Source organism: Acartia tonsa, chromosome 3 (assembly GCF_053477335.1).
Source record: "Acartia tonsa isolate MP-2025a chromosome 3, ASM5347733v1, whole genome shotgun sequence".
Classification (NCBI taxonomy): domain Eukaryota; kingdom Metazoa; phylum Arthropoda; class Copepoda; order Calanoida; family Acartiidae; genus Acartia; species Acartia tonsa.
The window spans coordinates 25,004,038-25,148,216 of NC_137262.1; the positions used below are offsets into that span (position 1 = coordinate 25,004,038).

The 144,179-nt window shown below is 31.0% G+C and overlaps 1 protein-coding gene across 1 annotated transcript; it reads right to left on the reverse strand.

Moving 5' to 3' along the window:
• Positions 1-4,183: 4,183 nt before the first annotated feature.
• On the reverse strand, positions 4,184-109,559 carry LOC145313727 (uncharacterized). The gene is made up of 8 exons (XM_080153279.1): positions 109,166-109,559; positions 54,513-54,819; positions 50,288-50,358; positions 44,569-44,646; positions 28,887-28,999; positions 23,925-24,005; positions 18,983-19,038; positions 4,184-8,320 (listed from the first exon to the last, which is right to left on the reverse strand). Exons 2-8 carry the CDS (start codon positions 54,682-54,684, stop codon positions 7,182-7,184), a joined length of 1,710 nt encoding a protein of 569 aa, XP_080009405.1. The 5' UTR covers positions 54,685-54,819; positions 109,166-109,559; the 3' UTR covers positions 4,184-7,181.
• Positions 109,560-144,179: the final 34,620 nt, after the last annotated feature.

The following is a 144,179-nucleotide window of genomic DNA, read 5'->3' on the forward strand; positions in this document are numbered from 1 at the left end:
ATTTACATATAGATCAGTCAGATATTAATGTTACATAATACTTATAGTAAGTGTAAGTAGTGTAGGATGAGATGTGCCTAAGTCCAAGTCATGATTGTGCATATAGTTAGGCCTCTAACATAAGTCATATGCACAATACATGCCAAGTACAAAGGAACCTAAATTTAAACTAAACAATGCATGCTAAATAAACTAAGCCAGGAGAGAAGAGGGAGAACCAGTTGGTTTGCAAATTAAATGATAACTGAGTTTTAAAGTGTTTGCAAGCTAAAAAGAAAACTAAATACTTGGATTTAGAGTGTTGTCTGTCTCTAGACTGTGTTTGTAAGTTAGCATGAGCGTAAAATTGTTCATGATACTTTGGATAAGAAAGTTATCTGAGAAAAAGGCTTAAGTATGGCTTATATACAGAAATAGTTAAATAGATAATTAACAATAGGTATATGGTTGGATATAAACATATAACATTGATAAATTACAATAGGTGTGCCTACATGGTCCATATATATGTGTATATTGATAAGAAACAGGCCAAATAGTACATAAAGGTTGCCTAATTTTGAGCTGTGATAGCTATGACTTTCGCCTTGAAAGTCAGAGGGCAAGCTCTGCTCCAATTAAAGGAAGTGTGTCTGTCCAGGTCAGCGTGTGTATCAAATTATTCTTATACATAATTATGACTTACTTAATTTAATTGGGAGGGAAGCTTTTCTTTAAAAGTAGCGTTCACATGTTCAATTTATTTGAAACTTAGATGCGGCATCTACAATTTACCATGAATTAAACCAAGTTGCTACTTTTCCAAATTTTTGTTCAAATTAGGGAAAATAGACCAACCAAGGATTACTCATGCAAAATGTCAAATCAAAATTCGAATTCTAAGTGCAATTTACTCATTGATTACGAAGTTGTTGCATTAACCCCCTCCCCTTCATGGAACCTAGTAATAGTGTCTAACTTTTTATCTTTGTGACGTAACAAAAATCCATCTCTTTTTTAGGGGTTTCCTTTCCCACCTTCCCTTTCATCCTTCCCCTCACCCCCTCCTCCCCCTTAAATTTCCTTAAAATTACAATAAGATGTTAAAGGCTGATATATTATCGACATGCATTTTTCCATGATATTAGAGAATTCCTTCAAATACTTTGATTCAAGAATCACAAGGGATAAGACAATGAACGATAAAAGATATAAATATTAAAATAATAAACAAACAAAGAATAAGCTACCTCCATCCCAGCATTCTCAAATTGAATCAAAATATTGGGGTATGGTAGGGTTTCAGTACTCAACAAGGTAATATGAGTGAAAGTACCAATATTTTTTTTCTTGGCATTGCTTTCTTGGATTCTATGATTCTGTTTTTACTTTAATTTAGTATTTTAAATTTTTAGCAGTAATAAGACAAAATAAGAAATAAATCAAAATTATTGATCAATTGGACTTTGATAACGAGAGAGGGGACATTGGGTTGTCTATTACACTAATACCCAAAGTTTGATAACGTTATCTTATTTGTTAGCAGAACAACTTTAGACTTTGAGAAATTTAATTAAATTTTGAAAGGATAGTTCATTAAGTAATACCTAGTGTCCATCAACCACTAACTGTAATCTACAAACGGGTAATTTTGTGTAGAATCCAATGGATGAACATAAATTTATCGGCTATTGTCTTACCTATCCCTTTAGATCCCTGTTAGTTAGTAACTTCAATAAAGAAATGAAATTTATATTGTAACAAATAAAAATGGAACTTTTTATATAATTCAGGGATAAGATAATGAACGTTTACATCCACAATGATGATAATTAAAATTACCCCTGATGTGGATCAATATTATTGGTTGAATTTGAACCAATCAAAATTCAATAACCCAAAGTTTTCAAGATTACCAATTGTGATATACAACTGTAAAGACTAATAATGTCTCCTCACTCCCTGGGTATAATTGTAATTTACAGTTCAATGTTATCTCCTCCCTGGGTATAGAAGAGTTGTCTACAGAGATAGCACAATTGACAAAAAATGTTAACATGGAATAGATAAGAAATGCAGAGAGAGATGGGACAATGGGCTGTTTATTACACTATCCCCAGCAATGTTTTCTTATTCGTTGGATTAATTACTTTTGGGACTTCAATGAATTTTGATTGAGTGTTTGATAATTTCAACCACTATTTTTGATCTACAGAAATGGTAATTTTGATTTTCCACTTTTTTGCAACAATTTTTATGTTATATAATCATCCTATTTATCTGTTTTTTTAACATCATCTAAAATTTCTATAATATTTTCATGGAGGGAGGAGACATTGGACTGTAAATTATACTGGTACCTTCCCTAAGTTGTACTAAACTATTTCAGCCCCTTGCCGCTCTCGCCTTAACCTCAACTAACTCCTATGCCAGCCAGGCAGCCACAGCTACAAATACCTGGTGCCCCCCTCCCCTTCCCTCCCACCTATCACATTCCTGCCTTCCCTGTCCGATGTCAACCTGTATCTTTACTCCAAAAAAACTACACACACACAACGAGAATTTGTTGGTGTGCGCCATGGACCGCTAAAAAACAAAACCGCGTTTCCGCGGACACCGCAGATATATTAACCACGTCATATACAGACCATACACAATCTAAGGTTTATAAATTTTGCCTCCACTCTACTCATGCTTCCTAACTGCTGGACAATATTGCCGCCACTTTTTTGTGTTCGCCTCCGCCCAATAAAATCGCAGTTGCCGCATTCATCGCCCTTCTCCGCCACTACTCCGCTATACAATGCTATACACCGCTTACATCGCTATACCCAAAATCCCCCAGCCTCCACTCAATTTCTGAATAAGGGAGAGGGGAGCATGTATTGAACCGCGACATACAGCAATGAATAGCGGAGTAGCGGCGGAGAAGGGCGATGAATGCGGCAACATAGAAGCTAAAAATCACTAAAGCAGCACAAATTGAATGGCGGGAGGATTCACTTAAGGGCGGTCAAAATTTTCAAAGGGCTTCGATCGCGATGCCACAAAAACAAAAAATGTCTAAAATTGAACAGAGAATAATAATTTCAGGTTAGATTTTCAAAAATCCAAAGTTTATTTTTCTGTGGAGAGTCCTTTTAAAAAGGACATTTGGTCAGGGTTTAGCTGATGTGCAGTAATTTTTAAAATCTAAATTTGGCATCTGTATTGTGGTTTATAGGGGCTTATGCCAAATTTAGCAGTTTTAAATTATAAGAGACTGCCGAGCCTTGTGAAAGTAAAATTTTAAATGAAATCAAAAGAGATGATTTTATGTACAATAAAAACAAATTTTCTCCATATAAAAGTTCATGGAAAAAGAAAGGACTTAAAGTAAATGCTCATTTGTTAATCTCTATATATCTAATAGCAGTCTCAACAAGATCAAGTTTCTCTTCTAATTGATACGTAAAGGGAGACATAGTTATAGAGCTATTTTGCTACAAAAAAGTAAAATCTGCATACCAGGTTTAAACATTTGGTTTACCAGAAGCGGCGCATAAAAGTAAAATTTTTAATTGAAATTATTAAACGTGTTGGTCAAATAAAATTAATTTTCCTTATGCCGAAAATTTGTTGTTCTCAAAACCTCTAAATGAAGTTGTGTTCGTTTTATTAGAGGCCACAATAACATAGGTGCTGCCAATTGATGTATAATACATGGATTTTGAGAGAGAATGTCACATACCCTGATAAAATGATTCTCCCAGATAGCTAATATGACGATATCCACCCTTATGACTTTACACCTTCCCTCCTTTGACCATTGGAACGTATTGCTCAATATCTGAGGACTATGTTAGCAACCAAAATTGACGCCAAAATTCCCATGACACAATATCCATTTATTATACATCCATTGTGTGGCCATTCTAGAATATGAACAAAACAACTTCATCAACTTTTATTTTGCATGGTGATGTTGTTATTAGATTTCTTTAAGGCGTAAAATATTCAAAATGTCAATAGCATAATTTGCAATAATTTTTTAGACCTTACAACTCTTTAACGTAGCTTTAAGGTCGTAGATAGTCTTTTAAAGTTTAACAAATTGTAGATGTATTTAAAAACTTGCCACCGTTGGAGTATGATTTAATAACAAATTGAGCCGTCTATTTTCCTTTAAATAAGAGTTATCATGTCATAATAAAACAAAATAAAATAATCTAACAGAAATTTATTAAAATGATTAAAAGTTTACAATTTTATAATTAACACTTTTCTCTAATATAATCAAGCATTAATTGTCAAATAAATATACATTCTCTTATTTTATACAAACATGACTTTGATTTAGAAGGACGATAATGTTTCTGGTAGAGAATCTAGGGGTCAAGTAAAGAAGACGAAGATTTTCCACAAAAATGCCGACATTACCTTCTTAAGATTCGGCCTCAGGTGGGAGAGGAATGAGCAAAAATGTTAAGGTGTCTATAGAAGCACCATGGCATGCTTTACAAATTACTTGACACAACCTAAATTCTATTTATGATATTGTAAGTACTTAGTACGAGTAAGACATCTACAAATTTAGCCCATCTGAGGTCAAATCATAGAAGGTAATTTCTGAACTTTTTAGGAAAAACTATGTCTTCTTTACATGATCCGAATCTAATTTACAATTAAGTAGTAATAACTGATGGTCTTTAAGAATTTAATAACAACTCAAATAGTTTTCGACTTGATGTATATATTATCATTTTTTTGTAGAAAATATATGTAAAGTAAATAATAATTGATGAAAATGAAAAATTTTGCATTATGGGGAAAAACAATTACATGCATAATAGGAAAAACTGTTTTAAAAATGAGAATTCTCATATATTCACTACATAACAGTTTAAGGATGAATTCAAAAATTTTGTTAGTACAGAATAACAGTAGATTTTTATACGATGTTAGCCTGTTAATTTGCTGTGATTTGAAAGATTTAAATTGACTTTAGATACAGCTGTTACTGTAAAACTATGCACTCAACCGCAATTTACAATTCACCTACATAGCTACGTTTATATGGATAAACAAGGAATATAAAATCCAGAGAAATGTTTAAAAATTATTTTTTGGTTTAGAAAATAATCAATTACTTGTCAAGTAAATCGCTAACGAACTAGCCCCTTTATTCATGTTTTGAAAGTTATTTTAGGTTAGGTCGTGTTAAGGAAAAACCCAAAACCAGCTCAGATTGCAAGAGTATTACTGGGATGTTTTTGAAATAAGAGAAAAGAAGGGGGTGTTAAAGGTACACTTCTTGCAAGGGTATAAACCAAGGGTTTTCATCACTAATATTTTTTAGGGAAACAAAATATTTTGTAGAGTTGCAACACATCTGAAAAAATATTATTAGGTAATTCATGAAACAAAACATATGCTATAGATTTGAAAAAAAATCTTTGGTATTTGCAATTAACTAATGAAATAACAAAAATGTCTTTAGTTAAAATAAAATTTAAAAGCAATGAGTATTCTATATTATACAAATTTAACAAAATATATGAAGAAAAAATATTTAACTAAGGGGGTAGGGGGCATTTCGAACCATCTGGGACAAAATTACTCATGTAATCAAATAGAATGGTTAATTATTGCATTGTATTATTGACAGTTTTCCGCAGATATTGAAATGAAAAATTTAAGATCAAAACAAGTTGTATTAGCCTAAAGATTTATACTTTATTTCCGTGAAAAATTGTCTGTAATACGATGCTGTTCAAGATTTTCAGTATGGCCGAAAACCGGTTCTAATCCAGCGGATATTAATCGGTTTCGAAGCAATACTGAAAAAACTTTCTGATAATATATATGAGTGAAATGGTGAAAAATACCCCCTCAATGAAAAAAATATATATAAAACTATCTGTGGGTAAAATTGCACACATTATGACTATGCCTCGGAATTATACTGGAATCTTAAAAGCTTTAAATCAAGATTTTTAATAATTTTCTATGTTCTTTTTTGTTTTATCTTTAAAATCTTGATTTAAAGTCCTAAACTCCTATATGTTTAGTGTTTACGTACAGGTAACATTACAGAAAGTGTTGAATAAACATTTTTTAACGAAAACAAGAAAGAGGGCAAAGGGGTTATCTGTTGCAAAATTAACAAAACTTTGTAAAATCTGTATAAGAATAACGTTTTTGGTTTAACATTTAGGTTTATATAATAAGTTTAATTAAAACCAGCAAAGAAGTCGTATTCTTCCAAAAACGGCGGTGTTTTGTTGTATTCAGCTGAGCTGGATCTTTAAATCATTTTAGTGGTGAGCCAGATCGGGGTAAGCCGAATTTCAGCCAATCACAGCGCGGCATTTCATAAAATGCTGTTCTCTCATTGGTGGAAAGTTGGCTCACCCCGATCTGGCTCACCACTAAAATAATTTAAAGATCCAGCTCTGTTTGTAGATGGAAAATTAAAAAAAAAGAATCATTTTTATTGAATTTTATTAAAAGAAGCAAAAAATGGCATAATTTTGCAATAGATAACACCTTTCCCTTGTGAATCATCACTTAATGTCTTTTTTATTACATATGGTTATATGGTTATTGTTCTAAAATGTTAAGGTTGTTGCATAATTAATTTTTAGGATCAAGTCGGCAATACGAAAGAAGGTCTCTTTTTTGGCAACTGTATGGGCTGATAACAGCCAAACAACACAAGAAACACATCCAAAACCATGTAATGCACAAGGAGAACACGGCTAATTTTTGCGCATTTACGTGAGCTGCGAGCATCCTATGCATTTTTGAGTTTTTTTATATATTATTTACAAGACTTTTTAGGCAGATTAAAATACATGTGAACTTAGGTTGTACAACTTCCAGTCGTTTGTAAGCTATCAGCCTATGAAGCCGTCTAAAAAATACCTTTCTTTGTACTTTTGACATGATCCAACTTTGATATTAGTTATAATCACCGTGAAATGACTAGTTCTATAACTGAAGTAGAATGGATTTAAAGTCACTATTTTATATCATATCATATCATCATAAAAAATAAATTAATAAAACTATATTACATAAAATGTCACACCTGTTAAATTTGTAATTTGTCTTCTGTATTATTCACTTTTTTTAACAGGGTATATATTGATGTTTGTAAAAAAAATCACTGATATCACCACATGAGCATTATAAAAAATATGTGCTTTAGAAAAAAATGTTTAAGCATCAGTACAATTATTTTGTAAATTGTCTAATTCTTCTTGTAGGCTATCTGGCGGGGGACAGGAAGGTAGGGACGGAGGGTTTGAGGGCAGGGGCGGTGGGCATGTTGGCGGAAGCGGCGGGGGAATTGATGCAGTTGTCTCAATTGACGAATCTGGAATGTCTGACATGGCAAAAACTGGGCGGGCGGCGCATATTACGCCAGAGCTTGTTGGCCGCGGCCCAGCAGCGGCTGTCATTGACATGGGAGACAGTTTTCGCAGCGACACGCCGTTTATGGAGACATCGGTGGGAGAGCTGATTTCAAATGGTTTTTGGGGCGGTGCGGGAGGGCGTGGATGGGCACGCGGCTGAATGGTTGCCAACCTTGGCTGCGGAGTTGATGCAGATGACGCTTCGCTGACAGAGCCGCCAGAATGCGGGCTGCCAGGACGCGACTTGTGCAGCCGCTTTGTCCGCGGCGGCGGATTTGGACCTTGTGGAATAATAGGCACTGGCGCAGAAATTGTGATGTTATGGCGCGAAGCGCCACTAAAATTTGACGGCGGCTTGTCTAGCACTGATTTTGATTTGAAGGTAGGAAGCTTATCGCCAATATTTATATTGCTCAACGGCCAGCTTATATTAGATATCTTGTCAAATTTACACAATCCAGAAACCTTGGGACGGAACCCGGACAATCTTGGCATGGAGGGCTTTCCAAATTTCCAGCTTGGCATTGATGGCATGTTTGGCATACCTGGCAGGGATGGCATTGAAGGCATGTCTATATCATGTTCATCCATAAATTTAGACAGTGCGCCCCTTGCCTTGTAGTAATACAAGAAAATACATCCAAATACAATGCCAACTGTTAGCAATGTTGATAGGACAATGATAGCAACATTATAGCTGGCAACAATCTTCTCAACAGATTCTTCATCCATATGATGTTTATCCTTCTCATTAGCAGTGGCGCTGCTATCATCCCAATCAGCCTCCTCAATAGCGTTATCATCAATAAACTCAATATCAGCTCCGTCATAAGGACTAGAGTCAGCACTCCCGTCTTCTTCTGTTATTTGTATGTCTGAGCAAGCACGGAATTGTTCCTGAGGGCCGCAGCCGATGGCTTCAGTGCGATTCTCACAGGTACCTGAAATAAGATAACATATTTATATAAAAATCAAATATTTATGACAAAAATGTTTAACTTATTCGAAACTGATTTATATCCATTGGATTAGAACCGGTTCTCAAATATACTGAAAAATTATGCATAGCATCGTATTACACACAATTTTTCACGAGTATTAAAATAAACATCATTAAATTAAATCTTATTATTTTTAATTTTATTATCCGCGGAAAGCTGTTTATAATACGATGTTATCAATAACTCTTTTGGATAAATAATTATTAAATGGCAATTCTAAATAAAAATATCCTATCTAATTCAATATAGATTTAATAAATTATTCTTTCAAATTTTGTTTGAAACCATTCGATTATTAATATTTCATTTTAGTAAGATTAATCATTCTTTATTTTAAATCATTAATTAAAACAATCAACTTTATTTTTAAAAAGCAGGCTAAATTAATTATACAATCATTTAGAGTAGTAAGTTTTGTTCGTCCGTAAAGATCTTGTTAATTACTGAGCCGATTGAGTTCTCATCATAAAGGAATCTTCTTAAGGGTCATGATTTTGATGGATGGTTTTAAGTGATCTTATTTTAAATCTAAATCTTTTGATTGTCACAGGCTATTTTTCTACCACATCATTTCACCTTTGAAAACCTAAATACTAGGGGCGCAGATTTGTTTGGAATTAAAATGTCAATGATATGTCAGCCATGATTACTTTTCTTCATATGAATCCATTTCTGTGGGTTAAAATATAGTAAAAATCTTTCGTTTGCTGTAAGAATTTAAATTCGAAAATAGGGGGGAAGTACTTCTTAATAAAACCTTGATTGTCCAGAATGAAATAAAACCTTACTTCTTAATTAGATCATTAATTTAATCCAGCATTTAATTATATACGGCAATTTAAAAACCATTTTAAAGGTGTAATTATCATTACAACTATTATTAGTAATTATATAAAAAAAGTTGAAAAATTAAACCCTAAATGAATTCGAAATCGTTTAAGATGCATTTATAGTAAACTAAAACAATCCATGATTGTGTTTTAGAGTAGATACACCATTAAATACGTTCACTTCCCCAATTCAATTATAACCATTTAATTATAATACATTGTGTTTTTTTATGAGAACTTTTTTGAAAGCAATTTTACCCCACTTATAGTTATCAGAATTTAATGATTATTGGCTTATTTTCTTCGTTTTTCAATGCAATTAATAGAACACCAAAAAAATATTTCAGTTTTTATTTAAAAATTACAGTAAAATCTAAAATTCAAAACTTAGGTGTCAACATCTAAAAATGGTTTTAACGCATTTTTCTTATGCTCAAATATTCAACACTTCAAAGTTGAGATATAGAGCTAAAAATGTATGCAGATACTATTAGGGGCATGGACTGGAACATATTAAAGTTTGAAGGTCATATCTCAACCAGGGAGGGAAAACTGGCCCCCCAAAGTCGACTACAGAAAATCCAATTTTTTTTCTAGCAAAGGGTAGAAGATTTTGGCATAAGAAAAATGCGCTAAAACCAATTTTAGATGTTGACACCTTAGTTTTGTATTTTAGATTTTACTGTACTTTTTAAATAAAAACTGAAATATTTTTTTGGTGTTCTATAAATTGCATTAAAAAACGAAGAAAATAAGCCATTAATCATTAAATTCTGATAACTATAAGTGGGGTAAAATTGCTTTCAAAAAAGTTCTCATAAAAAAACCACACTGTATTAATGGTAATTTTAGACTATTAGGTGGCTAGTAATAAAATAATTTAAGTTGCACTTATACCTAATTGACTAAACAGGGAATAAAGTACACGAAGAAAAATCTTTCATAAAACAGAATTTTTCTTATTAATGAACGATTGATAAAAATAATAATATCTTAAATTCAGGGACGTCCAAGATAATTATTGAAATAAGGAGTTTAAAAGGTTTGACGGGGTTCCCAGTGTATTTTTTTTTAAATTGGAGGAGGGGGGGGGGGTAACACCATTTTACCCCCACCCATGGACGTCTAAATTGCCAGATAACTTTGACCTCACCCATCTTAATTCACAGAGTTTAGAATGGTTTTCTAGAAACTCTTTTTAAGCCTATCTACTATCCTATCTCTAGTTGCAATGGACAATATTGGGGTATAGTCCTTTTCACGACATCCCTCCATAAGGAGCGATTCTTCGTATTTTTCACAGTAGCTTTTCTCCTATTTCTAGCCCCTGCGGGGGGCTCTAACCCTGCGGGGCCAATTACCTAACCTAACACAATATAACCTAACCTAACCTAAAATAACCTATAAAAAGCCATTTTAAAAATACGAAGAATCGCTCCTTATGGAGGGATGTCCTGGAAAGGACTATACCCAAATATTGTTTTTGTTCTCTAGAAATCATCTGTAAGAGTATCTTCTATCATATCTCTACAGATGCAATAAGTAGTAATGGAGTTAAAGGTATGGTAAATTATAATTATATTGACATATATATGTTTATTTAATGTTACAACTTACAAATTGTTTCTTAAAGTGGCGAAGCTACTTCTTAGCTAAGGTCAAATACACCATAATGCTGAATTTTGATATAAATTAAAATCTTTTACTTTGCAAATGATTTTAGCATTCTATGCAACTTGATTTTAAATCTATTCTAAATGAACTGAGTAATATTGTTGGAACACCAAATATATGATTGTTGATCAAATGCGCTCTCGGGTATATGATTAGTTTTGCACGCACATTTAACAAGCATACATACCAAACAGATAATTACATAAATTTCAAATTAGAATATCCTTATAGATAGAAAGAATTTATTTGTTTTAACCTTAAAATCTCGCTAACTACTTAACAGATCGAGTTCTCCATAGGTTTAAGGATTATTTTAGGTTACGTATATATATGCCTGGGATGGTTTGAGGCTATTTTTCTGCCACCTACCTCCCCTTCAATCGAATACAGAGCATAACAGGAGCCCAACTCTAATTTCTTAGAAAGATCAACAAAAATATGTTTAAACTAAGATGAAAAATGCATAACTGCAAAGCTAAGCAAATCAGGCACTTCAAATCTTCAGATGTGGGAACAAAACCTCGAGTCGTAATTGCGAACAAGATATACCTAATTTCCAAAGGATTCGCCATAAATTTGTTAAATGAAACAATTTATTAAAATGGAGATCCTATTATATAAAACTTCTGATTATAATGGAAGTAATGACACACTAATAAATTAAGAAATGCTATGCTTTGTTTTCGATATCTAATTTACAAAGAAGATCTTCTTTGCTAATTTATAAATAAATTTTTTTTTTACCTTTTGTAGGAAGGTTTAAACACCCAATTTGTATCGAAGCTGATTAGAAAATAAGGAAGTAAATTGAAAATTGGTAGTATGTCAAATTTCAATATAATAATGGACCACACAAAGATAACTCTGCATTGGTTAGAAAGGTCTAGAAAAGTCGATTATATGATAGTTAATGGTTATGGCTGATATGTTGTCAACACAATTCATACTACTGACTTAATGACTACATGATTATGTTGATATAATTAATATACGAAATTTTAACAGGGCTAAAAGGGATGTACATTTCACAAATTTTTTTATCCTATCTTAAGAGAGTGTATACAGCGACTTCACATTCTCCCGCACGGCCTTCCTCTCTTAATTTATTATTGGTATTACCTATTTCTAATATCTTTCAATTTGTATTCATTATTCAGCTAAACTTTGTATGTGTTTTATATGTTTATCGAATAAGTATAAACTTTACAGGAATCATACCAAAGACAAGTATAATTATGTCCAAATGTAGCGTAGAAATGATTCAATTTCATTCAAAGGAACACTTTTAAAAATCCGTTAAATCTTATAGTAGGTTTCGTTAAACATACGGATACCTAGTACAGATGTATATTCCTTAATTATAAAGTAGATTCGCTACTAATGACAAAGAAAAACTATTGTAAAAGGGGAAAAAATATTAAGTGGACATTTTCCCCCACTTTTCGTTAAAACTTTTAATTATTTTGTGTTTGTGTCTTTGTTTTTAACCTACTTCTTTTAATAAAAGACAATGAAAAAAGGGTGAATTTTATTATTTTTAATTATAAAACTTCATCCATTTCTGATATAAGAAAAGTAAATCATATATTAGACGTACTAATAGCGAAGGTTAGCTCCAAAAAATGAGAAAAAAATTGAAAAAAATTGTATTATTATTTGATATCTTGATCTAATTAAAAGGATATTGATAAAAACAGGTGTATATTCACTTCAGCATATAATCATACTAATATTAAGTTTCATATTCGCAGGAAGCCATGAGAGCAATAGATTTTGTTTCTTTAGATATACAATCAGAAACAATAATCCGTCCAACTTAAAAGGAATTTCTAGCAGAAGACAAGACATTTGTTTATATTTACTATTTAGTCATTTAGCTTAAATAAAACTGTTAACTAAAAATTTAACTGATTTATAGCTATCTTATTCTATGGGTGAGATAAATAAAAAATGCACCTTCGTATCAAAATTAGTAAACGTTATAACCAATAATGTGGTTGGATTGTTCCTTCATTGTGTTACTATTGGTCTAATGAAGAAATTGTTCATCTAGACTTTTTATGTCTATTACTATTTAAAGATGATTTTTAATAATGAGATTGAAGTTTATGCTGATTTAATATAATGCGTTTTTGATGATCGATAATTTGGGGAAGTATATTCACACCATGAAAGATTGTAAAAATAGAAAAGAAAATTATACAACTTATTTCGCAGTTTCTTAGTTAACTTCATATTTGCAATAATGTTTGCAAAACAAGGAAGATTAAATCCAATAATAATCCAACTGTTTAGAAATAGTTGTAATGGAATTATTCTACTACGAGATCCATAGTCCTTAGCCTATACAAGGGTCTTTTAGGAGTCTCACAAAAGCAAAGGGAATAAGTGAAACTTAACATAAAGCATATAAACCTAACCTTACCTTTAAGTTGCATATACAAAAGTAAAATTTAAAAAAAATTTTAACTAAAAAAGGCAAAAATAAAAGTCTCTGAGAACAACTAAATAAATAAATTAAATATAAAGGGAGATCTTATGTTTCATCAGACAAGTTTTTTTTAAAGATTTATTTAGATGTACTTATTTAAAATTCAAGAGGAAAAAACAATGTTATATTCTCCCCTTCATATTTAAACCCAAATACAAACAAGGAACCCTTATTTATGCAATTTCAAATATATCTTCTCTCTCCAGGGAGGGAGAGGACATTAGCAGAAAAATTGTCGATATGCAATTTTGATGGTTTATGCCGACTAAATGTATTTATTTAAAAGTGGTCAAAGCTAACTCATTATTGAAGAGCCGTTGTTCTAATAAATTGTTTATCTACACAACATACATTTATTTAATTTTGTCTTTAGCTACCCAAGGCATAATTCTATTTATAAAGATCCAGGGCCCCAAGTTACTAACAATATTTTATCAGCAGTTTTCCAATCCCTTTACACCTGACCCTATCCCCCCTCCCCTAGAATTTTATTCTTTCATTTCTACTTAACCAATATCTAAGGTCTACCCTTCTAAAATTTTAAACATTTATGTAATCCACATACATACTTTTAGAAGAGGCAAAGCTTCTTTAAAAAGGACTTCTGTCTGTCTGTCTGTATGTAAATGAAGAATTCTTATCTAGTTAAATATAAATTAAAAGTTCTAAAGGACCAGGAAATTAGCGGATTATGCTGTTTAAAATAATTTTTTATCAAGCAATACTGACGCCTTTTCAAACCATTCTCAAGTATCCCCATTTAAAACTATAGATTAGTTGAGAAGCTGCGATTTTAAAAAAGAAGTAAAAAAAGAGAAAATCTTCCTGTTTTTAAAGTCTGCTTTATTATTTTCTGTTTGTTTAAAGGGTCAAAATTAAATTAACTCAACACAGACATAAAAAAAACAAAATTTAAAACAAGGAAAAATCCAGTATTTTCTTTTTACGAGATCTGTTCTTCTGTCTGCCTGCGAGTAGGCTTTACATCTTAGAGAATTCGTACTGGTCCTCTGATGGTTTTGAGCTATTTCTTTAAAAACCCTCCCTTGATAATAAATGTGGGAGGGACCTAATTACCCATTTTAGGCAAAGCCACTTAGGGATCTAAAGGGATAAGACAATGGCCGATAAATTAAAATGCATCCCCAATGATGATATACAAAATTAACCCTTCTGTAGATTAAAATTAGTGGTTGAAACTTTTGAATACTCAATTTAATAAAACACTCAATAACAATAACGAATAAGAAAACATTATTATAAAACTTTTGGGACTCTTGAAATAAACAGCCACTTGTCCCCCCCCTCTCCCTCTCTCTAAAAGCAACTAGTGTGCAATAAAATGCTTTGGATATACATTTCATAGTTCCAATTTTGATATTAATCCTGAAAGATAAATTTCACATAGGTTCTTATAACAATTAGAACTGACATATGATCAAATAATTACTAACCATGAAATAATAATTGCTTCATTCACAATATCATGTTATTAGTATGGAGACTAAAATTGACTGGATTGTCTGTTTAGTGCTGTTATTATACCTACAGGTAATAAGTCAGCCATGACCACTTTCATTAATGGCAAGTCGACAAAACAAATAATATTGATGTCAACACACGGCCTCTAGTAATAATTAATGCATAAAGCTTTTGATATGTAAATTTAATGCCAGCCATCATCACTTGTTTAATAAGTCGACATAAACTATTCAAATATAACATCGTCAATGGAGATATTGTCAAAAAGTACTTTAAAACTAGCATCTCGATATTAGGTCACCCACGACCATTTTTATTGTTGACATAAGTATTTAAAGAGCATGCAAACCATAATACATTATATTATTCAATCCTATGATATCGACATTAAGCAATAAAATCACAAGCATAAATAACTTATCTTTTGTTTCTTAAACTAGCGTATTGTTTAATCGCCATACTATTAGTATTGTTTGTTAAATATTTCAATAAATCATTTGATACTTGTAAGTTATACAAGGTCAATTAATAAGAGTCTTTGCAATACTTCAAATAAAGGACGACAATGTCCATTAGTAGCAAACTATTTTGTTAAGATCAATCCAATAACTAATCCGGTTGAGTTCTTCATTTTAGGTTCAAGACTATTTATTTACTTTTATGACTCTAGGGATGGTTTTAGTCCATTTTCTTCCCTTCCTCTCAATAAAAAGTCTATATATGTTACAAGCTCAATGCCTAGTCTTTTTTTAAAACTACAAATAATCTCTTTAAACGAGAAAGCCCAATCTGTCCCGATTTTGTATCACTTTTAAAAGTGCGATTCCAGTTACGTCATATACGTTTCGGGAAAGAAAAAGGGAAGAGGGGAAGAAAATCTCTTCAAAAGAGATGGGAGTAAAGGGAAGAGATTTTCTTCCCCCCTTTCCTTTTTATATGACGTCACAGGAATCGCACTTTTCAAAAGTGATACAAAATCGGGACAGATTGGTCTTTCTCTCTTTAAACTACAAATAATCTCTTTAAACCTCAACTCAGGGGCGTCCAAGCTTTTTATTTTGGGGGGGGTAAAATTTTTTTAAGGGGGGGGTAATTCGTTTTTTTGGGGGGGGGGGGGGGGTAAAATGGCAAATTTTTTTTACCCCCCCCAATTTTACCCCCGGGGTAAAATTTTTTGGGGGAGTAATTTAAATTTTATCAAAAATTTAGCATTAAAAATGCGCGCGAAGCGCGCAAAAATCTTTTTTGTTAGAGATTTTCTATTTTTGGGGGGGCTATTTACCCCCCCCAAATTGTTTGGGGGGGGGGGGTAAATACCCCCTCCTAAATGGTTGGGGGTGCCTACGGCACCCCCAGGGTAGGGGTAAATTTTAAATGGGGGGGGGGGGTAAAAAAAAAAAAATCGTTTGGGGGGGGGGGGGGTAATCGCCCCATTACCCCCCCCCTTGGACGCCTATGCCTCAACTTTCACTTTTTGTGAACATATCAAATTGCCAAATTAATATTTATTTTGCTAAATCTAAATTATTAATGGAAAGTTGATAACTTCCTATTTCAATTTAACTGTAGATATGTATAGACATATGACCAGGTGGCTTATTATGCCAGTTGGAAACTTAAACCTAAGCGAAAATTATTTTATCATACCCTAAAATTTAAAAGTTTACTACTAGAAACAAAAACCTTTTTTTATATTTTTAATTAGTTGAAATCTATTTGGCTGCCTTAAAAACAAGTTAATTATAACTTTTAGAGATCCAATTTTCAGTTAAAGGGGAAGTACAGACTTAATTACAGACTAGAATAGCTTCGCTGAAACAAATAAGTGTTGAATATGTGTGGGTGTAATTGCTAAAATATCCTAAAACCAGGCATTAAGGGATAGGACAATGAACGATTATCTTATATGTAATATTACAAGCATTTTGTTGATATACATTTGTAGTAAATATAATCCTAATATAATAGTAACAGGTTATTTATGTGTGTATTTGTGTATGTATCTTTATATCTCGCCAGCTGCTGGGCAGATAAGGTTCTTCTTTGCGGAGAGGCTTTTTATATGTCCAGGTTATAAGGATTATAACTATTTTGGGGGAGGGTACTGAGACAAATCACCCCTGGAAAAAAACTCACCCTACCAGAAAAAAAAGTATTTTTACATTTCCTTAAAAACTAAAATGGTAAGTGAAGGGTCGACTTTCGCCACCCCTTAACCTAAGTACACCCAGAGGCCTCTATAAGGGCGCATTAGAAGCTAGTATCAAATAATTTTTTTTACTGTGGACTATATGGCATTAGCTAAAAGTGGTCATGACCGACATATTATCAATATAACATAACGAGATTCTAGTGATATTTTTACTGTATACAACATACGTACGTAAAAAAAAATACATGTAGGTTTATAAACACCTCCCTTAGCCCCTGGCCAAACCTAATAAGGCCTAATGTTGTTTAGTATGTTTTACACAACTTAAAACAGAACTATATTGCCAAATATAGATTTATTTACATAATTCAAGTTGCGCCCATAAAAAATAACTTTTTTTTTTAGGCAAATAAAAATTCGTCTAATATTTAATCGACTTTTAAACCATGGATATTGTATGTCGAACTAATTTTTCCAAATTCTTGAATAGGTTGGAATCTTACATACACTATTTTTAATTATCAAAATTCGCCTATAAATCAAGGAACTATTCAATTTGAGTTGAAGTTTTAGGAGATAAAAAGAAAATTTCTTTTTATATTTAAATATAATTTATCCTTATTTGTTTATAAAATCAATAAGCATGAATAAAGATGATTAATGTAAAAATTTATAAAGCAATAAGGACGTTTTTATCATACAATAGTAGCGAACCTTTTTAAAATGGTAAGCTTATCATTCGGAAGGAGAAAGATCGAGAGAAAGAAAAAAAAGTATGTATTGTTGAAAAAGAGAGAGAATAATAAATAGGAAAGCAAAGTGACAAAATAGCAAGAGAAAATTTGGGTTACAGAAGAACAAGTTGTCTCTAATAGAGAAGCTTTGCTCCAAATAAAAAATAAATTGCAATAAAAAATATGATTTTACTGTCCGCAAGTTAATGATATGTTGTGACCTTTGGCAACCAAACGTAGGCACACAAATCAACAAATTAGTGTTAATACATTATGGCAAATATTGTTTTCATGGGTGTTTGGAATTCGATTCCTACAGTACAAATAAGAGTTAATAATTTTACTCTGTTCGGGGGTAAGCGGGCATTCTAGTTGCACCAAAGAAATATTGCATCCTTTATACAATATTAAAGTAAAAGAATAGGGGGCTACATGAGCTATTTGTAACTCTACCCACAGAGTGGGGACCCTGTCCAAATTTGTGTATTGTGCTTTCGAAATCAGCCAATAGCGTCTGAAATATATAAACACAGCCAAGTCCCGACAAAAGAAAACTAAGAAACAACTTTCGCTTAATTGTAAATAAATACATATATATCAAAATAACTAAAAAATCTGGACTCCTGGAGTGTAATATTCTGTTGACGGTGTGAGGGACGTTTAACTTTGATCTAGAACATGTTTTGCAAGTCAAAAATAATCTAAAAACCTATTTTGTTTTAGTTTATATTAACATTTTACCAATCTACATGCTGATAACAATTTATCCTTGACTAATAATTTATAATTATCTGTATTTCATGTTTCAATCATTAAAAAGGAATTGGCCACACAATTTTTTAGATTATTGGAAAATTAAAAAGTAGCAAAGGAAATGCGAATAAAATACAGATCGTTTTTTATTAATTGGGGAAAGAATAATTTCCTAATCTGTTATTAACCTATTCCAGAATCTATGAATAACTAATAACAGATTTGAAAGGAAAAAATGTAATGCCCCAAAGATGAGTCCTTTTTAGATTTTTTTTGTGAATAAGGATGCTACTTTAAAATAAGTGGACACAAACAATAGCCTAAAACCTCCATGGCATATAATGAAGCTTTCCTAAAATGAGGAACTAAATCAGTTCAATGGTTAGCAAGATTGCAACGAACAAACAAAAGACCTAAATAAATTTTTATATTTTTTCCACTGCTATTTTGTTCTAGTTTTCAAACTGGTATATAAATAAAACTTACCCCAACTGTTGGCAGCAAAATATTTCCACTGAAGAACACACTGGCTACATGTCAAATCCTGCATTAATTTTACATTTTTAACTTTTTTGTCCCAATTCCACTCATAAAATTAGGCATATGGGTAAGAATAATAATTCGTATATCCCTAATCCTTATATAACTAAGAATAAGTAATTTTAAAAGATAAAAATTAAATAAATATGCTTTAGTACTGTTGCTTGGCTCATCTAAAGTACACACGACACACATATTTTTAGATTAAGAGTGCTATTTAAAAGAAAATATTAAAAAAAAGAATATAAAAATAAAGCATTCACAAAAACAAAAAGAAGCAGCTTATAGAGCCTAAAAAAATGATATCTTACAATATAAATGACCAATAACAGGTAAGTATATATTGCCAAGTATACGGCCAGTCCAAGTTATTGTTTATTGGCCTATCATTGGTCATTTGTATGGTATGAAGTCATTTTTTATAGGCACTATAAGCAAAGAAAAATGCAAAAAACAAACACTAACAGCATACGATGTACGAAAATAAGTATTCATTTTTTAAATTATGTGTTACTAATCAGGAAGTAATCATCCTTGTTTTACATATGATAAATTAAATAAATTTAAGGATTTTAGAGAAAGACAAAAATGTTAAAAGCAATAATTTTCTCCAATAACTTATTAAAAATCTATAATCTATAAAAGAAAGTTCTAAAGATAAAAATAATTAATATAGAGAAAGTGAAATTTGTAGAAAGAATTACACATAGAACAGTTAGGGAGTTGAATCCATTCTTATAGAAGCAGAAATATAATCTATGATTACGATTTTGACCCTCTAAAAAACGTAATCTATCATTCCAATTTCCCCTTTCTTGGTGATGATATCATCAACGCCGATACGATTTTTATATGTACCATTCCACTTTCAATGGAGGCAAAACTGGAATGGTACATTTATGTTTACATATCAGCGTATTCATAAACATTGATTTCATTATTTAAATCGACATAATAGAAATGGTATATTCTAGTTATTATTTTTATTTTACATAAATTTTTTAAAAATCATAAACAGTTTTTCATACACTCCTACGATTAACATAATTTAAAATAGTATGTATGATTTCAATTATGTTGATGTTTCGCCTATCTTGAAAGTGGAATGGTACATTTTAAAAATCGTATCTGCATTGATGATATTATCACCAAGAGAGGCAAAATTGGAATGGTAGATTACAAAAATCATATCAGCGTTGATGATATCATCACCAAAAGAGGCAAAATTGGAATGGTAGATTACAAAAATCATATCGGCGTTGATGATATCATCACCAAAAGAGTGGAAAGTGGAATTTTAGATTACGTTTTTTTAGAGGGCCAAGACCGTAATCATAAATTATATTTCTGCTTCTACAAAAATGGATTCAACTCTCTAAATGTAGAAGTAGATTTTTAGGAAAGAGTTAAAATAAATTGTTAATGATAGATAGTTAGTTAGAAAATAGATAAGAGAGAGAGAGAGAGAGAGAGAGAGAGAGAGAGAGAGAGAGAGGAGAGAGAAAGAGAGAGAAAGAGAGAGAGAGAGAGAAAGTGAGAGAGAGAGAGAGAAGGAGGGAAGGGTAAATGAGAAAAGGTAAAGATTATAGAAAATTTTATAGAATCAATTAAAACCAAGACGAAACAAATGATAGAAAGATAAATAGATAGAGTGTGTTTATTATATAAAATTAGATAGACAGAGAGAAAGAGTGTTTCACTAGATGGACAGTTTATCAAAATAATTTTGTGTGTAATCAATTTTCTTTTTGCCAAATCCATCCATTTATCAATCCTTCTACATTTCTATCAGAGGGGAAAGGATACATATTCAAAAAAACAAAACAAATCATAAAATTAACAAAAACACTTCAAATGTAGGAAATGTCTTATATATAAATAAATCACATTATCAAATCAAAATAATCGCACAAACTGCCCTTCATGCATTGATCACCCCCTCTGATTTAAAAGTTAGTGTGTCTTTCCACCATGGGTCGGCAGCCACGGCCACCCTCAGCCACATTCACCGGCCTAATTTTGACAACCGTCAGTCCAGCAGCTTATTCAGCAACTCAATAAGCCTAACTGATAGCTGCTTGGCTATCTAAGCCACTCAAATAGCCCAATTCAGACGCAACTATCATTATTTAGAAATATCCTCCCTTTCTCATTACATAATATCTCACACTTATTTGAAAAGAAGGTGTATCAACTTTTTTTTTATAGCTAGCCGGTTCTTTTAGTAAGTAGTAGATGTAAAATTTTTCATAGAATTCAGATATGCAATCGGTTTTTTTGTAGACCTCTTATTTTTTAAGTAATTTAAGTTTTTTAAAAAAATAATTAAGTTGGTTTTAAGGTACTAAAACGCAACAAAATAAAAGAAGAAAATGGCCAGTAAGAACAAAAATACTAAGATCTTTAATTTGACACCTTACTTTTAAAATTCTGTTGAGTAATTATTGAAAAAATCTATTTTTTTAACCTCGGTTTAATAAAAACTTTAGACCTAAATATTTTCTCAAACAGACATAAAAAACTTGGGTTCATATATACCTTTAGAATCAGAAAAATATTACGAATCCATTGTAAGCAAAATTGAAAAAAAGTAAAAAAATTAAAAAATTAAAAAATGGCCAATTGTATTTTTTGTTCTGGCAACACTATCGTCTTCCCTTTTTTACCCCCTCTTTACCCCCTTTATACCCCCTTCCCATTTTTATACTCAATTCAAAAGTTAAGACGTTGCCTGTACAATATAATATGATATTTTCATATAATTCCTTTTATTGTAGTTTATATACTATATTGTAAACTTTTTTTTTCAATTTTGCTTACAATGGATTCGTAATATTTTTCTGATTCCAAAGGTATATATGAACCCATATTTTTTTACTTGTGAAATGATAAAATTGAGTACAAAGTTTTTATTCTCGTGGGTTTAAAAAAATCGATTTTTTCAATAATTACCTGACAGAATTGAAAAAGTAAGGTGTCAAATTAAAGATCTTACTGTTTTTGTTCATAATGGCCATTTTCTTTCTTTTTTAGTAGCGAAGCTACTCTATAATTCACTATGTCCGTCCGTCCGTCCGTCCGTCAGTCAGTCCGTCAGTCAGTCCGTCCGTAACGCTATGGGGGAAATGGGATTTACTCAGCTCCTATAAAAGATAGAATGCTGAAATTTTTTGACAACATTCCCATTATTAAGGAGCACAATTGACTATAAAACATCATTTGAGGTCGGACCGATTTTTAGCAGGTTTTAGGCTATTTTTATATTTTTCACATTTTTCTCCATATCTTCAGTGTTTATGGTCCGATTTTCAAAATTTTTTCAGTTACAGATATCAAAATTAAATTTCCTGTCGTTTAAAGAAACAATCATGAAGGCCAGACTGCCTTTTTAGCAGGTTTTAGGCTATTTTTATATTTTTCACATTTTTCTCCATATCTTCAGTGTATGGTCCGATTTTCAAAATTTTTTCAATTATAGATATCAAAATTAAATTTCCCGTCTTTTAAAGAAGACAACCATGACGGCCAGATTGCCTTTTCAGCAGGTTTTAGGCTGTTTTTTTTTATATTTTTAACATTTTTCTCCATATCTTCAGTGTTTATAGTCCGATTTTCAAAATTTTTTCAGTTGTAGATATCAAAATTAAACTTCCCATCTTTAAAGGAAATAACCATGACGGCCAGACTGCCTTTTTGGCAGGTTTTAGGCTATTTATAAATATATTTAACACTTTTTTCCATATCTTCAGTGTATATGGTCCGATTTTCCAAATTTTTAAAGTTTTTAAGGATTTAAAAATTAAATTTTTTGTCGTTTTAAGAAAACAACCATGGCGGCCAGACTGCCTTTTATCAGGTTTTTGGCTATTTTTATATGTTTTACATATTTCCCAATAGCTTTGTTTATTTTGATCCAATTTTCAAACTTTTATGGGATATCAGTATCAAAATAATTTCTCCCATTGTTATGAGCATCTTTAATATAATTTACTTTGACCATCGTCATCATACAAAATAAAACAAGGTTTCATATTTATTTTATCCAATAAATCTATTCTTGATTTTAGTAAAAACCTTTTAAATCTACCTGTACGTATTCCCATCTACGATTTTTTGTGCTTCGCTACTTATGGATGTTGTCATCCTTGTTTTGTTGCATTTTAGTACCTTAAAATCGACTTAATTTTTTTTTAAAAACTTAAATTACTTAAAAAATAAGAGGTCTACAAAAAACCGATTGCATATCTGAATTCTATGAAAAATTTTACATCTACTACTTACTAAAAGGACCGGCTAGCTATAAAAAAAAAAGTTGATACAACTTCTTTCAACTTAATAAATCCAAACAAAATATAATCAAATCTAAATGAAAAATTATTTTTCTCCCAGGAAAATGGATACAGATCACATTCAGCCATTGAATTTTAATATTCTAATTTAAAATTTCAATAAACATAAAAGAGAATATATTATTATATATGTATAATTACATTTAAATTAATTTTCCCTTACTGAAAAAAATAGCCTTTTGAAATTAAAATGTTCTCTGGCGAAAAGTAATGCATTAAAATAAGTTATTTATCGCTTAGTATTATAAACATCTTTCAGATGACATAAAAATGTACAATTATAAGATTAAAAACAGTTTTTTAGTTTTTTAGAAATGTAGAAGGCTCAGGCTAAAAAACGGTTTGAATCTTATGATTGTACATTTTTATATTCGTAGAAAAATGGATTTAATACGATGCTATACATTATTTTGCAGTATGGCTGAGAATCGGTTCTAATCCACCGAATATTAATCAGTTTCGAAGCGAAATTTTTTTCACAAGATTTTCTACGTAATGTTCTTTTTTTCCGATAAAGATTAATTAATAATATGTAAAATTCCTTTGGAAGTCTGTATAACATTTCAAAAACTTTAGTTCCAGGTCCTGGGTAATAGTCACCTCCACGTCCTGTTGCCAGCCTGAAATTAGATATCTAATTATCTATCTTTCTGTATGTCTTTCTATCTATCTATTACTTCCAAAGTCGATTTCTCTATCATTTTATATAAAAATCTGTACATGTATCTATATTTTCATCTATCCAACTATCAATTTATTATTCTATTCATTTATCCATTTTATATCAATCTCACCATCTATACATATGTATGCATAAACAACTAACCCTTTATCCATCTAACCATCTGCATGTAACTAATCATCTATCAATTTATCCATCTATCCATCTATACATTTATCCATCTATTCATTTATCCATTAATTCATCTATTCATCTATATATCTATTCTTCTATCCATAATATTCCAACTATCTATCTTTTTTTTCAATGTATTTAAAAACTCTTTAATGTGACTGCCTTTTCTATATCCATCCAAGAACTATTTATAAAACTTTTTGATGTAACTATCTAACACTTTTTTTTGTTGCATTTTCAAAATTGTGTACATACAATTTTGATAATAACCTAATTTTCAACATTTGATGTTATGTTTTAATTATAATTTTGTTGAACTAGATTTAATCTCAACAAACATTGAACTGACCTTATTAATTTTGCAGATATAATTAACATGTATACAAAAAATAAAAATAAAAACAATTATTAATTGAATTTAACAAAGCATCTTAAGTTTTATGAATAATATTTTGGACAGTGGCGTGGAAAGTGATTTACCAGAGAGGGTAGGGGGTTAATTTTAAGGGGGTTGCTAACATCCTTCTTCACCCCCGGCCACTGATTTAGATATAATTAAATTATTTCATCAGGATACAGTAAAAAAAACTATATTAACCAACATAAAGCTTGCCTAAGAGCAAAACAAAGTTTGTTTAGTTCAGTTGTTATTAAATTATAACAGTCAGACAAACATTTTATATTTTTTTATATAAATCTTTGTCTCTCTACCTGCAAATGAACGTAAATTCCATGAATAAAATTAAATTTCAATGCAAAATATGAAAAATAAAATATGAAATCTAATACTTTTCATTTCATTATTCATTTATCAGTTAAACAAAAAATTAATTCAGTCATACTTTATTATAACTAGTGTCTTTTCCCCAATCTAGAGGCCCTGAATTCAAAGAGAGATTAGAAAAAAGAAAATAGCATAAAACCATTCTTATACTTGAATTCTTTAAAAAAATTGCTTTTGAGGTGATGAAGGTATCCTCACTTCAAACAGATAAAAACCTATCCGGGACCTAAAAGAATCTTCATTGTAAATAAAAGCCATATCGGTCCAGCAGAAATCTTTAAGCACAGGCACATAAACAAGGAAAACAATTCAATCAGTTGAAAAAAGTTCACGCAATTTTTATTTTATTAGAAAATATTTTATTTAACGCACCGTTCTCATATTTGTTAGTGTATCCGCACCAAGCCATGTGACCTAATGATTATATGCTGTGTCTACTTTAAATGTTGTTTTGTTAATGATTGTTAACAAGGTTAACATAATTAATTTTTGTAGATTTGTTTATTAAACAATAGAATATTTACTTTAAAAGGGTAGATGTGTGTAAATTTTACAAATGACTTAATTTTTTTGTCTTCATTAAATTCTGTTGCATTTTAATTGCTTCGCTACTTAAGGATATAATACCAAAAGGAAAGTTCTTGAATTAAATATATGTCCATTCTTTATACTTTGTTAATAGTAGTAATCGCTCTAATTTACCCTGTCTACCATTAATTTGTATAAGACAGTAATACAATGAGGCTGATTATCTTTTTAAACATCTTAATTTCCTCTTGTCAACATCAAGAATGACAACATACAAAAGTGGCACACCAATGATTGATTAATCTTTGAAATGACTACTTAGAAACATGACTTTTTTTTGTAAAAACAAAATCCAGAAATCATATGTAAATGGACGATAAATCTCTTTGTTTACTTCCAATTATAATAAACAAATTTATCCCGTCTGTAGCAATGTAATGCCTTTCAATATTTGGTATATAAGTATAGACATTGCTATGCTTCAAAATTATTCCTAATCGTCATAAGATTGATAATTTCAAATCAAGAATAAGGCACAAACAGGTAAAATATCAACATGTTTATAATAGAAGTAAGGTAAAGTCTTTCTGGTAATAGTTATACCGTATTGTTCCAGGTATCTTCGACATTTAATGTATAAAAGCTTCACTCTTGTAATAATGATGTTAAGGAAAATGGAATGAAGGTTATTAATAATGCAACTACTGAAATTTAAAGCATGGACAATGATAAACATAAGAAAAAGTATTAGGACGTTTGTCTGCGTCCGTCAGTCCCCTAGCATCCTAAGATCTATGGCTGGTAAAAGCTAAAATACGTTCAATTCATTGAAAAACCTAACTTCCCCTCTGACCAAATGTTATGCTATTATTAATGAATATAAGACTTCCGCAGATAATGTTTAATGAGAGGCTCAATGTAAACGTTAACACCAGTCAATTTTTTATATTTTCCTAACCGCCATTTCTATTATCATATTCTTAAGTATGTAAAAAATGCAAATTCTCTAATATGTTTAAAATTCTGTATCTTTTTCCCTAGCAATGACTGATAAAAAATCTCGCGAAATTCTTAATAGAAAGTACGTATAAAGTATGTTGAGCTTATTTCAGGAAGGGAGGGGACAATACTTGTAAATTTTCACCACTCTTACACACACACACATACACTTACAGAGGTAGAATTTAGCCAAACAAATTTTGAGTCAAAAATAATTTATCCACTAAATTCCTGAGAATAATTAGATTCTTTACAACAGTAAAAAATGTTTTATTCATGAAAAAGATAGCATAGTTAGAATTTATTAAAGATACTTCATAGATCATTTTATCTCTCTGAAAAGCCTAGGAACAAGGAAAGTAGTTGTGAGATTTTTTTTAAAGAGAAGGGTTAATCTTTCTTTTTTTATATTCTTTTTCTTTTCTGACAATTTATATAACTATAAATCTATCAGATAATTTTATAAATCTATCCATGTACGTATTTTTTAAATTACTGACCAAATTAATATCTAGATTCAGCCTACATATCTTCTACAATATTAAATATACCTCATCAAATTTTTAACTATTCAGTATTCATCTATAAATCTATCTTTAGAGTTTAGCCCATTTTCTAGATCTATCCATCTAATAACAGTTTATCTATCAATCCTTCTATTGCACGTGACATCTATCCATCCATCTTTCCAACAATTACTTTTTCCATCTAACTCGATAAGTGCTTGTTCTAACTATATTAACAAATTAACTTTATCTATATATTATATCACTCATCGTATTCTAGTAACTATCTCCTAACTATCTACCTATATCATACCTGAGCGGATACTGATTCAGACATGCCTGTGAGGCAACCTTCCTTGGATTATCATTATCCATCTATCTATCTCCTAACTATCTACCTATATGATACCTGAGTGGATACTGATCCAGACATGCCTGTGAGGCAACCTTCCTAGGATTATTATTATCTATCTTTCTATCTCCTAACTATCTACCTATATGATACCTGAGTAGGTATTCATCCACATGCCTGTGAGGCAACCTTCCTTGGATTATCATTATCCATCTATCTATCACCTTTCTATCTACCTATATGATACCTGAGTGGATACTGATCCAGACATGCCTGTGAGGCAACCTTCCTTGGATTATCATTATCCATCTATCTATCACCTTTCTATCTACCTATATGATACCTGAGTGGATACTGATCCAGACATGCCTGTGAGGTAACCTTCCTTGGATTATTATTATCCATCTATCTATCTCCTAACTATCTACCTATATCATACCTGAGTGGATACTGATCCAGACATGCCTGTGAGGCAACCTTCCGAGGATTATTATCCATCTATCTATCTCCTAACTATCTACCTATATGATACCTGAGCGGATACTGATCCAGACATGCCTGTGAGGCAACCTTCCTTGGATTATTATCCATCTATCTATCTCCTAACTATCTACCTATATGATACCTGAGTGGATACTGATCCAGACATGCCTGTGAGGCAACCTTCCTAGGATTATTATTATCTATCTATCTCCTAATTATCTACCTATATGATACCTGAGTGGATACTGATCCAGACATGCCTGTGAGGCAACCTTCCTTGGATTATTATCCATCTATCTATCTCCTAACTATCTACCTATATGATACCTGAGTGGATACTGATCCAGACATGCCTGTGAGGCAACCTTCCTTGGATTATTATTATCCATCTATCTATCTCCTAACTATCTACCTATATGATACCTGAGCGGATACTGATCCAGACATGCCTGTGAGGCAACCTTCCTAGGATTATTATTATCTATCTATCTCCTAACTATCTACCTATATGATACCTGAGTGGATACTGATCCAGACATGCCTGTGAGGCAACCTTCCTAGGATTATTATTATCTATCTTTCTATCTCCTAACTATCTACCTATATGATACCTGAGTAGGTATTCATCCACATGCCTGTGAGGCAACCTTCCTTGGATTATCATTATCCATCTATCTATCACCTTTCTATCTACCTATATGATACCTGAGTGGATACTGATCCAGACATGCCTGTGAGGTAACCTTCCTTGGATTATTATTATCCATCTATCTATCTCCTAACTATCTACCTATATGATACCTGAGTGGATACTGATCCAGACATGCCTGTGAGGCAACCTTCCTTGGATTATTATTATCCATCTATCTATCTCCTAACTATCTACCTATATGATACCTGAGTGGATACTGATCTAGACATGCCTGTGAGGCAACCTTCCTTGGATTATTATTATCCATCTATCTATCTCCTAACTATCTACCTATATCATACCTGAGTGGATACTGATCCAGACATGCCTGTGAGGCAACCTTCTGAGGATTATTATTTGGACACACACGGAACTCGAAATGGCCCATATGGTTCGCAGTCAGGTCTATCTGAATCTAAACAAAAATATTTAAGATTAATAATTTGAAGATAAAATTAATTTGAATATTCATAGCAATGGTAATGTGCGTTTCTGGCTGGCTACACTCAATAAATTTTCTAAATAATTCTTTAGGTGGGTTTATTCTAATATACTAATTGATTAAAAATTGTATTAATTTGTATTTGATAAGTAAAGGAAATATAATCAGATTAATTTTATATATTACCAATGAAATAAATAAATGTAGCTAAAATATTTTAAAGCAAGTTGCCAAAAAAATGCACTCCGATAGTAAGATACAATAAATTGAAGAGATAGACAGATTTAATTAAGGACGATTAAGTCCAATACTAGCGAGGCTAGTTGTAGTTTTAAGCCTAAAAAGACGTCTCTCTTTCATTACCTAATAAGAAAATAGTAAAGCGGCTATAAAGAATTATGACCGCCAATGGTTTTAACTTTTTCTACTATTTCGGACGAAAATATGTATTTGAAATAAAAGAAATGGTACTGAAAAGTGGTAGGGGATATAGAATAGATATGAAGATAATAAGATTTGATATAAATAGATAGGTAGATAGCACCAGTATTAAAGATTGTAAATGGGTTGCACAAAAATTGATTTAGTTTTTCTGTATAGGCCAAACTCTCAGCCTTGAACCCAATCTAACAATATAAGGATATCTGTGTATGTTTATGTACTATATTATCTCTGAACAAGGATCACAATATTCATAAAAGAAAAACCAATAAATATAAGTTTAGGAAATGATCTTTTATGGTGAGGAGTAACCAGTGAGGGAGGGGACATTGGGCTGTTTATTATCCTAGTCCAAGGCTTTATAATAACGTTATCTTATTCGTTGGCTTAACAACTTTGGGGACTCTTATTGAATTTTGATTGTTTGCTTTATTAAGTTGAGTGTTCAAACGTTTCAGCCATTAATTATTTTCTATAGAAGGTGTAAATTGGTGTCCCATTATTGGGAATGTACATCAATTTATCGGCCATGCATTGAGATACCTGGAAGTAACTTAAATTTTTAATGCAAGTTGTCATTTTCTCTATTTAATAAGATTTTTGAAATATTTTTTTTAAGATGGAAGGATGTTCAAGGAAAAACCTTGTTTTTTAAAAGGACGTACAGTTGGAAGAACAAATATTATTGTAGTGTAGCTTCGCTACAGGCAACACATTACACATGCAGCATGTTCTACTCTTACATGCACATAAACATTGATGCAAAGATACATACACAACATAATATACAGTATGCTCAAATAAAAGTCAAGTGTTTTTATCCCTTTTTTATTTTTAAAAAACGAACTTCCTTGTTTTCCTCGTTTGTTGACGATTAGGGACAATCAAATATAGAGATTTTATTATATAGTTAGGTTTAGGTTTAGTTTAAATGCTATAAAATTAGTAAAATAAAATACAAAGTCGTTTTTTGTATAGTTAGTATTATACATCAATGTTTACTTTAAACACCAGAAAATGTAAAAAAAAACAAGGATGACAACATCCATAAAAGCGAAGCACTGAAACGGTAGGACAAACGGACATTAACACTTATATAGTGTCAGAACTAAATAATCAGAATATAAATATATAAGAGTCGAAGCAAAATACTAAGTAAATTTGTTGAAAAACTGCTTTATACAGTATAATGTTTATGGACATACATACATTTTTAGGACTTGATTATAGAGTTGCTTCGCTTATAACATTATACTTTGTTCTCCCAGGAATCAATATACCAAAAATCAGATCAATCGGATGATTTGATCACATAAAATTTTTTTGTTAAAATAGTAAAAAAATCAACATGTTTAAAACGGACGTACGGACATTTTGGTAATGATTATAGAGTTGCTACGCTTTCTAAATCGTACCTAACTATTAAAGGAATCACCATGCAAAATTTGAAATCGATAGGATAATTATAACATGCCTAAATTAACGAAAAAAGCTATCCGTTACGGACGGACGGACCGACCCTAATTATAGAAAAGCTTCGCTTTTTAAAACCAGAAAAAAGAGTATATTATGTCCATAATTAACGTAGTTAAACTAATAAAGATCATATGCATTAAGAAAAATCTTAAAATTTAATTTTGAGAACTTTTGTTAGGACCATACTGTATTCACTTGAAATATATGATATGACACTCTGCATTAACTAGCTCACCAGTAAGGATCTTAGTCGAGACACAACAACTCTTGTTGTGATCATAATTTATTGTTGCTCGTCATTCTATCTGTCTATCAGTATCCATCTGTCTGTCAATCTATCTATCCATCTACCATAAAGCCTATCCATCTGGAACTCCATTTTTAAATCTATCTGTCCGATCTGTACACCTATTTCAATATCAACAAACTTTATAGATATGATGTTAATCAATAAACAACACCAATTGTTATAATCATAATTTATTTTTGTTCGTCAATCTATCTGTCTATCAATCTATCATAAAGCCTATTTATCTATCTATATATCTATCTAATATGTACATCTATTTCAATATTAACAAACTTTATAGATAAGATGTAGGTCATTATTTATTGTTGTTTGTCAATTTATCTGTCTATCCTTTATCTATTACTAGCGGCTGCGCCCTTAGCATCTAGGGGGTCTATATTCGAAGGGCAGAAAAATAGCCTAAAACCATACCCAGACTTATTTTTTAAAAATTAAATAGCCTAAACCATCTCAGAGCCTATGAAAGGGTTCTCTGTAAAGAAGAACCATGTCGGTTCAGCGGTTAGCCAGATACTTCGCTACAGACAAAAAAGCTTATTACTTTATATTATAGGACTAGAGTTGGCTCAATATAACTATATCGCTATTGGCTAGTTTTCTATAAGTACATATCTATTTATCTATTTCTCAATAAATCAATTTTCCTCCCCCGCCATTACTATCTAAAAGAAAGAAGTAAATATTTATTAATTTGAATGTTTTTAAAAATATTTTTTAATTATATTTTTTCACATCACCATCACCAAAGGGTTAATATGATTAAAATTTTAGTTTTAATATTTTGACACAAAGGAAGTGTCGCCACAATCGAATTCTTTTAAAATACAGTTTTCTTAGATTTACTCTATTATGAACGTATATTTTTTATTTATGAAAAAAGGATTAAATACTTCAATGTAATTCAAATATCTACATGAAGTGAAAAACTTAATTCATTCCATAAACAAATAGAATAAAGGTCTTATCGCTTTGGTCAATGAGAGTTTAATGAGGCTTATTGGAGCACTATGAGTTTTAAACACTTAACCATTGGAAGACTCGAGCTCATTTATAGACGTTTATTTCCTATATAGATCTGTCATGGATCTTGATGCAATAAAGCAGGCTGTTTTGTAAATGTTAAAAATTGGAAGATTTCATTAAATAAAAGTAATCGCAAATATACTTAGTAAATAATGCTTATCCATCTATCCAATATGTAGATGTACAACTACTTCAGTACTAGTAAACTTATAAATGTCAGTCGAGACATAACAAATCTCATTCTACTCATTATTGATTGCTATTTGTCAATCTATCAATCTATCAAGCAGCCTATCTATCTATTTATTCTACTAGCAAGGTGAATCAGAGTTGGAATGCCAGGACTAGACGACAAACGAACTGTAATGAATAAAATATTGAATGAGTGTCGCATGAACTGTCTATCAGCAGGGATCAAATGGGATATGACAATGGCCGATAAATTGATGCTACCCCCAATGATGTTACACAAAATTACTCCTTCTCTAGATTACAATTAGAGGTTGAAACGTTTGGACACTCACTCAATCAAAATTTAATAAAATTCCCTAAGGTTGTTAAGCCAACGAATAAGAAAACGTTATTATAAGACTTTGGGGATTAGTGTAATAAATAGCACAATACTCCCTTCCTCCCTGATCTATCAGTATCATACAATCTCAAATATTACTGTAACTCATTATTTGCTTATTTTTGTTGGTTTGTGACAAAAGGTACTTTATAATTTGCTGCGTCTTTGTGTCTTTCTGCAATTATTTTCACTCTAGTATATAGTGCCTAAGGACGAAGACCAAACTGTATAACTTTTGCACCACTTTTGACGTCATATTCTCCATATTTTTTAAAGAGTTTTCTTTCCTACTTCTCCTCTCATCTTCCTCATTATATGACGTCACAGGAATAAAAAGTGACACAAAAGTTATGCAGTTTGGTCTTCGTCGTGCCTAAGCACAAACCCTAAAAGGGATTCTAAATGACAGCACTAATTCAAGAATTATACTTTTTGCCTATGTTTGGTTTTAAGATATTGAGTAGAAATTAATTATCGTACATTTCTATGTAGTTTAATCAGATTAAAGGGAGGGGGCGAAAGTGACACTTTTTGAAACCAAAACTAAAAGTTAAAGGAACTCAACTAAGAAAAGAGTTACAGGTCTGACATTTTGCATGGCAGTTGCTTTTTAGGGGTACAATATGGAACTGTAAAGAAACGGCGTCGCAACCGCCGAAAACCGCCGAGAAAAGGCAAAAAAAAATTCGGCGGGAAACGGCGGTTTTTGGCGGTTGCGCCGCCGTTTCTTCGCAGTTCCATATTTTACCCCTATAAAGCAACTGCCATGCAAAATCTCAGACCTGTAACTCTTTTTTTAGTTGAGTTCCTTTGTTTACTTTTAGTTTTGGTTTCAAAAAGTGTCACTTTCGCCTCCCCCCTTTTATTCGACAGAGATAGTATAGCATATTAATTAAGCTAGGATACTTTGGTCTTAGAATAAATAAGCATACTTAAGGTAAATATACAGATTTTTTAACAATTCTACCACCAAATATATCCACGCTTATCTATCCATTTTACATCATATTAAATACAATCCCCAAAAACGTAGGGCCATTTAAAATATTTTAATACAACAATTATGGTTTAGGCTTCCGTTTAGAATTAGCGAGATTTTCCTTAAACTGAAAGTGGATCAACCAAAAAGTTTATTGTAGCGGGACAAAAATTCTTAAAAATCAGCCATGTGACGTCATAAAAATGAGGGAGATGAGAGAAATGGGAAAGAAAACCCATAAAAAAGAGTTGGATAATAACTCATTTTTATGACGTCACATGGTTGATTTTTAAGACACTTTGTCCCGCTACAATTTATTTTAGAAAGTTGCATAAAAATTCTTTTAAAAAGGTGCATTAATAGGTTAGGTAAAGATTATAACTATCACGGTTAGGCCTAAACTCTAAAAATATGAAAATAAAGGGGGGGGGGGGGTTGTGGTCAACTAGTAGGTTATAGGGATCATAATAATCCTGCAATTTAGTGCAAATATATTAACCTTTACCATAAACAAGGACGATTAGGTCCAATAGGAGAGTAATCATTTTAGTTTTATAACAACAGGAACAATTTCCTCCAATAGTAGCGCTTAATATCATATCTATAATAAACAAGGATAATTATTCTGAAAGCAGGGAAATATATAAACATTTAATACATCTATTAGTAGTAAAGTTTTGCAATGCATTCCCCATATGAATATTTATTTATCGCATCGTATTACAAGACAGCTTTCCGCAAATAATAAAATGAAAAAATATCAGATAATTCAAGTTTTGTTGGCCCCGAGGGGCAGGAAGCCCAGACCAACCAAACTGGTATTATTCTCATGATTTTAATTTTGTTATTCGTAGAAGTTTGTCTGTAAAACGATAAAAGATGTTATTTTCGTATGGCTAGAAGAACCAGTTCTAGTCTATCGGTTTCAGTTTCAAAGCCATACTGGAAAATATTTTCTTTTGGTTCCAGATCAGCGTTGATTTTTTCCACTAATGTGTCCCTATTTTAAAAAATATGTTTTGTAGAGTACCTCCGCTTCTAAAAATTGTTATGGGCCCAAACATAAAATTTAATTTTTGCACATAAGGATAATATTATGATACATTGCATTGCAACAGTGTGCATACAATTTCACGGATTTTTTAATTCTTACAACAAAACATACTATACTTATAAATACTACTGTTATTTTATATTTATACTAGCGGCTTCGCCCCTGGATAAACGCAGATTTTCAATAACTATAATTGAAACAGCGTATAGTGTCCATTAAAAAGAAGACACCATACACTACAAATGACCAATGATAGGCCAGTATACAATTTACCATTGGTCAATTACAATGTATACTGGCCTATCATCCCATCACAAGTGTTTCAGTTCATTTCCAAAAAGTGTGTAAAGTGTTATGATAGGTCTAGAAAAAAATTTGTTTTATTTCCTAATATGTGCTAACAAAGTTATGTTTTTGTGTCATATTACTTGGACACCTGTAGATTGGATTGAAAGAAGTGGCAACGGTATATAGCTATTCTTACTCGCAGTAGGGTTCGTGATCAGCAAGGGGTATACCCAACAAGGACGCATGTTTTCAAAGCATAAACATATATAAAGTCGGTCCTTTGTCTAAATTAATCTTAATTTAAAAATCTTAAAATTAGAAAATTAAATGTCACTGCATCTATGTCCGATCATATCAAGTAGTATTTTAAAGCCTGCATATAAAAACTAAACATAAGCAAGTAGGGGAATATAGGATGCTTATATTACAATTTGCAGGTTTGTATTAAGTATGATCTGTTATAGATACATACAGCAAAAGGAGTAACGGTTTTAGTATTTTAAAGCCTTGAAATAAAAGCCAAACATCAGCAAACTTGGGGAATCTAAGATGCTTAGATTATGATTTGTGTGGTAAAAATAGATTTGAATAGGTGATGTATTAAAATATGATCTGTTATAGATACATGTAACAAAAGGGATAACGGCATGGATATTTTGAAAGCCAACATATGGATATAATATTTAAAGCCCACCCAGTGTTGCTTTCATTTTTCATTTTTCATTGGTAGTAGGTTATGTCAACTATGGCAATCGATATATTATTACTTGGATGTTGCACAAGATTTTCAAGTTCTCTGATAAAGTGATGCTCGCAGCTAAATAAATAAACAATAACCCTCATCCATCCACCCAAGTTAGCCCATCCCCTCCCCGCCTACTGGATAACAAAGTAACTAATAAATGAAGTCCATAATAGCAAGCTAAGTTGTCGACAAGTATTCCCCTGTCAATATATCCTAAATCCATTGCTATGAAACTGATGATCTACATAATTTGTGAAACAAAATTAGAAATACATAATTAATTTTTTGTTCTTTTGTTCATCAAAAACTCAGGACTCCAAATAAAAATAAAAATTCAAAATAGATAATTTTAAAATCAATATAAAATAAAAAGTATTTTGTAGGATTTTAAAAGACTTACTACACTAATTCAAAATGTTAAAATATATCAACTTACTATTACATTATTATTTTGTGTAGTTTTAAGCATTTCTATTTTAGATTTTCATAAATAAATCCTTATTAGCATAACTAAATGAAGGAAAAACTCCAGAGAAGCCATACATAAGTATACTAACAAGAATAAAAAATCCAAAGATAAAAAGTAAACATAATGAGACCAAAAACCTTTCATGTCCCCCCCCCCTATTTACCAGTTAATATCTTTCTATCTATTTATTTAATTCCTACCTTATTGATCTATATTCTATATTATATACTTCTATGGCATATTATAGAGTGGCTATGCTTACAAAAAGACACATATTCTATGAATATATAAAAAAAACAATAATAAAAAATAAGGAAGAGGAAGAAAAAATAAAATAATTCAAAATAAAACTCAGCCAAGCTGAAAGTAAATTCTCAAGATGGTCAAGCAAAAAAGGAAAGAGACTTGGATTATTAATGTTTTTTATATTACTTAATGTTTTATTCAGTCACTTTTAAATATATGAATTATGTAGGTTTTATACCATGGGAAGATTTGATAAAGCAATACAATTGGAATAGTTACTTAACTCAATCATAGACAACTTTTCGCGGATAATAAAATGAAAAAATGATTCAAAATCAGTTTTGTTAGCCAGTGATTCGGCTTCTCATGATTATTCGAGGAAATTTAATGAGATGTTTTTTTTTCAGTATGGCTGAGAACCGGTTTTAATCCGGCGGATATTAGTCGGTTTCGAAGCCAATCTGGAAATTGTGTTACTAGATATTTGTTAGGCTTCTACTGTCATTATTTTTATGAATTATTTCCTATGTTCCTAAAAGGGTTTTCTTATTTGCTTTGATTATGCATGAACAACAGATTAACCTTATTTTAATCTGCGCAGCTACTCTATAGCTAATCTATATATAAGGTAAACTTTAAAGAAGTTGAAGTTCTAAAGGTTCCAAAAGATAAGCAAAATAAGAAATCTATTTTTTAAAATTTTCCAAAATTTACTTGAGCTTTGGATTTGAAAATAAGAAGATAAGAATTAAATTGTGTAATAAAATATGATGTTTAGCAGCCGTTTTCAAGCCGCTAAACTTTTGCCATTGGCCTGAAAGTAAAGTTTTTTACTTGTCTTATACAATAGATGTCTTGCTTTTTTAATACTAATGTGCTAATGTAGGCAACCGAGTCCCTTCAAAATATCTTTTAGCTACTAAACTGTATTAAACCAGCGGTTCATCGACGGCTAGTTAGAGGCTGCCATGTCGTGCTTATATATAATGTCTGATCTTGATACCTAAGGCAACTCCTATGTTATTCATATGTTTGCCAATTAATAATTGGAATAGTCCCTATACCTAAGAAGTGGACTAGAGAACTCCACCCCCCATTTAATTTTTTTTTGGAAAATATATTCTTCCCAGCCTACTGTTGAACTATCCCGACTCTAAACTTGCTTAATCTAACATAAAACAGACCATTTAAAATAGAATAGTATAATAAAGGTTGTTTATAGTCCACTTTCAAAAAGGGGAAGTTGCCTTTTTATTTGCAAACTAACTTTGTATGTATTTGCAAGGTTGTGGGAAATATTAAATGTTTTTATGTTGATGGATTTTGACAGGGAATAATGTTTTTATGTTGATAAATTTTGACAGGGAATGTATTAAATTTGATGTTCCCATACTTCATGAACTTGATAATTTTGTATACCAACAAGGATGATAGATAACATTAATAAAAGCAATGCTTAATTAGTAAGACAAACAAAGCTAAATTTATTGTAACAACATTTTTAACATTTTATTTTTTTTTTACAAAAATAAGGCCAATCTGTTTCAAAATTGCCAAAAATCAAAATAGTCTAATGTGGTCGAATTAACATTTTAATACGTTATTATAGAGTAGCATCCTTCCTAAGAATTAACATAGAAAACTAAATGGCAAGGAGTAAAACCAAGACCGTTATTTCCAATAACAATTGCTTATTTAGCACTACTGTACGAGCTTTCTATACCTTAACTTAACCTACCCTGACATAAAGAATGGACCTTAAACATTAAACCTAAAATACTAAAAAATTTTTTTTTATTCTAAAACGTAGAAATATTTTGGCTTAATTTGGAAAAAATATTTAATCTGACAAGATATGAAGAAATATATTTAGTTCCATGTCTTAATCGAGGAAAGATAAAACGATGCTAAAAACATTTCTAGGAAGATTTTATGTTTTCTTTTTTGAGTTATTTGTTGGCGCCTCCGCTCGTTGTCAAGAAGATGTTTGACTACCAGCCAAAGGTCGTTAAATCAAAAAGTTGGTTGTCTGAAAACGTATAATCATAAATTTGATTTTAATATTTATTTCGGAGATGCACCAAATATAACAATGTTGGGGAATAGTCCCTTGTCTTTGATGGCTTTGATAGGTTATTTTAGGTTAGGTTAGGTTATATTTGGTTATATTGATTGCCCCACAGGGTTAAAGCCCCCCCCCCTCCAGGGACTAGAAACAAGAGAAAAGCTACTGTGAAAAAAACGAGGAAACGCCCCTTAAGGAGCGTTGCCACGAAAGGTACTATAACCCAATGTTGTAACTAATAATGTACAACTTGAATTTTTTTTATAATAATTATCCTGCGTCTATTCTATATTTATATTCATGAAGAGTGAATCTAAATACTGTAACCCTAAGACCTGTGGGTCAAGAGAGCATGACAGATAGGGTTTGCATGAAACAATAAATTTTTTTTTTGAAAAAAGGCAATCATATATTATTGTATGTTAAGCATTATTAAACTGAGACGAAATAGATTTTTAAAAGTTTATTGAAAGAATTTTTTTTATTCCATATTGTATTTTAATTTCTTACAGATATGCAGAATAAGCATCTTTTTTTATATTAAACTTAAGCTTTTTTCAGCCATAAAAATTATCAGTGTTCTTAATTAGGCAATCGGTGTTCTATAATATTTATAATCCTTCCCTCTCTTAGTAGTGTAAACCTCACTAAAGCTTAAAACCCTTTCAACTAAAATCATTGAGTTTAAATTTTTGATAGGTACACTTCACGCATTCTCCTACAAATCTTAATAATATGAAAGCTCTAACTGATTCTGATAAGTTTTTGCTTCATTGTAGAATGTACCAAAGCTGTTTAGCTTGTATTTAAGAAGAATACGGAAATAAACTTTTTTTAAAGTATGAATGGTTAAGCATTACTTAGGCTTGTCCCTTTACTCACAACATACTATAGTCAAAACAATAAGTAGCGAAACTACATTGATTGTTTTTTTAGCGATAAGTATGTCCAGTAATATAAATTGTTTACTTTTAAAGACTTTTTCTAAAACAAACCTAGGGAAGGATAATAAAATTTCTACAACCTATAAGGCAGAATTGGCAACAAGAAAAGTTGAGCAAAGATTAATTTAAAGACCATTGTCATTTCCATGTATACAATGATTTTTTCCATATATTTCTTTTGAACTCTTGGTCCAAATTTAGGGTTATTAAGTGATAACATTACAAGCAAAATTTAAAGTATATCCACATGATGATTATAAATTTTGGTGGAAAAATTTGGACACTAAAGGTTTGAAGAGCCATATCAAGATTAAACAAAAAATTCTTAAGCCTACAAATGAGATATCGTGATTATACAACTTTTTAGACCAGTATAATTTACAGCCCAAAGAATATTATCTATTTGCAACCTGTAATCACAGAATACATCACAATTATTGAAATTGGTCGTCCTTGTTTTATTTAAATATTTGAAATGTGACTTGAATATAAAATATTGCAATAAAAGCACATTTTTTGCATTTTGCCATAAATAAAGGGACATGTAACTCAATGGTTCTTCAATTAATTAACATATTTTAAACTAAATATAAATATTAAATTTAAGCAATATCATTGTAAAAATGAATTCCTAAAATGTTCATGTGAGATTCGAAGCATCTCTATACTCAAATCTAAAAAAGTTTATAATGTCGACATCAAAATAATATCCTCGATTTCACGAAATATTTACATAAAATTTTCGAAACAGTATTCTGTCACTTAAATAATATTATTTGTCAATGTTTGTTTGTTCGTCAGTTCTGTTGAGCCTCCTCCTTATGGATGATGATATCCTTAATTCTTATTTTATTAAAAATGTCGAAATTTGCGAATCCCCTGGTCTATCTTAAGACTGCCTTTAAAACTTTTTCCTGACATCCCTGAAGCCTTTTTTATGTATATAAAATCTCTGGAGATATTTTGCACAGATTGGTTCACTATTTATCTATTTTACCAGGGATAGAGGGATGGGACAATAGTGATGAAATTATCTTCCCCCATATTTTCAGTTGGACTATTTACAAGTTAATAGGTATAATATATAGTTATTTAGCGCATCTTATCAAATAGCTTTTCGCGGATAAAAAATATACAGTTATAAGATTAAAACAAGTTTTTTAGCACCGAGATACCGAAGGCATGGGCAAAAAAACTATCCTTAATTGTTAAGTTTGTACATTTTTATATTCGTAGAAAACTGGATATAAAAAGATACTATACATAATTCTTATAGTATGACTAAGAACCGGATCTAATACACAGAATATTAATAGGTTTCGAAGCGATACTGGAATAATTATTTCCAAATACTTTAAAGCTACAGGCAGTGTTTTATTGGCGTTACTCCATCCCTGATACCATGTAATTCTTTGTATTTATCACATTCTAATACGGATTTACACGTTACAAATTTCTTTCAATATTTACTTTAACTCTTAAAAATCTAATAATATAAGATAAATTGAGAATTTCATTGTTTTTATAAAAACAAGGATGACAACATCCATAAAAGCGAAGCTCTGAAATGGAAGGACAAACGGACATTAAGACTTGTATAATGTCAGAACTGAATAATCAGAATGCGAATGTATAAGAGTCAAAGCAAAATTGTAAGTAAATTTGTTGAAAAACTGCTTGATACAGGATAATGATTATGGACATACTTACATTTTTAGGACTTGATTATAGAGTTGCTTCGCTTTTAATATTGTACTTTGTTGTCCTAGGAATCAGTATACCAAAAATCAGACCAATCAGATAATTAGGTCACATACAAATTTGTTGTTAAAAATGTAAAAAAATCAACATGTTTAAAATGGACGTACGGACATTCTGGTAATGATTATAGAGTTGCTACGCTTTCTAACTCGTACCTAACTATTACAGGAATCACCATGCAAAATTTGAAATCGATAGGACAATTATAACATGCCTAAATTAACGAAAAAAGCTATTTAAAAAAGTAAAAAAATCAACATGTTTAAAATGGACGTACGGACATTTTGGTATTGATTATAGAGTTGCTACGCTTTCTAAATCGTACCTAACTATTACAGGAATCACCATGCAAAATTTGAAATCGATAGGACAATTATAACATGCCTAAATTAACGAAAAAAGCTATTTAAAAAAGTAAAAAAATCAACATGTTTAAAATGGACGTACGGACATTTTGGTAATGATTATAGAGTTGCTACGCTTTCTAAATCGTACCTAACTACTAAAGGAATCACCATGCAAAATTTGAAATCGATAGGACAATTCTAACATGTCTAAATTAACGAAAAAAGCTATCCGTTACGTACGTACGGACGTACGGACGTACGGACGGACGGACCGACCCTAATTATAGAAAAGCTTCGCTTTTAAAAACACGTAAAATATTATTGAATTAATACCTTAATTTATTTATTAAGCTTATATAATCTTCTTTATCTACCAAAAAACTAGAATAAAATAGCATGAATTTTTGTGAATTTTTCTTACAGTGTGAGTGCAGAAAATTAGATTTAAGAATCCTTTGAAAAGTTTTCATGAATTTTAAAAGACACATTACAGTCACGTGGATTCATTACAAATAATCACATGTACATCTGTAGTTGCGAAGCTACTCCCAACTATATTTTAGTATTCAAGTTTGTCTGTATTAATTAACTTCTCTTATTTAGTGGAAATGATGAACCATTGAAAACGAATGTCAACTAATTGTCAGTTGTCTTTGCATGAACAGTTACGATTCAAACTTACATATTAGTTCTTGTTTGGTATAGATGATACCAAATCATATTTTCTCTAGATTGCACATTTTTACTATAAGAGAAATCTTGGAACCTAGTAAAAGTGTCGGACTGATTATGACGTAAACAAATAATTAGTCAATGAGAGGCCACTATAGATTTTACCATTGGTCAATAATGGCCTCATATTGGCTTTTTTTTACGTCATAATCAGTCCGACACTATTACTAGGTTCAAATTTTTTTTGAATCCGGCAATAACTGATGGCTCCGATAGGAAATTTAACTAGTTGATTTCAAATGTTGTTGGGAGATTCTTTTGACAATCAAGAAAAGCAACTCTATAGATATTTAAAAAAGGCTAATACATTCGTTTAATTCTGCTTTAAATAGATCGATTTCTGACATGATAGAATCCTATTATCTTGAGTTTGTAATGACGATTTCTAGGGCATTTAGGTAACTATGTCCATAAAAGCCCCTGCGACATTAATATATATAAATGTTTTTTAGTCCTTTTTCCGAATTCTGGAGCATCATTTTTATGGAAGTTGTTACTCCTGTTCTATTTGCTCCCCCCGGTGTTTAATTGAATTTATTTGTGTAGAATTGAATGATAGCTCTTTGTCATTTAGAACAAACAATAGTTTTGACCTTCAGTTTCATTTGTTGTTCACAACCAAACCATGGATGCAGGAATGAGTAAAATATTAGCACGTGCACAATATTTTATTTGCAATAAGCGCACTTAAATTTTTAACCTTTAAAATAATTTAATAATAGGGTTAAACGATGATTAGAAAATTTTAATTAAGAAACTTACATCTAAAACAATCTTCGATTTTTAAATTTTTAAAATGTGTTATGCAAAGCAAAATAAATTATATTTCAAAAAAGTGTCACTTTGGTAGATTGGCAAGGCCTTTCGTTATTACTCACCATGAAGACTAATAAAATAGCATGTCCAAAATAAAAGCAATTAGAAAATAGAAGTTCCAAGTTCAACTAGCTATTCCCTTTTCTATGGTTGCAACAGAAAGAGAGAAATCTGTTTTATCTATTAAGCTTTGGAATTATTTGGGAAAAATCTCACAATTATTTTTGGTCGGCCTTTTGAATAAATAATTACATTAATATCCTTGTCCTTTTTTTTAGAAATAGTGAAGATACTTTATATGTCTTTTTAACTGTCGGGTGGCTACAATTGTAGTTTAAAAGCATAAACCAGGACAATGATTTAGGTAAGTAGCGCAACAAATAGCCAATGTGTAGACATACTGCCAGCCAGTGTGGTTTTAAGCTTAAATAGACTTTATATTAGAGGATTCTACAGAAAAAGGAGACTCTTAAATAAAAAATAAGCAGTCCATAAAATCTTCAAATTGAGAGGTAAAAGGCCTGAAAATAAGACGTATAAGATTGAAATATGCTTCGATTTTTGTACTTAAATGAAATAGTTAAAAAAATATTTACTCATTTAAAAAAAAATTGAGTGCACCTTATGTTTGAAATCAATTTGAAAAGCTTTCAAAATAGCGATTGGCAAAGATATTGAAATGGGTTTTCTGGGGTGCAATTACATCCGCATATAATAATAACCGGATCGGTTTACATATTCGGGAAAATTCAAATGAATAGGACAGCATGCTTTGTGATAAGAGTGAAACCAAGGGAAACGTGGTGCTGATAATTTGATATTAATATGAAACATGTGTGGAAGTGAATTAAAGTCGATTTTTCTTTTAATATAGTTGCAAGATGTATTTTAAGATTTCTATTGCACTGTACTGTAATGTTTCAATTTCTATTAAGTAGCGAAGCTACTCTATGATTAAGCTTGTCTGTCCGTCTTTCTTTCCTTATGGGGTAAATGTGATTTTCTGCATATTGATAGACACGTGAACATTCCCCTGACCCAGGTGCACCTACGCTACAACTCGATTTGCCTGTCTGTCCATCCATTTTGCAGTAATGGGATTAAGATTTCCCTTTCTTGTACTTATTATATCATTAATACCATGCCATCATAAGTTTACCTATAACCAATTTTATAAAATATCCTATATTCAACATAAATCATTATTTTTTAATCTAAACTTTATCAGAAAGCCAGCTAGAAACAATTACCTTTTAAATTAAAACATTTACTAACCTTAATGACTTGATTCTTTCTGTATCTCCTGGTAATAATTCCACGACCATATTTACCCCCAGCCTCATTCTCTCGCGGCTGAAACAAAACAATTCATTTTTCTGCTATCACTGTATCAACAAAATATCATTTATATAAAAAGTAGCATCACATAAGAATATATTACAAATATATACGCTAACAGGTAAGCTAAAACTCCTGATTTTCTAGCAGTAGGTACATTTTTTTTTACATCTTTGGTATGACTCCCTCCACGCCAAACCTCTGACTTTAAAGTTCAAGATTATTGTTATGATCCATTTTTTTACAATAAGGAAAGTAAATATAAGAGTAGGTACGCTTCTTAAACAACAATGATTAGCCTGGGGTGGGTGGTAAAGTTAAGGGCTACAATTTTTCAATTGATATCCATGAATTCCAAATTGTTAAATTACAAGTGTTAAAACAAAGATGTAAGGAAATATTTTTTGCTAGGTGCAAATCAGAGTGAATATTATTTGGTGTTTTAGTTTATCCAAGATTCATATAATATACAGGTAAATGTGCGGTTTCCCCCAAAGTGTATTGTCGAGCAAAAAGTCAAACCAATCTCCAATTTTAATGTTATTTTTTAACTTAGGTGAGGTTAGGTTATATTGAGTACGGAGAAGCCCCGCAGGGTTATTAGTCGACAGGTATGAGGTCCTTAAGGATAAGACAAAGAAAAAAATAATCCTTCTTTTTATGTGAGGTTATATGCAATTGCCTAAACTAAAACTATGGAATCAAAATTAGGTTTGGAAACCAGGGATAGAACAATAAATAATAAAATAGTCATTAGTGTGAAAATCTGTTATTGGTTGCTATTAATGTATTATAAAGGTGAGTATTTCAGACAACAAAAACAGCATGTAAGCAGTGGTGTGCATAGCGATTCACTAAGGGGTTGTAAAACTATTTGGGGGTGACAAAATGGGCAGGCGGGACTTAAAAATGTCAATTCTAAGAAGGGTGTTGATTGACACCACTCTACATCCCTTTGCCGTAAGCAATGTAAGCAAATTTTGCTAAAATAACATTTGTGATTTTTTGTTGATACCTTCTGAATTTGCAAATAGAAACATTTGAAGGGATAAATTTAATTGTAGAACAAAGGAATCATAATACAACAGGGTTTCATGGATAGGACAATGCAAGTTTAATTAATCTACAACCCTTCTTCATCCCTCAAATTTATCGGCTTTACAAGCAAAATTGTACATATGTTTCTTTGGGTATAACTTGGAAGATTATTTAATGTCAATTGTCCCTACACCCTGAATCTTAATAACAGACATGAATAATTTAAAACTATAGAAATATTCTATGGAGAAAGTGTTATTTTAGATAGTAATACACAGGGATATATAGGGATTTGACAATAGAAGATAATTTCATATACATCCCAATTGATGATAAACTTTCTGTGGATAAAATGAGTTGAACCAACTAATTATAATTCACTACAAGTACCAAAGGGTTTTAAGCCAATGAATAAGATATCCTAGTTATAAAAGTTTGGGTACATATCTTAACAAATAGGAGTACCTACCCTTTAAATACCATGCCTAATCCCACCTTTAGCAAGGAGGAAGGGGACCTTTTACTGTAAATTGTACTAGTTTACAAGCTTTAATTAAATGACTTGAAACTTTGTGTACTTTTTAAAATTCTTGATTCAAACATGTCCTAACTTTTAATTCAATAATTTCAATCCACAAAAGGGGTAATAAACATCAAATTATTAATTTAAGAGCTCTATTATTATTATTATTCAAGCTAGTATTATTATTAGTTATCAGTAAAAAAATCCTATAAATACCCTAATTGTAAATTTCGTTCTCAAGCGTTTGTTAGAGCTATTGCATTATAAAAACTATTTAAACTAAGAGGTTGACCATATGCTAGTAGGACAATAACATTATAATTGAGTTAATGATCCAGTTACAAACTAATTAGATGTTGTAATCCTTATAGAAAATAACAGGATCTGTGTCTGTCTGTCTGTGTGTGTGTGCCGAAGGATCTCGCTAACTGCTGGTCCCAAATGGTTCTCCTTTACAGTGTAGCTTTTTATAGATCCTTGATTGCTTTATGACTATTTTGGGGGAGGGTACCAGTCCACCATCCTCCCAAAAGAAATCAGAAGTAGCAAAAAAAATTCTTCTTGATTTAAAGAAAAATTTCTTTAAAAAACTAGAAATGAAAGTGGGGTGGCTCGACCGCCCACGCCCGCCCCCTCCCAATTAACAAACTTAAGGGACCTAAACAAAGAAATAAAAATATATGTATGTAAATAACTTTGATGTAAAGCAGACTTATAAAAAGTAATTTTCAACCACTAAAAATTTTTCTTTGTTGCATTAGATTTTGTAAAACCATAAAAGGATGCCCTTGTAAGATTTTTGCACTAAAAAATGATAACTTTTATCATGGGTAGAGTATGTTTAATCAACAAGCTTTATAAAATTCAAAGTTATATACAAGCGACTAAACCAAAGTTTTTAGAAGCTTTGCTCTGAAAAATAAATGATAGAAAAAATACAAAAAAAATCTTAAAACATGCTGTCAACTTCTAGTTTGATTGAATGCAGATAAAATAATAAAAAAATGATAATAATTACACTTAAAAGTCATAGAAGATGTGAGCAGTAAATTATATTATTATTTATACTTAATCTTTTCATGGAAAAGGGAAAGGTAAATATAGTAAAAAAATAGGAGGCGCCACTAGGACTTTAATGCCGTTTGGCTGCTTAAGAAGAAAAGAAACATTACTAAATGGTTAAGACCAGAGTTGCCAAACTTTTCAGTGAATGTATTTTCAGCATCACCTTTCCCTTTAAATTAATATCCATTCGGCAAATGCATGGAAACATATGTGCCTAAAATTTGAATATTTTTCCCCTTGTGTATAGAGTACTTAATAATCATTCTCTAGTCCTTTATCCCTGATTTTTTTGCATATTGCATTAAAGAAAGAACTGTTATATAGTTAACAGTTGTGTAAGATTATTATCATTTCCTATATTTCACGCCTTTAAGATGTACTATCACTTTCGTAAATAGCAAGGATCTAAAGGGATAAGACAATTTCTCAAATATTCATAAACAAAATTACTCATTCTGTAGATTAAAATCAATGACTGAAAATGACACTTCAATTATGAGTTAAGAAAAGTATACATAGTTTTTGAGCCAACCAATGGGAGCATCTTTGGGTACTAGTCCAAAATCCTCTCCCTCCCTGTATTCCATGTTCCTTATTTGACACAACAGCAAATTGTTTAAAAGGGGTCTTTAATTTTGAGGTTATTATGGTTAGTTAATGTGATACATTTTGCGGAATTGATGAAACACTCGACATTTCTTTATTAAAAGGCAAAGTTTACTTATGCTTAGCAAAAAATGCTTACTTTGAAAACAAGGTTGACAACATCCATATAAGCATGCCTCAGATATTTAAAGTTCTATCTTCAGAAGGAAAATAAAGTTTTTATGGACGTAAAACCATTATATTAGAGTATCAACGATTAAATTATTATATCTCATCAAAAAAATATGATTTACAAAAGACGGACTTGCCTTATTACATAAATACTTCGCTTTTATAAACATGCACAAGATCAAAGAGTTTTAACTTTATATATATTTTTTATGTGTGTATGTTTAATGAACACTAGATGACTAAATAATAAAACTTATTATCTGAAATTCTGACATTGATTTCAAATTCGAGATAAAATTTGAAGTCCTAATTATTTATTCAATTACAGTGACAAGGTCTTTGATAATTTAGGTCCTATATAAATTAGAGGTTATTATCTTATTTTAGTCCAAGATTTTAAAATTTAAAATATCAATTTAAATATTTAAACTATTTTTTCTCTTACAGTTATTACTAATAAGCAATTTGTTAATTGATTCAATTTATTAAAACAAAAAAAGTTTTTTATTTTAGATAGCGCAACTCGATAACTAAGATATGCTTTATTTAGTCTTTTTACCTGGTTTATAACATTATACTTTCTTGAAATCAAAATTAACATCCAACTCTATCAGAAATGTCGGTACTTGCTTACATGTGGTGGACTGGAGCACCGAACCCCCCCCCCCCCGCTTAGTTTTGACAAAGGGGGGGGGGGGGGGGGGTAGTTTTTTAATGTCTGGAAAACGGCAAGGAGGAAAAGTGCTCAGCAAGGCAAAGACTTTTTTCACTGTACAACACGCCAGAAAGTTGAGTGAGGTAAATCAAGAAAATCCAGTATACCAGAGGGGAAACCTTATTACAGGGATATTCATGTTTTGGGGCATAATTTCCTTATTTATTGACTTTGGCCAGTAAAAGGTTTTAATTTTGCGCAAACTACCCCCCCCTTATTTTTGATTTTCTTCAAAATTAAGGGGGGGGGGTAAAAACTACACCCCCCTTATTTTTGATTTTTGTCAAAACTAAGCGGGGGGTTAAAAAACTACCCCCCCCTTATTTTTGATTTTTGTCAAAACTAAGCGGGGGGGGGGGGGTTTCGGTGCTCCGGTCTTCACATGTAAGCAAGCACCGAAATGTCATATTTTGTGATTAATTAACAAAAGCATCTTCATTAATAGCACTGTGAACTTATGCTTTCCTGCTTACGACTTATTTTTCTCAAGAATGATAAAATTTTTGATGTAAATGACAAAAGATAAATATATATAGGACTAAAACTAGTTTTATAATTTGTCAAAATAATTCCAACTTGAAATTATGGAATTTTAAAACAATTCAGAAATCTAACAAGGACATCAAAGCAAACCAAACAATGGTAAATCTTTTTAGAAACTGGAGAATTAATACCATCCACCCTCCTTCCCTATTATGATTTTAATCTTTTGCTCAACATTTGCGGGGATTTCTTAACCTAGGTGGACTTTGATTTATGGTGCTCTTATAAACCCAACTAAAACATGCCAATAACAAAAGTGTTGTCCTGTAAACTAAAATTTTCAGATAAGCTTCATATTGGTCCAGGATCGACAGCATACGGGTGGGGGAGTAGGTTAGGGGAAAAGGTACCAGGAATAAAAACTCCCCACCGCCAAAAGTAAAAAAGGGAGAAGTCTTTGGTGCTTTAAAATATTAGGTAAGGTTGGGGGGGGGGGGGGGATATTTTGTTCCCAAGTGGTAGAATAATGAATTTGCCCCCAAAAAGCGAAATAACCATTAAGACAAAAATGCTGATCAAAAGACTGATACGAAATACGGTATGCAAACTGCATAGGAAGTTAAGCATTAGAAATAACAATCTTTTAGTGGACAAGATTGTTTGTTTTTCTGTGATCAGACGAGAATTGGTGTTTTTAATAGTTTTAATGGTTTGTATCGTAATATATCAGCTATCCCCGGGTGTTAAAATGAAAAATTAAAAGATTAAAACAAGTTTTGTTAGCACTGAGGGACCAAAGGCCAAGTCTAACAAAACTGGTATAAATATCATGACTTTTATTTTAAGAATCGTGGAAAATTGTTTGTCATACGATACGATACTTGATTTTTAAAAACCGGTTCTTATTCAGATGATATTAATCGGTTTAGAAGCCATACTGAAATATATATATTCGTAATTATATGTAATCCAAAAAAACAAACAAATATAACAATAGAAGAATTAGCAAGTTGCTAATTCTGCACTAAGTAATAGTATAATAAGCAAATTTATACCTGTTTGCTATCCCAAGGGTCGCCACAGACACCACATTTTCCTCCATTTGTAATCCATTGCCGAGAAAATCCTGAAAAATAAGCACGTTTATTTTATGCACTTTACAAGGATGAAAAAAAATAACTAAAAGGAATAGAAGGTTAAAATTAAAAATTAAATGATAAGAAACCTGCTTTATATAAAATTAGCAAAAATGAGAGAATAAATGGTTCCTGGTTCTATGTCATAACTTTTATCCTATTTAAAATAGTAAGGTTTTTTATCTGACGTATAAGATTTCAATAACTATACCAAACCTATTGAGTGTTTCATTTCAGGAAAGCTACTCATAGGTCTAGGGAAGGATTTAGGCCAGTTTACTTTTAGATTCGAATCTTTGATTGTTTAAAGCTATTATTTTAGACTTTACCTACCGCTTCAAATACCCAATCCTCATGTTCTTGTACATAAATAAAGAATAAAGTATTAAAGCTTCAACTGAAACCATTTAGGAAGTTAGAATTTCATATAATTTATATAAGAAGGTAATGATTTTTCTACAGAGCTCGTAATAAATGTGACAAAACAGACCCTTAATTGACTAAAAAATCATAAATAGTTTCCTTTAACAAGTTATATCTTATCCTGTACTGTAAAAATGGACATCTTTTACAAAGAAATTAGTTTTCCAATATCCATACAGTTTTTGTAAATGCCCTTTTCCAACCACTAATATTTAAATTTTATAACTTGATTTTTTGATTACGAGATCTCTATCATAATCAGCCCCCCCCCCCCTAATCAAATGAAGCAAGCATATGTACCTACATTGATACATACGTATGCATGCATGTTCAAGAAAATATATCTCACAATAAAAATGTTCAATCATAGGGTAGAGCTGGGTTAATTCAATTATAAGAAATATTTATAAAGCCTTTTGGAACAAAAACTATCAACTTCGCCACTTGCATCTAGCCTATATGAAAACTATTCAGCACAATATATTAAAAATAAAAATGAATAAGAAAACAAATCAATTGGAAGGCAGTTTTTAACCATTATACTTCTCAAAGAAGTAAGCTATTTTTCTGTAGCTAAATATCTCGGAAAATTCTGGTTCGAATTGGTGTTATTTTTCACTGAATCTTTTTAGATGTTTTTGGTTGGTTTTAGGCCATTTTCTTGACCTCTCATTGTACCCCCTAAAGGTTGAGACCGAAACAACTATTATAAAATAAGAGGTTGGTCTATCTTTCTGACAAAGAGCATAAATCAAATGAGGAAATGATTTCTAAAATTTTACTGGGCATTAGTAGTAAGTAGAAACATACTAAAGGAATAATGTTAACATACTAAAGGACTTATATCAAGTAAAACTACAATTTGGACTAACCCCCGCCTACCCTATTGAATTTAATGGTGTGATTTATGTGAACTGAGCTGTGAATGTTGACAATCAAATTTCCCAAGCATGCATGATTATGGCAGTATAAAAGGGACGCTCTCATTTTGCACTGACTCGCCATAACAAGTTTAGTTCCTATTTTAAAAGACATAATTAAAGGAGAGGTAGTCTAAATTTGAAAAGCTAGACTGAATTTAAATATTTTTCTTGTTTTATTTTCTTGCATTGGTTGGTTGAATAAGAAATAATAATAAATAATAGTGTTCTTAACATATATTATAAAGACAATGTAAATAGATATAGATTTTTATTTGGGGGGAAAAGGTTTGTAGAATGCTTTACTTTTGTTCCAGCAAATAAACTAAAATAACAGAGCATACTTTCAAATAGGATATGTCATATGAACATTTATATAAACTTCAATTACAAATAAAATATTCAGAGTTAATTATTAATAAGATTAACAAGGACTGTTATTTTAAATAGTCATACAGCCCTTGGATAGTTATAAGCATTTGATAAATATTTTAGGGCTTTTAAAAAGAAAGTATTCTCTTCTTTTTATTTTTGTGATTTTTTTGTATTTATAATTTATTTATAATTTAACTGGCCGTTGGTAAGTAAGGTATGACATTTTTTTACTTTTATCAGCTGCTATTATTTTATTAGGTAGCTGAATATTTTACCTCTTAGAATGTTTTAATAATATGTCTCTTCCTGATTAAAACGTTTTTTTTTTACTACAAACAAGTGACTGACTGACAGACTTCTAAAATAAAACTTGTAAATTATAGTGCAGCTTTGCTACTGTAAAATCTGCCTTCAAGGTTAGTAATGACTCATTTGGAATTTTGGTCAATAAAATTTTAAACAGGGGAAAATTCAGATATTTAATTGCTGTTTGTTTAAATTATTTAGTTCAAAATTAAGTTAAAAATTAGATTGAAAACCTAAACCAAACTTCTTATAGGTAATTGTCGGCATTGTAAATAATAAACATGTATTAAATTTGAAAATCAATCAAAGAATGTTGTTATATTTGAAAGGTCAGAGGCAAGTATAAATTTTCCTATAACAGTAAGAAGTATTGCTTTAAAACCACAATCAATAATTTTAATGTTTTTCCAATTATTTTTAGACGCGTGTCTTTAAAATGTACACACATACATTTTTTATATTTTGTAGGTACAGAAAAAAAAGTTAATTGCCTCAAAAGTTAAATTATTTTTTTTGCTTTAATTTGAATTTTCTTGAATTGGACAATCTATCTATATATATTAAGTCGTTCGACCAATTAAAAAAAATTATAAACCTCCTAACATTAAATATTAAGTCGTTTGGCTGTATTTTAAAAAGTTAAAAACCATTCATCAATAAATATTAGAAAGTTTTAAAAAAGTAAGTTTCAGAAAATTCTAAAATTAACAAAAAATGGTATTTTTGTGATACTTTTATAAGGAAAATAAGTTGAAAGGTAAAAAATCTGCAAGAACATCGGAAAAAGCATCAATATAAAAAAACAGACTTCTGTTTGTCTGAGTAAGAGTATAAAATATACAGGTATGGTACGTCAGGGACTAAGGGACTGATATTAAATACTTTAATTTTATCTTTGATTGTCAGGTTGAGTTATAAAGTTTAATATGCTAAAAATGGATGTAGAATATACATGGATATTATATGACAAGGAAAAATTGTCTTTAATTTAGCTTAAAAACTTAAAACTTTTTTTTTTCAATTCGTTCATCCAGTAGGAGAAGAGGGAAGGAAGGGGGAATGATTATTTTAGCCTGGTGCCTGTTTCACATTATTAGAGAATATAATAATCGGGTGAAAGATTCAAGCAATAATATATCCATTTGGCTCAGACATTTCCCTTATCCTATATCTGGCTAGAAACAGGTGCACGCCTGCATATTCTATTATATTAATCAGAGAGTAACTATGTACATAATTGTCCTTGTTATTTCTAAACCTTATCCTTATATCTGGATAGAAACAGGTGCACGCCTGCATATTCTATTATATTAATCAGAGAGTAACTATGTACATAATTGTCCTTGTTATTTCTAAACCTTATCCCTATATCTGGCTAGAAACAGGTGCACGCCTGTATATTCTATTATATTCATCAGAAAGAGAGAGTAATTACAATTGTATTTTGGCCTTCACCTTAACATTCACGGATACAGGGATAGGTAAATAGAACATAAATAAATCCATTAAAATCAACAAGCTATCAACCATCAGAGTAAGTTAAATCATGGATATTTAGAAATAAGATAATGGGGAAGAGATTTATATACACCACCAATTATGATAAACAAAATTACCCCTTATTTATAAATGAATTATTGGTAAACCTTTTATTAATTTAATTTAACATTCCATGGATAAGATGAATAGAATCAACGAAGTTTTATCCTTTTTCCTACATTATGTTCATTTCCATTGATATGCTAAATCTTATTGAATAACTAATTTGAATTATACTGGCTAAATGAAAGGTACAATTTGTATTTAGTATTAGCGAAGGTTCTCTACAAGTATTAGATGTGATTTAATATCCAAATAAAGAAAACTTACTATGCCTGCATTTTTACAGTAAAAAATAATACTTTGAAAAAATTATATAAATATTGAAGATACATATTTGTTATTCACTTACAAAATTATATACTAAAATACAAAATATTAGTTTTTATAATTTAATAAATAAACCCTTTAAAAACCATATGAAGGAATTATGTACTGTACAAAATCGGACCCTCTATTAACCCCCATAAGTACTTTTGCAATAAAGTAATCATAAAAAATATTCAAATTAAAAATCTCACCTCCACAATAAAGTTCATGATCATTATAATTTGGCGGGGTATTGAAGCCATATCTCCACATAGACGACCTGGATGGTGGCTCTATTAACCTGCCATGACCGTCAGCTGTTCGCCAGGTACACAGTAGAAATATCAAGAATGCCATTAGGCTTATTAGTTTATAAGATACCATTATATTTTTGTTTGTTTTAGTAGCGAAGCTACTCTGCAATTTATAACTTTGTTATTAAACTGTATTGTCACTCATTCTATAAATTTCACTGATTTATTCTACAGTTCTTCTTAGGGTAACATCATGGTAACTTATCTGAAATAAAAATTAAGTATCAAAAATCAAAAACAATAATTTTCTTGGATGTAATAAAGTAACACTTAGTTGACTATTTCCTTGTTTTTTTTTAAAAGAAAATAAAGAAACTTTTCTTACTGAGGGAGGTGATTTTTCAAGTATGATTTCTCTTGGGAGGGTGGTGGTATCCTCCCTAAATGTCTTCTCTACTTATAGGATTCTTCATTTAAAGAAGAGAACGCAGTTATCAAGATCTTAAGCTACAGACACACACGCACACAGACAGACAGAAGGTCAATATGTTACTTTTATAAAACACTTATTTTAAAACCCCCGATTTATAGTTGCTAAACGCAAGAACTAAAAAGTTCTCTAAGATTAATAAACTAAAAAGCCATAGAGAAAATAATAAAAGAGAGAAATCAAGGTATTTGGAGGAATAAAATAGGCAGTGGGCCTAGAGGCCTATATTGAGCAATTGCCGCGCTAAATTTTTAGTGTTATTCCACCACTTTTCAAAATAGGAATATTTTAAAATTAAATGTAATTTCCAGACAATTATAGTTGCCGTTTGAAGCATACATCTGATTTTTATAGGATGATATAGAAATATTTAGAAACATTACAAATTCTGATAAAACCTGATAAAAGAATATAAAAATTATCATTATTAATTTCTCTTAACTTTGCTACTGACTTTAATTATTACACACATTATTAATTAAGATTCATATTGCAGTCTATCTAACTTTTATTACGTAATAAATAAACGTTTTTACAAATTTATATAAGAACTTGATTGTAAATCATAATAATCAGTTTTTCAGTGCCATCTAGCTTTGAATGTAGAACTAGAATATCAAAGAGTTCATCTAATTTTATTTTGTCTGTATTTTTCTTGTTTTGGATTTTCGTCACTAAAGGGCCAAACCCTGAGGGCTAAATAACATCACTTGAATATGTTAAAAATATTGTAAAAACGAGTATTATCCTAGAAAAAACGTAGATAGCATTACAGATTATTCACTAATTTTTATTACACAGTTTTGAAATATTTTATTTAATATTTATCCTTAGTTTTCAAGTAAGAATTTGAAGTAGACAACTAGCGATCCTGGTGGCTTACAGCTGAACTATTAATTTTTTTATTAGTAAACATTTAAAAGTTTTATCATGTTAATTAGATTTAAATATTACATTTAAGCTAATTTGAAAAAAAATAAATTTTTGATCATAAAAGGTAAATCCTCCAATTTTTAAACTAGGCGTAACAAACTTTTCTACCAGACCAAAGCCGTCCCTGGCTGTTTGTTATTTAAGATCCGAAATCAAATTATATTTTAAATATTTTCTTAAATTTTTTTTAAAAACCTAATAAGTTATAGAATAATGATAATAATAAGAAAAAAATTTTTTTTGTATTTTTTTTTCTATATATAGAATAGGTTATGATTACGATGCAAAAAGCCGTGGGCGGTTTACATAAATAGCAGACGAATTATTTTAGTAGGGGGGAAGTAGTATTTTACAATGAAAAAGGGGTGAGTATTCATCCTCTTATCCTTTTTCCTTATGTAAAAAGCCAAACAGTAATAAGGAAATCGGTTAATATCAATTTGATATACAATTACACAAGGATAATATTATTTGATATACACAAGGATAATAAACATCCATAGATAGCGATGCACAGAAATCAAAACAACATCCATAAAAATATCAACATTAGCAGTTAGACAGGCATATTTAGTTAATGAATCTAAACAGTGGAATCTTAAAAAGGAATTTCTGAAGACTATTTCTTATGGCAGCACCTTAAGTTAAATTTTCATCGAAAGACGGTCTGAAACACATTAACCTTATGAATCTTCACAAAAATTCTAAAGCTTATTTCATATAGCAGTCAAGTAAATCACACTCTTAGCATTGTTGACATACAAAAAGTTTATGAGAAACTTTACAAGGTTTTTCATCACGTTGCAGATAAAGAAACGTAAAAAGTAAGTTATAGAGTAGATTAGCTTTTAAAAGATACTTTAATTCCGTTGTGTTAAAACATCTGTAATAACAATACATTGTTTAATTTACAATTATATTGGTGTGTTTATTTGGAGTGCTGCTAATCTAAATTAAGTCACAAAAAATATAAGACAAGTAATAAAAAAAGACCATTCAGTCAAATAATTAACTGCTTTTTGGCTGTTTTGTGTTTGGTTTATTTACTGTAGGCTGTAACCACTGCGGGTCCTAACTTTACGGGGCTACACAACACCCAATATAACCTAACCTAACCTAAAGTAACAATAAAAGAATCACCCCTCCCTTATACAATTTATTTCAAAATGAGGGGGGAGGATTTTTTTCTGCTCAACAAGGCGCTGTGAGGTAAAACGCAAAATTTAGTCTATTTTCACCCCTTTACTATAAATGTACATTGTATACGTCTTTTTAAGCATTATAGTGATCGTGTGTTTTATTTACAATTTAAAAAGATTTTATTTGTGTGTTCGTTATTTTTGTTTCCTTTTAAATAATCAACTCTTTTACGTATTATAATTCTATTACACGAAAAAGTATTGTTTAATTGTATCTTTTTAGCTCCTTTTTTTTGTAAACTGTGGATCTTTGTGTGTGTTCGTTTACATTAAAAAGGGGTGTTAAGTATTTACCAACAAACAGAAGCTCTGAAAAGTGTCATGAGTGACGTCTTAAAAATAAGTCTATTATCCATCTCTTTTATAGGGGATTAAATGACAAGAGCATAAATGTTCTTGTTTATTCAAAATGATTGTTAAATAAATAAAACTTTCACGTAGTGTTATGGTGGGATTAGATAATGTGTAATACATTTCTCGGAATTGATTAAATACCAATTGTTTCGGCCTGACATAGTCCTGGCTTAGACCTTAAAAGCTTTCAAGTTCCAAATTCCGTGTTTTTTTTGTAAAATGTAGAGAATGAAAGAGAGTTTATACAATAAGCGCATTTTTAATAGCTAATATCTGTCATACTTTTTATATGTATCGTAAAACCTCCTTAATTAAAATATTTAAAGTAAATATTGATTCCCTAGTACCTTCACATTTTTTCATGTCTGACTCTAATGCGTACTTTTCTCACGTTCTTTACCCGGCGGGGTTACCTTTAACCCAATTTAACCAAACTTAACCTAATTTTATAAGGGTCAATATTTTATTATGGGATAATAAAGATAACTTTTTTCTCTTATAACAGATAATTTAGTGCTTATCTTGGACGATAATCTAGGTGATTTGCTAAATATTATTTAAAGAAGGTGTATCAACTATTTTTTTTATAGCTAGCCGGTTCTTTTAGTAAGTAGTAGATGTAAAATTTTTCATAGAATTCAGATATGCAATCGGTTTTTTTGTAGACCTCTTATTTTTTAAGTAATTTAAGTTTAAAAAAAAAAAAATTAAGTCGATTTTAAGGTACTAAAATGCAACAAAAAAAAGAAAGAAAATGGTCATTATGAACAAAAATAGTAAGATCTTTAATTTGACACCTTACTTTTTCAATTCTGTCAGGTAATTATTGAAAAAATCGATTTTTTTAAACCCACGAGAATAAAAACTTTGAACTTAATTTTATTATTTCACAAATAAAAAAATATGGGTTCATATATACCATTAGAATCAGAAAAATATTACGAATCCATTGTAAGCAAAATTGAAAAAAAAAGTTTACAATATAGTATATAAACTACAATAAAAGGAATTATATGAAAATATCATATTATGTTGTACAGGCAACGTCTTAATTCTTCAATTGAGTATAAAAATGGGAAGGGGGTAAAGAGGGGGTAAAGAGGGGGTAAAAAAGGGAAGACAATAGTGTTGTCTGAACAAAAAAAATAATTGGCCATTTCTGTAATTTTTTAATTTTTTAATTTTTTTCAATTTTGCTTACAATGGATTCGTAATATTTTTCTGATTCTAATGGTATATATGAACCCATGTTTTTTATGTCTGTTTGAGAAAATATTTAGGTCTAAAGTTTTTATTATACCGAGGTTAAAAAAATAGATTTTTTCAATAATTACTCAACAGAATTTTAAAAGTAAGGTGTCAAATTAAAGATCTTACTATTTTTGTTCTTACTGACCATTTTCTTCTTTTATTTTGTTGCGTTTTAGTACCTTAAAACCGACTTAATTATTTTTTTTAAAAACTTAAATTACTTAAAAAATAAGAGGTCTACAAAAAAACCGATTGCATATTTGAATTCTATGAAAAATTTTACATCTACTACTTACTAAAAGAACCGGCTAGCTATAAAAAAAAAAGTTGATACAACTTCTTTAAAAGTTCTGTTAAACTGTGGGGACAGCTTGAAGGAAGTTAATGATAAAATCTAGGTATGTGCAATCACTTCCCCACATTTATTACATTATAAAATAGTTATGAACTGCATATCCAAAGTTTTAAAATAACATTTTCTTATTCGTTGGCTAAACAACTTTAGGGACTTTTAATGAATTATTGGTTGGTTTTTAAGTTGAGTGTCCATACGTTTCAACCACTGATTGTAATCTACAGATGGGGAAATTTTACGTATCATCATTAGGGATGTACATCAATTTATCGGCCTTTGTATTATTCCCTTAGCTCATTGATATTCTTAGTTATTAACATACATTCTTAATTTTTTAGCTATTGTGTTTTGTTGCGAATATGAAACACTATGCTATTGTGATAATATGCGGAAGTGATTGCATACCGATAATATCTGTGTGACATGATCAATACGATATATTTTCAGGGAGAGACAGGACAATAGCTATAAAAATAATCTACAGCCCCTTCGTCCCACAATATTTATCAGCTACAAAAGGTATAATTTTGAACAAAATACTTTGAGGGAAGATTGTTTTTAGTCAATTATCTTATCCCTTTTTCCTGATAGATTTTAAATTTATATCACACGCTTTGTAGTGGCCAATAAACTAACTGAGAATCATATTTTAACTAACTGAAAATTTGGTTTTCAATTAAAAATGTGATAATCTTTAAAATTAGGTTTAAAAACGTGGGTACAAAATTTAGTAATTTTTGGTCGTTTCTTTTCAAAATAAAAACTTATTTGTTAGTTTTATCAATACAAGATATTTAAGATTTATATCACACGGTTTGTATAGTTGCCAAAAAAATTAACTAAAATCTTAATTTATACATCAAAATTAGTATTGTTATTAAAACTTTTGAATATATGTGGTTTCTTTCTTTTGGTGCTTTGAATTAAGGTTTAGCATTATAATTATCCCCCTTACTTTTGAAATAAGTTTGAAATTTGGAAGGGGATGGAAGATTTTTTTTTCCAGCGCCTAACACCTGCGGGACCAGCCTATATTTTCGATGTCATAACCCTGCGAGGCTACCCAGTCCTAGTACCCCAAATAGTACCTAACCTAGTAGTGAGTATAAATCAAAAATATGTTAATTATGATCATATTAATTTTTTTTGTCATATGTATAGTATATTCAATTAAATTCAAATGGCGAATTAAAATTTTGAACCAAACATCCAAACCTTCAAAATGCCCAATGAATAGCCAAAACATTAATTTCCAACAACTAGTTAAGGACAAGGTAACATAAAATTAGCAACAAGTTGCTTTTAATTTGATTCTTTTTATTAAATTCTTTTTGTAAAATAATCATTCTATTTTGTGCCTCAAAATGTTTAGTCATAAATGTTCGTAGGAAGGTAAACAAGAGAACCAGGACAAAGATGTCCATAGATAAGTGTGAAATATAGTATATCATAGGAATTTATATAGAAAGATATAGAATATATGTGGGTATTATGACAAGGAAAAAATTGTAATCAATTTACTTTGCTAACATGGACATCACTTATTGGTCAGTTTGTTCATCAAATAGGAGGGGAGGGGATGGGGTGAATGGAGGTGTTGTTTTAGCCAGCTAAGAGTTCACTTTATTCAAAGAAATAGTTCTGGTGTTAGATCCAAGTAATGATAAATCCAATGTAGTATTAATGTACAGTCTTAATCATTTTTATGTAAAGAAGGAATGTATAATCAATTGTTCCAATTAAAGTAAAAATTATTGAAGTCATTTGAAACATTGTAAATTTATCACATTTTGTCATTAAGTAGTTTCGCTACTTATTAAAGGAAGCATTATTACTTGCGAATTCCTTTTTATAACGTTTACGATAACATGTTAGATATAGATAGTTTTAATGAGCTGCCTTATAATAATGAACTGTCCGTTGGTCTGTCTGTACATTCTTGATGATAACTTTGTAATCAATCTGTATGAGCTAGTTCTGTATCAATATTTACTTGTTTTTTTTGCTGCACTGTTTAGGATATTTTGGATCTTGTTAATCTCAGTTTAAATAAAGAATTGAAACTCTATAATAATATATCTAAGTAGACTACTTAGGTCCAAACACTAAGAAACTATGGCTACACACACACAATAATATATCTATTATATAAAATGAGTATACTAAACTATGTTGTATGCTGATTATTAAAGCTTAAGCAAGGGACAATAAACTCGTTAACTCTTTAAAGCAAGGGCTTAAAAGAGAAATAACAAACAAGCAAAAAAAAATGAAACTCGAACAATAATTTAAGAAAATTTAACATTTTGATATGACTTAAATTCTTTTATTAGTAAATATAACCACTAAAACTGCTTTTAACAGTTTTGGGTTTAAATTTCTTTGTTTCTGAACAGTTTAAAAAAATATACTTTTGTAAAACTTATTAAATACCTATAACCTTTGTTAATTTTTTTTTCTTACTGAATTTGCCTGTCAACGAATTAAGGGGATACCAATATATTTGGAAGGAAAGTGCTAAAGATAGTAAACTATGCTGAATGCAGTTGTGAAAAATCTTCTACAGTTGAAAGTTTAAAACAGACCTTAGAGTGATAAAGTTATGTCAAAAATGAATTTTTAGATAGCTTTTTATCAAGGATGTCCTTGTCTATTACCCTCTTAAAACTTTGTATCAAACCAAAAAAAATTTGATGCTTACCCTCTCAAAAACACAAATTAGGCAAATTTTGACATTTAACAACAAAAAGATGTTTTTTACCCTCCCCCCGAAAATATTTTTGGTGGAGGAGTAATTTTTATTACCCCCCCCCCCCCTATTTGGTTTTTGTACCCGCCTCCTCTTAAATAAAAAGCCTGGAGTCTTTGGCTCTTATCTTGTCTTATAAATGAAATGGCCAATATTTTTTTCTAATATTAACTTTATTTCAACCTTCTAACCGTCGAATCATATTTTGGCCGAGAGAAAAATGTTTGTGCCCATACAATGAAAGTTTTCACTTCACACAAAAGGCAAAAAATTCCAATACAAAATAGTTTTTATATGAAACATATGGTCAAGTAAATTATGGCTATTTTTTTCTAGGATTAAGGAATTCGGCATTTTTGAGACACTTCATGGATAAAGGAAAGGAAGGTTGTTTAAAAAAATATTATTTGGAAATAAATTTTGTTTTCCAGCGTAGGTATCTAATATATATAAACATGCTCATAACAACTCCTCGTGAAGAGAACAGATATCTGCATTTTGCGAGATCTTTCAGCGCAGACACAAAAACGAACATACATACACACGTTAAACCTGGTTTAAAGGGATAGTAAAATATGAAAAGAATGATTAGACGATAAATATGATAATTAAACTAATGACTTTGTCATTATGTTTATCTAATTGAGTTGTATGTTGTGTGTTAGATGGAAGAAAATTATAATATCATATCTTATCAAATACTTATGGATGTTTTTTTTTCTTGTTGTCAATTATGTTTATTTAATTATAATGTATGAAGTGTAATGGTCAGAAGAAAATTATAAAATAATATCTTATCAAATATGACACTTTTTATAATTACTTGTAATATTTTTTTTATTTTCTTGCGACACTACTCTAAAACATTTTTTTGGGGTTTGTCTATTGATTTCATATTACAGAAAATAAAGCTGCTCTTGTGCTCCGTTTTTGAAAATCATTTTGACTGCCAAAAATAATCATCAACTAAAAAACGTTTAGAAGATTTTAAATAATAACAACTGCCGAGCCCTTAAAAATGTTTATTACTCTAATACAAAAATTGCAATTTTTGTTTAAAAATTAAGAAGTTTAAAACCAAATCATGTTAAAATGAGTTTAAAATTTGAATTTAAACAAAGCATTATTAAAATCATTAAACGTAGTGTACATGAAAGGTTAACCTAACTTCACAGACATGCTTTAATGGATTTTATAAAATGATTTTAATATTTTTTTTAAAGCGAAGCTACTCTGTAAGTCAAATAAATTAGTCTAATAAAGAAAAAATAAGGGACAGAAAAGAAAAATAATTTTTTTTTCGGCAAAATAAATCTACAATGATTTTGTAACCAATAAAAATAACGATATTCTAATGACTATATAATGTTGACATAACAATTACACAATTTTTCGACAGGATGTTTAAAATTAAAACATTCTTGCAAACATTTACTTTTTAATAATTCACACGTACATATTTCCGTTATTATAATTATACGTCAATATCAATAGCATAAAAATTTTAATAGTTATTTATCATCGTATTATAGACAGCTTTCCAGTTCCAGATTAGTTAGCCTCGAGATGCCGAATGCCCGGGCCAACTAAACTAGTATTGGTTTTTATTTTAATTGTCGTGGAAAATTGTATGTAATTCGATGCTATACATAATTTTTCAGTATGGCTGAGAAACGGTTATGATCCACCAAATATTAATCGGTTTCGAAGCAATACTGGAATAGTTATTTCTCGCATCGTATTATAAACGGCTTTCCGCGGATATAGAATGTACAATTATGAGATTAAAACTAGTTTTTTTAGCCCCGAGGTGACGAAGTCACCGGCTAAAAAAACTAGTTTTAATCTTATGATTGTACATTTCTATATTTGTAGAAAACTGGATATAATACGATGCTAGACATAGTTTTTCGTATGGATGAGAACCGGTTCCTATCCACCGGATTCGAATGAATACGAGAAAAGTATTCACTCTCTGCCTTTTAGACGTTTGGAATTTTAGCCAATTATAATAGTTGTGATTATATCAACGTAAGATTTTAGTGATGATGTCAAAATATTAGAACAACCTTATATGCATGTTAGCTACAGTATCACAATAAAAAATCTTGTACACAAAGCCGACGTAAATATTAGGTAGACATGTTTTTAAATAAGTAATTTTAAGGCGATTTTTATAATATTTAATTCTCATATTAAGAACAATTAATATCTAATATTTGATTTGTTTGATGACAGTTGTAAGAATTCTTAAAATTGTAATACAGATGCTTAAAGCCAAAAAAGGACAGATACAGCCATCATTATTTGTTTACAGCTATAATCAAAATACATTTAAAGTTTGTAAAAATTATAGATACGACCATGTGAAGTAAATTGGTGTATATCTCCAACCATGATAAACAAACATACATTCTGTATATTAAAATTATTGTTGGAAAAGTTTTTACACTAATGGTGTGTACAAAAAAAGATTTAATCAAAGACTTCATGATTTTGTGCAACGAATGAAATTTAAAGGACCTGTTTAATTTAAAGCCAATTGCCCCTACCCTTCATGGTACAAATAATAACATCAGAGATAAAGAAAATATAAATTTCCCAAAAATATAATGGTTTTAATTAACTTGTGTAAATTTGATTCTTCTGGACTTTAATCAATCTGAGTCTTTTATTTATCTAATTGTAACATACCTGAAATAGAAAATCAATTAATTCTATTTCTGATTATTCAAAAAAAGAAGTAATCTATAGAACAGCATCAACGAAAAAGTGTAACATACTATGATTTATTATTTCTATCCTTCTATCTCAAAAATAGAACCTTAAGAAATAGTTGTATATAATTGTTAATTTGTTGAAATGGGAACTTTGGAAACAAAACTTGGACACTGGCCTGGCGCTGTATTAGCTACCATTTGACATCAGATGGCGTTTTCAGAGTCTATATAGAACAACTAAAAAAATCACACTTATACAGCATTACAAACGGAACGAAAAATAGTTTGATAAAGAAGGGGTAAGGAAGAAATAAAGTTGTATTAATATATAATGTAAAAATTAATATAAAAAATTATGTAGTAAAATGAAATTTCTTCGGGCTTACAAAACTGACAATAATTCTATGATTTTCATTTTTCTTGTAGAAATTGACTGTCTGTAGCAAGATACCATACATGATTTTTCAGAATCGGTTCTAATCCAGCAGAAAATAATTGTTTTTGAAGTTTTACTGGAGAGACAGGTTAATCTTGGCCAAAATTAAAACCCCTTATAAACTCCAATCTCAGTTAAAACACATAAACACCACTTTAATTTGTTTATAAGATAAATGTGTAAAAAGTGATGTAAACTCTATAAATTGATAAGTATACCGTGCGGTCAAATAAAATATATAAAAAAACAAGGATGACATTTGTTCTTTGGTAGGGCAGCAACAATAAGCTTACAACAAAATAGTTTGGGTATAGTCCCTTTCGTAACATCGCACCTTATGGGGCGATTCTCGTATTTTTCAAAGTTGCTTTTCTCCTATTTCTAGCCTCTGCGGGGGGCTCTAACCCTGCGGGGCCAATTACCTAACCCTGTGGAGCAATCACCTAACCCAATATAACCTAACCTGACATAAAATAACCTATAAAAAGCCATTTTAAATATGGGGCGTTGTTCGAAAGGACTATTCCCAATAGTTTTAATAGGGGAGGGCAAGAAAGGTCGGTTAAATGACTTAGAACACTCCTTAAACATAGATAAAGCACCCTCAAATTTACAACCAATTCGGACCAGCAATGTTCTAGATCTTTAGCCACAGACATAATTAAACCTTACTACTTTACATCATAGGATAAAATTTCTTATGATTATATAAGCGAGACTTTAAACAATATTCTTAACAATACTTAAGTGAACAAAGGACAAACGAACATTCTTTACTTATACTGTTGCTGCGCTTCTAGTAAACGGTTTTATCATATCATTTACTTTAATCAAATAATCAAGGTTAATATTGTGGTTTTAACAATAATGTTACTTGTAAAATGGATATAAAAAAACTTCATACTGATTATTATAATTAACTTAATGTTTTGTAATAGCAATTTCAAAGCTGTAATTTAATTAGGACGAATACATACAAAAGTAGCGGAACTATTTAATAAAAAGGTTGCATAGCATATGATAAAACTCGTCCCTAGCTTGAACAGAATTACCCAAGAAGTGAGATTTCATTACTCTACGAGTCTCATCCGTTCTTTTTCTCCAATTTTCTATTTCTAGCATAACCTAAAACCCATTTCTTGTAGAATGAATGATATGATAAAAAATCTATTTTTACCTTTGTAAACAAACATTTATGAAAACAAGGATTCTGACATCCATAAAGTAGACTCAATAAAATCAACCAATTTACTGTTAACAATTTTGAAATCAGTGTTTTTGATATTTAAGATACGGAACATCTTTATCAGTTTACATACAACGCTGTTAACATTTTACCTGAAAATTGGAATAATCAAATATAAAAAATGATGAGATTGTTAATGAACTCACTGGTCGTCATTAGAGTTGCTACGTTTCCTTATTGAAACCTTATTGGTATGGGAATCCAATAATTGATTATACAGTTGAAAAAAACCGAATGGTTACAGAGATCTAACGGGTGCAAAAAAGCAAAATTGATTAAACTAGACTTTGCCTTGGTTAAACAAAATTTAGAAAATGTCACTTCAGCTGAAAGTGGACAAAAACAAAGTTTAAAGATTATTTTTGATTTTTTACGGTTAGGTTAGGTTAAATGTAGGCAAATGGGGTTAGAGTTCCCAGATTGGGCTACTTAAATATTAGAGGAGGGGGGATTTTCTGTGGTCAACTTGCTAGAATTGAGGAATTAAGCCAAAATTTTCCAATATCAAATTTCACTGGGCAAACATAGAAGAAAAATTGAGAAGAAAAGAGGCATGAGAAAAAATGAGAAAAACGAGAACAACAACGAAAAAATACCAAGTGAAAGAAAACTAGCGAGTATATTTCATTTTTACATGGGAAACAAAAAATAGAATAAGAATGGTAACATTTATAACTATTCTAAAGCTCGCCAATTCTTTATCCCTTAATCTGGGTCAATGAATACCTTAGAAATATGTATGTATGTCTTTTCTGGGCTTGATAATAAATTGGGCTTATTTTGTGCTAAGCTATTCCAACAATCATTAATATGTCATTCCTGACGCGTTTTAAACGAAAGCCTAGTATGTGAGACTGTCATTTGTACATCCGGCAAAAGTACAGTGTTTGTAAATGATAAATTGAATTTTAGCTGTATAATTTGCAAACATATTAAAATATATCTGACAGAATAATCATACTCTTAATAGTTCATCAATGACTGACATAAACACATCAACATTATGTCAAATATACATCCTTAGATTTTTATTTTCATATAATACTAACATAACAGGCAATCATGTCATCATATATTTTTTAATTAAAGATTTAATAAGATAGTTTTCTTGCTCTTAGAAACCAAAAGAAACAGACGGACAGTCATAAAGATAAGCTTGTCGCGCCACATGAAAAAAAAACAGTTTAAGACAAGAGAAAAAAAATCACTTTGTTTGTTGGACAATTTCCTTTAGCAGACATAATCATTCACACAAGGGTGTGCCTTCACATCCGCACAGGTTTATATACGCAATTTTTTTTCATATTTGCAAATAAAGATGAAAAGCAAAACATTAGAGGGAGTATTTCTAGTTAGGGAAGGAGGGGACATTAGCTGGTTTATTATACTAGTCCTCAAAGTTTTACAATAACGTTTACTTATTCGTTGCCTTAACAACTTTGGGGACTTTAATTAAATTTTATTTGATCGATAATTTAGTGGAGTGTCCAAATGTTTCAACAACTAATTATAATCTACAGAAGTGATAATTTTGTGTATCATCATTGGGAATGTACATCAATTTGTCGGAAATTGTCTTATCCCTGTTTGTCGTAAAGTAATTAAGTTGTAATAATTTGAAATTTTTGTACATTTTTGCGGATATGATGGCACAAATTCACACAAACCATTCCAAAAATTCGGCCTTTGTTTAACTTTGGAAAAAAGGAACGCAGCTACTCTAAAGCAAAAAAAATTCTTGTTATTTTTTTATGAGATAAAAAACGCACATAATTCTATGAATTGAATCTTTTGAACAACTATTTTATTTTGTATTGTATGCGGCCTATTGGTTTTTGGCTATATTGCGGAGAAAAAACTATTATAATGAAAGTTAATTGAAAAAAAACAAAAGTTTTGTTATTGTTAGAAAAAATGTAAAAATTTTATAATGGGAAAAAATAGAATTGTAAAAATTTACAATTGTATGTTCGTGAGTGCAAAAAATGTTGAAAATTTAAAATAACCTAAAAGTAAATCCTCCCTTTTTATTGAAATGCTAATTTGAACCGTAAAATAAGGTTATTAAAATTCGTCCCTGTCCGGATATGGCCAAGCGGGATTTTAAAATTTTCAATATAAAAAAAATTATGGGGTAGGGGGTAGCCCAATTTAAGAATTCGGAGATTTTGTTTAATAAAAGTTGTCAAATTGGAACACTAACTATTTGTCATAGAAACCAATAAAACTTTGAATGTCGCAAGTTAAAATTTAAGCATTAACAAGGATGCTTACAAGCAAAGGTTTGTGTTCAATAAAATATCTAGAATGAGGTTTTAAACATCCAAATGCGTTTCAGAAGTTGATAAACTTTTAACGAGAGGTTTTAAGGACAATTTTTAATTGATATTGAACGAAAAGAGGATTATTTGCAAAGCATGAAATATTTTAAACCTCAAGATGTAAGAATTCAATTGAAAATAAAATTAAGCAATTTGTAAGCTAAAGTAAGTCGAAGAACAACTATGAGCAGCAATAAAAAGAGAGTTGTAATGTATTTAAAGTTGTAAATCAAATGCAAACACATGCAGGTATATGTAGGCCGGCTATAACTTCTGTAGTTTGTAGTAGCAGGTTCAGAAAAGCAGGCCAGATATAACTTCTTAAGTTTACAGTAGCCGGTTCAAAAATGAAGGCCAGATATAACTTCTTAACCCTTACAGATCGGGGGGGGGGGGGGGGGTCATATTGACCCCCCCCTCTAGTTTTTTTAATGTCATTTTTTTGTAGGTAAGATGGAGAGCTGTGACTTCATGACTTTTTAAGTTTAGTAATTATGCGTCGGCAGGAGTTGTTTTTATTAGGATATCTGGTCTGTGTCGGTCGTGGTGTCCGGTCAAAGTCGGTTGGGTAGCACCAAAATTTAAAAAAAATCTTAATTTCTACATTATGACTTTTGTGTATAAGGTAGAAACCTAAAATTTTTTTGGTAAATACTGAGATATCAATGACCTTATGAGAAAAGTGGTGTTATGACCGTTTGACCACACCCTGACCGACTTTATGACCGATTTTTGTCCGGCTTTTACTACAGACATATATCATGAATATCGTGGCTTCTATTACAGCTAGAGACCTATAAATTTTTTTGATGAATTCTTGAGCAACAATAAACAGATAAAAATATTAATTGGCGCCGCCAACCGCCGTTTTACCGCCGTAACCGCCGAAAATGGCGGTTTCCGTTATTTGCCGTTTTTCGGCGATGATCAGAAAAAGTAATTTTTTTGTTATGAAAAATAAAAGTTCGTCCTAAAATTTGATCATCCTAGCTGCAGAATTGGCCGCTCTACAGCTGTTTTAAAATTTAGCGGCTGGCCGCTAAAAAGCGGCTAAGGAGCGGCCTGACTGCTATGACTAGAAAAAAGTAATTTTCTCTAAAAATACACATGAACCACCAGAAAAAAATTTTACGTCTTTATCTGTAACAGAAGCCAAGATAGAGGGGGGGGGTCAATATGACCCCCCCCCCCCCCCCCCCGATCTATTAAGGTGGGAATAGGGGCCCGATCTGTAAGGGTTAAGTTTACAGTAGCCGGTTTAGAAATGTAGGCCGGCTTCTACTTCTGTAGTATACAGTAGCTGATTTAGAATTGTAAGCCAGCTATGTATTAGCCGGTCTAGAAATAGCTATAACTCCTGTAGTTTGCAGTACACGGTTTGGAAATGTAGGCCGGCTATAAACTCAGTGTGTAGTAAGATCAATTTATCTTCCATTGCCCATCAATAAGTATGTTTTAGTAACATTACTAGATCCTTAACAAGACGATTATTTCCAATACCATGAATAAAATGCCTTTTTGGGTCCTGCTATTGTCGTAAGATTATTATGTGAATAAGATTTTAGGTTGTAACTTGTAATGTATATTGCAGGGAGGTTGGGGACATAACTCAATCTACGACCCCTTCTTTATCCAACGTGCATGCATTACCAAAGGCATAAATAATTGGGGGTAAGGTTATTTTCTCGTCCATTGTCATATTCAAGTAACCCTGAGATTGTATGCATTCCATAATTTAAGTCATTTCTTTAGAAGAACAATTATCCTACATTATCATAAATACATGACAATAAAGTTACTACGATACAAGGACACTTATGTACATAATTAGCGCACCTACAACAACATTTAATATCATTAACAGGTTAACATCATCAACAGTAAATGCTTTAAAAGGTAAATATTGTTTTGAAATTATATGAAAGATGGAAAATTGTTCCATATTTTACCCAAAAAGATATTAAAATTGAGATTTTTCTTTATAAGTAGTAACTCTATTATTTTGTCTTTATTATTTAGTGTGAAATGCATAACTTTACAAGGTATTTATGGGCAAATTATAATATACTTCCTACTTTAGAACTCTAGGAAGAACTAAACATTTTTGGTTTGACCAATCGCCTTCAAACATTTGATTTCCTATGGAAAAATAGTTTCCAATGAAAGAACTCTTTATGACGGAAAAGTGCTAGAAAAATAGCATAAAACCTTCCAAGACATAAATCTGAAAAAAACCAAACCATCACAGGACCTATAAAGTTACCTAAAAAGAGAACCCAATCAATTAAGTAGATATTGAGATCTTAAGCTGCAGACAAAAAACTTATTTCTTTATTTAATAGGATAAAGGTTTATAAGGAATAAAACAATTTAAAGATTAACTTTGAAAGCAGTTATTAAAGGTAGATACTGTCACTTATTACTAAAAATGTTAGCTAGATGATCATTTGAAAAAAAAATATAACTTAATATGGTATTTATAGTCAGACGAGGGAAATATGCTATGATAGATTTTTATAAACTGTCTGTTAAGATCTCACTAACCAATGAAACGATTAAGTTCTCCACTTTAAAGAAGTTTAACATAGGTACCGAAATGATTTTTTCCTTCTGTTTCCTATCTCCCACTTAAGATATAGTTTTTAAGGGTACTGCTAGTTCTGGTTATAGAGAAGCTGTGCTACTTATATTGTCAAACGACCTTAAAATGACTTGTTTTTAGGGTACTTGAATTATATATTTAGTATGTAGTTAGTGTATGTTATACTTCATGTTTCCTCTTTCCTCTTTTTCATGTCTTTTTTATGGCGATACAAAAAGACAATTTTGTTCTTGGAGACATATATTTAGGCATCTCATGGATGGTAGGAATAGAGATGTATAAAATATTATGTAATATATTTATTCAACATATCTCTGAAAGGCATTAAAAATAAATGATGATATTACAGTTTATAGCAAAGATAGAATAAAGTTTTGGAAATATATTGCCAATATATCACTGAATATGGCATTATATAAAGCGAATACCTTTAAATAAAACATTTAAAAAAATTTCCTTCCCTTTCATGACTATATAAATTCATAAACTTAATTTAAAAATAGCTGCATAATAATAGTCCTAACGACTGTTTTACCAATGTGTCCAAAGTGTCAGCCATGACTATTTTTATCAAGGCTAGTCGGCCTCGTTTAAGCCCTAGTGAAATTTTCATAATATAAACCTGTTCCCAAACAGACATTTCATGTTTTCGAGAAAAAAAATGTCACACTAGCGGGTTTAAATTTGAGGCTCATAAGCGACTGAGGGGCAGCTGCCGAGCCCTGATTTTATTAAATAAATAAAAGTGGACAAGCAGTTGATATTGTATGTCAGCATTGTGCTTGCTGACACAACAAGCTTATAGAGGGAGATTTTTTCAAGAGAACATGGTAACATATTCGTTGACAATTATGCTTCTTATAACAAAGGATATATTCAGGATGGTCAAACTTCATTACCGCATAAAATCTTTTTGTTTCGCAAATTATTTCTATAGCAGTTTAAGGCCTTAAACTTCACATCCACTTCCTTCTCTAACTTTGAGGAGCTACTCTATTAGTCATTGTTTTGCTGATGCTTTTTATTAAAAGCGAAGCCATTCTACATTTAGGATTGGCCCGTCCGTCCGCACGTTTATCATTAGTAGAATTATCTCATTGTTAATTTAGATATGTTTGAATAATCCTATCGTTTAAAACTTATCCCAATAATACCTGTACGAAAGCGAAGCAACTCTATAATCATATAACACATAGTCCGTATGTTCCTTTTAAATTTGACAATTTTCATGCTTTTTTTAATACACCTGAAATAAAAAAATCAAGACTACACTTATATGGAAAACATTGGAAAAGTTAACGCACACTTATGAGGTGTTTTTATTCTTGAAAAGAAAAATAGACAACAATAAATAAACAATGCAAGGTTGATGATTTTTAACAAGGATAATTATATCCATTTCAAATTTTAAATTCATAGCTTATTTTTTTTTTATACAAAATGTTACTTTTATCACTAACTCTATATTTGAAATAGTCTTAAGGGATAAAGAAATCGATTATTAACTATCATACATCTCAAATCAAAATAAACAAAGTTTGGACTTTGCTTCTACTTACAGTGTTTAAGCCATCGAATGGAAGAAAGTAATATAATTTACACTCCTATATTCCCACAGTGCATAGCGTAGTCAAATACAATGCCGAAACGGCTAAACCGCTTTGTCTACAATGTAAAACAGAATAAGTACAGTACCAATTTCGGCTTTTTTTTTGCAGGGGGTTAATTCAAACCACAACAGAAAAAAGGCACACGGAAAAAAACCTGTCCAAATTATCTTCAAAAATGTTTCGAAATGAAGTAATCATAATTTTTTTTGGTTAGAGAGTATCTGTGCAAGCATAATGTAAATACATTAAGAGTTGCACTTTAATTAGGAACAAATTAAACACAAAAACAATTTATACTTATTTCTAACTGTTATGTTTAGTAAATAAAAGGACTATAAGGCATGACTAATTAAAATACTCAAAAGCTTTATAATGTTTTAAATTGTGTTAAGGAGATACTGGATCATATGAAGGAAATGAAGTCATTCCTAAAAAGGACAGAAATTCCCTTCCAAAAAGGACAGAAATCATCTTCCTTTTTCTCAGATATCTCAAATATGGACAAAAATCACTCTCCTTTTTCTTACATATCTGAAAAAGAGGATAAAAATCACCTTCCTAAATCTCACTTATTCTTCCTAATTCTAAGAAAATTAACCCAATACCTCCATGTTCTTCCTTATTCTCAGATAATCTACCTTATTCTAAGAAATTCTTCCTTATTCTAAGAAAATCTACCTTATTCTAAGACATTCTTCCTTATTCTAAGAAAATCTACCTTATTCTAAGACATTCTTCCTTATTCTAAGAAATTCTTCCTAATTCTATGAAAATCTACCTAATTATAAGACATTCTTCCTTATTCTAAGAAAATCTACCTTATTCTAAGACATTCTTCCTTATTCTAAGAAATTCTTAGTTATTCTAATAAGATTTACCTTATTCTAAGAAATACTTTCTAATTCTATAAAAATCTACCTTATTATAAGACATTCTTCCTTATTCTAAGAAAATCTACCTTATTCCAAAAAATTCTTCCTTATTCTAAGAAATACTTCCTATTTCTAAGAAAATCTACCTTATTCTAAGACATTCTTCCTTATTCTAAGACATTCTTCCTTATTCTAAGAAAATCTACCTTATTCTAAGACATTCTTCCTTATTCTAAGAAAATCTACCTTATTCTAAGACATTCTTCCTTATTATAAGACATTCTTCCTTATTCTAATAAGATCTACCTTATTCTAAGAAATACTTCCTAATTCTATGAAAATCTACCTTATTATAAGACATTCTTCCTTATTCTAAGAAAATCTACCTTATTCCAAAAAATTCTTCCTTATTCTAAGAAATACTTCCTATTTCTAAGAAAATCTACCTTATTCTAAGACATTCTTTCTTATTCTAAGACATTCTTCCTTATTCTAAGAAAATCTACCTTATTCTAAGACATTCTTCCTTTTCCTTACTAATTCTCTCTTATTTTTAGATAACCTAGCTTATTCCATGAAGTTCTTCCTTAATTCCCCTAATTCTTCCTTTTTCTCAGATAATTTTTCTAATTTATATTGGGATATCATAACTGAAATAGAGGTATAGAGAATATATAAATTCTGCCTTTTCACCTTCCTTATTCTCTCAAAATCTTGGTTTTTCTCACATATATTTCCTTATGTTTATTGGGATATCAGAACAATATGTGTAGGATAAGTTTGGGTTGTATCTTTTGACCTGAAATATTTGTTTGTACTTTAGAGGAGGAACCCCAGTCTGTAAAACACACTAGCTGTATCAATAATCTGTTCTACTTGCCAACTGATACAAATATTAGACCAAAATGGAAAATCATCCCCCCCCCCCAAAAAAAAAAATTTTCTTTACAATAATAGAATAAAAACCCAGGCAGAGAGTCAGATATTTGTATATAATGAAAAGTACAACCCCCCCCCCCCTCAAATGGTTGGCAACTTAATTTTCAGTCTGTCTATAAATCAGCTGATAATTATGTAATGGATGCAAGGGCGTACTATGAATTTGTACTATTTGGGGTATAAAGAAAGTTTTTGTTGTTCTCTCCAGAAATATTTAAATTAAACTTTTTGAACAGTGATCTTTATATAACACGATAGCAATGTGTAAAATTATGCAGAATAGCAATTATTTATCGATAACGAACTAAGATTGCACATAAAAACATTAAAATATACAAGACTGGAGTTACGTAAGATTAGAATTATGTAAATCACAAATCATGTAAACTGTACAAAAATTAGCATAGTATTTATCTATCTATCTACCCTCCCCCACCCCACCCAATCGCTAATGTTAAATTGTATATTTTTTTTTAAAAATGTGAATGTTTTCTTTAACCTTAAAGTCTGTACGATACATAATTTAAATACTGACTTAACTTATAGTTGAAAAATTGAACACATAATCTTATCCCTTTAGATCCCTGAGACTTCAAAGTGGTCGAAGCAAAGGTTTTCTATAATTAGGGTTGGTCCGTCTGTATGTAACAGTTAGCTTTTTTCGTTAATTTAAACAGTTAAAATTGTTTTATCAATTTTAAACTTGGCATGATGATTCCTATAACAATGAGGTCCTTCTGATTTCAGAGCTTCATTTTTATGAATATTGTCATTCTTTTTAAAAAGCGAAGCTTTTCTATAATTAGAGTTGGTCCGTCCATCCGTCAGTCCGTACGTCTGAGAGAGATAGCTTTTTTCATTAATTTAGGCATGTTAGAATTATCCTGTCGATTTCATGGTGATTCCTTTAGTATTTAGGTATGATTAAGAAAGCGTAGCAACTCTATAATCATTACCAGAATGTCCGTACGTCCATTTTAAACATGTTGGTGCTTTACTTTTTTAACAACAAATTTTTATGTGATCTAATAATCCGATTGTTATAATTTGTTGGTATAGTGATTCCTGGGACAACAAAGTACAATATTATAAGCAAAGCTACTCTATAATCAAGTCCTCTATCAAGAAGTTTTTCCAACAAATTTACTCACAATTTTGCTTTGACTCCTTTTTTTATATTCTGATTATTCAGTTCTGACACTATACATGTGTTAGTGTCCGTAGGTCCTACCGTTTTAGAGCTTCGCTTTTATGGATGCTGTCATCCATGTTTAATTTTGTTTATACTTTTATTATTTCAGGGAGAGAGGGGACAATGGTCTGTTTATTACACTAGTCCCCAAAGTTTTATTATAATGTTTTATTATTTGTAAGTTTATACAACTTTACGCGCTTGAGTGAATTTTCATTGGTTGGTTAATTAAGTGTTCAGACGTTTCAACCACTAATTTTAATCTATATAAGGGATAATTTTGTGCATCATCATTGGGGATGTACGCGCTACCGTGGTTCAAATAGTATTACATAAACAGAGAATATTGGTGTTTGCAGAGAGAGAGAGAGAAAGGGGACATTGGGCTGTTAATTACACAAGTCCAAAAATATTTACAATAACATTTTCTTATTAGTTGGCTTAACAACTGTGAGGACTTTTAATAAATTTTAATTGGTTGGTGTATTAAGTTTAGTGTCCAAATGTTTGTAATTGTAATCTACAGAAGGGGTAATTTTGTGTTTTAACATTGAGATTTACATAATTTTATTAGCCATTATCTTATCCCATTAGATCCCTGGGTATTATCAATTAACTCAAACGCCAGGTCCAACAAACCAAAATAACTGCCCAAACACCCGAGGTATTAGGTTAAGTAACACTAACACCCATCACACAACCACCATTTTGATTGCAAAACCTTTGTCGGAGAAGTCCTAAATGGGATTGGTAATGAGTTGTGACTGTTTGGGGCCAAGGCATTCTACATACTTTAACTATTAATGCCTTTAGTTTTAATGCTGGTTAATTTGATTTTAAATTTGTTTCTTCTCTGATTTTTCCAGGGATGTAAAGGGATAATACAATGGCCGTTAAATTGATGTACAACCCAATGATGATACACAAAATTACTCCTTAAAAATTTGTGGTTGAAATGTTTGAACACAAAAAATCAAAGAATCAAAATTCACTATATTCCACAAGGTAATAAGCCAACGAATAAGAATCATTATAATAAAACTTTGGGGACTATTATTAAACAGCCCATTGTACCCTCTTTCTCTAAGTAATTTCTCTTGGGAGAGTGGGGGTACCTTCCCCAATTTATGCAAAGGAGAACCAGAAATTGGTCTAGCAGTTAGCGAGAGCTTTCGATATACATATATAATCACAGGTATTGACAGATATACACAAACACACAATGTTAATTTTGAATATTGACTAGTAGTTGCGCTCCTCAAGGCCTTTAAGGGCACCTAAGGTGAGGGGAGGTCAACCCACAACCCTTATTTTAGTTTTAAAAAGGATGACAACATCCATAAAACTGAAGCTCTAAAACGGCGGGAAAGAAGAACATTAAAACTTTAGAGTGTCAGAACTAAATAATCCGACTATAAATGTGTTACTGTAAAAATGTTTAAACTGTTAAATACAGGATACTGTTTATATATATATGTACTTTTTTATTAGGATTTGATTAGAGAGATGCCTTGCATATGATATTGTACCTTGTTGTCCTAGGAATCATTATTCCCAAAGTATGATGAATAGGATAATTATCCTATTATATAAAGATGTAACTCTTTTTATACCTTTTAATTGGAACCGATGATCTGTTTAAGAGTGAAACAATTGTCTTCCATTAATAAAATGTTAAAAAATAACATGTTACATATATAAATAAATCCTTATAATAAAGTAACAGGATGTCTCTGTGTTTGTAAGTTTGTACCAAAGGATCTTGCTAACCGCTGAACCGATCGGGTTCTCCTTAACAGGGTAGCTATCATATGTCCCGGGAAAAAAACATAACTAACACAATCTATCAGCGAAAAAATAGTTTTGGTAACTAGCTGATTTTAAAATAGATTGATAAGAGAAAAAAAATTACGTGTCCCTACAGGCCTCTAGGGGCGTAGCCGCTAGTCCTATAAAGTAGTAAGAGTTTGTTGTCTGTCCCAAAGGATCTCGCTAACCGCTGAACCGATATTGTTCTCCTTTACAGTGAAGCTTCTTATAGGTCCTGGGAAGGTTTTAAACTATTTTTCGAGAGGGTGTCCTAACCTCCCTCTCCCCCAAAAAAATTATTTTTATAACTCTTTGGAAACTCAAATTTAAAATAGGATGAGGTCGACTTTTCCTTCTCCTACCAGTGCAGTGCCCCTAGAGGCTTCTAGGGGCGTAGCCGCTAGTCCTATTATATAAAGTAGTAAGCTTTCTTTGTCTGTAGTGAAGGATCTCGCTAACCGCTGAACCGATATGGTTCTCCTTTAGAGTGAAGCTTCTTGTAGGTCCCAGGGTGGTTTTAGGCTGTTTAATTTTTATAAAAAAAAGTCGTTGTAAGGTTTTAAGTTATTTTTCTGCACTTTCATGTCCCTTCTAATATCCCTAGATACTAGGGACGCAGCCGCTAGTATTATATAAAGTAGTAAGCTTTTTTTGGTCTGTAACAAAGGATCTTGCTAACCGCTGAACCGATTAGGTTCTCCATTGTAGAGAACCTTCCCATAGGTCCCGGGATGGTTTTAGGCTATTTTATATTTAAGCCTTGGGATGGTTTTAGGCTATTTTTCTTCCACCTCCTTACCCCTCAACAGAAAGAGTCTACTAGATGCCAGGGGCGCAGCCGCTATTCCAATTATATAAAGTAAAGAAGGATATCGCTAACCGCTGAACCGATTAGGTTCTCCATTGTAGAGAACCTTTACATAGGTACAGGATGGTTTTAGGCAACTTTTTATTTTAATTTAAGTCTAGGGATGGTTTTAGTCTATTCTGCTCTTTTCTACCCATTGAAATACAAAGCCACCAAAGGCTATAGGGACGCAGCCGCTAGTTTCATACAAAAAGTTGTAAAAAATCCGCATGTTTTGAATGTCTAAATAAACGAAAAAAGCTAACACATGGACGGAACGACCCTAATTATAGAAAACCTTTGCTTCCGTATGCAGTTTATGGGGTGGATAATATGTGAAAACCAGTCTTCAAGATCTAAGGGATAAGATAATGGCCGGTAAAATGATTTTAATTTCCAAGTTTAATTAATCAATTACAACTTTCTATTTATTTTTTTTCTATTGTCTATTTATTAAACTTTTCCCCCCCTTTTGGTTAAATAGTAAAACTTCAATGTACGCCCTTGAATTGATTTCATAATTATCAGCTGATTGAGTTCAATCACTTCCGGCGAAAAAAATAAGTTGCCAACCTTCTATAGAGTTTGTACCACATAAATAGGAATGTGAAGAAAAAAAAACATTACATTGGTTGAGACTAGCAGCTACGCCACTAGAGGCTTCCATGGACACTTAGGGTAATTAATCAAATAAAAATGTCTGACTCTAAGCCTGGTATTTTATTTTTGACAAGGAAATTAATTTTTTTCTGATGGGTAGGGTAGGAACTTTTTCTTTAAGCAATTTCTCTTGGGAGCCCAGACAAACATCCTGTTACTTTTATAAAAGGATTGATAATTACATATAGTTATTGAAGAAAATATCAGTAAAATATACAATATATTTAAATTTGTTTTGAAATTATTACTTTTTTGGTCTTGGTCTAATATTTGTATGTGTTGGCTAGTGAAGGATTATAAAGACTCCTGTTCTTATTTTCTGCTATCCTGGTATTATAAGGTTTATTTCTCAGTAGAATTATGTTAATATTATCAATAATTTTATGAATAAAAACATAAACAATGTCAAAAGATACAACCAAAAAAATACTGAATGTACTATTATTTCTTAAGATAATTTCATATTTGTTTTACAGACTGGGGTTTCTTCTATTAAAATGTACTTTATGAACATTCTAAAGTACAAACAAATATTTCAGGTCAAAAGATACAACCCAAACTTATCCTACACATATTGTTCTGATATCCCAATAAACATAAGGAAATATATGTGAGAAAAACCAAGATTTTGAGAGAATAAGGAAGGTGAAAAGGCAGAATTTATATATTCTCTATGCCTCTATTTCAGTTATGATATCCCAATATAAATTAGGAAAATTATCTGAGAAAAAGGAAGAATTAGGGGAATTAAGGAAGAACTTCATGGAATAAGCTAGGTTATCTGAAAATAAGAGAGAATTAGTAAGGAAAAGGAAGAATTACTTAGAATAAGCTAGATTTTCTTAGAATAAGGAAGAATGTCTTAGAATAAGGTAGATTTTCTTAGAATAAGGAAGAATGTCTTAGAATAAGGTAGATTTTCATAGAATTAGGAAGTATTTCTTAGAATAAGGTAGATCTTATTAGAATAAGGAAGAATTTCTTAGAATAAGGAAGAATGTCTTAGAATAAGGTAGATTTTCTTAGAATAAGGAAGAATGTCTTAGAATAAGGTAGATTTTCTTAGAATAAGGAAGAATGTCTTATAATAAGGTAGATCTTATTAGAATAAGGTAGATTTTCTCAGAATAAGGAAGAATGTCTTATAATAAGGTAGATTTTCATAGAATTAGGAAGTATTTCTTAGAATAAGGTAGATCTTATTAGAATAAGGAAGAATTTCTTAGAATAAGGAAGAATGTCTTAGATTAAGGTAGATTTTCTTAGAATTAGGAAGAATGTCTTAGAATAAGGTAGATTTTCTTAGCATAAGGAAGAATGTCCTATAATAAGGTAGATCTTATTAGAATAAGGTAGATTTTCTTAGAATAAGGAAGAATGTCTTATAATAAGGTAGATTTTCATAGAATTAGGAAGTATTTCTTAGAATAAGGTAGATCTTATTAGAATAAGGAAGAATTTCTTAGAATAAGGAAGAATGTCTTAGAATAAGGTAGATTTTCTTAGAATAAGGAAGAATGTCTTAGAATAAGGTAGATTTTCATAGAATTAGGAAGTATTTCTTAGAATAAGGAAGAATTTGAGGGAATAAGGTAGATTTTCTTAGAATAAGGAAGAATTTGCTAGAATAAGGTAGGTCTTCTTAGAATAAGGGAGAATTTGTGTAATTAAGGTAGAATTTCTGAGAATAAGTGAGAATTTGGGTAAATAAGGTAGATTTATTAAGCATAGTTGTAATAGTGAGGAAAAGGAAGAATTTCTAAGAATTAGGAAGAATTTGTAAGATGGTGGACAGAGGTCACCTTCCTTTAGTGAGAATTTGTAAGATAGTGGACAGAAATCACCTTCCTTACTGAGAATTTGTAAGAAAAAGGAAAGTAAATAGCCTTCCTATACCCAAGGAAGGGAATTTCTGTCCTTTTTAGGAATGACTTCATTTTCTTCATATGATCCGAGATACTTTATAATGCCTTCTTATTTTTATTTGCATTTTTTTGTTCAAATGGTGAAAAAGCAGGTTAAAACAGATTATATCCCCCCACTTTCTCCATGCAATTTAGTAAATTAAAACAAAAAATAAAAAGTGGTTTAAAGAATAACAGATTGTGCATAAATTACAACGGTTGCGGCTTGATAAAGGCGGCTGAAACGGCTGCAAAGCCCGGTGCAAAACAGTAACTTTTTGTAAATGAGTTTAAGATGTTGTACGCGCGTGATTACGCACAAACTTTTATTATTTTTATGCTTTTTATGGCTTCCTGTTATTTCTTCTAGTTCAAGGTTTAATACACTTTGTTTTTGGGTTGAAGTTTTTATGGGTTTAATATTAGCCGCGTGCTATACTTAGAAGCAGAGTGAATTACTTTATTTAGCCTTTATGCGTTTTCTCTTGACGAATAAAAGCCGCAGTCGGTAATATTTATTTGTAACAAAACCACTGTAAAAAAAAGTTTCCTGTAAGTAGATCATTAATAACAAACAAATTCAATAATTTACATTTCACTTATTTGTATATTCTATCTTATAATTTTAATAATTTGCAAACTACGTTTGTAAAAATCAAATTAACTAGTTAAGATTGTATTTTGAAATTTTAGTATGTAATATTAGATAAATGTAAATTTGTTAGAACAGTAGTATGTATATAGATGTGTATTTGACAATAAGGATGTATTTTTTCCACTGGACAAAACCTATAACTTGACCTATAGTCTTTTGTGAACTGGGCTTATACGAATTTCGTCGCAAATTGAGGAACAAGGACGTAAAAAATATGCACAGGATTCAGTTACAGAGCAGTTGCGCTTTAATTACCTTTCAGTTTTGATTGTTGAAAAAATTTAACTTTACATACCTATAATATACATAAAATATCAATATAATGATTATTTTAATTTTTGCTATTGAAAGATATCTTCACTTTTAAGTTTTAATATTCTCTTTTCCTAAATCAAATCTAAAGGACTTTAGACTAAAATTTAAACCATCAATCACGACAACACTTTTTGATGAAGAAAATTAAAATTATTAAAAGTTAATTTAGACTGCTTTAGGAGGGCTTCTCAGGGATAGAGATATTAAGAAATTTATCTTTTTTTAAAGTAGAATCTAGTAAGCTACTATTGTATCATAAGAGTATACTTATGAAATCTTTTCCAAAAAAACTGATTAATTTCAGTGAGAACCAGTTTTGAGCCATACTAAAATATCAGGTAACATATCGTATTACAGACAAATTTGCAAGATTAATGAAATAGAAGTCATAAAATCAATAACAATTTAGTTGGACTGGCTCTTCCCTCGAAGTGAAGAAGACCTAGATTTTTTTAAAAGCGAAGCTTTTCTATAATTAGGGTCGGTCCGTCCGTACGTCCGTCCGTCCGTCCGTCCGTAACGGATAGCTTCTTTCGTTAATTTAGGCATGTTAGAATTGTCCTATCGATTTCAAACTTTGCATGGTGATTCCTGTAGTAGTTAGGTACGATTTAGAAAGCGTAGCAACTCTATAATCATTACCAGAATGTCCGTACGTCCATTTTAAAATGTTGATTTTTTTACTTTTTTAACAACAATTTTTTATATGATCTAATTATCCGATCGAACTGATTTTTTGTATACTGATTCCTGGGACATCAAAGTACAATAGTATAAGCGAAGCAACTCTATAATTAAGTCCTAAAAATGTAAGTATGTCCATAAACATTATTCTGTATCAAGCAGTTTTTCAACAAATTTACTTACAATTTTGCATCGACTCTTATACATTTATATTCTGATTATTTAACTCTGACACTATACAAGTGTTAATGTCCGTTTGTCCTACCGTTTCAGTGCTTCGCTTTTATGGATGTTGTCATCCTTGTTTTCTCAATAACTAATAATAACCATTTTCAATTCTTATTAAGTTTTTTTCCCATTAATTAACCACCTCTAACATAAACGAAATAAGAAGTTAGAGTTAGAAAAATACTTTAAAATACTTTAAAATCTATAAAATAAGTATCCTTTAATCCCTCGGGGTGAGAGTGCCAAACGAGAACTTTTTCATAAATCTATCTTTCAGCATAATTTGTCAGCCGCCAGCCAGCCCACCCCCTTCCCCATGTCCTACCCTTTCTGGCCATACCACTTTACTTTCTTTGGGGTAAGGGGGTGGGGAGAGTAAGGCACTCCACTGAAAAATCACTTAATCTATTTCCCAAGAAGAATAAATGTACTTAACCCAAACCTCTCAAATCTTTAGTGAAAAGGAGAAGTGCATAAAAAAAATTCGGATCAATTTCTTCTCTATAACAAGAATGACAACATACATAAAAGCAAAGCTCAATAAACCAGACAGTCGGACAAACTATAACACATTAAATTTAGAACAACATGTAAATTTATATTGTCAAAATAGCTAAAAAATAAATGTATAGCTTTAATAGTATATAGCTTTTAAAAGTGTACCCATTGTTTCAGGAATCCTCCTCCAAATACAACCTAAAGGACCATTTTTTAATAACTAAATTACCGATCAGAGCTATCTAATCTGGACGATCTGCTAAACCCTGAATGGAGAAAAGCTTCGCTTTTCAAAAGAACATTTATATGATTTTCTAGGTTTTATTTTTGCATAAAGAAGGTAAAGTGGAGCATTTTTATCATTTTAAAAGTTTCCAATTAGTTCAATATATAATAAAGTTAGTGGATATAGACTAAAATTTAAAAAAAATCTTAATATTCAATAAATATAAATTAAGTAGATATATAGGCAGCATTTTTTTTTTATAGTATTAAGTCATTATTAGTCTAGTGTTAAACGGATAGAAATATGTAAAACCCCCAGGACTAACCAGAAGCCTACCTGTTAATGAGAGCTGTATTGGTTCAGAGGTTAGCGATATCTTACGACACACACACAAAGACAGACATCATACTGTCTCTTTTATATTATTAGGTTTACTAATCTATTACTAAAACCTGTATTTAGAAACAAATGTAAAACTGTATGCATAGAGAAAAGTAAGTACGACCACAGAAAAAATTTCATGTTTTCATAAAACTTTGAGAATTCATTTTAAAAATTGTGTCAATGTGCATAAGTTTCATAATTGTACATAATATTTAGCAGAGACTTGGTGTTGGGCAATGGAAAATAATGTAAACCCCCAAATTTTATTTCAGTTCAAAATATTCTGCATTTGATCGTTGATAATAATGCTTATCTATGTGTCTGTTTGTACCGAAGAATATCACTAACCGCTGAACCTATATGGTAATCCTTTACAACGTAGCTTCGCATATGCCATTGCAAAGTTCTTTAAAATTTTTTTGGAGGAGGGTACGACCGCCACCTCATGAGAAATTACCACTTGAAAGAAAATGACTACTATGATTTTCTTTTTCTTTTTTTAAAACTAAAATCAAATTTAGGGGGCCTTTACCCACTTTAAGTGCCCCTAGACTCCTCTATAGTGCTATAAATCAAGCCAAGTATAATATATATTGTCCTCTTTACCTACTTTCAATTTATTGCATAATCCTGGTAATAAAATAACAATCTATGTGTAATAGTATGCATGTCCACTAAGATCTAAAAAAAAGCACGACCTTTTGTTCCAGAACATTCATATAAGTTTTATTTTGGACCAGAATAGGTTTTAGAGTAATCCTTAGAATGAAATATTATTTGTTGTAATGAATGAAACTTATAAAGAAATTATTTACAAAGGGCAAAGGAAATCCAAACAGAGCAAATATATGTAATAGAGGACATGGATATTTTTATTCAATTTCAATTGTACTAAGTAATGTTTATATATTGTTTGTGGTTTTTTCCTTCTATTTATCTTAAAGCAGCGAAGTTATAACATAATAACAATTTTCCACAATAAGTTTGTCTGTTCGTCTGTTAGAAACTTTGTAGAAAGAAATGGTTAATTAAATACTATAAGAAATATATGTATATCTGATATGTCTTTAAAGATTAAAAATTTTAGAACCTTTTTTCTGCTTAATTTAAGCTTTTTTCTGTGGGAATATTTTGATTAAACTTTTAAACCTTCTATAGAAAAAGTTATTGACAAAAAAATACATGATCAATGACAGAATATCGGACCGTATTTCTAGTATGTATAGTATATATGTATGGAATGTAGAAAATACAGGATGTAATCATAATAAGTCTAGGGTATGGTTTCATGGTTTCTCTTACAAACAAGGATATACTTCCCACAAAATAATTTTAACAACACAAATTTGTAATTCACTAACGTGATATCAATAGAAAATAGCTCATATATATGAAATAATTTAAATAATCGATAATATGTCAGCTATGACCATCTAAAGATTTACCTGTAGTCGAATTTGTTTTTCGAAACTCAGCTTGAATAGGCCAAGCTAGGATCAGTTAGCTTATCTTTTTAAAAGGAATAGCTATAACTCCTCTACTTATATAAATTTGTATATTCTTTGCATGTCTCTTCAAGAGTTAGTTTTACCTTATATTGTTCCTTATCCCTGGTTATTACAAATATACTTGAACTTAACTTGCACATATGCCCAAATTAATCAGGGATAAAGGATAGTTATTCCAGAAAAATCTACAGCAACTACTGCATTTGGCTAAATAACACATTAAGGAATAAATCATATAACAGTTTATTTTTTATTAGTTGTTCGTTGATACAAAATAAAACTAATAAAAAAAGAATTTAACATTTGGCTAATTATTTTGATTTGTGTACAGCCTCTAAAACATCCCTTGGAAGACATGGATTTAAACTGGCAATGTAATTGATTTAGAAATTAAATAAATACTGACAAACTTTTTTTTCTAATCCCTGAAAATAGTGAATATGTAGAAAAATGAATGTTATGTTTGATATGTCTTGAAATTTTATTCTCACGGTGGTTCACTCTATATTAGAGGGTTTAAGATTCCATGTAATTGGAGATTTTATCAGGTTGAAGAAGCCAAAGTATTTTCTGATAGTCTACTTAATATTGGACTGAAAAACAAAAAAAAGTCAAATAGCATGAAAAGTCAAATTTGAAAGGTTTAAATGAAAAAAAGTAAAAAAACAACCAGCAACGAAATTGAGACGCTCTGCCTTTGTATACTACCAACAGTTAAACTATTTTTACCAACATGATTCAACAAATTTCAAATTGAATCAAGAAACTATAAAGTAAAATTTCTAAAATCATTGCTTCTGAGATTTTAATTTGTCTTTTTGGAGTTTAAATTCAAAACCGTAATTTTTTTGTAAAAAATCGCAGACACTCATTTCCTACAGTTTTTAGGTATCACAAAAGTTTTCTTGAGTAACAAGTACGTCAAAGTATCTACGTCCAATTGATATAAATGTGATTATTTATGACATATCATTTGCTAATTTTGTTATACATACAAAAAATGATTTGGAACATCATTTATGCCCAAAAAATCATTACTAGACAAAGGTTTCCGTGTATAAGACATGATTATGCATGTTTGGTAATCATTTTTGATAGCGCAGCGAATATACAACTAGATTTGTCCGTACGTCTGTCAGTAAATGATTGTTGAGAAAAGTGACAATATTTTCTATATTGATTGGCGGAATATTAAGAATCAAAAACATGAACTGTTTAAAACTTAATGGTTTTAATTGACACTCTCTAAGTGCATAAAGTAAACTAAAAATCATCATAGAAAAGAATTATAATACTTAATTATCTTTGCATATGTATATGATTTTACTTGTTATGAGAACTCAGGACAGATAACAGTTATAGAGACCTGCGTATCTATCTATTACAACTCTATGTACATTATACATACAAGGTAGAAAAAACAGATGGTTCCCATTTTGGAGAATTTCTTAGTCAAATTGTCACAATACTTTACCAGTAACACCATACGGTCGATGTTGGGGAGTTTATGTGTTCGAATCTGGGTTGAAACTGAGTAATAATTAAAGACATTATAGATAATAGTTAATACAGGATGAATGCCTTGACCCATAACAATCGCAACCCCTTATAATGACTTCCGGACAAATGTTTTACAATTAAAGGGTTGGTTGTCTGCAATTGTTAACTATCCTCAGTGGTATCATTTTAAAGAAGGCCAAACACAAATTGAAAGGTGACACTAATCACTAAACCTTCTTTAGAAACCGCCCTTTTGGTTCCCATATAGAAGACTAGGTAGACATAAGGTCCCTAATTGGTTTTTATCTGTATAATATATGTACTTAACAAGTGGTGTAGCTTTTCAATGATTTAGTATCAAAATACTTGATTTTTTCTAATTGAACACTTCTGAAATGTTAAAACAATGACAATTTAGATTACTGGCTACATTGCTTTATAAAGAAAGAAAAAATAGTTTAATTTCTGTCAACAAAAAGTTTTAAAGTCTTTCCATCATTCTGCAAATTCTTTCCTGTTTAAATGATAGGCATGAAAATTTCCTATTATGTATTTCTGTACTATGATATTTTACTACAAAGAAGAAGGGGGGGATGGGGAGGGGATTTTGAATATATCTCGTAAGTTCAGAACACTTCAAATACCACTTTAATATACTACTTAAAAATATAATTGACATTCAGAAAAATTCTGTTTTTCAATATTTTTCTTTTGATTTTGCAGACTTAAAAATCCTTTTAAAGATTTAAAAGTGTACTAAAATATAGGATACGAGATATCAACTATAGTGACCACCCTTTTTATCCAACACAAAATTGGAACCCTTTTACATACATGTATAAAAATTACTTTGATCTAGCTCACTAAAATATTTTATGTTGTGTATATACTCCATTTATAAATTAATTTTTCATGCACTAATACCATTTTTAAAAAGCATTCAGTCGTTGAATTTCAAAAAGATTAAAAGAGGAATATTTTTATTAGGAAACTGTAAGAAACTATAGTTTAAATGTTTACATTGACATATTTGGCCATAATTTTCCTAGATGTTGTGACATAATGGCCAATCTTAAATGTCTATAATATGAAAATATTAGGTCTATATAGGCATAGCCCTAAAAGTGTATTTCTTGCAGGCTTCCTTTAAGACTATGTTCATAGGTATTCCAAATAGGGTTGCACTTTTATGTAGATATGATAAAAAAACTTCAACCAAATACTTTTTGATATGTACCTATATGTACCAAAAAGTTTATTTGGCTTTAATTCGGTTATACGGTGCATATATTTTCAATATTCAAATGCGCGTCTCTTCAAGCTGTTATATAACTTAATTATAAGTCATTTTCATTGGTGTTTGGTCTGATAGTTTGGACGGGTAGAAAAAAAAACATATTTTTGTTGTTAAAATAGTTATTCATCGCATCGTATCATAAACAGCTTTCAAAGATTAATTCCAATTTTGTTAGCCACAAGGGGGTATTTTATGTTTTTCTCACCTATTTGTGAAAAATTGTCTATTATACGGTACATGATTTTTTAGTTTTGCATAGAAACGGTTTTATTCCAGCGGATATTGGTTTCAAAGCCATACTTGAAATATAATAATTTTCTTTAAATTTTCTTCAACTCTTAACAAACTGAAACACAAACACCAAACCAATTTAAACATTATCATTTTAATTGTGTAGTTAGTCATAAATATTTTACATGTATAACTGCTAACCCTTAACTTACTAACACGTATCTAATTTATCATTTTTTTTCGTTTTTTACTTATTATATGATGTATGATTATTTCTGTAAAACGAATAAATCATTTCAACACACACAAAAACATAATAAAAACAATTTTTTAAATTAAGAAATAATAGTGGAATATAGGATAAAATATTTTTTAGTAAATTGCTTATTACATCCCTTTTTGATTTAAAATAATTCCGAGACAGCGTTCAATTACACAATAAGTGCTTTCCTTAACAAGCGATTGATACCAACAGACTTACAAAAAAACCTTGTAAAATAGCTACGCTGCGAAAAATATTTAATGAGCTACATGTTTCATAATCATATGCTACATAATTTATTAAATAAATGTATATATGTAACTTTAAACTACAAGTATAGCTAAGCGTAATTATGAAATTAAGGCTAATTTAATTAAAATCAAATGCTTTAATGTATAAGCCAGCTTAGACTTGATAAGATGCCTCATTAATATGTAATATTTTACTACATACTACATAATATTAATTTATTTTCTTTGCATTAAATCAATATTTATTTTTAGAGAAAAATGTGACAGTTTTGACCAATAGTAGCGAAGACAATAGAGTGGACTTAAAAACCCTTTCATTCTATCATTTCATCCTTAAAATAGCACAAAACCTTAATTTTCTTCTGACTATTGATTATCAATTTTTATAGCCGTTAACGAGATATATCTGAATTAGTTTTACTATTAGTTATGCTTTTTTAGTAAGGCTCTGGAAGGGAAGGTGAAAAGGCAAATAGACAGCTTAAAAACAAAGAAAATAGAAAAAAAACAAGAAAGCATCCCTTGGCATATGTAAAGCCTCCCTGAAATGGAGAATTAAATCGGTTCAGTGGTTAGCAAGACATTATAGAAAAAAACATACTGTCATTATAAAAAGATGTCTGTGAATGTGTCTGTCTGCCTGTCAGTTTGTATTAAAACCGCGGAACCGATATGACTCTCCTTGTACCTTCTTATCGGGCATGTCAAAGGTAACACCATCCTCTTTCGGGGCGTGGTTGCTAGTTTTGTATAATAGAATAGGTTTTTTATATTTTTATCAGGTTCTTTTTTTCCTCACTACTTACAGACATACTTATCCTTGTTATTTACTGACAAGGGTGATCCATCCATCTAAATATTCATCTATTATTCATTGATAAATGAAGCAGGACAATATATGAATAATTTCACAACCACATAGAAACATATTTCCATATGAATCTGTTGTCCATCAAATTATCAACAACTACTACATTGTAAACAAAAAGTGTTTCTTTAAAACAGCCAATTTTATTTCTATAAATAAGTGCCTATGTGTATTTTTAAAATGTTTATTTGTTATTGAAATTATTGCAGCTACATTTTTATTCTATTTGGCATCTATTTATAAAGAAGAGTTAAGCTATTTGGAAGAACTTTATAATATGTTATTTTGCTATAACACTATGTAGCATGAATTAGAAAATTTTGATTGTTGTGTTTGTGTTTAACCAGAGAGCAAGATTCAAGGGCAAGGGGAAACTAATTGATTCTAATTCCTTCATGAGTAGCGCAGCAACATACAATTCTGTATGGTAAATTTCTGGTAAACTTTACGGAATAGGGGGGGGGGGGGGAGTTGTACACGTACCAAAAAGGAATGTCCCCATAACCTAGGACCATATTAAAGCTTTGAACTAAATTTACTGAATCGGGACCTTAATTGCTGGGTTTTGGAGATACTTTTAGTTTTACTAGCAGCTACGCCCCCTGTATCTAAGGGCTTTAATTAGAAGTGAAGAGAAAAATAACCTAAAACAAGACTTATATCAATTGATCCAAAACCATCTGAGGATATGTGATGGTTTCCTTCAAAAGAGTAGTCAATCGATTCAGTGGTTAGAAATATTTAACAAACAAACAATAACAACGGAGTATCTCTTTAAAATGACAGTCATTACTTACAAGCCATGATAATCTCAATTCAACCTAGAGTCCAATACTTAAAATATTACTTACAAGCCATGATATTCTCAATTCAACCTAGAGTCCAATACTTGAAATATTACTAACAAGCCATTATATTCTCAATTCAACCTAGAGTCCAATACTTAAAATATTACTTACAAGCCATGATATTCTCAATTCAACCTAGAGTCCCATACTTAAAACATTACTTACTTGCCATTATATTCTCAATTCATACTAGAGTCAACAAAGATATTTATGGTTCATATTTTTTTCTTAAATCATCATTATAAGTGCTAACCAATTGAATTTGATTTTATTTTAGGGGAAATTAGGTCGTTTTAGACTATTTTCCTAGGCTATCTATTTGAGAAGTGAGGATGCAAGGTTAAAAAAATTTTTTTCTCTCAATTAGTTGCTTTTACAAAGACTGTACGAACTAATATTTAAGAATGGAACCTAAATCGTGTATATATTGTGAATAATGAAAGGATCGTGTCCTCCTCGCAAAGTACTCTCAAATTATATCATTATCTGTATATTATGTGTATCAACTACATGTCAATAAGATATCCATATCATATATGTTTGTTTGCCAATGCAAAAAAGAATACAGGGTGTCCCAAAGAATATACAAAAATGGACGAATATGTTCAACTGTACACAAATATTTGAAGCTATAAGTAGAGTTAAATATAAGACGAATAGAACATAAAAAAGGAAGTCCGATTTTTTTCCCAATTACCTTGATTTTGTAAAATTTTAACTGTCATTTCTGGAACTCAATTTTCCCCTTTATAGTTCATTTTCTTAAACATTTTGTTAATAATATTTCAATTTACAGAATTATTTAATCCATAAATTTCTCTTTTTGTGAACATGAATAACCTTATTGTTATGACAAGAATTGAATTTCATAGTTGATCAATCACTCACTAAGCAAAACACACCAAAAAAACTATTTTAAAAAATGACCCTGTAAAAAAACCCTGAAAAGCAACAGTTGGTATCAGCATGAAGAATACTTGATGTAGATAACAAGGTATTAAATAGACCATGGACTAATATTCAATAATTTTAACCCATTTTCATTTTGTTTTAATGCATATAAAATCCAGGACTACTATATCCATAAGTAGCGCAGCAAAAACAATAATCCATTATTACATAGCCAATGAAAATCTTTTGTATATAGGCAAATTATTTTTTTTACTTTCAATATTGATAAATAAACAAGTTTGTTTTGTCAATGATGTTTGTGTGGCAATAGAACTGACTTGTGGCCATACCTTACTTTTAAAGTAGCTGCACTAGTTGTCTCAAAAGACAATAAACATTGATTTCAATTAATCAAAATCTTTGAAAATAAGTCTCAATCCGTTGATTTAGATATGTCGGATACTCAATCAATCTTATTAACATATTTTTGTATCATATTTCATCCTGAGGCGTTCATATGAAAATAGATAAAAAGTTGTCCTTCGTACATTTGTAAATTCTTCTAAAACTTTTGAAAAACAAAAGTTCCCCTTGATACTAACCAGTTCTGAACAGAGAAGAAATCCGGTTTGGAATTAATTCTATATTTTTTGTCTACTTTCTTTAAAATAATGATATTAATCTATATATTAGACACTACTTAGCCAAAGAACTAATTAACTTCCAAAAACCCTTTTCTGAAAGTCGTTATTGCAATTCTGAGATCTGAACTTTAAAAGACTAACAAAGCAGTAGTAGATATAATTTTCAATATCTTTTATATAACACAACTAGGATTTGCAGTTTTACATGAGAACTAAAACTGAACGTCGTGAAGGTTATGCCTTTCCGCGTTTTGCATTGATTGGCGGATTTTTGCACTGCACTGATTACTAAATTTGCAACATACATATATCTATAAATATTCTTTGCTTTGTTGCAATGAGGTATAAGATCTAGAGAAACACTTCCGGATAAAATAAAACGAATAATATTTAATGTCATTAAACTATTTTTGAGATCTTAAAATTAAAGATCTCATGGTTATTTTAAAATAACCTTTAAGAACATGTCATATACTCATTATTTCATAGTTTAAGTTTTAAGTAGCGAAAATATAAAATAGGTGTACCTATCAAAATACAACAAAGGCCACAGTTTTGTGTACCTATCTAGGTACTAAAGTCAACATATCTCTACTTAGATTGAAAATCTTTATCATTACAAACAAACACTACACAATGCCAAAATGTAGCTATACATGTTCAGCTATGAATCTATAAAAACTCTTGTCCTTGTTTTACGTGTATTTTTGTACATAAGAATATGATAAGGGATATAATGATAAATTGTGGGATGTACTATCACTGCCGTAAACTGTATCATATTATCAATTCATGAAAACAGCAAATTATTATAAAAATATAGACTTCTAGTTTGCCTTGACTCACTTTTACCAATAAGCACTTACAGTAATCTATTTGCTGTTGTGTTTTCTTTTGTAATATTAAAACACAATTGAACATTACAGAAATGACACTATGCGGAAGTGAGGACACTAAATTTATAAATTGTGGAAATGACCTTATGTGCGCGCTATTATCTTAAAAGTGCATCATATTAAACTTTTTGGCCCCAATTTTTCTTTCAAAATGTAAGAGACAGAGATTCATAGCATTGAGGGAGGGAAAAAAAATAGATTTTGATAAAAAAAATAGAAAATAAATTGAAATGAAATAAATATAAAGATGATTTAGGATTTAAAAAAAAAAAATTATTTTGAAGAAAATAATAAAAACTTTAAAAAACAAGTAAATAAAGAGGGAAATAGCGACAGAAAAAGTAAAAAATGATAAAGATTAAATACGAGAGAAAGTACTTGAAAAAATAAAAGAAAGGACAAACAATAAATGTATAGTAAAATAAGGAGAAATAGAAAAAAATTTAAAACGAGAAAAAATGTAAGAAAACTAAAGTTAAAGGTAATGAAAACGATAACACTGAAAAAAAGAGCGAAAGAAAGAAAGAAAAATAGAAAAGAAAAAAAGAGAGATTGAGAGAAAGAAAAAAACGAGAATGACAAAGAGAGAAAATGATGAAAACACTAGGAGAAAGTTCATGAGAAAGATAAAAATAGTGTAGATGTGCGGACAGGAATAAAGGAACAATTTCTATATATAAAATACATATTGACTATTAAATTCATTATTTTGAAACTAAATATTTTTTTTAATTAAAATTTACGCTTTCAAGTTCTAGAAAAGAATACATGTTCAGGAAAAGAACCAGGACAAAACTTACCTAAAAATATAAAAAAATAAATAAATATGAAACATTATAATAATTTGTAAATACTATGACATAGCTTTTGGAAAATAACAGTAAATATGTTCTTCGTTGCTAAAATTTTATTTCACAAAGCTTCTTAAAAAATTACGGTAGAAATGAAAATTTATTCTTTACTGATTGCTAATTTGCTTTTATGAATACAATGTTTAAGGATTATTTCAAAGCTTCTTTGAAAGGTATTGAATACAAAGTTTTCAAGCTGAATAATCTTCTTTTTCAATACTAATGTTTGATACCAAAGCTTCCTAGGAAATTAGAGTAGGCAATACACTTGTCCATTGCTCAAATGTCTAAAGAAGGATGGTTTATCTGCCTAAGATTTATGATCTCGTCCTAATCCAAAATCACAACTTCAAAAAGACAGGAATCTGAGGATGAGACAATGGATGATAACAAATTTTGCCTCAAAGTCTTTTGGTTAAGTTTTGCCTGTAGTAGCTGATAACTTTAAGGGAGAAACAAGGTTTGTAAATTAATACAAAATAACATAGTTCCCTAATTCCTTGTGAAAAAGGACATTCTCAAAAGTTTTGTAGTCTGTAATAGAACACTCTGACACCAACTTTTTTGATCAATTGCAAATCTTTTTATAATCATTATATCATTCAAAAACAAGAATAATTACGTCCAATGCTGGTAAAGTCAAGAAATGTTAAAGTGAAGAAAAAAATCAAACTATTGTATTAAAACGCCGCTAATTCTTTGCCCAATTTAGTTGACCGAATGTTTTTTTTGTTGCTTTGAGTATTTTAGTAGAAGTCCAAGTGTATTAATTAATGATAATCTAAATTACAGACATACAATAGTTTTATAGATTAGTTTCGCTATCGAATGTCCTTTTTACTTGATTTATTGATGCTCCCACCCACCCTACTCTAAATTTTTGGTAGGGAAGATGACAATAGTTTAGATTATTACTATCTAATCTAGCTAATGTCATCTATAAATTGTGGTACTTGGGTATTAAATATCAATCTAAAATGAGTTAGCACAAATTATTGTTTACAAGTTTAAGTGAGGGAATTGACATCAGCCGCCCGACTGATTTAGTTAGAAATATTACCCTGAAAAGATTTGGAAATGGTCTTATGCAGAATTCAAATTTTCACATTAATTTTCAGATTTCCAAGTTAAGTATGTAATTCATCTTCAATTATATAATTGATTTTTTTTGCATAAAATTTCAACAAGGTTTAAAACATTAGAAGCAGATAAATTTGTACAAAAAGGCAGCTATCTATTTGTAATAGCAGTCTAGAAAATAACAGTTGTAATAAATATCAAATCAATATTTTTATCATAATAAAAAGATAGACTGACAGAGTTAGTTATTGAGCAGATAATCAAGGTTAGAAGAATTCCCATTGGCATTAAGGACAGACGTACAGGCTTATATTGTGAATCATATAAGAGATACGCTACTGCTAAAATATGAATCCACTTTATCATTACCTTCCTCCTATTCAATTTTAGCTTTTTATCACAAAGAAAAGTACCAAATTACAAATTTTAATATAAAATTCAAGCATCCTCTTAAATGCAATTAAAATGCGATTTAATGATAAGTTTTAAAATGAAGTGCCTAGGAGCAGGGATTAAACAGGGATTTAGGGATGGAACAATGAAGCTTTAAATAATCTACAAAACTTTCTCTCCCCCCCCCCCCCCTAAACGTAAAAAAACTTTAGGACTTACTCAGAGAACCAATACAGCATAATGTACCCTAACCAATATTATTATAAGCTACCGGGAATAGAATTTTAGACCTTTAAAGAAGATCGTCTTATGTCCTCTCCTTGAAAAGCATTAAGCCAATTAGCAGTTTTAAGTTACACAAATCCTTCCTTACATTCTAAATAAATATCCTTCCTCATTTTAGATATACATGGATAGGTATATGATGATTAAATTTGCAATAAATCACATTTTTCTACAAAACCTTTTTTCTTTTTAAGATAATTGAAGAGCAGAACCTATTCGCCAGGGAATATTCACAAGAAGCATTAGAAAATTTACTCAATAACAAAATTAGCTACCTGACATTTTATCTATAGAATCTATAGTTTTTATGAAGGTTTAATTTGTGCATTCAAAACAATGCAAGTTGACAAGGCTATTTTATAATATGATTTGCCCATTTTTATTATAAGTAGCTACTCTAAAGACTTGTTAGTCAAATGTAATGTGATTTAGTTTGGAGGGTCAATAAAGGCAAAACTATTAGGTGGATTTACATTGTAGAGTTAACGCGTTGGGAAGCTAACAAACTGTGATATATTTAATTAATTATTGTATTCTTATTTCAAAATCTAAAAAAGACTTCTATTTTACATATTTGTTCCTTGCCTTTAATTTATTATTTACAAAAGCTCCACTGCCATTATACAAAATTGACAATTGTTCTTGATAAACTGTACAGTAAAAGTATACATAAATAGACGTGTCATTCCTTCTTTGAAATGACTTTGTGTATCGAAATTGAAATAAATTTTATTCTGGGAAGTTAAAAATAAATCTCATTCATTCAAAAGCAAAACCTTATTTTTTTCTTTCATGTAAGCTCCAAAGAAAATTAGTCCAGTGAGTTTTTTTCAGACAAAAAAAAAGAAAATGCCAATAATGAGTTTAAAAAAATCTTTTGGTAAACTTACTGATGTACAAAAATTATAAATGATTTTTTCAAAAGTGCTATTCTATACAATAACAGGAAAAGATATTCAAAGATTTTCTTAAATTTGAACTTAAGATTATTTGGCCTCTTTGAGCTTCTAAATATTTAGCTTAAAACATCACAAGACCAGTAGATAATTTCCGAAAAAGAATAACCTTTTGGATTCAGTGGGAGAATCGAATAAACAAACGGACATACATCATTATACTTTATTTTCTTGGTATATAATACAGTAATACTTCAAAAACAACATAAAAATCTTTGAATATTTAGAAACTCTTATACTCAAAGATCCATGTTATAAGTACGAACCAATAACACATTAAAGCATAAATTAAATCAATTGAAATTATGTAATATTTGTCTCAATCTTTGGCAACAAACACCCGTGTTCCATGTTAATAGGGTGAAGGAAGTTAACACATATAATTGAGACGTTGAACCATGGATGAAGAGAAAGGCAAATAGGCCCAAAAATAGATTTTGTTTCTAAAAGTATTTTTATTTGTCTTTCTCTTTAGTTCAACCTTAGTACTTTTTCGTGATTTAGGTGATGAATATAAGGTAAAAAAACCTTTTGGTATACCCATTGATGGAGGGGACATTGACCTGTAATTAAAAATGGTACCCAAAGTTTTATTAACCAACACGTCATCCCATTCTTTGGCTAAAAAATTGAATACTTTTATTTTTATCTTGATTGTTTATAAAAAACCCTAATAGCAGTTTGTACCTTAAAGGGGCATTTTTGTTTATTTAATCAGAAATTATAAACATAAATTTCTGTAAATTTGATCATATATTTATCCAATGAAACAACCCTACAACAATCGAATTACAACAATTACTAGGTTTACAACAGAACAACATTCATAGGGTTGAGAGTGTGCATTTACTTTCGCATATTATCAAATACTCATGATTTTTAATACACTGTGTTTTATTTAAAGTACAAAAGTATCATTATTATACCGTTTGTAGTTTAGGAGCTAAGCTAAAAATGTGAGAAAGGTTGAAAAGTCCCACGTCATTGACGAAAATGAGATATTAAATACTAACTTCTGTCAATGGAAATTGGGTTAAATCAAGCAATACTTATGTTAAATAAAAACAAACTGTATCTGCTAAAAAATACAAACAAGAGGGGCTGGATTTTGAAAACAGTAAAAGTGTCTGACTATGACGTCAGAAAAAATTAACAATTAACCAATGCAATGAGAGACCGCTATATATTTTACCATTGTGAATACTGGCTTCTCATTGGTTAATTGTTAATTTTTTCTGACGTCATAGTCAGACACTTTTACTGTTTTCGTGGATTTTATATTGGTTAGAGTGAAACAAATGGAAATAAAACATTTTGTGCTGTTGTAATAAAATAATGTGATGCAAATATGATACTAAAATGAAATTGCCAGCACACTCCTACCACTCCATCTGTATATCTCTCAACAATTATGTACTAAACACAACAAAAGTTTAATTCAAATATTTGAGCAACAAATTAGAGAGTTTAAAGATACATGTATTATGATATAAATTAAGATATAAATATTAGATCATAAATATGCAATGATAGTTTATTAAAAACATTATTTTCGATTTACTTTCTCATTATTCTGTTATATTGGGTATGTTTTAGAATGGTTTTAGGCTAGTTTAATTTTAGATATGAGTCTTGGGATGGTATTAGACAGTTCTTTGCTTTTTTCAAACCCCTTCGAATACTCAGCAACTAGAATCGAGGGGCACAGCTGCTAGTAAAGTTAAAAATACTTCTCAAGCCATACATTTTTAGGAGAAGCATAGAACAAAATTTAGATTATAAAAAAACTTGAGTTTTGAAACCCTCTAATAAGCACATGATTCATTGTTGTTTGTGTGCTAGGTTAGGTTAGGTTAGCAAATGCAAATAATTGTAGTGGTATGTAGAGTGCAGCTGCTCTATATTGATAATTCACGTTTGACATACGTGTTGACTACGTTGAAACGTTTTATACATTTTAAAAAAGTGGAAATAGTGATACCTATGCACAGTTAAAATATGTAGACAACGGTCATTCAATCTAATCATTAATTGAAAGATAAGTTTGGTAATCTTATTATGGTACATCAAATAAAACCTTATTGTATACCCGACAATTTTTATTGCTTCAAAAAAAACATACTGAATTCTTGAAACATGATACAACAATTAGCTATCCCTTCTATGAATGCAATCATCCTTGTTGTATTAGCATTGCATATTCCTTAAAAGTGTATAATTTTATTATTTTACTTTTGTTTTTATTGTGTTGGGGGGTCAACTAATCTTATCAAACTTTGCACGTTTCATAACTGTTCAAATTGTAATTTAACAGTTCATACAACTTTACAAAATAGGCCATTTAACACGGAGTACCTTATTGAGCACTCTGCCCCCCCCCCCCTTATTATTGAATTAATTTGAAAATAAGGAAGGGGAGTCGTTTTTAGTGTGTTTGTTTATTATTACAGGTTAAGTTAGGTTAGGTTGTATTAGGTACTAGATAGCCTCGCTGGGTTATGGCACCACAATTATAAAACCTGTAGAGTTAGGGCCAACCATATGGGACAAAAAATTATCTTAATTTGCAATTTATTAAAAAAACAAAAGAGGTGGGTGGTTCAGTTATCACCAAACAGGCACTTTGTGTAACAGCACCAAAAATATTAGATAGGATCAATAAATCGTAATTATCACTAAGAAATAAATAAACAATAAACATACAACGATAGGTAAATATAAAGTATATTTAACTTCCTCCATTTAAAGCTTATAATAAGCAAAGATAACAAGATATTAGATTGAATTACCTTACATTGCATTGTGAGAAAGAAAGGGAGAATCCTCAATCTCAATTGATAAAGTGAATAAAAAATATTTCAGACAGACATTGATTATTAGTTGCTATCCAAGTATTTGTAGTAAGCGATCTAAATTGGGGATGTAAATCAATTTATTGGCCATTGTCTTGTCCCTTTAGATCCTTGATTTGTAGTACTGAAATTGACTTACATACAAACTAAACTAATATATATGACAAGTTTAAGAGTATCTTCACTGCCAAAATAATTTGATAAAGGCTTAACGAATGAGCTAGCTAAAAATATAGACAACCTATAATCATGCTTGAACATCAGGGATATAGGGATAAGACAATAAACAGTAATATAGTCACCCTTCCAATTTCTATTTGAAATTCAAACTTTTGTAGGTGGTTGATTTTGGGGAAAATAAAGAGTTGTAAGTTAATTTAACTTCCATTATCCTCTATCTCCCTGGTTTTAAATAGTTGATAATCAATCACGATTTTGAGCCAATCAATCAATTGATTAGACCCAATAAGGAAATAATAAATGAAAGACAATAAAGGCAAATTAAAGTATAAAAGCCATGGCTTTTGGCGGTAGAATTTTTCAGCTGCAGTCTTTTCAGCAATCCACAGCCGGCTGCCAAAATTTAAAACATCCGCAGCCAAAGCCGCATGTTTGTTGACAATAATAGCAGGAGTTGCATTTTTAAAATCTTTTTATTAAAAATCTATGTAAGCATTTTTATAACAGTTATAGTTGCACTTACAGTTTGGTAGCCATAAAATGTGCGGCTGTCGAGCTGTAAATAATTAAATTTTAAATTATAACTTGTTCCTTATTCGTTTATTAGATGCATTGCTTTTAACATTTAAAATTAATAAAATTAATTGAAATAGTTCTCATGATTAAGAAAACAATGAGAAAAATTAAAATTCATGTTTTTTAAATCAATTTTATATCCACTTTTTTCTTCAAACTGTCAAATAAATGTGGAAGAAATAGATATAAAGATTAACACTTTTATATCCGTCGGTCTGTATGTTTGTGTGTCATTTAAGCTTTCGCAAACCTATTATTTTATTTAAGTCTCCTTTCAAGTAGTAGATTAACTCCATTTTGGATTGGGGGCTGAAAAAATGGCAATCTTAAATATTTTAACACTTTTTTTCAATCAAGCTGGCAATATCTCTTTTCTTTTTAATAAGTTACCCCCAAAGGCTACTGGTGTGGCTGAAAGTAGAAAATGAAGATCTGAAAGTTCCACGAAGTATGTAACTTAACAATTATTTTCCTATTCAAATGCCAGCTATAATAAAAGGTGGCAGTTCAAATTAATCGACTATTTCCTTTCCCTGAACCCCTGGGGGTAAAACTTAAATGTTTTTAGACCAAACTCTGAGAATTTCTCTAAGACATAAAACAACAGAAGAGGAATAAGTATCTGTTGCTTAAAGTATGATTCACAAAACTGCAAAAAATTGAATAAAAACTGCTCATTAAAGGAAAAGTTCTAATCATAAATGTATATTTAACAGATTTAATGTATCTTTTTTAGATAACACATTAACCAGATTAAACGAATCGCAGTCTTTTTTCTTCATACAAACGTTACTAAAGTAGCAACTGCTAGTACTTCAATAATGTACAGCAACAGTCGACAAAATTCAACAACTTAAGCCTAAAACATGTTATCGCAGTCGCAACAATTTACGATCAACACCAAACGCTAAGGGCTGCTAAAAAATGATCATTTTACTAAAGTGTTTCACTTAAGAATTAGCTTGAAATCAAAAGAATACTTTGCTTAACTCAATAATTTTTATTAATGCTCTTCTTTCTAATTAAAACTAAAGATGTCAAATTGTTTGCAGTACAATCATTTACCATTATTGTATGGACATGAATTGTTGCTGGAGTAATCATTGGAGCATGGCCTAATTTCTATAAAATATAAATACACAAAATTCATCAAGAATACAACAACAACAAGATGATTAATTAGGCACTTTCACATAAAGTACCCTGTCGAGCACTTATACCCACTCCACACCCTCCTTATTTTAAAATAAATTGAAAATAAGGGTTGGGTAGTTTATCGTTTGTTTGTTTGTCTACTTCAGGAAAGATTAGGTTAGATTAAGTTAGGGCGTTCTGCAAGGGGTTAGGCAGAGAAAAAAAAGACTATTGATGGGGTGGGAGGGGGCCGGGGGGGGGGGGGGGGGGGAGGATATCAGTGCTCTACAAACAACTTGTGGAAAATTGCCATAATTGAGACAACAATAATACCATACACTCTGCTGTACCATGTGGCTTCAGGCAATAAGACACAAGGACAAATTTGTCCAGGATAAGCTCAATATTACAAGCCACAAATTACATCAAAGACTAGTAACATTATTGTTGTTAATAAATTATTAATAGAACATAAAAAAACAAAGAAGTCACTAATATTTTAGCATATGCTCAGTCAGACGACTAGTAAAAGAATTCAGTTTTTGACAGTTGAGAGTAACATCACCAAAAATATGTAAAATCATTAAAGAAGGAAAAAAATGGGATCTACTGCAGTTCACGGTAAAATATTGCTGGTAACGAATATTGCCAAAAATCTATGAATTTTAAAGGCTGCTAGCTGTCAAACGGCTGAACGTACAGATCATACCCGCGCACCATTTTAAGCGGTATAAGAAGGCCTACAAATAATCTGGAATAGCCAAGATCCAAGTATGCACAGGGAAAGCTTCACTGGAGAAAAAACGCGTAAAATAGGCCTTTTTCGCGCATTTCTCTGCACTTCGAGATAATTATGCATTATTGATTTATGGCTATTCCAGATTATTTGTAGGCCTTTTTATGCCGCTTAAAACAGTGTGCGGGCTTGATCTGTACATTCAGCCGTTTGGCAGCTAGCAGCCTTTAAAATTCATAAATTTTTGGCAATATTCGTTACCAGCAATATTTTACCGTGAACTGCAGTAGATCCAAAAAATGAAAGCCTAAATTTTAACATATTAGAAAAATTAAAGCCAGACTTTTTGTAGCATTGCAGACCTTGAGACCGATTGACAGACCAACAATAATCTTAGAAAAACTTTACTTTACAAAAAAAATGAAGATATAATTTGACTATTGATTGAACCGGAAAAATACTTCCAAGACATTTTTATGATTGGCTGATTCACAATCAATATGAATTGCTACTTAAACTTAGTTCCTTTTCAAAATAAATCTTATTCATAAAACTACAATATCAATAAAATATGTCAATCAAATCTAGAATCACTTTTTTTTTGACACACTTTCAATTTTATTATGTCGACTATAGGTATCCTCTAAAAAAGCGAATAAAAAATTGTGTCCAAGGAAACTTTGCTGAAGTCTTTTTTACAGTTATTATATATTAACAAGACTTTGATCATTTTGTCACTATGGTAAATAAGAGGTTCTAATAGGGATGCTGTTCATAACGTAGCCGTTAATATAGCCAAAATATCTTCCGATCGAATTTATTTTTTTAATTCAATGCTGTATAGTCGTGAAATCCCTGCTCCTAGCCTCTATAATGCTTCGATGTTTTATTTTGAAGGTAGTTTTTTAGGGTAGGGTGTCCTAAAAACCGTCCAAAGACCAGTAGATATATACCATGTTTCCCTGAAAAGTAAGGCCCAAACGGTTCAGCTGTTATAGAGATCTTAAGCCAAAAACGTACATACGAAATTAAAGAAGATAAAAAAACTATTAAACCCTTTGAGATAGGGGAGAAGCAACTACTCATCAAAAATAAAAGTTTCAACACTTTTCAATTAAAGTTTTGTTACTGCAGAGTTGATTTATTTTGTGTTCCTGCATTTCAGTGTTTCATATCACATCAACATGGTGTTCCATAATCATAGAAACAAATAGCTTTTAAACAAAAGTAGGTGTTCAATAATAAAGTAAAGGATAATGGTTAGTTTGTACTATTGTAATAATATAAGGATCTCATGATTTAGTAAAAGTATACCTGCGCTCAAGTGAAGGCATACCTAGTTAAATTGATGTAGACAAACAATGACTTTTTATTTGTAAATTAAATTAAAAATAACTTAACATTGTTTTAATCTTAATCTCGACTTCACTATTCAGAAACACGAACCTAAGTGGCAAGCACAAAAATTCTCCGGAGGTGGGGGGTTTTAAACCATTATGGTATGAAATAATTGAAGATATTTCCTCATTATATCTTTTTTTTGGGAGTGTAACCAACACCTTCGAGGAATGTGATTTTAAACTAAAAAATATCAAACAAAAAGTTTAGATGATATTTAGCTCCTATTAAATTCTAACTTTAAAATAAATTGTAAAAATATTTGAGAATAAGATATTGTTGAAATTTCAGGTGACAATTCAGCCTTAACATCACATAAATTCTTATAATAAATTTATTTTTTATACATATACAGTTTAACATTATGGAAATTTGAAATAAAGTGAAAAGCTAGCAATAACATTAAGAAATTAAATAATAATGTCATTTTGGAAATACAAAATTTCAAATTCAAAATTAATGAAATGTCTAAAATTTAGGTCACCTTTAATACAATTTAATTAATTAATTAATAAGCACGAAAAAAAAGATTTTAGTGGTTAATAGACAATAAACCTAACAGTAGAAAGGGGAAATGTATAGTACGGATAAAATAGAAAATAGAGTACCTAGTGAAACTTGTGTAAGTTACACAGAACTTTAAATGTTTCGAAAGGATACATGGGTAGGCCAATGGAAATAACCATCTCATAAAAAGCTTCATGCTTCAGTTTTCAGTTGTACTTCGAAAAATTTGGGAGGAAAAGTAATTTACCTTGTATTGGCCTATCCCTGGAGTTAAATGGAAGTGTACGTGTATGTAAAGTAAAATGTTTAGATGAGAGGGGTAAACTTTGTTGAGTAAACTAAAATACAGGTAAAATAAGTCTATTCGCATGTATTTGGAAAGTATTTAATTCTGAATTTTTCTACTATTTACAATTATATTTTTGAACTAAAGACCTCAAAAAATATCTTTTAAACATTCTTCTTTCTGATACTTTACTTCAAAAGACAGCATTTTATGCAGAAAAAAAGGGTAGTGAGGAGGGTTGGTTAAATGGAGGTTTCCTTTTACTTTATCGTCAATTGGCTCAACCCATTTTAAGTAATCTTCATTGAACAAGAATCAAATTATTCGAAATTCCTAAAGAAACACCCATAGGCCAACAAAAAAACCATTAAAGGTATTTTTCTTGAAAGAATTAACAAATGACCAATTTGTTTCAAGTCTTAGCTGCATCGGATGATTCTTTCGTGTATAAATAACGAAGCTCATTACTTTCCAAAATTACCAATTTAACATGTAAATGTAAATGTAGACTTTCATCTTTTTTTACATTTAAACTAATTAAATCCAACATAAATAAGCAACCTGTGAATGTGTTATAAAATTGTGTTTATGCAATTCGATTCTTTTATTTAAAAAAACTGTTTTCAAATAAATCTATAAAATAAGAAAAATTTAATGTTTTGATGCAAATAAACTGTACTAATTGGTAAAATTAGATAGATTCTACATTAAGTTCATGATCACGAGGATGCCATCTTATAGAAAGCCAACCTTTTGATTGGAAGTCAAAATAAGCTTTATTGGCGCATTTGTGTTTTGAATTAAATCCATTTAGGAGAATACTATCAAAAATACCTAAATTGCGCTGCTATTTGTTGCAATCATCCTTGTTTCCAATATAAAGGTTTTGTATCAAAAGAAATTGTAAAATATTAAAACATTTTAATTTAGACGACAAAAGTAGACAATAAAAATGCATTTTAAAAGCGAAGCTCTTTTACATGAGTTCGTAATTCTGGCTTTTCATCAAAACCTTGCTTGTTGATTTTGACAGCAATTTTATATATAATCTAGTTATGCTATAATATTAATTATTGGATCGATGATTCCTGGGACAATAAGGCAAAATATTACAAGAGTAGCAAATCAATTTCATTTTGAAACATCATCCTTGTTGGAATTCCAAATTGTATTTAAAAAGATATTTTTTAATTTAGTTTTCAAGGCTGACAACTTTTCAGGGACGCATTAATTATGTAAGTAATATTGATTTATTCGAATTTCATATTAACTAGGACAATTATGTTCAAGTGTATTAATAACAAGCTAAAAGAATCTAGATTAAACATAAAAGTAAAGTATTGTTATATACAGTAAAAGCAAATTTTTTTAAAATTTGTAAATAAATCACAGATCATGTCGTTTGTTAAATAGATAATAAATTTCAAGTAATTTAATTTAATTGCTTTACTGATCAGGGATCTAAAGGGTTAAGACAATGGCCGATAAATTAATGTACATCCCCAATATTAATACACAAAATTACTCTGTACATTACAATTAGTGGTTGAAACTTTTGATACTCAACTTAATAATCCAATCAATCAAAATTCATTTAAAGTCCCTAAAGTTGTTAAACCAACAAATAAGAAAATGTTATTATGATTCTTCGGGGACTAGTGTAATAAACAGCCCATCGTCCTCTCTCTCTCTATTTACTGATAATCAATAAAAATAAATATGTACATGCACAATAAACAAAGAATTGAAATGACAGAGAAAGTTACAGAGAGGAAAATTGGACAGATGGACAAAGTAATTGTGTGGGAAATTTAGACAATTTTTTATAACATTGTATTCATAGCAATAAATTAAAACTTTAGAAAAGTATAGATGAAGGTGCATGGAGCTGATTTAGTCCATTAATTGCGTTGATTTAATTGTAATGCCTCATATTATAGCAATACACAGCTTAAATAAGTGTTTTATTACTGGCTATAATTACTTTTTTCTCTCCATTTTTATAAACATTACATGAAAAGTTATAGTTAATTATATATTCATTTTTGTAACAATGAAAAAACTATAACTAATGATGCAAACAAATGTTTTTTGTAGTGCAACTGCTCTATACATCAGTCCGTAATAATTTTGGGGACATAATTTCAATTGTTATTTTATCACATATCTGGAAAAAAATGGAAGACATACCAAAAAGTTATAGAATTGCAACGTTCCTCATAAATTGTAGGTAGGAAGCTCTATAGGAAATAAGCTATTATATAAATCATTTAACTTGCAAGGGGGTGGGGGGGGGGGGGCAATCTTTTTAATATCTTACTTCTTTTAAGTCCTAATGAGTGCAGGAATTAAATGATCGGTAATGGGGTTAAATTAATGTAGCTATAGGCATAAGTAAAACTTTAGCGAAGTTTGGGTTGAATTAACAATTTTGTTTTGGGTAATGTTTCAGTATGGCTTCGAAACCGATTTGTATCTACTGGATTAGAACCGATTCTTAGCCATACTAAAAATCATGTATAGCATCGTATCACAAACATTATTCCACGAATATTAAAATAAAAACCGTAAGATTAATATAATATATAATATCCACGGAAAGCTGTCTAAAATACGATGCGATAAGTAACTATTATTCATTATTATTTATGATAGTTATAATATGACTTTATCCCTAGTAAAATAAAATGTCATACTTCGTTTACTGCATTAGCAACTTGCAATAGGTATTAAATCTTTTTTTGGCAATAGGGAGGTACTCGTAGACAAAAAATCTCATGGTTACATGAATAGTTCACTGGAAAAAATTCATCATATTAGAATAAAAATCCAATGTTGCAAGGCCTGTCTGTCTCTCTGTCTGTCTGTGCTCTGTAACGCTATCGAGTAGAACACATGTTCAAATGTAATTTACTCAGATCAGGTGATTTGTAAGATATACTATTGAAATTTCTCAAGTTGATTTCTAGTCCTATAAACGTTGAAAGAAATGTTATTTACTTGGCTGCTATAATAGATAGAAAAGATGATTGAAATAAATTAGTTTTTATTTGTGCTTCGCTTCTCATGGATTTCATTATTCTTATGTATAGCAATCTTTCAGAAGACAGGAAATTAAAGGAAAGAATAATTTATCACTCATTGTCCTATCCCTATAACCATGAAACGTTGGCGAAACATTGGATAACCAAATTTTAATTAAAAATATTCAATTTACAAAGAAATTTGATCAAATACTAATATAATGATTTTGTCTAGTTATTGAAGCGAAGAATATTTTTATCAACTTTCTAATCTTCTTGTGGATCATATCTTCAAATTTGATTTGGTTTAATTTAACAATGTGCATTAATTTCCGCGCATGAATAACAATACCAAATCAGAAAAATAGCATACTATTAAAACACAGTGAGGGGACAATGGCTATTTATTACACTAGTTCCCAAAGTTTTAAAATAACGTTGTCTTATTTACTGACTTAACAACCTAGGAAACTTTTACTTAATTTTAATTGGTTGGTTTATAAAGTTTATCCTTACACTCCTTCCAATTAGCTTTTTATCATGTTTAAACACCTCTTTTTGTGTATTTGCTTGAATTATTTTAGCCAAAATAATTATTATACAGAAACGAAAACCCATATTTAATTTAAAAATCATATTTGTCTGTAATGATTCATAAGAAATTGACCAAAATTTGGCAATGAGATCCTGATTGAGAGCATAATAAAATAATTACTCACTATAAATACGATTACTTTTTGTTTTTTAATGATTTGATGCTAAAAAATCTAATTTAACAAATAATTATTTTTTAGAAACGATGCTTCTAAACAACTATAGTGTTTTTATTAGGAAGGAAGTTGACATTCGGCTATTAAACTGGTCCTCAAAGTCATTTCTTACTTGTTGGCTTAACAACTTTGGAGCCTTTTATTGAATTTCAATTGATTAATTCATTTATGTAAGTATCATATGTCTATCTTTTGACATTGCTATCCTTGTTTAAAATAATTATTTCAATAGGAATTTTAATGATATCTTTTTTTAACTTTAAAATATATTTCTTCCATTGTTTTTCAAAGAAAATCTAGATAAAATCTGCCACTCCCAAAAAGTGCCAAATTAAAGATAAAAACAATTTCAATAAGAAAGAAAAACAACTATTTAAATTAAAGTCATCCTCAATCCTCATGCAACAAAAAATTGCAAAAAAATAGCAAAGCATTTTTTTATATTCTTATAGTTTTTGATTCTATTTGATAGTAAAACAAGGATGACAACATCCATAAGTAGCGAAGCACAAAAAATCGTGGATGGGAATGTACAAGTAGATTTAAACAACCAAGTAGATAAAAACAACAGTTATTGAAAGAGTAGATACTCGAAACATACAAATCTAATAGCAACAGACCACAATCAAATTCCCTTACAAAATATTGATAGCAAATGCAGCTCAACAGACGGACATATTAAGATGCAGAGCAGATCCTCAGTGGTCATAAGAACCTTCTTACAAAATGTCAACAGTCTATCTTCGTTTATATTTAGTTGTTTATTCACGATAAATAGCAAATCAAACATCTTTATTGCATTATTTTTCTTTTAAAAAACGGTCGTTAGCTAGTTATTACTTAATTACTAATGAAAAGAATTATCATAGTTTAAGTTAATTACTTAAAAACTAGATTAAGATTTCTTACCTTGCGATTTTAATTGTTTTTATTCACTTTAATTTTCACAAAATAACAATAATTTTGTGTATAATTATAACCGAGGTCAGTCACAAATTAACAACAGTTAAACTAAAAATATTATTTTGTAAGGTTTCACTTCAAATAACACTTCAACACTGTGTGTATATATGTAGATAGATAGTATTTATTATTCTAATTAATTATTAACTTTTATATTACTCACATTTACTATACATATATCATTCTATTCAGAGGATTTATTTTTAAATTTTTCTATCTACCTGCCTTCTATGTTTTTATTATTATCACTATAAATACGTTGAAATTCACTGTAATATTTGATACGTAGCTCTGTCGCTGTCGCATCGGTAACTGGATCTTTGTTGTACGCGCCGTGTTACTTGGTCTGTACGCCGTGTTACTTGGTCTGTACGCGCCGTGTTGGTTGGTCTGTACGCTCAGCGAAGCAGACGAATGAAGCTCTACGGTTCTTAAGTATGTAGTAGTGGAGTAGTGCGCCTGAAAAGTGTCCGTTTAAAACCATTAAATATTTCTTTTAGCAAAAAACTTGCGCTGATTTCTGAATATTTAAAAGTATTATACCTGTCATACTAAATATCTTACAGAGTATACTATAAAATAAGAGAATTAGCCCCGAGCTTCTAGGAATCTATATTTTAAGGTAGGTGGGAAACAAAAAAACGCAACATAACAATCTCTTGATGTCTAAATATAGAGAAAATAGCCTAAAACATCACAGGAAAAAAAGCTTTATAAAATGGAGAACCTTATAGGATACGTTGTTATTAAGATTTTAAGGGACAGACAAAAACCTTATTAATTTTTTGTAAAGGTAAGATAAAAATATATTACCAAAAATCATATATTGAATTTTTGTTGTTGTTGATATTATTAGTTGCTTACTATTTTCTCTATTTACTCTTTTAATTAACATCAACCTTGCAGCTCACTTTTGACATTAAAGCCTTTTCCTATATATACAGAACAGAAAAAATATAAATTTATTTTATTTGCTGTTGTACCTATTATTATTAAAGCTGCAATGTGTAACAACCAGAACAACTGTTAGTGTTCTTTTGATTCTTTCAACATTATGTATTATAGAATTAGCTAATATTCTGCTTTATGCCTCATTTAAAATATTCAATATTTACGCCAAATTCAATTTGAATTAAAGTAAATATTTAGTTAAATCTTTTTTCATTTTGCTACTTTTGCACTAAAATATCAATATAAAAAAATACAATTACAATCATACTAATTAAATGTAGAATGTTTCAGAAATGTATTTTAAACCTTTCTTGAATTTTTTCAACAATCATAATAGAAGGTTTATGGTGTGTTACATAATTATTTAATCTTTGTTTCGAAATCTTTTAATCAAGAAAATTCAAAAAAAAACAAGTTGAAGTAAAAAATCTTCGAATTTAAATAAACACCCTTACCATGCCAGTACTAAATATACAATAATAAGCATGGAGGTAGAGGAAAAAGACGGATAATTAAACTGATCTACAACCACCTCTTCCCCTCCGTCCATTTTCCTATCCATGCATCTCTAGCAAAACTGAAATTGTAGGCATAGGACTATGATTGAAGCTTCCCCCAAAACTAAATAAAAACTTTGCTAAGTTTAATGATCACGAATAATATTTTCTAAATTTTCAGTAATAATTATAATCTACCAAAGCAGATCATTATTAGAGGGAAGGTTTATTTTTAATACATTGTTCTAATCCTGTTTCCATGAAACAAAACTAAAATTAGAAGGGAGATGCTTAGAGGAAATGAATGCAAAAGGAGAATGGTTTACCCCAGGGATAAAGGGATGTGACAATAGATGATTAATCATTCTTCCCCCCATTCTTCTTATTTCTTATAGCTGATAGGAATTTGAGACAAAAAAAGCTTGATATTGTTCTAATCAACATTGTACTCCCCCTCCCTGGTTTTCCTATAGGGTGAAGCAAATAAATTTTATTGCAGATTTTATTACAAAGTGGGTATTGTTTGATTACAGTTTTAGCTATATTATCTATATTATCAGAAGTGAAGTTACTCTACAAGTCTAATGCATGTATTTGTGACATTTCAGACGTCACGAGACTTGGCGCACAAACGTCATATTGCAAAAAAAAGGTTATGAGGAGGGAAAATAATCATGTAGAAGAATAGTTATTTCTCGCATCGGCTTTCCGCGGATATAGAAAGTTTTACCCCCCCCCCAAAAAATTTTTACCCCGGGGGTAAAATTTGCTTGGGGGGGGGGGTAATAACCCCCCCTGAAATCTGTTGACAGAGGTAAAATTTGTTTACCCCCCCCAAAATTTACCCCCAGGGTAAAATTTTTGGGGGGGGTAATTTAAATTTTATTAAAAATTTAGTATTAAAAATGCGCGCGAAGCGCGCAAAAAATTCTTTTGTTACAGATTTTTTATTTTGGGGGGGGGGTATTTACCCCCCCAAAATTGTGTGTGGGGGGGGGGTAAATACCCCCTCCTAAATGGTTGGGGGTGCCTACGGCACCCCCAAGGTAGGGGTAAATTTAAAATAGGGGGGGTAAAATGAAAAAAATTTTGGGGGTGCCTACGGCACCCCCAAATTCGTTTGGGGGGGGGGGGGGTAATCGCCCCATTACCCCCCCCTTGGACGCCTATGGCGCTAACCTATATATTAAGTCTTAAAATTGTTCCTTGAGAAATTATTTCAATTATTAAATTCATACAAATCAACTTACATTCAATTTAAATTAATAAAAAAAATTTGCAGTTAAATTTTCTATTTTAATCAAATTATTCTTTCATAGAAATTTTTCATTATCAAATAAAAGAAACTCTGATCAATTTAATCAAATTGTAAAATAATTAGATATTTTTGTAATGTATTGAAGAATTAATCCTTAAATTATAAAAGTAAGAGGTTATGTGACAGTGTGTTTACCGAAGGATCTCGCTAACCAGTGAACCGATATGTTTCTCCTTTACAGTGTAGATTCTCATCCTGGGAAGGTTTATAACTATTTCGTGGAAAAGTACCACCACTTTTCCACGAAAATCAGGATTCAAACGAATGAACAAAGGGCTTAACATATTTTGGAAACAAAATATAAGTTATGATATTATGATTTGTATAAATCCGTCACGTCATAAGGATGTACGAAACATCCTAAATATAATAAAGCTTTGCTTTTAAATATATTTGAAATATTAAAATTATGGAAACAGAAAGATGTAAATATATGAAATGTATAAATGAATTACATAATAGGGCGCAGCTATAGCGTATTAATTTGAATATTTATAATGTGGTGGGTCAAATAATACCACTATCTATTACATAAGCTATATAAAATATTCAACATAAATGTATGCTTTTTAAGATTTAAAATCAAGAATTTGAGAAATATTGAAAGCATACCTAGAACATAAAATGTCCTTTTTTGAAAGTTAATTATTTAGAAATCTAAGAATAGATTTGTTCATTATATTATTTATAGTTTTTAGTAAAACTAATTTCTAAACGTCTCAGTTGTATTTCCTTTTGTATTGAATCAAGAAATACGTTTTCTAAAGGACTTTTAGAGGTTTTGTAGTTGTAGGTCACGAGTCTTAGCGCACAAACAAACACTAAATACAGATAAAATAAGGAATTTTATTAAAATATTTTTGATAAAATATTTATAAGTATGGTTTTGGGAAGAAAATATTATTTTTTATTTTCTAAAGGTGGACATAAATATCCTCGCTATTATTATTATAAATAGACATTTTTTCTCTCTGTTATATATTTTAATCCCTGTATAAATCCGGGATTTTAAGGGGTAAGACAATTGAGGATAAATTGATGTTCATACCCAATTGTGATTATATATTTACCCCTTCTGTAGATTAAAATCTTTGTTGTACAACTTTCGACATCCAATTCTAGATTCAATAAAAGTACCTAAAGTTTTTAAGCCAAGCAATTAATATCGTGTTATAAAACTTTGGGTACATTAACAATTTAGAGTCATTTATTCCCTTCCTCCCTGGCATAAATATAGATTAGTTTATGTTTCAGTAAGCAAGATTTAATCTGTTGTTTGCTTGTAAATATAGGATTAAAATTGTTCTTGTTTAAATACTGACAAAGCCTTGCATAAATAATAAGATCAAGTAAAGTTCTACGATGCTACATAGATAAACTGCAGGATGTTGCAGAGTGAAAGGGTACAATGGGCTGTTTATTACACTAGTTCCCAAAGTTTTATAACACAGTTTTCTTTTTCGTTGGCTAAACAACTTTGGTGACTTCTTCTGAATTTTGATTGGCTGGTTTATTAAGTGTTCAATCGTTTTAACCACTAATTTTAATCTTGAGATGGGGTAATTTTGTGCATCATCATAGGAGATGTATTTTGTACATTAATCTATCGACCATTGTCTTATCCCTTTAAACCCCTGAGGATGTTGTCTATGATTGCTCTTTGGGATTATTATCTAAACAAGGATGACATAAAAGCGAAGCGGACATTAACACTTATATAGTGTCAGAGCTGAATAATCAGAATATAAATGTATTTGAATCGAAGCAAAATTGTAAGTAAATTTGTTGAAAAACTGCTTGATACAGGATAATGTTTATGGACATAGTTACATTTTTAGGACTTGATTATAGAGTGGCTTTGCTTATAACATAATACTTTGTTGTCCTAGGAATCAACATACCAAAAATCAGATCAATCGGATGATTAGATCACTTAAAAATTTGTTGTTAAAAAAGTAAAATAATCAACATGTTTAAAATGGACGTACGGACATTCTGGTAATGATTATAGAGTTGCTACGCTTTCTAAATCGTACCTAACTACTAAAGGAATCACCATGCAAAGTTTGAAATCGATAGGACAACTCTAACATGCATAAATTAACGAAAAAAGCTATCCGTTTGTTACGGACGTACGGACGGACCGACCCTAATTAAAGAAAAGCTTCGCTTTTAATAATCTTTATATTAATAGATAACTAGCAAAGAAGAGTACTAAATATTCAAGCAAGTGTTCAAATTAAATTTTTTTTTGTAAGAATTTTCCAATTACCTATCTTAAATAATCTTTTTAGCATATTATCAATCAATAAATAATGAATTTATATTTGGTTGTTTTTCTTTTCTTTTATAGTCAAAGAATAAGATAAGATATTTTTTACAAAACTTCAAATGTAAGAATTGACAAGTTTTATTTAAAATTTTTGGTTTTCCTCAGCAATATTTCTTTTTTTCTTCACTTTGATGACTCATCAAATATTTTTTTAAAGCGAAGCCATTCACACTGTCGAACCTGTTAGTCTAGCTGTATGTCTTTCGAAATTGAACAGATGCAGAATAGATAAATGTATTATCTTATTGTTTTAATAATTGTTATATGTAAATAATAAACTTATTTCTGAATATTGGATTCAGTCGGATATTATAGTCCCTGTTTAAAACCTGGCTCAACAAAAAAGATTCATTCATAAATGTTTTTACAATAAATTTTTGGGTTCAATTTATAATTTTTATACATTTATTGCAAGTTGGTATATTACTATAAGTTGTAACAGTAAATACTTTTAATGACATGCACCTGAAATAGCAATTGGAAGTATTATTTTCTGCTTTAGGATTCAAGCCCTTTACCCATGACTGATAAGCAAATAAGCAACTTGTGTGTAAGTCAGAGTGTATATAGATTTCAAATATTCAACCCTTTGAGTTTGATTGCACATGTTTTGTCAGTAGGTTTCATTGTACAAGGTTATTTGTACATTTTCGCATTTTTCGTCGATTTCGATGTTCAAACTCTAAGAATATTTGAGGCACCCTTTCTAAATAAAATGGCTAAATATAAAATTTAGGTGCATCCTGCTAAAAATTTAATCTAATAATGGCGCAGATAATAGAGATTAGTATTCAAAGAGTGATCATAACAGTCAAGCTTTTTATTTTCTTATAGTATATTGTTTTTGCAATGAGGTTTGAATTATGAGCATCTACTGTATAGCTCACTTTGTTCGTTGTCTGTCTGTCGATAATGCTGTAGTAAAGTTAGGATTTCTCTGGCGGACTTGTGATTTTTTTTCTGCTGCTCCTGATTAAAACATATCTCTTGTAGAGGTTTTAAAGACCAAAAAATCTGAGCATCTACTCTTCAACTCACTATCCGGCAGTATGGCTGCACTTCAATAATTTATACATATGATTTTTTTTCATATGCGTTGCTATTAAAGGTTGTTTTCATCCTTTTTTTATCTAATAATCTTAGAATCATATGCAAAAAATCTCACTCGATGAAGTTGAGATTTGATTTTTTGGGAGATAATCTATGATAATAACTCTATTGTTAAGATATTGTCTGTCTACTAATCATGAATCTGAGCATCCTTGAGAGGGCACTCTGGCACATTGGTTTAGTTTAAGATACCCAGGGATCTAATGGGCAATATATTGATGTAAATACTAATTGATGATATTAAACTTAACCCTTCTTTACATTACAATTAATGGCTTAATGAACCAAAAAATCAAAATATAATAATAGTCCACAAAGTTCTTAAGTCAACGAATATGAAAATGTTATTATGCAACTTTTGGGATCGGAGTAATAAATAGCCCATGTCCTCTCCCTCCCTCAAGATAATCTAATTAAGGAAGAAATGAAATAGTTAACACCAGAATAAATCCAGCAACAAAGAGTTAGCACTGGTAGATGCTCAATATATATCTGGGCTAAGCATAAAATGGCTATAGAATCCTTTTCAATACAAAAAATTAAAATCTCCCTTTAAGCATCCTTTTTCAAGCAAATCCCAATAAATATTATTTACAAAAGGAAATAATTTTAATTTTTTTTTTACAAAAAAAAGACTGTAGCTTCGACCCTACCCTTTACATATACTTAAATTGAATTAATATCATTAATATAGATCTTTTACCGTATTTAAGTCTGTTTTAAAGTTTAATTTTGGTTGGTTATAAATTGAACAAATGTCATCTTATTTCTTAAACTTTAATTATATGTTAAATACATACCAAATGCAATGGTTCAATGGAAAGACAATTAAGTTAATTATAAAATAGCTTCTTTCTATAAATTTCTTTATGTCATTACAAGCAGATTTTTATTATTTCCTTAAACGATTAAAACATTCCGCTTTGTCTTTACTTACTAAACATAAAGTAAAACACCCAAATCCCCCCACCAAGCAGATAAGGGAGAAGGCAAGGATGTCCGGCTGGTGGGATGTCAAGTAAATTCAATACTTCCCTTCCCCTCAAGAATTTTTGGACAATTTAAAAAAAAAAATTTACCACCCCTATTCAAACTTATATTACTCCCTTTTAAAAAAGATTTTTTACCTACTTCTCCCCTCTCCTCAAAAAAAGCTTGGACGTCCTTGAAAGAGTGAGAGTAAACTCAATGGCACCGCAGGGTTAGGGCTCTCCGCTGGTAGTAGACTTAGCAGCTTTAGGAGGACTCATAACTTTTCTAACCATTGTTATATTTCAAACTTTGAGATGGGGGAGAAGGATCAAGGATCAAGCTTTGAGGGAAAGTTCCCCAAAAATCCGCAGACTTGATTGTCGTGCCCTAGGCAGAATCTTTTAAAACCTTTTCATTTTATCTTGATTAGTCTAATAATAAGGACAATTATGATAAAAGAAGCGCAGCAGTGCAACCAAAAGCATGTAAAAGTGCCTCTCAAAAAGGGGACACATTAATAAACTTTGGACTAACGTCATTTCCACTTCTAATATGACGTCATTCGGACTATTTTGGCCACAAGTAGCAGCATTTATCTATTTTTTTACGATGCACTATTACTAGCTAACAGAAGAAGAAGCTTATTATCTATATATAATTTAAACCTGAAGTAAATTGTGTACCATATGAGTTGCCAACAATTTATAGATCCTACCTGCAAAGTAAAGTTTATTTAACTAAATCAAAAAAATACTAACATATTTCTACACTGCACTGGTTATACACACAAGTAAGTTGTTGAGTAGCTACGATCCAAGAATTAGGTTACCAGGAGCTCTTTCTTTAGACTTGATAAGACAAACTCATTTAGCTATACGTCGTCTATCAATCAAAGACATTCAGAATTATTAGAATTAGATATGAAGCTCTTTATAGAGCCTATAAAAAATACAATAGAAATGCCCAATGACATGCCAATACACAGACTAAATTGTCAATTGCTTTTACAACAACAAAAAATCCCATTTTTTCCAATAATAATCCAGTTTCAATATGTCATAATAAACAGACGAACAAAGTAAGATGTATATACTTAATAGTAATCGGATTCTCTAAAAAATAAGTATCAGGAAAAACGCAAAAAAACTTTGAAATAGAATTTTGTAATTTCGTAGTGCAGTTTGACTCTTCTTTGTCAACAGTACGTCATATCATGTTTGATCAATTTTATATTAATTTTAGTGGATTATTTTTCAAAGCAAAGTTTTTCTACATTAGGGCTAGTACAGCGTCATTATGTTCATTACAAGTAAGATTTTATATAATGAAATCTTTTGTCATAAAATTTATAGCACAGTTAATTTCGCTTAGCCTACCCTAAACAAGGGAATAAAAGATGTAAAGTATCCGTTGGGCCTTTCCCCTTAAATATAAATGGGGGGAAGATCTAATTTTAGCAAATATAACCTAACCTAAATTGTGAGTGAATATCTCTTATTTAGTATTAAGGTCACTTTAGTTCAACAAACTTGTACATATTTTGAGCCATTGAAATTTTGGGGTTAGAAGCGAAGCTTCTCTACAGCCTAGACATCATGTCCACCCGTCCATCGTCCACCGCAACTGACGTCCATTGCACTAAACTAGTCTACAAATATGTCACAAAATCGATGTATCATTATAATTTGATGAATATAAACTTAATGAACTATCATATTTTAAGGAGTTTAAAAACTTTTTTTTGGTATTGTCAAAGTATTTATGAAGTAGCTACTCTATAATTGCAGCTGGTAAATAAGTACTCCGTCATACATTTGTAAATTTTCCTTGTATGCACTTTGGTAACTTGTTATCCTTATTTTCTCTATTTTTTTCTAGATATAAAAAAGAAATTAATTTCATACAGTATATTTTTGCATAAAGATGTGCTTTGATTAAATTAATTCTAAATTACATATTGTACCATTCGTTAGAGCGTATGGCCTTAAATCACTATTTCTTCTTATTTAATAATTTATTCCTTTAAGAACAAACTTTACATATGTGATTTAATCATGCCTTAAATCATTAAATAATATAAAGTTAATACTACAATTTATAATTGATCCTATGTTAACGTTGAAATAACTAGTCAACCGCTTTCTTACTCACAACTATCCTATAATGCTATTCTTACAACAACATTATAGCAATATATCCTACTTATGCTAATAAAGAATCTGACTAGTAAACCAGCTAGATTTTAAATTGTATTTACAATGTAAAGGGGTATCCCATTCACATCCTACATGCAAATTGCCTAAAACTTGGTATAACCAGTAAGCATATTACCTGAAAATCATACAATATTTATCCAGCTGTTTGTTATATCTTAATATTCATCTGGACACATGGACTGACGGATTTCTGGTGCCGTTTAATTGTTATGTTTAATTTTTTAGAATATTGGCGTGGCTATATAACTTAAAATGTACACTACCAACAAGAGACGTTTAAAGAATTTTTCTGTAGAATTAAAGCTGTTTACTACATTTTTAAACGTAATACTATGTCAAATCGTACAATGATTGCGCAGCAGAACCATGGTGGGAAATTTGTGAGCCATCTTCACAAAATAACAAATCAATTGACATTTAGTGCCATGCCCTTTTTCTCTCTCCCAAGTAACTCACCTCCTTTATTACCTTCTGCTTTTTTGTTAGACAACCCTACCCCTTAGTTTTTCAGAAATTCTCAATGATTTCCCATTAAAAAAAATGAGACCCTTTGGTTCAGTTGCAACAGACAGGCTAACATTTGAGAGAAAAACATCTTAGCTGTAGTATTTATGATACCGAGATTTCAGTTTCACAGTATTTTTTAAACAGATAAACCAACAGCTGAAGTCTTGTATGAATAGATTCAATACTGAAAAATATAAGAGAGGTTATTATCATATGGTACATCTCTAACCAATGAGGAAATTGCCTACTTTCTCTTCTTCTATCTTCTTTTTTTTTGTCTTGAACAATTATTATTTTATTATTATCTGTTTCCTTTCTCAATTAAGTCAGGGAGAGAGGACAGGCAATGGCAGTTGATTATTAATCTGCCCCCTTTATTGCCAAAACAATTTGCTAACAGAATTAAACTTTCCAGTCTTGGGGGGGGGGGGGGGGCTGGGGTAGAAGATTAATTTATCATCTAGGGTTCTATCCCTGAATCAATGCAATTGTATACTTCTAATAGTAATAACATTGCAAGAGAGATTGCTTTTGAAAAATAGCTTTTGATAGCTTTTTAAATTTCAAAAACATGATGCAAGATGGTTGCTTTTTAAACTATTGTTTCCATACAATTTATACATATATGTATGTAATATTTATATTTAAAGGCTGATTGTTTGCATGCCATTAAGGGTCTTTTAAATAGGTGTAGAGGTTAGTCCATTATCCTCAAAGAAGCTAAGCAAAAAATATTGAATGAACTAAAGTCCAAAGTGAGTTATAAAGCATATGTTCAGTTGTCTTAACAAGAAAATAAGAAAATCACGAAACTAAAAAATCTAAGAAAATCACGAAACTTTTAAGAGACGGGGTTTATATCTTTTTCAGCATGAACGACAGGCAGATGGACAAAATATGTATATAGACTTAAGCTTACGTCATTTAGCTGTCTATATTCAACAGCAGCCGATAAAATCACATTTCCTTCAAAGCGTTACTGACGAACAGACAAAGTTAATAATAGAGTAGATTCGATACTAAAAAAATAAACTTTGACTTTTAAAACTTTTATCGCCCCTCTTTATCTTCTAACTTTAATAAGAGAAATATTTAAAATTGATATTTTGTCAAAAGTATAGAACACATGTTTTGATAAATTTAAAATTGCTACTAGAAAGTTTGATGGGTATAATCACTGTATTCTACAAGTGATCAAGTTATTGATCCTACCCCTTATTTTGTTTCGCCATTAAATGTTTCCATTTAATTTTATTGCTGTTGACATATCAACATAATGTCATTTTAAAATGCTTTAACGCTAATTATTGGGTAGGCGAATCTCGGCACAACAGCGCGTCATAACTAATAACGTTAAAAATGATTCCTACTGCTACTATGTCAGAAACAAGACTAGCTAGTTAGAGTAGGAGGGATGTCTTGGCCCTAAACATATAGCGAGATCCTTATTCCATTCTGATATTTTTATATAGGAATATGTAAATTCATGTCCCAAATCTAAAAAATGGGCAGGTGATGGTCCACTTGTGAGTTAATTGATTTTGCCGTTTGATCTCCACCTCATGTGGAGAAAATTGATATTTTAAGACAACAAGTATGATAGTATCAATTCAAGCATTCTATTTTATCTTCAACTAGCGGCTATGCCCTTAGAGACATCTTGTGGGAGAGGGAGTCGACCCTCCCCCACTTTCAATTTCAAATTTGGCGAGGGGCTATATCTGTTAGGAGGGTCGGGCTACCCTCCCCAAAAATAGTTATAAGCCTTCCAAGTACGTATGAAAAGCCACACAGTAAAGGTAAACCAATTCGGTTCAGCGGTTAGCGAGATCGTTCGGTACACACAGACATCCTGTTACTTTTATACGACGATTAAGTCCAAGTACAATATTTGTTAATTCTGAACACTTAGAAAAATAAAAAGTTGTGGACATACTGACATTTAAGGCTTTTAAAATTTACATTTGTAGTTGCTGCGCTATCTAGATTAAAATTTGCAACTCAAATTTGTCAATTTACTAAATGAGAATGCCAGACTGACAGATAAAATAAAATCAAGAGAAGCTGTGCTAACAAAATTTAAATTTGTATTTTTTATAACCACAAAAGTTGAACATGTCATTATTTTAACCAAATTCAAAAGCAAGAGTTGTGACATTTTTCATAAATTTTCCACTGAGGCTTCGAAACCGATTAATATCTGCTGGATTAGAACCAGTTCTGAGGCGTAATGAAAAATCATATATAGTTTTGACGGAAAAGCTGTCTATAATACAATAAGATAAATTACGAAATTTATTTCATGCAAACCTTTGAACATTTTTTTAGATATTCATTTTAAAACAATACTTGATTACCCATTGCTGAACCGTTTATGAAATCTTAATGGACCTAACAAATATCAAGTAAAATCAGAGAAAGTTATATAAAAAAGTCTTAGATTTATTTGTTTTATGTCGGGCCAGATTCTGTTTCGCAGCATGTCATAATAAAGATATTACAATACACCATAGCTCCGCTAAAATTAGATTTAATTGTTCTTGTATGAAACAGGAAGATTTGAGTTAGATAATTAAGAAAATTTTACATAACAATTATAAAATAAACAAAGAATTATCAGAATCATATGTTAAATAATTTTCACATTCACAACAATTAAATATTCTAGAATTTACCTATTTTCTACAAGTGAACCACTATTGGTCCCCAAAACTGAAACCTATGTCTGATCTAGGCCGGGGGACAATTTAGGTTAAATTAATCCACAATTCTTTCATCTCGTATTTATCAGCTGTCAGACACAATTTTACATAATATCAAGCAAACAATTTATATTTCAGAAAAATGCATCTAATTCTTTACATAAATCTATTGACTATAGTAAATGTAATATTTAAGGTAGTAGGACAATTCATGGTACAGCTTAAAAAAATATAATAGCAATAATTATAAATTTCTAGTTTATGTGAGATTTATAGAAAAATTATTAACGCACTTTATGGAAATAAGAGATTTTGTCAAAAATGCTAAAATTTAAGTTTTTGCTAACAATTTAGTTGAAATTTGGCAAAACAATAAAATTATGTTGGAATGCAAATCTATTATGTAGTTAGAATTGTATATTCACATTGTATTATCTAGGCTTTTATAATTACTTGAAGAATAACAACACCGCTTATAGTCACATCACTTTAAAATTAATATGATAAAGCAATTAACATTAGTGAATATTTGGCTTTTTATAATACTCAAAAAAAGATGAAAATAAGGACATAATATTAGCAAAAGTAGTACAATTATACAAAATAAACATGAAATGATTTAAATTATGTGAATTTGTGATATAAATTGAGTTTTTTTTCTATTTTGCTTGATTTCAAACCTTAAACATCAATTGGCGGCAAACCCATTTCTGTTTTCTTGTACCTAATTATTAAGTACAAATTTGTGTAAAAAAAATCCAGAAAATCCGACGTATGTATTAATGTGAGAAAAGCTAAGCTTTATATAACACGCATTGCTTGTTAAAAAGTTTCAAAATGCGAAACAAATTATGTGATTATTATCAGGGATCTGAGGAGATAAGACAGTAGAGGATAAAATTATGTACACCCTTCTACGAAAAATAAAGCAGAGCTTGGCGGTCGTAGCCTCAGCCCTCGTCAGCTGTAAGGATTTCCTATAAAGCCTAAGCTTTAGTCGGAGCCTCAGCCACCAAATTTAAAATGCAGCCACCCGAAGCATCATTAGCAACTGAAGCCTGACGAAGCGTCTTTATAGCAGCTGTAGCTGATGAAATCTATAATACAAAATAGAACGATGTCTGTCTGTCCGTCTCGGTAAGATCTCGGTAACCGCTGAACCGAATGGGCTCTACTCTTCAGGGAATATACCTACTGGTCCTGTGGTGGTTTTAGGCTATTTTCTTAGGGGGTGGGACACCCCCAACCCCCCAAAACACAAAAAATCCCCTCCCCATTTATTTTGTAGAAGATATCCTTGGTCCTTGGCTAGTACTCAAGATTAGCCAAATCTGAGTAGCCGCAGCCACAAATTTGAATTATTCCGCATTTGCGCGGCAGAAAGTGTTGCTGCCGATCCCTCAACAAAATTACTCCTACTACATCTGTAGATGATGGTGAAATATGGAATAAGAGTGTAACGAATTATGAAATAATTTTACCAAGTTAGCCGCATGAAGTTCAAAAAAAAAAATTTTTTTGCAAGTGTCTCAAAAATGGGGGGGTGGCGGTTGAACCCCCCCCCGCAGGGGGGCGGCCGGAGGCCGATTTTGAAAAGGAAAATTGCTATGGATTCTTGAATGCCGTACGGAGGTGGGACAATTGGAATTTCGAAAATCGGAGCAAAAACGCGCGCGCAGCGCGCGCGCAAAGTTGAAAATTGCGGAAAAAAAGTCTCCATTTCACGTTTTGCACAAATTATCCTCTCGTTTTTTGATCGTTAATAACGCGCAGGTTTTTCAAGTTACATTAATTTCCTTTTAAACCCTGAAAATCTGGCAAAATGCCATCGCAAAAAATCATGCCCCAACATTTTCCCCCCAATGGCGGAAAAGTTAGAGCACTTCGAAAAAAATTTTACCAGGCCTGGCGTATTGGCCACTGTGGGCCTCCCGGGAGGGGGAGAAAAAATCTGAAGGTACCTATAGAACCACAATGGCCGGCTCTAACTATCATTTAGTGTTGCCGGAGGCAATTGCTGGCCGCCTTCCGGCCTTAAATTGGCGGCAAAGTTAGCGCATCCAAAAAATGGCCATTTTTTGACGTGTTTTTCGCGCGTAGCGCGGCGTGTGTTTGTGGCGCAGCCACGTGTATTCCAAGTTTTTTGTAGTCCATCCCAAGCCGGTTCAGCAGATGTGCGGCTGGAGGCGGTCGGCCCGGCCGTTTGGCCGGCAGCGGCCGTCAAAGGTCGCGAAAATCGTCAAAAATCGCTGTTTTTGCGGATTTTCGGCGGGCTGGTGCGGCTAGGCCGGTCGGCCGACCGGTTTGGGACACATATCCCTGGATTCTATGGGCCATGGGCCTTCATTGCTATTTTGCACAATTTTTTTCCCCCACATATCCTGGCCGGGACGGCCGTTCAAAGTGGCCTGGGTCAAAATCGGCCAAAGGCCGTCTAAAAACGCCGTTTTCGGCCGTACTTTGACGGCCGGCCACGGCCGAACCGGCAGGCCGACAGGCCTGACCGGCACATCCGTGAAACCGGCTGTCAATGCCGGTTTTGGGGATGTAAAAAAATTGACCCCCCCCTGATGTGAAAATTTTCGGCCACAGCCCGTCAAAGTGGGGTGGGGTTTCAAGAAATTAATTCTAATGATTATTACTTTGTAAATATTTTTAATCCTAATGATTATTACTTTGTAAATATTTTCTTGTTTTTTTTTATGACTAGACCCTGTTTTCCCACTGATACAGGCTGGCGCCTTGGGTTGTTGACTAGGCCTATGCTGATGCCTATGCCTGTAACTGTTTGTTTTCCATTCTGTGGTATTTTATCCTCTTTCTTTTCTGTGACGCTTGCCCCATTCGCTGACGCTTGCCCCACGCGGTCCCATAGCATATTTCACCGTGGTGGTCCCAATCGAAAGGGACCGCGTCAGCCTGTTCTAGATTATATGTATTTGTGAAAAGGATTACAAAATGATAACTTGTACCAATTAATGCTATTCATAAAAAAGAAAAAATACAAAACTATTATGTGCAAAAAAGACTCTGGTATCCAATTTTGCAATGCGGAAAACAAATATATTTTGTCAAATTATCCTCTAACTCTTAGCACAGAATGGTTATTATCTTATATTAACTCTTTATATAGAGGAAAAATATATGCATATGTTCTTTTAACTTTTTTGACAATTAATATTCAGATTTTAGTCAAACTAACTTATAATGGACCTTGTCTGTCGGTCATAATTATAATACTTTTGCAATGCGTTGGTAACGTGTATGATTATCCTATTCACCAGATATTTGGAATATTGATTCCTATGGCTATAAGACAAAATGTTATAAGCGAAGCATCTCTATTAACAAGTTTCTCGATGATGGTTTGTCCATATGAATCATCCTTGTAAGGAAATTTTGGAATTTTTGGACTTCTAAGTGGTATTAGATATAAATTAGATAAATAACTTGAATTCTCATCACCGCATATCAGTGCATCACCGCTACGGTGCCCCCTAAAGCGTTGCTACTGTGTCGTTGCTGTCGTTAGTCTGGCAATCTGGTTTGTTAAGATTGGCTTTTATTGATGTTATCAATATCATCCTTGTTAGTATGGCTTAACAGAATACTAAAACAGCAAAGAGTTAAAGATACCCAAAAAGTACAAAATAAGTAAATGAAAAAAATATAAAAATACTTGTGAAAATTTCAATAAACCTTTTATGCATACTATAGCAATAGATTGGTCCAAGTAAATTTAATAATAAAATGATGGTTGTATCGTTTATTTATGCATATTTATTGTACCAGGCTACTATATTAAAGACTAGCGGCTTCGCCCCTAGCCTCTAGGGTTTGATCAACCTAATTTTTTCTTATTTTAGATTTTAAAAGAAAAAGTTTTTTTTTTTTTTTGGGGGGGGGGGGGTATTTTTCATTTTTTGGGGTGGTTGGGGGTATCCCACCCCCCCAAGAAAACAGCTTAAAACCATCACAGGACCAGTAGGTATATTCCCTGAAGAGTAGAGCCCAATCGGTTCAGTGGTTACTGAGATCTTAAGCTTCAGACGGACAGACAGACGGACAGACAGACAGACGGATCGTTCTACTTTGTATTATAGATATCTGAAGAGAAAGAAATTATAGATTATAAATTTATTGTACCAGGCTACGATATTGAAGAAGTGTGACGATAAAAGAAAAGTATGGACTATATAGACATATTATATATTTATTGTACCAGGCTACTATATTGAAGATATCTGAAGAGAAAAAGAAAGTATAGACTATATAGACATATTATATATTTATTGTACCAGGCTACTATATTGAAGATATCTGAAGAGAAAAGAAAGTACAGACTATATAGACATATTATATATTTATTGTACCAGGCTACTATATTGAAGATATCTGAAGAGAAAAAGAAAGTATAGACTATATAGACATATCTGCCCAAAGCGTTGCACATTTTATCGACACAACTAACCTTGAATCTTGAAAAGAGATTAAATCAGGAATATAGAGAAAATAAAATTCAACAAAAAAAGTTAGTATTAATGTTACTCTGTATGTCATAATCGAAATATGGTAGTTTATATATTGCTGGCGAGTTAATGATGAGCTTTTAGCAATGATAATAAAGAAACATCCATTTAACAAGTTAATCCATTTTTCTTATTCTGAAGTTGTGCATCTTATGAGATACGCCTGCTAATGGGCCCAGGCATTGCTTATTCTAGGACGGAGAAAGTGTAGCATAGGATTATTGGATCTTTTCTATAGATGTCCCAAAAAATGTATATGTATTCTTTTCAAATTTAGATATCATTCGCTCAACAAAGCACACGTTTTTTACATTTTACCTCCCTATTTATCCCTGAGAATTACATCTGGTCAGAATTTCCCCCCAAAATTTCTCCTGTTTTTTTTTTATTTAACCACAAGCTATTTCCACATTATTTAAAAGGACAATAAATTTTTTCAAATTTTTTTCCTGAAAGATTATGATAAAAAAACTATTTTTTCATATAAGGGAAGATACAAAGACCATGTTGTAGGAAGGTTTTAATTTATGATAAGATGGTTTTAGGCCATTTCTCCTTAGGCTCTAAATCCTCAGAAACTAGAGGCAAAGCCGAATATAATATTTCACATTATAGATTTTTAAATTATTTAAGCTTAGAACCTATTTATGTATTGGGCATGTAAATTTGTAAATAAAAACATAGTATGGGTAATATTTAATATGAATTGACAAAAAAAAATTTTATTAGAGTATACTTTGAAGCCCTCAGGATAAAAAAATTTCATGTGTATAATTCAAAGTTTATTTGGGCCTGTTAAAAGCTATTAATCATATCATTTAAATTTCATAACATTATTGAAAATGTATATTTTATGTTGAGATGGAATAGGATCTCAGTAATAGATTAATTTTAAAAAGGATTTTAATAAGGCTTGTGAAAATGTGATCTAACAAAAAGATAACATTATAAATTAGAAATAACTGAGGGATTTAGGAAGTCGTTAAACCATTTGGGGATTGATTGACCATAGCTTCTTCTATATTTTAGGAGTTTAAAAATACATAAATGTCATATATTCTTTGATTTGTCGAAAATATACATGTAAATTCATTCTTCTATTGGTAAGCCTTAAATCTTAACCATTTTAAAACTTAAATTTCTAAAACTTTATTACCTTTTTAAAAACGAAGCTTTTCTATAATTAGGGTCGGTCGGTCCGTCCGTACGTCCGTCCGTCACGGATAGCTTTTTTCGTTAATTTAGACATGTTAGAATTGTCCTATCTATTTTAGATTTTACATGGTGATGCCTTTAGTAGTTAGGTACGATTTAGAAAGCGTAGCAACTCTATAACCATTACTAAAATGTCCGTACGTTTATTTTAAACATGTTGATTTTTTACTTTTTTAAATAGCTTTTTTTCGTTAATTTAGGCATGTTAGAATTGTCCTATCGATTTCAAATTTTGCATGGTGATTCCTGTAATAGTTAAGTATGAGTTAGAAAGCGTAGCAACTCTATAATCTTTACCAGAATGTCCGTACGTCCATTTTAAACATGTTGATTTTTTTTACATTTTTAACAACAAATTTGTATATGACCTAATTATCCGATTGGTCTGATTTTTGGTATACTGATTCCTGGGACAACAAAGTACAATATTTTAAGCGAAGCAACTCTATAATCAAGTCCTAAAAATGTAAGTATGTCCATAATCATTATCCTGTATCAAGCAGTTTTTCAACAAATTTACTTACAATTTTGCTTTGACTCTTATACATTCGCATTCTGATTATTCAGTTCTGACATTATACAAGTGTTAATGTCCGTTTGTCCTACCGTTTCAGAGCTTCGCCTTTATGGATGTTGTCATCCTTGTTTTGTCTAAAGCTATCATTTGAATAAACAAGGTTGGCAAAAACCAAAAGTAGCAAAGAAGATTTATATTTAGTAGCATAACTGACAGACAGACGGACAAAGTAAATAACGTTATCTTACTTATTGGAATAGGGATTATTCTCTTGAATAGCAGTTGAGAAAATCCCCACGTAGTGACAGAAGGACAAAGTGAATTATAGAGTAGCTTCGCTCCTACATATAAGGTGATTATCCATTATTATTGTTATGCTACCCTTGCTAATTAATTGTAATTGTCCTTGTTCTTTCTGTTCCATCATGCTTAGTTTTTTAAATTTGAATTCTAGTTAATTCAAATATTAAGCATGTATAAAATGACCCTTTTAATCTAAAATTATACTCTAATTATAGCCGCTATTGCATCCTTATTGCTTAATATTAATGATATTTTGCCTTTGCCGATGACGGTAATTTATACTGTTTTATCACAAGGATGACAACATTCAAAAAAGCAAAGCCAAACAAATCATACGAACAAACATTACAAATATAACATTGAAAACCGGAGGTCACAATTTCTAACGGCATAATTATTGAGATTATAGACTTTAACATTGGTCCTTATCCTCCTTGGAATCACCGTTTAAAATTAGGTTAAATGGATGATCTATAAAACAATCTAAGAAATTTATCACACTTATTGGATTCTAAGGTTTCCAAGAATTTTCCTCCTAGTCACAGGAATTCCCATGCAAGGATCTGAACCAATTAGAAGATTATTACAGGCTTATATTTATAACCAAAGCCAGCAGGTACGGGACGTACTAACAGACTCACCTAAAATAAATAAATCCCTGCTTTTACACATAAGGAAAAAGGAAATTGAGTTAACTACCACAAATAGTAACATGAGTATAAATGATTCGGTTTGCAAAATAGGAAACAATAGGACGAGTTCTCTGAGTCAAAATTAGCAACAAAATGTGCGAAAGAAATAAGATATTTTGCATCTACTAGCTGAGATCCTAATGAACTAGATAATTATGGTATTAACCTAATTATTGCTAACTAAATGTACATAATAACCCAGGTTACAATTAGAAAACCTTAAATTTTTTATATCAATACAAAGAACTACAATTCATGTTCCACATATTTGCTGCTAAAATGTCAGCCACTTACTTTAAACCAAATATAGTAACACAGTAAATGAAATAACGCCATTCCAATAATTTGACAGCTATGAACAATTTTGACAGAGTTCGAGACAAATCTACCTTTGGTGGCTGGAAAATATAACGCCCCTTGAAAAAAGTTGTTATAGATTTATTTTTCTTCGTTAGTGACAATTTGAATAATAAAAGGTTCGCTTTATTTTTTAACTTGATTTCTGACTTTGGTTAATGTATACAATAAAACCATTTCATTCCCCGCATTTGGTTTCAAATAATGGTTCAATTAATTTCATTGTGATAAACTAAATCTCGGGGTTCGGTAGCCGCTTTTTTGGGGGGATGGCTTGACTGCTGCTATGGGCTGTTTCTTATTTATAATTTTCTTATCCACCAGGGCCCTATCCCTTAACCTTTATATATACCTTTACTTAACCTAACCTATCCTACAATAAGCTTCAAATACCTTTATTTCTCGGAGAGGTTTGTTTGTGATCCAAATCAATTATGAAGTTAATTTCCAATTGTTTACTAATTGGCCGGCTTCATTTGAGTATTGTCCTAAAAATTTCATTACCTTATATTTTTTGTGAATGTTATATCTCAGGATCTTTAGTAGCTGTCAACTGTAGCTTGCTTGAAAAAAAATGCAGATATGTGACTTTTTATGTGGATGCGGCTGCCGAGTCTTGCCTAAATCCCATTGTTTCATGGTTTGCAGTTAGCATATTTGTTAAATAATAAAAAGGATAACATTAAAGACACAATGGGAATGCATTTAACCCTTTATATAGATATTTGCATTAACAACAGCTTGGTCTCAATAACTACATTAAACGCCTCATAAAAGTAGATACAGGCAGGAGCGTGCTTAGGATTTTATTGCAGGGGGGGGGGGGGGGGAGGGGATTACTACCTAGGTTGATTTTTAGTATAAGTTTCCTCTCTTTTGAATTGCAATAGGGGGAAAGCCTTGACCCAAAATAGACCTCCAGACAAAGGTTGTGCAATAAAGGGGTTGGTTGTCTAAAGGACGTGTGACCATATAATCATGCAAAGCAATTAAGCAAGATTTGGTTTATAAATGCACCAAAAAAATATCTCACGGTGTAGTATCACACCCGCAGAGGCCATGGGGTGTCTAAACCCAGCTACATGCCCAACCTTTGATAGGGTAATATAGAAGTAACAATTTTATCTAGATTTTTTTCAGGAGGGGAGGTTCCTCCTCCTCCCCTTACCCATTTCTATTCTGTAGGGAACTTGATTCCATAGAAATTATCCAAACAAGGATGACAACATCCATAAAAGCGAAGCACGGAAACGGTAGGACAAACGGACATTAACACTTGTATAGTGTCAGAACTGAATAATCATAATATAAATGTATAAAAGTCAAAGCAAAATTGTAAGTAAATTTGTTGAAAAACTGCTTGATTCAGGATAATGTTTATGGACATACTTACATTTTTAGGACTTGATTATAGAGTTGCTTCGCTTATTATATTATACTTTGTTGTCCCAGGAATCAATATACCAAAAATCAGATCAATCGGATGATTAGATCACATAAAAATTTGTTGTTAAAAAAGTAAAAAAATCAACATGTTTAAAATGGACGTACGGACATTTTGGTGATGATTATAGAGTTGCTACGCTTTCTAAATCGTACCTAACTATTAAAGGACCCTAATTATAGAAAAGCTTCGTTTTTAAAAACACCTTTGGATTAATTATATTTTTTTTGTAAGTTCTAAAGCAAAAAAACCCTAATATATTTTCTATTTATGAAAGGTTTTTTATCGAATAAAACTAAATTTTGATAGAAAAATTGAAATAAACACAACCCAGTCTATTCAGAAGTGAAAATTGAAAAACTCCGGATGAAATATAGTTGCTTTATCATAAATACAAACTTAATCTTTTCCTTTCTTAAATTTAGTAGCATAGCTACTCTATACTCAAATCAACCTTGTTAGTTTGTCTTGTGTTCAAGAATTTACTTTACTCATACACGCCTCTCTAGCAAAGAGATATCATTAATACATTCTTGGAGTTTATGGGCATAATTAGATTCTTAGGCATTAAATTTAGGAAAGATTAGCTTATAACATGCTTTAAATACAAATACAGACTTTGGACATTCTAGTAACGATTATAGGTTTGCAACGCTTCCTAAATCGTACCTAATTGTTCAAGAAATCATCGTCAGTGTCGCTCTACAACCTAGTTATTGCTAAATAATAATTACTGATTTAAGCTCATTTTAAATAAATTTTTCTTCATTAATCTCCACTAAAAATGGATGAACTCGTATTAGTTTCGTTTTCTGTGTGTGGATTGAAAACAATCTAAACTTCTTTTGTGGCTCCAGATACAAACTGAATAAATAATTCATTTTTCATTTAATATTAGAATAGAAATTTAGTTTTATATTTTGTGAATAGGAAGAATTGAAGGATAAGATGATAATATCATTGTCTCCTTAATTCTATTTTAAATAAAATAGGGGTATCTTTTTTTCATATTGACCTAGTTTTAAAGATAACATGTATTAATAACATAACTACTCTGATCAAGGACGCCCAAGCTTTTTTTGGCGAAGGGTAAACTAAGGTGCTCCAAAGGTTTGAGGGTGGTATATAATGAGGAGAAAATGAATGGTTTCAAAGTTTGAGAGGGGTAAAACCTCTTTAACCACCCCCTTGGACGTCAATGTCTCTGAACTAAGTATTTAAACAAGGACAAAACTTAAATTAAATGGCAAAGAACGAACGTGTACTATGTATAATGTAGTTAAAATGAAAAAGAACAGTAAATTGAAATATAGAGTAATTTTGTATATTAAACCTATGGCATATTAGGAAAATATGATATGCTCTTGTTTTAACCTGCAAATTGAATAGAATTTGAATTTTTTTATTCATTGTTATTTGAAGTAAGTGATCCTGTGAAGAACATTGGAAAGAAAACATCATTGGGAACAGCAAAGCTTGTTCTAAATTTAGACCTAATTTGTTAGGTATAATACATTTAATCAGACATAGGTATGTCATTTTGTTTTAACATTTTAAATTTTGTGCATTGTAAAAGCAATGTAAAAGAAAGTACGTCAATTTGGATTATCTTAGGTGTTTAACAATAAATTAATACAGTGTTAATTTCTAAATCTTATAATATTTTTTTAAAATGTAACCTATAATCTATATATTCTTTTTTTTCTCTTTTCCAATATATCGGGCTTTCCTTACATTGTTGTTCTCGTCCTTGTTTTTTTTCTTCTTGAAATGTAATGTAAGAAAAATAGAGAAAAAATAGACACTCAAACCAGGGCAAGGACATAAATTATGTAATTATTCTTTTCTTTTCAAACGTTTTGCATCAAACATAGAATATTTTGAAATTATTTCTTCATCCTTTAGTGGTTAGTAATTTAATACACTAAGATAAAAGGTTTAACATCTTGACGATAAATTAAAACTGTTATCAGTATCTATTAAATGCTCTGCTTAAAAGTATAATCTATTTCTACGATATTTAATTTAGTCAAAAAGCTCTTAAACTTTCTATAGGTAATACATTTGTATATTGAAAGGCTCTTATCATATAAAATCAAAACTTTAAATCAATGAATTTTTTTTTATGTGAACTAATTTTCTGCGGTTTTTTTTACCTGTAATTAATAAATTACTTTTATCATAATTGAATGGTAATTTTAGTAATATAGGTTGTTCTTGCTGTACTACTTACAGACAAATTATATATTGTAATTGTAATTTGCATCTCTAAATCCACTAGCTTTATTGTAAGAAATGTCGCTAGCACCCAACATCGCTTTGTCAAAATAACGTAGATTTTGCGACAATTCAGATTCACATTTCAAGGGATAATTTGTCAAATCCTCTTTTGTTGGTGGAGCTGCGGGTTCCATCCATAATCCAGCTGTCAGCCAGGGGGAGGCAAAAATCCAGGTTTATCAACGTTTTTGTTGAGTGTGTGTGTGTGTGCGTGTTTGTGTAAAATGTTCTTTTCTATGATGATTTTTGTGTTTCTGATAAAACCAAAATTGTAAAACTAAATAAAATAATGTGTTTTTTTTCAAATCAAATTAATTTAACATATTAGGCTTAGACTAATAATAAATAAAGACGTCCAAGTGGGGGGGGGGGGGAGGCTTTTTACCCCCTCAAACTATGAAACTCCTCATCTTACCCCCATTATCTTTTTAAGAAATACACTAGATTATATGTTCCTCAAATCTTTCAAATCATTTAAATTTTACCCCCTCAAAAAACATTGGACGTCCTTAAGGTAAAGTGACTAACGTAGTAGTAGAGAACAAATTTGGTACAGGTAATCAAGTAGCAGGATGTATGTACGACATGTCAAGAATCTCGAAAACTACAATACTAGAAAAGATGCAAAAAAGACAAAAAACGCGATATGTATATAAGTGTAAAACTAATCCTTTAGATATAGACCGCAGTATTAACATACGGACACTATTAGAATATAATTACAGACTGTCAACATAAACTTTAAGATATAAATCTAATCTACATTTTTATTCTTCGTCTCAATCATTCAATCATGTAAATTTAGTATAATTATTCAACTGAAAAGAAGATGTGTGTTAATATCACACTAAAATATGAAATTAAAGAAACTATGTTTCTTTTCCCTTTTAGGAATTTTAACTACATCTGTGCCTGCCCTTCCTATAAGAAAGAAATGGTAATTTAGACTTTTTAAATACAAAGTTATTCTAAAGATTAATTGCATAGGTATGTACTTAAACTTGCTAAACGTTTATCCAATAAGATTTCAATAAGTTTTATGCTATATTGTAATTAAATCATAAGATATAAGGATACAGAAAAAACGCACCTTATCTCTCTTCCATTTTTTGAATCTTTAAACTTACCTCAACTTTTTAAAACCCCTTTCGGGTGAAGCAAATTCTAATTAACAAGGATGGCAACATCCATAAAAGCGAAGCACTGAAACGGTAGGACAAACGGACATTAACACTTGTATAGTGTCTAAACTAAATCATCAGAATATAAAAGTATAAGAGTCGAAGCAAAATTGTAAGTAAATTTGTTGAAAAACTGCTTGATACAGGATAATGTTTATGGACATACTTACGTTTTGAGGGCTTGATTATAGAGTTGCTTCGCTTATAATATTGATCTTTGTTGTCCCAGGAATCAATATACCAAAAATCAGATCAAACGGATAATTATATCACATAAAAATTTGTTGTTAAAAAAGTAGAAAAATCAACATGTTTAAAATGGACATACGGACATTCTGGTTATGATTATAGAGTTGCTACGCTTTCTAAATCGTACCCAACTACAACAGGAATCATCATGCAAAGTTTGAAATCGATAGGACAATTCTAACATGCCTAAATTAACGAATAAAAGCTATCTATCTCGGACGGACGTACGGACGGACGGACGGACGTACGGACGGACGGACCGACCCTAATTATAGAAAAGCTTCGCTTTTAATAATTATAGAAAAGCTTCGCTTTTAAAAAGTATTCTAAGTTATATGAAAATATTTCATTTTTCCTAAAAATCACGAAACCTTACAGTTTAAGATATATACATATACCATTTTCAATACAAAAGTTTAATAGCAACATGAAATCATCATTTGGTTAAAGAGAAACTTGAAAGTTGGAAAAAAATATAAAAATCAAGTATCATGAATAGAATTTGAGATTTGAAAGACTTTTCTAACAAAAATCTAAATATTTTTTATCCATAAACAATCATAATTTTTTGGCATGATGTAGACTTCCTCTTGACAAAGAAAATAAAATCTGCACATTTAAAAGAAGAGATGTTCTTTTGGGTTTTTAGTACTGCCACATTTCGGAAAATATTCTGATATTCCAAGCTCCACTACGCCTTCAATTTTCTTTAAAAAAATCTTGAGGTTTCAAGATTAAGTTCTCCGCTACATGGTATTGGCACAAAGAATATTTGATAAAAAAAAACTAAAACTTGACTGTCCATAAATGTTATTCATTTCGCAAATACTTTAAAAGGTCTAGATACTCTTGGATAAGCCGTTTCCGTTTTTTATGATTTTCTTGTTTCGCACACTAGAAAGCTTTTATCTACTCATATTACTACAGAGATCTTTACCTGTTAGCTTACAGGGTGTATTTATCCTAAAACTATTATTAAGATATTTCATTAATATTTAAACTTACCAAAAAAATGTTATTAAGCCTGTTTTTCCTTAGTGTAAATGTCAGAAGTAATGCAAAGCAAATGCAAACCAACACCATAAGATGTTAAAATAACATGTTTAAAAACAAAATTACGAGCAACTTTTACATTTTTTCATCCTCATCATGTTTTATTTTCGGGACATTTTCTTATAATTGTTACATTGTACCCTAAATTTTTTAGATTAAGAATCCCGCTTCTTGTAGAACACATTTTCAAAGGAGAGTTTAATCTTGTATATCTATTTATATCCTAGACAATTATGAATTAAAGATCCATTGTCCTAAAATTACCCTTTCTGTAAAGAAGATAAATAATAATGGATAGGTTTGGACACTGGGAGGTTTGTACAATTCATCAATACTCCATTAAAGTCCCCAAAGTTTTAAAACCTAGTAATAAGGGATCGTGTTTACAAAATTTTTGGTATATTAGATTAATTCACAGTCAAATGTGCCCTTTTTACCTTCAGACAGGACTACTTTAAGTATAATGGAAAATGTTACATTTTTATCAAGAAAAACATACACAACACTATCTAATTAAGTTTCACTTTAAAAACCTTTTTACATTTTATACAAGAATTACAAACATCCAAGTGTACAAAGCTAAGAAATTATATATGTTTCACCAGCGACTACGCCTCTAGCTTCTAGAAGCTCTGTATTCAAAGGGGTTAGAAAATTGCTTGAAACCATCAAGGGACATATGTGAAGTTTACCTAAAATAGAGAACCTAATCAGTTCAGTAGAATTACAAAACAGCCAGACCGACAGAAGGGTTGTGGCTTTGGTCCGAAATTAACATAAGCTTGACTTAAATAGCAGCCATGTAAATAACCCTCCGCAGAGACAATTTCATAGAATAGATGTCTAAGAAGAAAGGGAATCTTCACTTAAAATATCAGAAAAAATTCGCAATTCTATTTTGCCAGACATTTGGACAAAGTGATAAATTAGATGATTTCATAGTGTAGTCAAGTAAATTTCATTCTTCCCCATAACAATTGTCTTAAACGGACTGACTATATTGGACATAGAGTAGCTTTGCCTTAAAAAAGCAAGCAACAACTTTAATCTGGTTGTCGTGTAATGTTCATTTAACTTAATTAATTGTAATGAAGGTCATTGAGTTTTTAGTTAAGAAATAAAAAGAAAAAGAAAACCATTTTAATAAATAGAGTAGTAGACTTTTTGTTTGTCCGTTATGATATTATTAACCACTCTACTAATCAAATGTTCCATTTAAGTAAGCTTTATATAGGTTCCGGGATAGTTTTAGGTTGTTTGATTTCTAAATTAAAGTATTGCGGTCGTTTTAGCTGTTTTTATACCGCCCAAAAAATAGAGCCCCAAGGTCCTAGGAGCAGTAGTTAAAGAAAAGTGTTCAGGGGTTTGAATGAAATTTTGTTTTTACAATTAAATCAAACAGGAAAACTAGGAATAAGAAAGCTCATTAAGTTATAATTCTAAAAACAGATGGAATAACTCAATAGTTTTAAAGACGATATAGCCAGTTAGAAAGATCCTAATTACTATTTAGGTTTATGTTCAGCGTAATTCATTTTAATTGTTTATTTTAACTATAAAAATTAGGAACCTTAAATAGAAAAATCACGGAACCTTGATCATGTAAAAAAAATATGCTGAAAGGTTTCGTGAATTAATTTCTTTATCCAAATTGACAACTTTGCCTAGATAAATGTATGCCTTTTCCAGCCTATCTACATCTCTTACCTGGATTGTATCTTGTAATGTTTTTAAATAAATCTGTGCTGTGTGTGTGTGTGTGTATGTGTGTGTGTGTGTGTGTGTGGTACTTTATTCAATCAAAAGAAATATTGCTACACGTAATCTAAAGCCACACAAAGGAAGTGTCAATTCAAAGTAACATAATTTAATCATTAAAAAAGGCCATTGCTTACAACTTTACTTGCACAACAGTTTCTAAAAAACTTTGGTAGATATTTGTTTTCGGGAAAAAAAGACAGAAGTAAAGCTTCTATTTTCTCAATTATCTATAATTCATTTTACAAAAAGCCTAATTTATTAAAATAAATAAAAAGAACTAAACCTAACGGGAATTTGAGACTCATTCCAAAAAGTTTTGTTAACCTTTTAAAACCCTATTTATATTATAAGGATGTTACATCCTGATTTTAGATTAAATGATACTAATGTACGTAATATACGTAAAAAATGCACACATGCAAAAAAAACATTAAAATTCAAGATAAATCAAATAATTTTATCTATTTTGTACACACGTCTCTAAATATTTGTAAAAATAGGAAAGAATTGAAAAGGAAGTAATTCTTTCACAGGTTCTTTTTTTTACATCATCTGTTCTTATTTTTATATTCATACAGTACTTATCAAGAAATTTCCTAATTTTTTTGACACTTTTAACTGAGATGAAGGGATATAGAATACGTGTATTATACATATTGTGGTATTCGGCAACCGTGAGCCATGCCTATGGCAACCCTGACCTGGGTTCGGGGAAGGGCCGAGGGCCCTCCCCCGAGTCCTGGGGAAGGGGTCTGCCGACCCCCTCCCTATGCCTAAAATTAGTGATAGATTCTGACAGCCTTATTATGGTTAAGCTGTATTGTTAATTCCCCCCACCCTTTCCAGGGATGGGGGATCATTATTGCCCAAACTGACTATTGTATATGTATTATATTGATTCTGTTTATGATTATTTATTCCTATCTGTGTATTTATTGTTTGTTGTATATAACTTTAGTAAACCTTAGACCCTGAATAAAGGAACAACTGAATAGACTCTGTTTATTATTTAGTGATTGCTAGAGAAGCGTAGCTTCTCTATGGTATAGGTGTCCACGTCTGTTCACACTGCCGTAGTCATTTGAACTCTGGCGTCTGCCATTTATCCTAGGCGGATACCACAACTTTTGGTGACAGCTGTGTGAGATTACGGCAAACCACAAGTGTAGAGCAGACGCGCAGCTGAGGCTAAGGTACTCCCAGCAGTGAAACTGGCAAAACTGACACAAGCAACCTGAATTACCCACCCTGGATAGCAAGGTCTAACTCTGCATCCGGCAGTTGTGGAAGCGAAACCTAGCGAAAGACCACTAAGTGTGGCAGAACCCGAGCTGCGGAGAGTAGCGAAATCAGACGAGAGACTGCGGAGAGCAGCGAAACTTGACGGAGAACCGCGAGAAGCGCCGACATCTAACGGAGAATTGAGCGCTCAAGGGCTGAAACAGGCCAAATAAGTGCAAACGGCTGAAAATAGGCCAACATTTACTGCAAGAGATAGCAGGATCCAAACCAGCGGCGCTGCAGGAAGGGACATTCCCTGCCGCCACCAACCGGATTCGGATACACGGCGCTGCAGGACGGGACATTCCCTGCCGCCGACAGGCTGAAACAAGCCAAATAGCTGCGAGCTGCGAGCGAAAATACGAGTGTAGTGTACCAAGCAGAAGAAAAACTACGTTAACTCCAAGTATCCTGAGAGGCTACAGCGCAGCCACCCATCTAGAAAAACAGATATTATATCACAATTTAGGGATTACCACCCTAGTGTGAAGGCTGAACCAATGATGTGTCTACTACATATTTAAAATATTAAGTATTCCAAACCCTAAACGTATCGTATTTCGAGAAAAATCAAAAGGGAATTTAGAGACATGATAATATTGAAATTGGGGAATATTAATTAACGTCGCCAAGAATTCTATTTCAAGAATATGATATATATTCCCCTCTCCGTTCGTTCACAAATAGCTCCCTATTTATATTTTTCTAAATATTCAAATTTCTTAATATTTATTTACGAAGTGCTTCGTAAATAAATACTAGATTTTGAAAAATAATAAATTTTTACGTTGTATATTTCTATTTCTGAAATAAATCACGCAATCTTAAATGAAGTATGTTCGTTAAACAATTCCGAAATAAAATTTACTAAATATATTAGACTTTTAGGTTCTTTCTATGAAATTAATGTGATGACATAATTTCCTTACTCCAAAAAGTCTACCTGTTAAGAATACGACATTTTAGACGTCTTACTTTTTTCATTGCTTTTTTTACAGGGTAAAATAAAAATTCTTCCTAATATTAAAAAAGTCCGTAAGCAATTGAAATTTCAAGGAAATCATTACCCCCTACCAATTTACATTTTTACCACCATTTTTACTATTTTCCTTTGTTGTCGGTTTCCAAGAAATTATTAAGATTAATAATATTATAGATATCTTCAAATATGAAGTGTTGGGATGTGTGAAATATTTTTAACAAGGATGACAATATCCATTAAAGCAAAACATTAACATAAATGCATAAGTATAATCAAAATTATAAGTAAGTATTCTGTCTATAAATTATATAAAATACTAACATATTAATGATGAACAGACTGACATCTATAACCAACACAAATTATAGAAAAGCTTCGCTAATTCCTAGTATTTTCCATAAGTTTTGTTTTGTTATTTCTTGGGTGGGGGGGGGGGGGAGGGGAGGGGTCAATATCAAGTGTTGGGATGTGTGAAAAATTTTTAACAAGGATGACAATATCCATTAAAGCAAAACATTAACATAAATGCATAAGTATAATCAAAATTATAAGTAAGTATTCTGTCTATAAATTATATAAATACTAACATATTAATGATGAACAGACTGACGTCTATAACCAACACAAATTATAGAAAAGCTTCGCTAATTCCTAGTATTTTGAATTTTCCATATGTTTTGTTTTGTTATTTCTTGGGGGGGGGGGGGGGGAACATTAACATAAATGCATAAGTATAATCAAAATTATAAGTAAGTATTCTGTCTATAAATTATATAAAATAGTAATACTAACATATTAATGATGAACAGACTGATGTCTATAACCAACACAAATTATAGAAAAGCTTCGCTAATTCCTATTTTCCATATGTTTTGAATTGTTATTTCTTGGGTGGGGGGGGGGGAGGGGAGGGGTCAATATTTGTATCGTAACGGTCAACCTTCAAACTAGGGGGGGCGAGGTAGGGGTGAATCAATATCATTAGCATATATATATCGACAACATTTCTTAAATAGGGGAGGGGTGAGACTACACTAGTGTAATAAATTATTATCGATTCAGCGTTTTTTTTTTGGGGGGGGGGGGGAAACATTTATGACCTCATAAAGCTAAGGGTCAACTCATCATACAAGAAATATGAGACCTTAGAGAACAAGGACAAAACGTTACAATTTACAAAACTAACTCCAATCCAAATAAAATAAAAATATTTATTTTCATTTTATTTAAGTCAACATAGTTTATTTATTTATTTAGAATATTTATTTCATTAAAGTAAAAAAAGTTATGATTATTGTTTTGTTAGTATGTTAGGTTAAATTAGTACATATTACTTGAGTTAGAATGATTAATACATTATTTAATGGTTATTGGTGGTTTATTTTTTAACTTTTCTTTCACTTTATGATATTAGCAAGTTTGATATATGGTTGAGTTGAAATGTAGAAGACAGTAAGCAGGGTGGAGGGTTGGAGAATGTAGGGTGTTGGAACTTTGGAAGGTGGATTATTATAGAGTAGATACGCTGAAAGCCTGAAACAAAAAATCTTAAGTCTTAACAGCTATGTGAGGGAGAGGGGGGGGATGGTAATTTATCTATCTTGCTTAGCGTTTGGTTAATTCTAAATTAATGAATAAATAAAAGCTATCTATCTTAAACGGACGTACGGAGGGACGGACCGACCGACCCTAATTATAGAAAAGCTTCGCTTTAAAAAAATAAATTTTACTTTTATTTGAGCCAATGTTAGATAAAAAGTTAATAATTTAACCAACCAATTAAAATATCCTTGTATTTATGTTTTGACATGTCCTATAATCAATAGGCATCTATTAAATGTAATCTAAACAAGGATAACAAGATTATCATCCATTGTCTTATCTCCTAAGGTGTACTTTACAACCCTCTCACATACTCACACGACAATACAAATACACATAATAAATACTAGGATATGACAATGAAAGAAAAATCAAGATTTTTGGAATAAAGAAAGGGGAGAATAAATTATTTAAAAGTCTTATCTATTATACAAATTTTATATCTAAGTTTTCATATTTATTGAATTGTTTACAAGTAAAACTGATATGGTTCTGATATCGCAAAAACCAATCAACCAATATTATTTTTTTATAATTCATTCTAAAAAAATAAAAAAAACTCATCAATATTTAATTTTTAAAGTTTTCATATTTATTGAATTGTTTAAAAGTAAAACTGATATGGTTCTGAGTTCTGATATCGCAAAAACCAATCAACCAATATTATTTTTTTTATAATTCATTCTATAAAAAAAAAAAACTCATCAATATTTAATTTTTAAAAAAAATTTGTATAAAAAGTAAAAAAAAACACTGAGAAAATATTAGGTGTAGAGGTTTCGTGTTCTTTCTAGACAGCTATATTGGCTATTTTTCCAAATTTTGACGGAACGAAAAAATTTATTGGAAAATATCAGTAAATATTAACTTTCAGGATCGTAAAAATTTAGAAAAGATTTTAATATTTCTGTTTCATGTCCATTTTCAACCCTTTCCCTAATTATTATCAACGACTTTGGACCGTTCGTAGATAGGGGGAATATCTGAGAAATATTGACCCGTGGGTTTCAAATTTCCATCGTCAAAGATATATTGGATTTATTTCAAGTAGACATATGTCTGGGCTGAACAATAGATTTATGAGCAAGGCTTGGTAAACAAATTTGTTGTGTTGTGATAAAGCTAAAAATAGAACAGGCTTGGTAAGCAAATCTGTTGTGTATTGTGATAAAGCCAAAAATAGAACCTAGATGTAATATAACAATGCATTGATAAACAATCTAACCCCCCAAGCCTTCAGCACAACAAATACACCCCTTATCCCAACGGAAGGGGAGGGGCCCACCATCAATTGAAGCCAATACAATCGAGGTGACATAACAATAAGCTCAGGATTAAGGAAAGGGCACAATTACCTCACCACACAGTTACTTCAAACCTACAGCACCCCCCCCTCCCCATAGGGGGGAACGGACGGTTTTACCCCGTCCCCTCACGCGCTTCCCCTTCCTACCCACACTTGAATAAGTCCGCCCACGGTGTGGAGATAGCGACCGGGAGAACAGAGCGCCATTTACGGGTCGCGCAGCAGAGCTTGGGACGCACAACAAAATTCAATGGACGAATAAGACAAAGCGGACCAATGAGAGAGCGGATTGAGGGATAGGTGCGCGTTTTACCTGTGTGCGCGAATCTGACGGTGCGTGAGCGCGTTGCAAGGAAAGGATATTTCACGCACACACACACACACAGGAGCGGAGCTACTCCATAGCATCCAACAGAGATATTTTTAGAAAAAGACTTGCAAGCTCCTCCCTCCTATCTATAGTGTGATAAGGAAAACCAAATCAGTTCCTGACAGCAGTTCAGACCCTCAACAGCTATCTACACCTACCAGCCTACTCTACAACTCAGAAACTAGTGACAAGTACTTTAGGTACACCTAATTTAAATCTTTGTAGTTAAACTACCAACCTAGTGATAAACAGTGTTGGCTGCTAGGCTAGAAAGCCTCAAGTGTAAACCATTTATAGTATTGACTTAAAACTTCGTGTCCCGCCGCTGAACCTTTGACCCGATGGAGCAGCCACAAGCGCCAGGAGGCGACCAGCTCCAAGGATGGCTCCAGGATGATCCCAAGCCGGCTCCAGCTGAGTACCGCAAGCTGATGCTGAGTAACCTGCCGGAGTATCGAGGACCGCCCAAGCAATCCTGGAATTCCCACATCCGGAGACTCGAAATGTCATGGGCGGCTTACCGTGTGCCCCCCCATGACACACTAAATCGCCGCAACGCCCTTTTACTATCCCTGGCGGGGCAAGCGGCGGAGATGGCCTCTCATCTGTTTGGCGAGGCAGGCCAAGCCTTGACATACGAACAAGTCAAGGCCGAGTGTGAAATGTTATTTCGTCCAGCCTATGAATCTCAGACCCTGAAGCAAGCCTTCAGAGATTATAGGCAACACTCGACAGAACCTATACAAGCATACATATCCACAAAGTGTGCATTGTATAGGGAGGCCTATAGCCACGAGGACCTTGAATTATTGATAGACGAATTAAATCGTGGCATTCGTAACGCTAATGTGAAACGTGAAATGATGGGTCATGAGATCGCCTCGGTACCTGAGTACACGAGGCGAGCCATGTTTACCGTCACAATGATCACCAAGCAGCTGAAGGAGGGTGTGTGCCTAGTGGACGCCACCGACGGGCTCACGGGATCAGCCAGCGTCCAGTTGCCCCAATATGATGAGTCGGAGCCAATGGAGATTGGCGCCTTGGCTCCGGGTCTCCACCAGATGGGGAAGGTCGCCCCAGATGACAAGATTCCAGGCCGCTGCTATCGCTGCCATGGGAAAGGCCACCGAGTCCGAGACTGTCCTACGCCTATGGAGGTCAGCCTAGAAGAGAGACGCACCCAGCCACGCCGTGACCGTCCTGCCAAATGTGACCGTTGCCATTATGCAG

Bases quoted from the DNA above. Each gene is read 5' to 3' on its own strand.
- LOC145313727 (XM_080153279.1), bottom strand. From the start codon at position 54,684: ATGGTATCTTATAAACTAATAAGCCTAATGGCATTCTTGATATTTCTA. The intron at 50,359-54,512 runs GTGAGATTTTTA...CTTATTTTTCAG, and splicing joins TCATGAACTTTATTGTGGAG to GATTTTCTCGGCAATGGATT. The intron at 44,647-50,287 runs GTATAAATTTGC...GTTTTGTTTCAG, and splicing joins ACCCTTGGGATAGCAAACAG to CCGCGAGAGAATGAGGCTGG.